Genomic DNA, 139,862 nt, shown 5'->3' on the forward strand with positions numbered 1-139,862 from the left:
CTCTCTGTCTGGCTGCTTCCCTGTGACATTCGGTCCTGAAGGAACTCAAGGCTGAAAACCTCTCTCACCAGTTCATGGGAAGGTAATGTTGACTTCTGGAAACAGAGTTAAATAAGGAATGTCAGAGGTCCACACTGGGTCCTGTGAGCACAGAGCCTCTTCCCCAGGCATTCCCACCTACACGGAAACCTGCAGTGATTTTCAGGACTTTACATTCCCAGACACTGGCAGCAGTCTCATACACTAGCTAAAGCAAGAAAGCCCTTAGCAATGCCATTCTAGGAGTAGTCCTGATTGGAATGGAGGCCCAAAAGCTCCTCAGCCAAGCTGACGAGACCATTTTCTTCCAGGGCTGGGATCAGCCGCGCTATTGTGGCCTTCTTCCCCTCTGACTGGATAAATCTGAGAAGCATCTGATAGGCCTGTTCGTATAGTCCCTCTCGGTCATATTCGAGGGCCAGGTTATCAATGACAGGATCACGCAAGGCCCGGCAGGTCTTCTGCAAAGAGCGACCCACTTGCTTCCATTTCTTGGACACAAGCTTGGCAAATTTCTGGTGGTCGTCTGGTGTGAGCATTCTGTTGTCTGAAAGGGACAGAAGGCAGGTAAACACAGGGGTTTCATGGCTGATGTGATGCAGTTTGGGCCAGTCCAAGGTTTGTTCAATATTCCATGGAGCAGGGAGTCTGTTCAGTGTCCACAGCATGTTATTAAACTGCTGTGGAGCTGCTCTGCTTGTCCTCTGGTGTGTTAACACCAGGGCAGCACTGTGAGTTCGGAGCAGAAGTGCAAGAGCAGTGACGCTAAAGGGACTGCCCCGCCATGGGCAGGGGGTCATGCACATGGGTCTCTGCTCCAACAGCATTCCTCCAACACGGGAAAGGGATAATTAGCTGCAGTAAGCCTCCCCGCTTAACATCTCCCTACTCTCTGTGTATGAGCTGGACATGTCTGCTCTCCACATGGTCTGCCATCCCCCACAGCAGTGCTGGTGCCTCGGGTGGCAAACTGTAGCATGTGGCGACAACACTTACCTGCTCACAGCCATCTGCCCTGGCACATCTGAGCTCCCTGCCTTGTTCAGGCCATTCCCTTACTGAAATCCTCCCACAACATCAGAGCATCTCGGCTTGTCCCCACCAGCAAGTTTGGCAATGCCTATTTTTTTTTTTTTCCCCTCCCCCAGGATGGGACTGTCCTATGGTTTGCCAGAGCTCTGACGGACATCCTTTTTATTTGTTTCCAGCCTTTCAAAACCAATTTGGCAAGGCTTTTCTGGCCAAGTCCCCTGTTCCCTACCTAAGCAGCCTCAAATACTGAAATGCAGACAAGAGCTCTCTCCTTGGCTGTTTAGCACTGGAGACTATATACAGCTTAAGCATGCTCAGAAATTATATAGCTGATCTCAAGCTAAAATTTCTGTGAGACTCTCTGAAAGCCCTCGGTAGGGGGCAGACCCCAAAGGCAGCTGGTGTACTGCAGGGAGCTTGGACACATCAGTCCTGGCTGAAAGCAGGCTGATAGTGTCCAGAGTAACCTTCCCAGTCTGATCCAACCTATGCTATTAACTCATCTCAACCAAAGGAGACGTGGAGGAAGAGCAAAACTACTCTGTATTATTCCTTTCAGTAGTAAGGAGTTTTAAAATGTGAGGAACCTGGAAAGGATACAGACTCTGAAGCATCTGGTTCTGTGCCACCCCAGAAAAGGAAACAGGTTGAGGCCTGATCTGAAGCAGTATGGCAATATCTTAGGACTAGTGTAATTCCTCCCTTATGGGATGCTGGGAAATCCTCGCTTTATCCGAGGTAAACCCCAGTATGTAGTCACGTTAACCCTCCCTTTTGGGCTTTGAGGTGAGGAAGACCAAGGGCTCTCTTGGTCAGTTCTAACTACTCACCAAACTGTTGTCCCTGAAAGATGAAGGTGACTTGTGGGGAAAGGGAGCTGCCTTGAGAAGGATAAGGTAGAGATGGGGAGTTCAGAGATGCACAGCCTTTTACAGCCATATTGTTGTTGATGCTCTGGTGGACAATCAGGCTCTTGAGGCATTCCTCCAGCTCTGTGATTTCCTCATCCCGCAGGCGGTCAGGCTGTAATGTAAACAGCATCGGTGATTTGTGCCAGGTTCACCATCTCGGAAAGCTGTAGATGCTTAGCTGCAAGATGCAGCTTAAGATGATGGTGTTAAGAGACAGGCAATGATAGCTATAGCCTGAGTTGAAAATTGACCAAATGAGATAGTCCAATGGAGTTCTGGCTGTAAATCTGTGAATTTAAATCTGTAATGTGATATGAAACAGGTGATCTCCCCCTCCTGGGTTTCTCACATGCAACAGGTTGCACAAAACTGGTACTAGTCCACGCTTATTTTCAGCAGCCCTCTGCAAGAATTAAGGTGCACCATGGACAGCGTGGCTTCTCTGACTTACTCCACATAGGGTCAAACCCACAGAATAGGGTGACCTGATCCAACAGCTCATGGCCACCAAAGCAGGCAGCTCCTGCTACCCCCCTGTCTCTGCCCCTCTGTTACCTAAGTTTTGTTGTTCCTGGATCCTTTCCAAGCTAGTTTTTCTCACTAACCAAGAAAAAACTAATTTGACCTGCAAAAAGAAGGTAATAAGAAAAGGAGTAAAGCAGGCAAAGCACATGGGAAGAGTCAAACATGGCAAGTGCTCTGACTCAGTCTAGTGTTTGGCTCACATACAGCAGGTCCCCAGCACTGTCCTCAGCCACTGACGGCTGGGCCCTAGTGTCACCTTTCTGACTGTTGCAGAGGTCAGACTGAGTCAGTTTTGGGGAACTGAGAATAGGCCCATCTCTTTTGTCCAGTCAGCTAGTTCAGCAGAGGGGAGGGAGCAGCAAGCAGAAGTTGAGGGGAGAGGGGTTAATACAGAGCGTCTGTCATTCATTAGTGGCCAGCCCAGCCTCAACCCTTGATATGGGTAAGGGATATCACGTGTTGTTTGGTCCAGGGCTGAAACGTTTGCATTTCATTCTCTGTGCTTGCAGAAAAGCAGCCTGGGAAAACACGCTCTTGTGCCTAATCTTCCTGAGTAGATGATGACTACCTATTTCTCAGGATCATCTAGAGGGAACCAGAGCTATAAGGTATTGCTAGTTCCAGGTGGAAAAAAAGAGGAGAGGAGAAAGGCAGTGAGTTTAATCATGTCAAGTGCCTTGGTTTTGTGGTGAGATGACAAGATCTCACCGTTCTTGCTACCAGAATCAGGGTGCCAGTGCTGAAGCGTGCGATGAGCTAGACATTGGATATCACCCCTGAGAGACTTTGCCTTCAGAAGGGCAGCCTATTCCTGCTGACAGCAGATGCTGTGTGTCCCCACTCTGTCACAAGTTGTCGGTATAATATGCAGAGTGTTTGCACTCACGCTCATTTCTAGGTGCAGTTACCACTGCTACTCTCGGAGGAGGTGGCATGCAAGGCAGGGGAGGAAGGTGCTAAGCAGTGATCATTTCGCACAAGACTGCTGTCCTCTCTGCTTGCCTCACAGGTGTATTGAGGCACACTTCCTTGTGTTCTCAACTGCACCTTCTATAATTCCTCGTCTTAGTGGTGATAACAGCCATGCTAATTGTTATGCACAGAAACCACAGTGATTTAGCTAAATCTCTGCAGGCTGCTTTAGGTAACTCTATTGCCCTTCTAGAAAAGTGCATGGCTCTTTTCTGGGGAAGGGCAGGGCTGTTTCTCCATATTACAGTTGAGAACTGAAGGATGGAGAAGTCAACAACCCAGCATGCACCCACCTTCCCAAGTCCTGTGCTACTGCTCCTCACTGCTGCCTAGCCTCCCTCCCTCTCCCATTCACCTTTTCTCTGTAGATGCACTCCAGGCAGCGATCCTCATCCTTCAGCATGTTGTCAAGGTGCTCATTGCCAGCCTTCAGCTCCATTTGAAGAGGCACTGTGGTCATGGCCAAGGAGAGCTGGAGGTGATTCTGGAGGGACTCCTGGAGCGCTCCTTCCCGGTAACTCTGCAGGAACCGGCGGCAGTTCTCCTGCTTGCAGAACTTGAGCTGGACTATGAGGTGTGGGTGGCTGCAGTGCACTTTGAGCATGTCCACACCATTCACGCTGCCGGTGGAGTCTGGTGGGAGAAGTCAGCAGAGTCACTATCCAGGCTTGAGACAGACAACCCAGACCCACTCCCATCCACCACCAAGCCTGCAATGGAGTAGCTTTTGAATTCTCATCTCTCTGTGATAAAATCCTCTGGGACAAAAAACCTGTATGTAAAACCAAGAGGAAAGAATTAAGTTTTTGCTGCCCTGCCACCACCAGTCCCCATGAAGTATGGTGTCCAACTGAAGCTGTACGGTACTACACCCCAGGTAATTATCTCAACACTGTTTATTATGGGAAGTTTTAAGTTTGAGGTTCCATTTACAGGACAGAAATGGTTACGCTAAACTGGTAGCACAGGGAAGTCTTATAAATGAAAGCACATAGTTCAGCTCAGTGCTCAGCCAGTCTTCAGTCCTTGTGACCAGAGTTTTATACAGTGATGAAGGTCCTGGAAAGAGACCCAGGATTTGCTTTCCACCCCATGCCTAGAGGTAACTTTTGCCTGGCTCTAAGCCTTCAACGCATCTCACAAAGGGCAAACGACAGATCCAGCCACAGGAATTGGGCTGCTTGAGATTGGGCCTTCACTTGTTAAGCTCTTTTGCATAGAGAATTAATTGATGGTAAAATCTAAGCAAGGAGAAGCCAGGGAGGTATCCTCTAACATTGGTCCGAGGGAAGCATGAGTGACACGGACAACAGAAATTGTCCAGGCCTTCATTCTTCCTTCTCCTAGCAAAATTTAATTTTGATTAGCTGTGCACATTTACCTTGTATCCATGGGATTTTATATGCTGATGATGACAGTTTAAAGTATGTGTTTTTCCCCTTTTTCACAGCAGAGATCTGTGGGAAGCTGGCTGTACTGCTTCCAGACCCGAATTAACCTCTTGGCCTGTCGTTGTGCAGAGCTGTACAGAGGTGTGAGCTCAGACTGGCACTACATCAGGTATTTCTGAACCACGTGTCATGGCATTATTTAGGCATGCTTGGAGAAGAATCCCAAGGCAAAGCAGACTTGTGTGCTCCACATTAGCCAGGACAAGTGACCTGGCATTTAAAAATAGGTGATCTAACAGTGGCTTTACAGGGTTTACTCAGTCTTGGTTGCATCAGAAAGTCTAGTTTGGAGCAGATGTGTAACTGGGACATGGGGCTAGGCACCTAGGAACAGCATTTTAATTCACTGTGGCTGACCAGAAATGTCTTTTTATCGCTTCCTTCATGCTTTGTTTTTCGTGAGTGCTGGTTAAACAAAAGCTTCCATAACAGGGTAAGAGGGCTGGGGAGGGAAAAGCTGCACAGACATGGAAACCTTTGAGTGGTGTACAAGATAGCTGTAAAGCTACCTCAAAAGAGAGGACTTTGCATGCGTTTCTTCATGAAACTTCAGACAGCTTCAGATTTCATGTCCTTTTTAGGTCTGAATAAGCATGATAAGGTTTAGCAGTTTTGTGGTCTTTCCTTTAAACGTGGAAGCAGATTCACATTCCAGTGACACAAAGCAGACATAAATCGAGCCTAACTGGACAACAGTGTCAGGCTTCCTGCTGCTTCCCAGCTTCGGGTTGAGCTGCAAGATGAGCAGGCCTGTATTGGATAAACTGGCTGACTTGGCTAGACTGACTGCCGGAAGAAATTACAGAATAGTTACACAAGCCCAGTTAAACAACATAGGCTCAGTTGTATGACAGGTAAAGAACACCATGAGAGTCGTTCTAGGTAAGTATGATAAAGTCTCCAAATTACTATTATTCTGCAGTCAGCTTGGTGCAAGGGTGGACACAGAAACATAGTTTTATGGCCCTTTGCATCTCAAGTCCTTTTTGATGTAAACAGAGTTACATACAGTTGAAGCTAACATAATTGTGCCTGTTTATATCAGAAAAGAACTTATACTGGCTATCACTAATTTTAAAAATAAGCTTCTCAAAGCAGAAATTTTCTGTGGTGGTATAAAGACAGAAATTAAATCTTCTTTCATAGCAATTGCAATCTTTTCTCCTCTTACATAAATAGGTTTAAACAAACATTCATAAAGTAGGAGAACTCATAGGATAGTTCAAGTTGGAAGGAAGCCCAGGAAACCTCTAGCCCAGCTCCCCTGCAAAGCAGGGTCAGCTCTGAGGTCAGATCGAGTTGCTCAGGGCTTTACCCAGTCCCATTTTGAAAACCCCCAAGGATGGAGAATACACAGTCTGTACAACTGCTTGGGAAAAACATTTGTCCTTATGTCTGGTGCCTACCTCTTGTTTCAATTTATGCCTGTTGTCTCTCATTCCTCATGCACCAATGTGAAGAGTGTAGCTCCATCTCCCCCTCCCCATAGGTACTGGCAGGCTGTTGGTAGGTCCCCCAAAGCCTTCTCTTTGCCAGGCTGAAGAGGTCCCACTCCCTCAGCCTCTCCTCACAGGACAAGTGCTCCAGCCCCCAACCACCTTGGTGGACCTCTGCTGAGCTTGCTCCACTTTATTGTCTTTCCTAAATACAGTGAGCACCAGCTTCCTCACCTGTGAATGTGATTAAAGAAAGGCATGGTGTTGCGTGAAGAGATGAGACAGCATGTCAAGATATCGGAGAGGATAGGTACCTGCTAATGCCAGCTTCAGCGCCTTGAACACACTAGGCTTCTTCTGCGAGCTTTCGTAGAGAGATGGCAGAATGATGGTCTTGCACGTGGACTGGAGGAAGAGATAAGCACTGCCGATCCAAGGAGCGGAGCTGCCAGCCATCTTCAGCACCCTACAAAATCACACAGCTGAGCTGAGAGACCATGGGGAAAATGGCCTGATGCCAGGTGAGTGCTTACAGCAAACACTAAGCACAAGCACGACAGGATTATGGGGTTTTTCCTTTATTTCTTAGAGGAGGTGGTGACATTGTTAAAGCAAGTGTAACCTTTGAGGAGTTTATTATCATTCTGTAAAGCACAGCACAGTGGGACATGGTGTCCCAAAGACTCAGCAGCTCTGCTTTCATTTTCCACAGGAGTCTGTCCATTTTATAATCCAAAGAGAATCTGAAGCAAAGAGTTTCAGATCTCATGCCTCTGACTGCCCAGCTAAGCTGGCAAAGCTTAAAGATGCATTGTTGGGGCGCTCCAGGGAGCACCCAGTAGTCCTGATTCTGACACATTCACACGGACTGATGCCCTATTGCAGGCAGAGGCGTTTTGCCCGAGGTCCTGATCCCCTGGTTGTCCTCACTAAAGGATACATTGCAGAGCCCAGGGCTCATGTAGCAGGACACTCAAGGCTATCCCTCTGCTTTACGTACTAGCTCATTTATTATCCCTCTCCCACCATTTGACTCTTGTAGCAATGCAACTGGAAGACAGCACATCCACCTCTGTGCTCATCACGCCTGTTCCTCGCTGGCCAGCTAATGCAATGCTTCATCTACTGCGGCTGCACCCAACTCTGCTCCACAGGCAAAGATGAACCAAAACACCTCCCAGGCTACAGATCCTCAGAATGGAAAAGCTGTGCTGGATGGGGCGATGCCAGACCAATGCTGTGGCGGCTGGAGAGCACCTGAGAGCCCACCTCGCCTTCCTGGTGTACACAAACTATCTGAGCATGTCTTCGAGCTGGTCCCTGCAAGCCCCCTGAAACTGCTCCCACAGAGAGCGGTGCTCAGAGCCAGCCCTTCCATCACATCATAGAGACAGGTAATTTGGGGTTTTTGGTTCAGCCCCAGTCCCAAGTCCTGCCCCCTCTCTGACTACTTGTTTGCACCTCTGTCATACCATCAGCTGCTTCCCCATGGGTGTGCCTGCCTTCCTGCTTTCTGCCCTGTTGTGCAATCCTAACAGCCTTCCCTCGGCTGCCAAGCACTGGCCTGAGAGTATGACTGCTGGCCACAACAGTATCCCTCTCTTCAGATGTCCTTCAGATTGTGGCCGTAAAGGTCTTTTGTCACCAGGGGCTGCCAGACTGAGAAGGATGACCTCCCATGGACAGGCAGTCCTTCAGGTGGTAGCTGGGGCTGGGAACCATTTCCATTCCTAGCAGCATGTCCAACAGAGCACTGGAACATACGGCCCACCCTGTTTCCTTACTATAACCTTGAACTGTGCCCATCACAGGAGCCTTTTACTTGTTCAGAAAATACAGGAAATAACCAGTGAATCATAAAATTCACACTGAACTTGAGGAGTTCAAGGAGTGCATGCGAGATGCAGAAGTGAGTGTTTCCAGGCCATGAGCTCCCATGTCATGCAGGCCTTTTACAAAAAAAAGAAAGAGGAAGATGGGCTGCTGCTGCAGTCCAGGTCTGGTCTGAGCCTCCAAACACCAGGAAGTTTGGGATCTGGGCACCCACCTCCTAGCTTCTTGCAGAAGGAGGGTAACAGAAATCTGAGTAACATCTTAGGAAAATACAGATGTGGAATATTTAAAAGATTTAACCCACAGAACAGCTTCTTTTTTACAGTGCAAATGCCCAAGAGCCTCCCTACCAGCCCAGAGGCGCATGAAGTATAAGAACCCTGTTTCATCCTGCAATCATCACGGCCTCACTGCTCCTGCACCCCTTCTCCACACACACCAGGCTCTTGCTCCTCAGCAACAGCCTGGTTCGACTCAGCAACACGGAGGTGCCCTGCATGTTGCACCAGGCCTGCAGAAACTCTGGTAAGGAGCCCTTTGCTGTTGTGCCCTCTGCAGCGTTATCCCAGCGGGTGAGTTTTCCGGCCCAATGGGCGCTGCCCCATCCCAGCGGGGACCCCTCGCTGTGGGTTTGAGCGGCAGCAGCCGTCCAACCGTTGTGGGGTGCTTTAGAAAAACCAACCCCAGGCAATAAGTAACGTCTGTCATAGTTGTTACTGCCTTTTTCGGCGACCCGTGGCATGCGTCAGACGGCGGCTCCTGCTGTCGAATTCCCGTAAAGGACTAATTGGGAAGGGACTGTCTGTATTTTAAGGAAAAAGGGCGGTGAGACCGGGGCAGCCGCCGGCCCGGCGCACCGCCGAGCCGTGCCGCCCGTGGAGCCGCCACGTTTTGCGCCGGTTCCTGCAGGTCCCTACCGGCCCAAACGCCGGGGCCCGCTGACCCGCCCCGGCACCGCCGTCCTGCGAGCGGAGCAGCACCGGGGGAGGGGGCGGAGAGCGCCCCGCCAGCCCGACTCTGCCCGGCCCCGGCGAGACGCGCCCGGCACGTCCCGCGGCACCCGCCGCCCGCAGGGCCCGACGCCCGGCGGCGGCCCCTGCCCCGCGCCCCCGCCCCGAGCCGGCCGGCGGGGAGGCGGCCCCGCGCCCCTGGCACCCTCCCCGGCCGCCCGCCCGCGGCAGCCCCGGACCCCTCCGGCGGCTCCGGGCGGCTTTACCTCCTGCCACCGCCGCCGCCGGCCTCGGCGCCGCCACTTCCGCCTCTGCGCGGCGCCGCCCGCTGCTGCGGGCCGGGCGGCTTGGCCACGCTCGTAGCCGGGCGGCGGGCGGGCGGGCTAACGGAAAAGCGAGGAAAAAAACCCCAAAAGCCCAACACTGAAACACCGGCGGTATTCCACTTCCCGTGAATATCCTCCGCTTTTCTCGTACTGCCCCCCGAACCAGCCCCGAGGCTGGCTTTCAGCCCGCGCCGCTTCCCTCCGAAGCCGGTGGCAAGGCCGGCCGCCCCGGACGGCTGCCGTTTGCTGAGGAGGTCTGGACGGTTCTCGCCAGGTCTCCGTGCCACGAGGCGGCCGGTGGCTCCGGCGGCAGCTGAATGCCCCCCGTAGGTGAGGGTGTGTTGGACGGCCAGAAGTCACTCGATTCGGATTGCTGAAGAGCTGCCCGACAGCTGGGACTGGGTGCGCGTCCCTGGTCCGTCAGGGATGGAGGAAAGCGGGGCTGCTTGGACCTCCGGCGTAGCTTGTGGCTGGTGGCACCGCACAGCTGGTGGGTCCTGGCTGGCACTCATCAGCTTTCTCTCGTGATGCTGCTAATGAGAGTGAATGGTGAAAACGAAGATTGGTTGGGTTAGTAGTTGCTGAGCAGTGGAGGAAGTTCAGCTCTTACACCGTTCCTTCCCTAGAGCTCATTTTGAAAAGGTGTTCTAGGATAATTTGAAGAACACAGTAACAGCATCCAGGGGCATCCATTTGCTCAGGAGGGGAGAGGGATTAACGATGCAGAGGTTCCTTTTCCAGGCAAACCCAGCAGGCTCAATGGGACACCGCTGTCCAAGAGTGCAATGGGTGAAGGAGGAGGAAAGCTCCCAAAAGAAATGAGCAGGGAGTCCGGACCGTTTGTGAGAGCAGCGCTGATGGAGGGGACTTCTGGGACTCTGCTTAGCAAAAGCAGAGCAGCGTGATACTGAGCTCTGCAAGCAGGTAGGGACACCTGGGCTGGTCCTTGCTTCTCCTACAGGAGGGGTAAGGTGATGGTGTCAATATAGCTGCTGAATGCTGCTGGGTGTTCTGGTTTAGTCCTTCCTGCGGTGAATACTTGAATGACCTCCCACCTCTCTCTGGGCCAGGTGAGGCTGTTAACTCCACCGTGCTCCTCTGAGGAACTGAATGGACAGGTAGAGAGAGTAAAGCAGCTTCTCCTGAGTCCACGAGAGGTTCTGTGGCAAGCAGAGCAGGGAGCTGGATTTGGGTCTCCATTGCTCAATCTCTGGTAGCAGTCTCCTGCCCAGGCTGCATTTGTCTTGCATAGATGTCCTCCTGTCAGCAGAGGGGTAACAGCAGCTCCCTTGTTTGTCCCCAGCTAGTGAGAAGCTGGTGTGGGCCTGGGGCCAGATTTTGTGCCCACCTGCTAGCTGCTGTCGCTCTGGCTTGGCAGTCAGTTTGTGCAAACTCTCTGGGGAACTGGACTTCAAACAAAAGCGGAAAGCGTTCTAAAAGATTTTTAATGTAGATATATAATAGATATATATAAATATTGCATAGATATTTAATGCTATTTTAGAAAAACAGTATTTTAACAGTATTAACTAATTTGGTCGCCAAATGGAAAACATACTTGAAATCAATCCCTGCAAGGGTTAATCCGGGATGGCTCTCCTGGGGGCTGTGGGACAGGCAGCACCCAGCCCCCTTCGGGCTCAGCAAGCCTGGTGCTGCCAGCGCTTCTGGAAACCAGGCGTTTACTTGCTGACAGTTTAAGAAGCAACTCGTGAGGTCGTGCTTTTAAGGGCTGATGGGGTTAAATGAGCCCAGACATCCCAACCTTCCCCTGCAGAAAACAAGGTTGAAGCAGTGCGAGCTCCTAGAGCCAGGCAGGAACCACGGGGAGAGTTGCAGTGGAGACCGTCCCCCACGCCTGTCCCGTCGACATCTTCTCCTTGAAGCTAAGCTTTTCGCTGTCTATTGAGGGGGTGAAAAAGGAAAGGGTAGCTGAGACCCGAGTTTCTCTTCCGCTAGTCCTCGCTAAGTGCGCCGTTCCCCCGTGGCGAAATCGCGGTGCGTGGTTAAGACCTGGGAGCTTCACCCTGCTGTTTCCCGCTTGGGAAGGAAAGATGCCGCTGAGGGTCTCGGCCTCGGCTGGGGGTCGCACAGGTTCCCCCGAGCCCGGCAGCTGCTGGGGCCCTGCGGAAGCGCGGTGTTGGCTCCCTGCGGGGGGCGGGTGCTGGAGGAGGGGGAAGAGGAGGACAGGGCTGCTAATGTGCGTTCCCATCGAGGGCAGCGCAGCATCCCGGCTCCCACGCCCGGGGCAGTGAAGGCGCCTCTCTCCCGGCTGTTATTTTTGGCATTTCCGCCTCCGCTCCTCCCTCCGGGGTGCAGCCGGCGCTGGGAGCGGCAGGCGGGGAGCGCAGAGGCGGGCGGGCTCCGCTCCGAGAGGTACGCTGCGCCCCTTCCCGGGGCTGGCGGCGGGGGGCGGCCGGGCCCGAGCGTGGTGGGCGCCTCCCCCCAGCACGGCACCGCCTGTTCCCGCCGGGCCGCCCGCTCCCCGCCGACCCCGGGGCCTGCGGTGGCGGGAGGAGGCGGAGCCGGTCGGGGCAGCAAAGCGCGGGGGCCCGCGGTGGTGCCGGGAGCCGGGCCGGGTCCGGCTCCCGCGGGGCCGAGGCAGCCCGCAGCCCTCCCGGGCCGTGAGCCGCGCTCCTGGCTGGCTCAGAGCCCCTCGGTTGCTTAAAGTGACACGGGTGGTTTCGCCTTTCTGCCTGCCTTCCTGCTCGCAGGCCGGGCTTTTAAGCGAGAGATCCCGCTCTTGCTTTCGAAGGGGTTCGAGGCCCGTCCTGCGTGACTGCGCGGGCCCGGGCTGCGAGGGAAATGTCACAGTGAAAATGAAAGGAGCTGAAGACGTGAGGGTTTTGGCAAACGCGGATTAGAGACGGCATTAAAAGCAGCTAAAAGTAGAAGAGCAGGGTCCGGGCTGGCCGGGTGCTTGTCGGGGGAAATGACAAAAGCTGGCGAGTGCCCAGGAAGAAGCAGGACTCATCACTGGGCTGCTCTAGCCTGGCGGAGGGTGGGAAGGGGCTGGCCGCTGATCCGATGGTAGGTAAGATAGCGTAGCTGCTGTGCTGCTGCCGCCTCGCACTCCAGATAATGAGTCACACTTAAAAGCAGCGCATTCTAGAAAAACGTGCAGTTGTGTTTCTCTGCATCGCTGCTCTGTACTTCATGTTTTCCAACTCTTTGCCTACTTCGAGGATATGTAGAAGCGCAGGTTTTCATTTAAATCAAGCCCGCAATGCTGAGATAATGCAGTGACTCCAGGACCTGGGACTTGAAAAGCATGAGGGCATGCTGTGAAATTCAGAGTGAGGTGCTCTGGTGCTAGCCTAGGAAGGGGAGCGTTCACATTTAGAAATCCCTCACGCGTTTATGAGAGGGTTGGAAAAGCATTTCGTGTTGGTAGCTTTATTTGTGCAGAAATTTGGAAGATGGAGAAAACACGTTTTGGAAGATGATGAATGAAAAAGTTAGGTAATGATCTAATGCTGTGAACCTTGGCCTTCTTCCCAGCTGGTTTATTCTTTTGCGTTATAGTTCACATGAAAGGTTGATCAATGTGTGCTTTTCCATTTCTAAGTCAGACATGTGTAAATGCAGTTTCTGAGAATTGGAGTCACGGTAATAAAAACTTTTTTTTTGTTTTTCAGACTCTCATGTCTCATCACAGTAATTAAGGACCACTGTAATTAAGCCAGTAGTTTCTACTATAGACCTTCTGTTTCGCCGTCAGTAAAAAATGGATATGTGGGGCTGTTTTCTGTGCAGAGCTTCTGCTTGCAGAGAGTTTTGTTTCCCCCCCAGTTTGAGAAATCTGTCTCAACTTTTTGAATACCAGTGCAGCAGTACTAGAAAATTCCCTTGCATTTTTATTACTTAGAGTAGCAAAACCTCACTGCAGGTAAAAAAGCTTTTTTTTTTTTTCTGGCAAAACTTTGATTTGACATCTCTAACTCTTGAAAGTATCACCCAGCTTCTTAGGATTGATTGAAAAAAATGTGGAAAGCAATTGGCCGACAGATTTTCCTCATTTTTGTGTTCAGTTTCAAAATTCGGTGAAATTTCAAGTTTGAAAAAGTTTTGACCTTCTCTGTGATCCAGTTGCATTAGTTTGATTACTTCCTAATGTGTGTGTTGGTCTTGTTTGTTTGTTTGGTTTGGTTTGTTTTTCTGAACAGGAAGCTTTGAGAATTAATCGCCGTTTTGGAAGTTTTTCCCATTTTTAAACCTGACTGAATTGGCAAAAATGCCTGCTCCGATTCCAGAACTGTGGAACTACATCCCAGAAGAAATCCTCGTCCAAATTTTCTATTATCTTTCTCTTCGAGATAGATACACGGTCTTCCAGGTGTGCAGACAGTGGGCTACAGCTGTTTCTTCTAGCTCTGTTTGGCATTTCACAGAGATCAGGTGAGGGGAGCACATTTCTAATGTCCGATCATCTCTGCAGGTGTAACAAGATCTTTATGTTTTCAGTGCCTATCAAACACACTGCCATACCGTGACATTATTGACATTAACTGTGATTTCTATGTGTGATGTTACTGTCTTGCGTGACTAGCGTCTTTTTATATAATAGAGAAAACTGTGTTATGTGATGGGGTTTTTCAGGTGCTGCTGGTGATTTGGTTTTACGGTAAGCATTACACTGTTAGTACGTTGCTCTAAGTTGCCTTTTGAAAATGGCAAGAGACAGTTACTAACTAGTCCACTTCATCATGGCATTTACTTCTCTGGTGGATCTTTCTGGGGTCTGACTCCTGACTCTTCAGGGTCTGACCTTTCAGTGACTCTCCAGGTATCAAGTGAGAAGAAATGTCTGGGGCATCAGACAACGTTTGCAGAAGCACTAGTCAGGGAGAGTATCTGCTCTGTGCTTGCACAGCTCAGCATTCACTAAGTGACTAAATAGTTTGTTTTACCCTTCCAGCTGTGATTCAGAGGATGAGGAAGGCATGCTGCAGAGCCTGATTCAGTTCCTCAGCCAAATCAAACACCTGAAGCTTGTGTTTGACCAGTCCAAGGAGGTCAACCGGAAGAACGTGACATGCATCTTGGATATGTTGGCAAAACAGAACCACAAACTGCAGCAGCTGTGCATTGTGTGCCATGGGGAGAACCCCTATTTCTACTCTGGCCAGGACATCCTACAGAGCATACGGAATATATGTGACACTAAAAACCAGATAGATCTTCAGCATATTGACTTTCGAAAAATGCCCTTCACTCTTGATGGTGAGCTTGTTGAACTCTTAGCTACTGCCAACCCAAACTTACACAGTCTGTTCATCAACAACCGCACCCTGGTATGCAACGTGGCACCAGACACCATTAGGAACGTTCTCAGAGCATGTCCCAAACTCTCAGCCTTGGGGGTTTACTATGCCAGTTTGTCTGACGATGTGTTCCAGGAACTGCTCAAGCCCGAAAGAGCAGCTTTCACCCATTTAGACATTTTCTGTGAGCGCCTGGACAAATACATACCAGTCATCTCAGAAGAGCTCTGGGCTGCTGTAAGTCAAAAGCATCCTCAACTCTGTGTAGACCTAGAGTTTGATCATACGGTCCCTGCCTGCAAAATACCACGGATCCTAAAGCTGAATATACCTGTGAGCACACTGCAGCTTAATACCTATAATTACATGGTAAATCAGATTAGGTTTGTCACCCAGAGCTACAGCAGTACTTTAAAGAAGCTGATGCTGCAAACCACATCCTCGGAGGACTTAAATTCCTCGCTAGTAGATCTGGCCCGGCAGTGCAGAAATCTAGTGGAGATCCACTGCTACTGCGTGGTCAGCCAGGAGGTGGTAGAAGCGTTCCTCACACACTGCCCCAGTCTTAAACTGTATACTCTGAAGGTCACCAAGGAACGGCACCCCTGGAAACCAGTAACAGTTCAGTGACAGGCTCCTGCTGCCTTCCTGGGGAAATAGTGGGGATCTGCAGGAGGACAGGGAAAGAAGATTAGGGCTAAAAGGAAAACACTTAAGCACCTTCTGCACTCACTGAGAACATGCTATCTCGCCAGCACTGGCTGTTCTGTAAGATGCATACCTGTTCTGCAGACCAAGCATTTATACTCAAATGTGATAGAGAAAGGGTTATACAGAAAAATAAATTGCCCCTTTTTATTCCTTTTTCTTTTCTTTTTTTTTTTTTTTCCCTTCATGAGGGTATGTAGGGCAGGTCTTTTTTTCTTCTCTGCTTCTTTATTTAGCCGGAATGCTGAGTTCACCCTTTATGGACCACAGCGAAATTTAATTTTGATTTTACCTTTAAAAGAATCTCAAAGTCAAGCACATTGTGTCAGGCACCCAGTGACTACGTAGACAGTTAAGGAGGTGGCATCATCAATGCAGCTGTTTTCTGCCCAGTGGGTTACTTGGCCATGCAGATGCAGTGAGCTATAGCAACTGTGGTCATCTGATGGAAAATCCACTCTAACCTTGGTAGTTCCTCTTTTGGCATTTCGGTGATGCTGAGTTCACCCATTAGCCCGTTGTCAGGTAACTGCCGCATTGGAGGGATATAACAGGAGCTGAATTATGTTAGAAAACACAAGCAGGAGAAAAAGCACCTAAGGAAGAACATTCACAAGGTAGTAATAAAAGGTACATGGCCTTCAAATTCCTTTGTACATCTTGTCTGTCTTTTGCTCTGGAACGCAGATTTCCAGGTTATAATTTGAATGCCTTTTGCAAAGAAGACCTTTGTATTTATTACACTGTTAGCATTTCTTAGGAGAATGAAGAGTATTTTCAGGTTTTGCATCTAGTATCTGCATTCATATGCAAGTTATCTTGCATCTGAATTGGGATATGTGTGTGCTGCTCTGTTGTAGCGAAGATTTTTGGTGAATGCTATTTGAAGAGCAGTTTCTGAATTGAAATGATCCTGGCATAAATGCACTGCGAGCACCTATTTAGAGCTATCTAAAGTAATAATAATAATAATAATAAAAGCATATTGCCATCTAGATTCTATGTGTAGCTGTTTTTATCACCCTCTCTTCGCACCCGAGAGCCAAATCATTTCTCTTGAAAATAGCATAGGATCTGTAGCCAAAACAGCTTACAATTTTGACTTTTCAAAACCTTGCCAAAGATGTGCAGCTCTGAGGTCTGACCAGCACTTGTTCATCTGTGGTGGCTAAAGTTTAGGACAAGGGAATTCCAAAGTAACAATTTAGGTGCCTTCACAAACCTGGCATTGCTGTGCTGGGGTGTCCCCCAGACTCTTGGCAGGTGGGTTCACTCCGATGACGTGCTAACCTCCCAGCATAAGGTGCGCAGCACGTGTTCCCTTTGCATGACGCTGCGCATTTATTCACAGCTCTGTGAGATCGGCTGCAGTGCATTTTCATTCTGTGTATTGTTCTCTGGGGCTGGTGATGCCATCGCATTGTGCTGAGTTTTTAAGAGTGCGAGCAGCACTGCTGATGTGACTCCCTGGGAGCCTACTTTCCACTGGCCCGGGATAAAATTCGGTGGTTCATTCTCTGTTGGACGCACACGCGTGCAGGGAGGCAGGCACGCTGAGAGCAATGGGGTTAGTGTAGCTGGGACCCTGAAAAACTATGCAGGATTCACCCAGCTCTCTGGTGATGGATGGCTACTCCAGCAATGTGCCAGCCTTCCTAACCAAACTCTGGACACTGGTGGAAGATCCTGAAACGAACCATCTCATCTGCTGGAGTAGTGTAAGTACAGTGAGTATCGGGTGAGCTGAGTGCCTGCAACACCAGGAAAACCCAGGTGCGAGGCTTGAGTACTGCACGGCACAGCAGCTTCTCTCTGCTTCACAAGTGCTGGCCAGCTAACTGGGAGAGTGAAAGGACTGATAGTTCATTAAGGCAGCCTTTTGGCTATACCCAATATTATTTATCTGCGATATTGTGGCTTTTCTGTTTGAATGGGACAACTGGTTTGGGAGTGTTTCAGTAGCAATATTTGCACATTTCGCTTGAAGCATCTTAAAGGGTGTCTAATACTGAATCTTCTAAAAATCCAGACTCTTTAAGAGACAGAGGTTTTTCACATTGCATCAGTCTGTGGTTCCCTAAAATTTGCTAGAAAAGGTGCAAAGCCCTTAAATTCTGCTGCTGTTTGTATTATCTTGCATGTGTTTCTTAGCAGCCTTTCACAAATGCCTTGGGAGAAGGCAGCAGATAAAGAGCATTCAGACCTCAGGCTAAAACCCATAGTTTAAACCGATCTCAGACTGGAACCCTAAGTTGCTCAGATTTTGGAAGAGCTCCACTTGATTTTTCAACAAGTCTGTGTGATGGTTATGGTGATGTGTGTCAGTATTGTCTGTGCAGCTTCATAGGGATAGATTGCTTTGCTTTGGCTTCTTATTTGTCACTGAGGCATTAATACAGTAAGTGCAATCAGAGAATTAGAATTATTTTTTTGGTCCCCTTTGATACCACATTGTGCATTTTGACACCACATTGATTTTGATAGCATTTTGATACCACATTGTGCTTTTGACCTGACTAAAACTTGCTGCAAATAATGTGATTGGTCTTCAGCAGGGAGTTACCAGATAACTTGTGTGCATAAACTTGTTCTCTGAAATCAAGAATCTATAACAGAAGCAGTTTTAAAGGGGGGCGGGGGGGGGGGGGGATATTTCTAAAGCAGCCTTTCTGTCATGTGTTTGTGTCCAGTGGAGTTTTCATTCAAAACTTGAGATAGGATTTGAGCTGCATTGTTATCCAAGGCAATGGTTGCTTTCTGATGTTGGATTTAGATGGCCATACCTCTTGAGAACCACCAAGTTTTGGTATCGTGGGTTTTAAATAAGGACTTTCAAACTAGGAAGGATTTTCTAACCTGTACAAATAGTCCTCTCTCTGTTGCACTTATAACATTGTGATTTTTAACTGCCCACCACCACCATGCTCTGCTTTTCTTCAACCTAACATAGGCTACAGCTACTTTCTTGGGAGATTTTTGTAAGGCTTTTAGATATCTAAGTTCCCCATGTTTCTCATGTTCTTCCTCTTCTATCTGTCAGTGTTGCTGGAGCTAAGAAATTGTGTTCATGCCTAAGATTTCTGGACATAATCAGAACTCTTAGAAAATAGGACCTATAAGGACCTATGAACTGTTTCTTAGCATGAAGGAGAAGAGATGGAGGGGAAGCATGGTAATGGTTTATGTATACACTAAAGGCTGTTGTAAGGTGGAAAGCAAAAGTCTGCTGTCTGTGTCTATGGTGGATTGGACAAGAAGTAATTAAATGAAATTTTGAAATGAAAGGTGCAGTTAGGAAGAACTCCAAGCAGACATTAGAAGATTAGAACTCCTGCTGGAGCAGCTTGCCTGGGCAGGGCATAGGGTGTCTGTCCTCACGGGTCTGTCAAAACCAGTTAAGATAAGCATCTGCCAAGACTGACATGCTGCAGAGTGAATTTTACCTTGGGTAGACAAGTGTCTCCCGGCTTGTGCTCCCACGATGTGAGACAAGCAAGACACAGCTGCTATGTGGGAACAAGCTGGAACATGCATGATTGGTGAACACACAGTAACTCCAAAGTCTCTCGTGTCTGTAGGAGGCCTTTTGGGTGCACCAGCTTCTGAGAATGCTGCAGCCCTGAATTCAAAGGAATGACCTCTTGAGAGAGGCCACAAGGAGATGTTCAGGTACACAAAACCCTCATGCTTCTCATTTTACATCACCCTGCCCAGCCTGGGACACGCAGATGTATCCTAGAGAGTGAGTGGGCAGAAGCACAAGTGAGGCAGGATAAACCAGCTCTGCCCCCAGAACAGCCTCTGCAGTGTTGGGAAACCCTGGTCGCTGCTGTCTTGTCTGCAAGCTTAGTCTGCAATGATAATTTCAGCATATGGGTTATTAGTGAATCTCTTAAGCACTTGACCAGCCTTGCCGTCTGCTGCATGGGGTAAAGAATGATAGGACAGATGCTGGTGATGGTCAAAGGGCACTGTCAAGGCAAGCAGTCATGTTCAGTGTTTGCAGCAATGAGTAAGGAGCAAGACATACAGCTGATCCAGAGTCATATGGTTGTGGGTGTGCAGGGTTAATTGTTAGAGCTGACAAACGAGCCAGAGCATAGAGGGAATTGGCACCATTTGGTGATGGAAATGTACTGGCACTGAGTAGGGCAGCAGGGTTTGCCAGCCGGCTGTTTTCTGGTGGCCGTGGGCAGGCTACAGGCACATACCGGCACCTCTTTAGTCACTGAACTTTCTCGTGGTCCTGATTCCACTCCCTGTTTTAGAAACTTCCAGGCAGCCCTGACAGCACCCATGCAGCTATGGACCCTGTGATGGGTGCGTGGTGGGACCTGCACACAGCTAGTACGCTCCTACTGCACGCAGAGCCTGAGTGCTCACTCTTACGAAACGCTGTCCTCCTCTGTCAAAACCCACTCTGCTGTGAAATAACCCCCCACCGCTTGACTGCTAATGATAACGCTGAACACAGCAGGAAGATGGCTGTGGCTGTGCTGGTCTCAGATTCCTCCCTACCAACATCACGCAGATGCTGGTGTCTTTAGCTAGCTGTCCCTCGAAACCAGCTGAGTTGGTAAGTCCCTAACATCTGCTGATGTCTTTGCCCTGGCACAGGTCTCTGCATCTTGCCTGTTCCTCCATAAAGCTGTGGAAAGGTTAGGCTGCACAGTGGGGTGGTTCCCCAGGTAGCTCTTTGCAGCTCTTTCCCTCTCCACAAGCAAAGCCAATGTGAGCCCCAGACTTCTCTGCAAGTTTACAAAAATGCCATGTGTGCCCCCAATTCCGTATCTGAAGTCATGCTTCCTCATTCCTCCAAATTGCCTGTGCTGTCCCTCGTCCAGAGCAGAGATAGGATTTAAAGTGGTACCTCTGTCACCGTATCCTGGAGACACTGATCTGCTGAGGTCTGAGATTTAGAAAACATTGTTTCAAAGTGTGGGTTACAGAAGAAAATTAATTGCTAACATTTCTGACCCTTAAAAAGGTCATCTGGATTGCTGTTTGAAAAAAGTTTCAAGGCAGCTTCATTGTGTTGTGTCTCACAGGCCCTCTCTGTAGCAGCTTAACTGTCAGGAGGTAGAAGGCCAGGCAGGGGAAGCACATGGCCTACAGTGTGTCTGCCTCTGCTAGCGATCCCAGGCAGTTTGCCTTGTTTTGCAGTCATGGGTCCTGGCAATGCAACCTCAGAAACGGATATTTTATCTGTTTGACATGCATGTTGCTAGCCTGGACTGTAAAAGCATGACTGTTAACATTTTGTGGTTGCCCTTGTGGCTGTGAACTTTCAAAAACAGTCAAGAGAAGGTATGTAGAGCTTCTGGATCAGCACAGTGTCTCCAGGGATGATTTGCTTTCTTGCCTAGCTGTGGTTCTTGTGCCATGTCTCCAGGCAGCCTCCCTCCAGGACTGCTGTGCTCTGGAGCAAATGGGTCAGTTAGACCTATACAAGCAGACTGAGGGGTTATAATGGCAATCTCCACTTTACAGGACGTTCTTCAGACACCAGAGTCTTTCTGTGAGGTCCATGCAAGGGTGGATGATCACAAGCTACCGCTCTTTGTGTGTAAAAGTCTGTAGTTCCTTTCTCACGTCCAAGGCTCTGAACTAAGCAGTGGCAAAGCTTAGCAGGAAAAGATCAAAACTGCAGTCATAGGGGACTGACTGTACCAGAACTGAAAGGAGCACATCTGTCATTGAAGGCTGCTGCCACTCTTCTCAGCTTCAAGGTGATAGTTCAGAGGGCACAACTTCCCCTGCTGAGTCCCTCAAGGGAATCACCTCCTACTGGGCACCTCTCATGGTCGGGGACGGTCTTCTGACTCTCCTTTGTCCTTGTCTCCTTTGCAGAATGGCACCAGCTTCCATGTATTCGACCAAGGACGCTTTGCCAAAGAGGTTCTGCCCAAGTATTTCAAACACAACAACATGGCCAGTTTCGTCCGTCAGCTGAACATGTGTAAGTTCAACCTCCAGATCCTGGGTCCTACAGACACAGTGACAGAAAGTGGGGGTGGGACAGGAGGCATGAAAGAGGACTGTGGGTAGAAAAGTTGAGCTCTCACATATAGGCATTATTGTGACATTATTGATTTTGCCAAAGAGGACCTGTCTCTGAGATGCCAGGGGAGTGAGTTCCTTGTATTGACCTTAGATTCCAGCATGAAATTTCTGTTAGATTAAATTGTAAGATGTAAGCTAAGAAATTTCAGCTACCGGGTTTTCTGCTTCTCTTGCATCATTTTGATGACCTATTATTATTTCTTTTCCATTTCATTCTATATGGGGCTTTTTCCAGCAACCTGATACTGTGACACCTCCTGCAGAAACTGCTTCTTTTGAGGGTAGCATGCCCAGAGCTTATCCATTTTCCCAGCCGTATCACTGAACTAATTACAGACAGTACTTCTCCCTGCAAACCTTGCCTTGCTGATTGGACATTTCCACCCTTTGATAGAAGCTTAGGCGTAGTTTTCAGCCACATCTAGACCATGACTGTATTAAATATGTTCTTTTCTCTGATAGTTTTTTGAAGTTTTTCAATGACTAATTCACAAAGTTCCTCAGTGAAGTTTTAACTTCACTATTTAACTGGATGGTAGCCCTACTGTAATTTTTAGACCAGTCTTTACATACAATTAGTAACCTTTCTAGGACTTCAGAGAAGTACCCAAAGTAGATTTCCAAAGGTGCATGTGACCCTTTTTTCCAAAAGTGACACCTGGTGCTGGTCTGTGCCTTTGAAAAACCTTCCCCTGAATCCCTTAGGCTTGCAAATCAAATCAGAGTTTCATAAAGACAGGCATTTCAGCTCCCAGCAGACAGACTGACATGCCCAAGGGATTGCCAGCGAGGTTTTCACAGTGTGAAAGTGTGTCCCCAGAGCCACAGGGTGTCTAGCAGGATGCATGGGGCTCTCCCTTGTGCTGGATTTCTTGTAGATATGGCCCAAAAGCGTGCCTAGCCATGGGAGGGAGCAAAGCTGTGCCTTGAGCACCGGAGCAGCTCAAAAAGTGGGACGAGTGAACAGAAATGTCCTCAAAAGTGATGGGGGTGGGGGCAAGGAGGAAGGCCTGGGTCTGTCGGCCCTTCACCCGTACCCTCTCCGTGCAGACGGCTTCAGGAAGGTGGTGAACATCGAGCAGGGGGGTCTCGTCAAGCCTGAGCGGGATGACACCGAGTTCCAGCACCTCTGCTTCCTGCAGGGCCACGAGCATCTCCTAGAGCACATCAAGAGGAAGGTATATGTACAGTTGCGGCGGGAGTCCTCGGTGTGCAGGGCTTGGCTTTCATCAGAGTTTTGCCAGGTTTTTTTTTCTCTGTCACTCAGTAGTGCAAGACCTTTGTGTAGTGCTGCACAGCCAGGCTTACTTTGCACAGCTCTGCTTTTTAATCATGACCCGCTTTTCTGGATAAGTAGAGCGTAACTCCTGAGGGGTCTCCCAACAGTCATCTCCTGCTGTTATAGAAGAGAGAACCTACTCCTGCCCTCTGTTTGCTGTCTTTTAACCTGTTATTGATGCCCAAAAAGGGCTGTTCTCCTACAGAATTAGTGTAGCAGCTTCAGAAAAAGGACTTTGGCAAAAGTCTTCTGGAAATCCAAGTGTAATATGTCAATTTGAAGCATTACCTCAGGCTTAGCCCTGTAAAACACGAGGCTGGATTTGGTCTCTCTGTAGTTAACGTAGACAGATTTAATCAAACAACCTAGTTCAATTCCTCCCTGGTCCTCAGAATACCTCCTGCGTGTGTCCATTGCCCCCCCCCCCGCTTGCCCCCAAGCTGTTTTGAAATAAGTCCCCACTCTGGTGGGGAATGTTCTCTGCCAACAGCCTCTCTGTGCAAAACGATTTGTCCTGCTCTTTGCCCTATTTTATCCCACACAACAATACTCTAAGGGTAGTTCAGACTCTTGTGTACATCGCCTGTGCTAGTATTTCAGCACATCAGAGCCTGGCTGGTGGAAGTCCTGCACCTGAGCCACACCAAAGACTGTCTGTCTGTGGCCCTTCTTGTGTTCATAAAATCCAACTTTGACTTTTCCTCCTCAGGTGTCAGTAGTGAAAAGTGAGGAGACTAAGATGCGCCAGGAGGATCTCAGCAGGTTGCTATATGAGGTACAGATACTGAGAAGTCAGCAGGAGAACATGGAGTGTCAAGTGCAGGACATGAAGCAGTGAGTTGAATCCTACTCAGGCTGCTTCTTATGGGCGTTTGCTTCTCTAGGGTTGTTGATGTTGGGGAACATTTTAAAGGAGGAGCCTTACACACCTCCCTCCCAGGGAGCACATGCTGAGCCAGGGACTAATCACAGGGACTAGATCTGTTGAGGCAATAACATGCAGGGTTTCTATGCAGACCCAATGATCTACAAAATATGAATTAATGCTCAGCCTCTGTCTTCTGTGAAAGGTAGACATATTCTCTTCATCTGTGTTTTCCCTTTACAGATGAGGAAAGCAGAGAGGATGCCATGTAGGAAATATATGTGTAACCTGGGGACTTGACTCAGATAACTGTATTTTCTTCAGATAGAAATGATGGTAAAGATGTAATTCTTTCTCACACATAGAAGGGACCTTGGCAGAAGTGTGATGGTGTCCCTGCCAGCTATTAAAAAAATAAAAAAATAAACCTCTCTCATCCTCCACTTCCAAAATATATGACTGGCCTAAAATATATAAGAACATAAGAACTGCTGTGGTGTTTAGTCCATGGACCCATCTCTCTGAAGACTGTCTTCTGACATGGTCAAAATGGTTGTATAACAGCAAAACAAGCAAATGCAATGCTTCTTACATGTGGCTGCCTGACCTCCAGCTGTCTGAGACTGGGGTTTTCTGACTCGGACATAGTCACTAGGAATTTAGTAAATAGATATGGTTTTATAAATCACGTACTTGAAGAGGTTTTTATTTGCCAGCAGAATCTTAATCCTTACAGAGACCTTAGTTTAAAAAGCACTTCATTAATCAAAAAGACCCAAAAACCTTCTTTTGTAATGAAAGCTGGTATTCGTACATCACCAGATGACACTGGTATACTGAGCTTTGAGAGAACACCATATACTGTGAAACTTCATTCCAGCCCAGCACCTTACATGCAATGGAGAAATCTTTTTACCTGTCTCAATTTTTAATGACTCCCACACTTAGCACATGCATGAAATCACACCGTGAAATCCAAGTACACTGGCAAAAAGTTTCCAGGCTTGTATCCTATTAATTTTTAAGGAATTTCAGTATTGATAATTTGGCCTTGCTTTTAGATTATTCTCTCTTTGATTTGCTTGCTCCTTGCCTCCACCTGGAAAAAAGCAAAATTGTATTCAACTGATGAAAATAATACAATTTTTATAAACTAAGACAGACCAGAAATTCCAGGCTGAAACCATGTTAAGAAATTTACACTGGTGAAGAACTATTAGGACATAACTCCAGTACAAGCTGTCAGACTAAGGAAAGCTGCTTTGCTGAAAATCCTGTCAGTACCAGTGCAGAAAGTTCACTGCAGAGATTCTTGCTGTACAAGCTGCTCTACTAGGGCGAGCCCTGGACCTGGACTGGGTAGATACTTCCCAGTTCTATCGTCAATCCACATTATAAAGAGTAAAAAGACAAAGGTTCTGTACATTTCACTTGTTTGGTAGGTTTTGCTGGCCTGTCAGTTTTGGTAGATCCAGGTACTCTTGAGATAAATTGACTGGCAGAACCTTGTGCAGCATGGACCTGGCTGGCATCCAGGTTTGGAGGCAGCACAGTAAATAAACTCTGCATCTCCCCATCCCACTTTCTGGGGCTGACTGTTCAAGGAAGCCTGTAAGCTCCCCTGTGTGCAGCATTTGCAGACAGAAAATAAATATGCTCTGTGCAATTGCAAGCTGGACACAGGTCTGTGTTGAATGAAATCAGTGACTCCCACTAATAAAATCATTACAGTCTAGTTTCAAGGCTCTTGGCTGCAGAAGCATCCCTTTAGCTGCTCCAGTCACTCCCAAACATGCCTTTGTACCACCACATGTATGAGGTTTCATCAGGCAGAATACATAGGATCTCTGTCCATAGGCTTTCTTGGTCTTTGGGGACACTGGGGGCAGTTGTGGAGAGGTTGGGCTTTCTTGGCTCCTGCAGGAAGGACAGTCGTTGTGATCAAAATCATTCAAAATCACAAATCAGGCCTTGCTAAAATTCTGAGTTTGGCCCAAATGTTCCACAAAAACTAAACGCGTGTGTCCTTTTGTTACCCTCACCTATGAATGTTGTCTGTTCTTTATTTGGTTTTCCTCTGTGCTTTGGTCTGTGGTTCTTTTGGGGTCAAAGAAAAACAAGGAAAGCAAATGTGTGAATCTGTTTGGGACACTTGAAAAGAGCCAAGCACTGGAAGAGCCCCAAAGTGAGACAGACTTGTGCAATTTGGTCTACTGTGCATCATGGCAGCACCATGGGCTTTTGGGATGTTTCTGTGCTCACGTAAAGTTTCTGTTTCACTTTCAGGCAAAATGAAGTTCTTTGGCGGGAAGTAGTCTCTCTCCGGCAGAATCACTCACAGCAACAGAAGGTGATCAACAAGGTAGTGGTCATATAAACTCCAAACCCTCTCGTACTGCATTGTTAATGTCCTCCTCTGATTGATTTTTTTTTTTTCTTGTCCCATAATCTTCTCCACACTCTGATATTTATTTTCCCTCTCTTTCAAGTTGTGTGATGCTCTTACATGTCCTATGGAAAGAGGTCATTAACAAAGCATAGATTAGGCCCTCGAGCAAAAGGTTTTAACTTCGCTGTCAGTCCTTGCTGTGATGTTAGAAACTACTTTCCTGTTGAAGTCCTGAGCGAGAGAGCACAACTGTCACTCATTGCCCTGTGCTGGCTGTGTTCTGGTTGTACCAATGCCTTTGGGCTTCCCAAATCTTTCCTCTTTCCTTTCTATGAGAAAGGAGCCTCCCCCTCCTGCCAGCACTGAAGCTGCAGGCAGCAGAATTGGCTAGCCATTCCCCCAAGGGGGACCTCCAGCAACTGTTACATTTTCTGGTGTTACTGGTACAGTTGAGGAATTACAGTGAGACCTTTTAGACTGAAGGAGCACTGTGGAGCCATCTCCCTTAAAATTTAGCATGACCAATACTAGAAAAGGCCTCTCCAGTGATTCCCAGGTGCTGACGTGACTGAGCACATCACATTTCCCAGTCCCCCTGCAAGCCACGTTCTGACCCTCACGTGGCATCACAGAGTCATAGGACTGGATAGAAATGCATGAGGCTATCAAACCTTCCTCCAGCTCTGAGGCTGGACCAGCCACACCACTCATCATAGCGGCATTTATGCAACTCTATTTTGTTATATTGAGCAATGAGTAAGAGGCAGCTGTGCTATATAATAATAATGCTCTCTTTGTTTGGAGGTCAAAGCAGAGCATTAGGCTCAAGCTGACCTGGGAATATGTTGCTAAGTAATTCCTCTCCAAAGCCATTCTGCATCCTTTTAGTGTCCTGTTATGTCAACACTGCATTTTACGGGGTTGAAAAACTCAACTGAAAGAGCCAAGACCTCCATCCAGGGTCTCCCTTTGTGGGTTGCTTCTTTCACTTGTCAGACTTTATAGAGCCCCTTACAAAGGTATCTAAAGACTTTTATGGAGGCCAAGTCTAACTCCAAGCCTAGGAATGTTTGCATGTGTACTTCACAGGCAGATTCCCAGTCTAATAGGGCTATCTGGAGTTCTACACGCGCAGAAGTGGAGAGAGAAAGTGCTGAGCCCATGCATCTAGCAGCCTTCACACAAAGCAGGCACCTGGCTGTGTTGCTGGAAAGCCAGGAAGGTCATTTGAGTTCTTGGAAAGCTTGGTCTTGTTTTGGGCTCCAATGTCTCATACAATGTGGTTCCCATTTTTCATGGCTGCTTCCAGCTTTAGGGTGGTGTCGGGAGGGAGGGATGTGTGAGATAAGAATGGCTGCGAGAGCAGGGAGTGCTGAATCACTCTGCTGATTAACACCGGATTTTGATCTCTCCTGACAGCTGATTCAGTTTCTGTTTGGCCAGCTCCAATCAAGCCCTAGCAGCACTGGGATAAAGAGGAAGCTGTAAGTACACTTGTGTGGTGCGCACACGCTCACGGGTGCATAATGCTGCCCCCTCACTAAAAGTACAAGCTCAGCTCGCCCAGGCAGGCGGTCACCGGACCGGGGCACCATGGTGATGGGAAATGAATGGGCTGAACTGCCGAGTCAGACCTGCTGACATGCCCCATTCAGTGGTCTTTAGAGAAGCACCGTGTCAGCTCGTGACCTTTATTTGGGGAACACAGAGCATGATGGGAGATGGGAACACTAACTAGTGGGAGGGTAAAGGGCAGGACCCCACTGCTGGTCCTACAGGTTCTAGTTTTGCCACTTGGCATCAGTGGGAGCAGGGTTGGGCCCAAACAGCCCACAGACACCTTTGGCTTGACCCACAGGTACTGAATGGGGTGTGTATCTGACACAGGTCTGGTGGCATGTAACCTGCAGGCCTTACAGAGAGGAAGGTGGAGAAAGATTTTAGCTAAGGTCATAAGTAAGCTCTTCAAGGTGAGTGAATAGAGGAGCTTGAATTAGGAAGCTTAGTGCCTTCTAGGAGAGCGGCCATGCATTTCTTGCTCTGTGGTGCTTGTGATCTAAAGAGAGAAGAGGGGCTCTTAAGAGGAGAATTTGCCTTTGTGGCTCAGGCTGAGGGCAGGGTCCTGCCTCCAGTTCCCTTATTACCTTGTGGCCTTTGGCAACTCAGAAACTTATCTGTGCCTCAGAGAAAGGAGCCAGACTTCCCAAGAATGGCTGCTCAAGGGAGTTATTTTCTTTAAGTCAGTGTCCTTGTTTTTGGCTGACTTTCCTTGTGAGGATAGTAAAGGAAACAGAATTGAATGAAGTAACTTATAATCTGTACATGCAAGCTGGGTATGCTTACCTCTGCCTGCCCCCTCTGCTGAGCCTCTTGCAAGGGATAAACACTGCAAGGAGAATGGTAGCAAAGAAGAGAGCTCAAGGGGAGGATATCAGCTGAGGTTCATGAGTGGGAAAATTTTCTTCCAGTGGAGTGGGGAAATTTTCTTCCAGTGGAGTGGGGAAGCAGAGAAATGGGATGCCAGATCTGATCTCTAATTTCCACGATCAGTGCCGTGCCCTCCCCAGAAAAGCTCTACAGCCCAAGAAATGTTTTCTTAGACCACTGCTTTCTGAAAAAAAGCAAGTCATTAGTGAGAAACTGTGCTGAAAGGGGCAGAAGAGCCAGAACTATCTGCAGAGCAGCTGTATTGACCTCCTTATGAAGAGGGATCACACTGATACAACCCAGGGGCAATTTGCACAATGTTGTGCATGTTAATTTGTGTTTCTGCTTGCTTGGAAACACAAAGGTCTATCTTCAAGGAACCTCACCTCTTGTGTCTATATCTGCACCTCTAATGTTTTACCTTTCACAGTTTTGTTTTCCTGCCTCTTTTAAATGACTGCAGGAAGGTGTAGTGTACAGCCTGGAGCAACTGTTGGCGCAGACCACAGTGCTGACTGGGGGCTCTGAGTAGGTTTGGACAGGGTGGGCATGTCTGTAGGTCCCACAAGCACATCTGACCTGGGGGGCTGTTAGATTAGTTAGATGCCAAAGTTACTTTGACAAGGTATGTTGAATGGGGAGGTTCATTTGTGGCTTCTGGAGCAGAGAGCTGGACACTTAGATTCGTAGTTGTCGCAGGGCTGGCTATGGTATCTTGGTGTGTACTGAAGCGTAGGTTATGCCATAACAAGGTCCCTGTCAGGGTGATTCAAATATTCTTTTTTATTCTGTTTTTTTAGTTAATGTCACAGAACAGAAAAAGGCTGTTAAACGAGCTGTTAGACAACAGTGAGATCTCAAGCACTGTGGTCATTGTGTCCTGCTGGATCATGCCCTTCACTGCAGGATCTAACTGGAGTCTAAGCAAACCTGTAATTTCTCCCAATGTATCCAGCTGCAGTGTCTGTAGGATGAAGGGAGCTAGGAATTATCTTTTGTCAAGCCTGTTAGACTTTACTGTGGAAAAACTGTTGGCTTTCCCTTGTGACTTCTGCCAAATCACTGTCTTCTAAAAGAACACTGAAGATGCTGTTCTTGACTGCAGGACAGTAGGAGGAAAAGAGGAATTTGCTAGGCAGTTTTATAGGATCATTACAGTGGTAACAATAGTGGGTGTGCAGTAAAATATACTAGTTCTCAGCTTCTCTGGGACTGTATCACAAAACCACAGACTGCCACTGAAGTTTCGTGATGGAAAGGCAGTGCCATTTTGAGGCCCCTTCTCATTTTCAGTCATGTACTAAACATAAAGCACTCCTGCTGCAGGACCCAGCGCGCAGATGCGCTTCTTGCTGTTAGTGGCTGTCTGTAAAGCCTGTCAGTCATTTTTTAAAGGCCTGTATGCAATGAGTTTAGGCTCTGCTCTGCTTTGTGTCTCCCTGTTTTATTACGTAGATAGCAGGTGGCACGGGTTCCTTTTATGCAGTGCTATGTTTGGAGATGTAATTTTGCCAAAGAGGCCCACGAGGGAGCTGGTGACAAGGCCAGACTCCCAGTATTGCACTAGTAATTTCAGCATAGCTACCTCCAGTTAGACAAGCTGAGGATCCAGCCTAGAGCTTGAAACCACTAGCAATTAGAAGAAAGTATGAACTGAATTTGCTATTTTACTTGCATTTCTCAAATAAGATCTAGAAAACCTAGATCATCCCTTCTCTATACAGCTAATATCTTTTTTGATGGTAAACTCCTCCAAAACTGTTGTTTCCCTTCCTTGTCCATAACATTTGACAAGACAGTACCTTACAGCTGAGGAAAAACAGAGTACCCAGGAGAAAACAATCCTTGGCTGAGAGGCATTTCTTGTATGGGCAACCAGGAACCAGACACTATGTGCTGGGGAAACAAACCTGTCTCTCTTCACAGACCTCTGATGCTTGACAATGGGATCTCAGCTCCGCAAGTGTCCAAGTACAGCCGCCATTTGTCTACGGACCCCCTCCATGACCCCTATTTCATACAGTCGGTAGGTTCATGCCAGCCTCTGAGCTTTGTGGGATTTCTTTGGCCAGGGTAGAAAAATGTTTGAAGCAATAATACAGATTACAGAGTTAGTAGTTTGGCAAGAGTTTGGCAGTGAAGAAAAGTGGATTGCAAAGCTGAGTGACATTGACTATTTCTTCAGCTCCACTGTTTCAGGGAGGGGGGCATGCTTGCGTGTGCTTGTGCTGCCATGTTCTTGTAGGAGGCCATGGGTTGTGGGAGGGAAAGGCAGACACCGCACATCAAACTCTCTGTGGTGTTACCTCAGCCTGGCTCATCTCAAGGGCAGAGAGGAAAGAAGTATGTTCTAGAGGTGGGTACTATGATCTTTCTAACCAGAGTCAGACTTTTGCAGTCACTGAGAAATCCCTGCCACCCTAACCCAGCAAAGCAGACACCAGACACATGATCCTAGGTCATGCTGTTAAAACTTGAGGTGGCATGAGAGACTTATACTCCCCTGATGGGCTGTGTTGGATCTTTCCTTCCAGAGGAAGCTAAGCAGTCTAAGCAAAATGTCAGCTGTGGTAAAACCCCTTGGTAGCTGACACTTTAGTCACAGTGCTTATTTTACACCTGCACCTCTCTGTGGTTGGAGGAAAGACCAGAGGAAATTACAGTGTTGCATAGTAGGTAAAAGCTTTCTTGATTTCTATAGAAGGAGGACACAAGGGCAGAATGAGTAAACCCTAACTATCTCAGATGGGGCCTTGGACATGCTCTGGGCCTCAGAAGGAGAAATCTCTTTACTGTGAAAGAGTGGTCAAACATTGGAACAGGCTGCCCAGGGAAGTGGTGGAGTCACCATCCCTGGAGGTGTTCAAAAACATGTAGAAGTGGCACTTTGGGACGTGATTCAGTGGGCATGGTGGTGTTGGGTTGATGGTTGGACTTGATGATCTTAGAGGTCTTTCCCAACCTTATGGTTCTATGATACGATTTTTGCTTTCCTTGTAGCCATCGACAGAACCTGCCTCTTGCTTAAACAGCCCTGCAATTGCTGGAGGACCCATCATATCTGATGTTACTGAAACATCTCCATCCAACATAATAAATATGCAATCCCCTTCTGAAAATGACAGGTAAACATGTTTGTGATTAAAACCAGAGAGAGTCAGTTATGGTCATGCATAAGTTCAAAAGAGTTTTTCCTGGCTGCAATTCTACCAAAGTTTCTGCCTGATTCACAAATCTCTATAGAGATGGTGGGCTGGAATATTTTTTTCCAGTTTGTGATGAGGATCGGATTTTCAGAAATAGAGAGGGATAATAACAGCATATCTTTTGAAACAGAGTCCTGAGTTTCATGCTGAGAACTTCCACTCACCTCTCTGAGAGCTACTCCATATGCCTTCATATTTTCTTCTCGAGACAGGGACTGTCTCAGACTTTATCAGCTAATGAGATACCAACACTTGGTTTTGTTGAGAGAGAAAGGAAGTTTCCTTTTGGCTTTGACAAAGAAGAAGCAGAATCAAACTGTACATCTTTCTGCTAATGAGAACTGAAAGGCTGCATCACAACAACTTCCGATGCTTGACAACTTTTCTGTGAAAAGGTCCCAGTAACTTAAGAACTGAATGCAGAGGTATTTTAGTGCTTATCTCTTCCTGCCACAGACATGCAGTGTATTAAGGGCTAGGAGCAGAATAGCAACAACTATGTCAGTGGAAAGTAAGTAGACAGATGAATCATGGAAACAGTTTCTCAGGCTTAGAGGCAAGGCAGTTATACTCTAGAAATTGCCTGTAAATCTGCCTCATAATGGAAACCGTAGCCATAAAATTAGCTCAAAGCATGTAAAGAGTTCCAGATTAAAAAAAAAAAACCCACACAACAAGCTGAAAGCCATTTCTAAAGCAGAAAAAAATTAATATAACCTTCAAGTTGCTTATTTCTACTAATTACTGAGTGCCATCTGGTGGCCTCTGATGGGTGCTGTGTCTGCATGACTTCAGAATCTGAGCCAGCCATGGCCCTAATTAGTTCAGGAGTGTGGTACTTCCTAAATGCACATGAGCTTCCCATGGGAGTTTAGGATTCACAAGATGAGAAAATGATCTGAAAGAAATGCCGAGGAAGGCTTTGTAGTGTCACATCCCACCCTGTATATGTGACACACTCATGTGTAGTCTTGCAGCAGAGCTAGTCTGTAAGTGTTGTAAGATAATATTTTTTCAGTATGGCTTTCCGTGCCCTGTGCCTGTTGATCTACATGCCTTTGTCACTTTGGCTCCAGTTGTGCAGGTTCACAGGGAGCTGTAAAATCTCCCGTTAGTAGTACAGAGTAGATTTTTACATATGAAATGCTATTATTCAAAACTGCAATGTCACATGTCCATCTAAGAATAACGTGGAGTGCCTCTCCCATGGAAAAAGGCAAACCTCTGCTTCCAAACAAGTAAAACATCTCACTGGGACTGTCAGATCTTGATAGCTTCTGTTTCAAATGCTGCAGGGCCACAAGATCTTGACCTGTGTTATTGGATCTCTAGAGTGCTTGCTAGTCCAATCCTAACTCCTGCATGGGAAGGTCTTACTGATCCCATTCCTGTCTTTTAGGGTGGAGACTTGTCTTTTTTAGGAGAACCTCTCTAGCCTAGTGACCCTTTAACCTGTCTCAAGCCTAATGCTCATCTCAGGAATGATCAACACATGGAAGTGTATGTTCCATATTTGCAGAACAATTGAATGGGGCAAATTCATTATAGCTATGACTGGTGAAGCGACTGAAGATATTCCAGCTGAGCATGTTTCTGGAGCTTGCTGAAAAGAAAACAAGATTGCTGGTTTCCTTTGCCCACCTAGGGGAACAGAAAGATCCTGTGGGGCAGTTTGATGGGAAGTGGAAGCAAGCCCTTGTGCTATTGTCCTTCCCAGTAGCGCAAGGCCTTTGTGGAGCAGATGTGTGTGCGGTGCTAAGTCTTGTCTCTGATACAGAGAGAAGTGCCTCATGCTGATCAAGGAAGAGCCAGTCAGCCCTGGAGTGAAAGCCACCGCTGAGCCTGATGTCCCCCTGCCAGGCTGCAGGGCTTGCTCTGAGCCCCCTGTGCTCCCAGTCGCCATGGTTCAGTCTGTTTTGGAAGGCAAAGGGAGCTGTGGTGCAGCCCCACCAGGGACCTCACAACCATCTGAGAGAAGAGGCAGAAGGGCATTGCTGGACAGGTGAGGGGAGCGAAGGAGAGCTGTGGCCCTGTGTATTTCATGTCCCTCTCTTCCCATTAGCAAGGGGGAAAGGGAGACTGACTTGAAACTGCCTTACGAAGCCTGGTGAGCCCCATCCTGTACCTGCAGGATCCTGCTTAGAGGACCGTTGAAGCCCAGGGGACAGTTCACAGGGGTAGGGGCTCTGCGGATGACTTGCTTGAAAGGACCCAATGGAGGGAGAGCTGTCAGAGCATGTGCACCAGAGCCATGGGAGCAGGAAGAGGCTTTTTGCAGTGAGAGGGATTTGCCCGAGGTCCAAGTGAAAGCTGAAGCCCAGACCAACATCCGCGTCTGCAGACTTGCAGGGCACTGCATCGCATTATGCCTCCAGTAGCTCACGTGCCCTCTGTAATTTGTTTTGTTGAGTCTTCAGTTACGTAAAGTCATACAGAGATATTTGTCACTGGTGTCTCTGTGCAGTAAATAAGGTGTCACTTGTGTGCCAGTACGCAGACAGCGATGGGAGATGGCAGCCAGCCATCGTCATAACCTCTGCACTAAGTAGGGCATGTATTTGATAAGGCATCAAAGCATTTATCAGGCCCAGGCTTGGGTTTGGGAAGGAAATCATTTGCCCCCATTCTTTTCCTCTCCTGTGCTGTGAAGTCAAATAGACTTTTCTCTTTAGTCTGTTTTCCCTTTGCATCTCCTCCTATCACCTTTCCAAGGTGACTTTCCTGAGTCAGTGCTAGATCTGTCTTCAGCGGACAGCCAGTCACTTTGGCACCATCACGTGGGCCACACCCTTCTGGGGAAGTACCGAGGAGCTGACACTGCAAGAGATCTCAGCTTCTCTGTCTCTGACTAAGAGTGAAAACCTACAAAACTTAGCTGCATTGCTGTGCTTCTCTCCTTGAACTGGAGGGGCTCAGTAAAATACTGGGCAGTCCAAAGCAGGGTTTTATAAAACGGTAAAAGATCATGCCTTAAAATCGTGAAATAGCGAGTGAGGTCACTGACAGGGATGGAGAGTTGGGAGTTCGTGTTCACTGCATGCCGAAGTCTGATACAAAGAGATGGGGGTTTCATTACTTTGAAGCCAGGGCACACAGGCGTCCTGCACATGACAGTCACCCAGACAATGATGTCCTCTTGCAAGGGGGATTAACGCAGTGTCGTTCAGCTCAGCCACAGGGCGATCTGGGGAAGCCACTTTTGGAGCTGTGGTCTGCTGTGGTCTGAGACTGAAATCCCAACAGCACTGATGTCATGGGTGAGTGTACAGGAGACTTCACCAGTGGGAGGAAAGCATGGTTGCTGCTTGGTGGATGACATGGAAGTTAACTGCAGAATTCTTGATGGCGACTGCAGCAATGTAAGGAGGACTGGGGGGAATAAAACCCCCCCAAACACTCAATAGGGTTGTCAGAAAGGCTTCTGTTTTCCTTTAGATCCTAAGAGAGAACCAGATTCCTCCTTCTGAACCCACTGGCTACTTAAAAACATATTATTAGAAGAAAAGTCATCCTTTTTAAAAGACTGGATTTTAAGAGAAATTTTTATAGCTTTTGGGGGGATGAAACACAGCAGGGCCTCACAGTTGCTCCTTTAGCTGAATGTCTCTGGTAAATGCAGCCTGCCGACTGAATGCCTGCACGTAAAAGTCACTCCTTTAAAAGCCATTAGCTAGTAGTAATTCAGCCATCTTGGGCCCAGGAGGATGGAAATGTAGCCTGTTCTGGATCCCAAGTGCCTCTCTAAAAGTATTTCTCCTAAGGAAAGACTATCCATCCCCAAACAACATGCATGACCCAGGAGAGGAGTAGTCTCCCTTGTTTTACCATCAGCCCCGTCCCTTGTGTGCTTTTCTGCATTGTATTTCTGGGATTAATCAAAGTTATATGGCATAAACCCAGGCTGACGGTGGACTCTTGGTTTTCAAAATGAGATTTAAGCATAAAAGTTATGTTGGAAGGCTGTTCAGTCCTGCTTTCCGTCTGTGTGTATGCAAGTTTCATTTGTGGCAATATTTCCCTTTGTCTTTTCTCAGAACAGATATTTCAGACCCGTTGGAGGGCACTGACTGGAGCTTGGAAGGGCTGCAGCTGCTGCTGAGGAGCCAGCAGTACGGCCTGGAGCCCACCAGCCTCTTGGATGTGAGTGGCAGGCCCTTACCTGGGCAGTGGGGGAAAGCAGTTGTGAAGATCACAGTGGTACCTTTGGGCTGCACATCAAACAGACCATGCTGCTTGTTCTTGTGTGGTACTTTGGCTGTCACATGCTGCCAGTAGAGTCATAGCTCTGTTTTGACCTGTTTATAAGAGCTGGCAGGATTTCAGACTTTCAATAATGCTTTTTTTTATGTCTCTTCTGAAAATATGCATGTTTGAACTTCTAGGAGCACAAAACACGGTGCATTTGGTAAACATGTCATCATGAGACCTAACATATTTATGTAAAATAGGTTCGGTAGGACTCTAGTGAGTTCGATAATTACTGTGGTGGGATTAGTTTATTTTCTGCATATTCTGCATCTTAGATACTCTTAAAATGTGTTTAGCTCTACTACATTCCCCTTTTCCTCATGTTCTGGGAAGTGTAGCCTCTCTGTCTGCTGAGATATTTATCTGTCTGCAGTTTTTATGTCACTGTTCTTTAGAAATGGGCAGTGGCTTTTTTCTTAAGTATATATGCAGAAATATGAAGATTTGTTGATTTCTCTCTTTCACTCTCTCTCTCCTTGTACATATAGTATGTGAAAGGTTTTTGCCAATAATACAATAAGTCTGTACATGAGAAAAGAATCTGTATGTCAAAGATATGCTCCCTTGAGGAGATGCTTCAGATACAGGCACGTGGTAAGCTGGCATGGATAAACAGGAATGAAAAATCATTTGAAAAATCAATCTTATTTTCTTAAACCTCATTCCCAAGTGTCTGTGATTGATTCTGATTTCACAGAAAGCTTTTCTAATGGCCTGCTTTATCACTGACTCCATTGGTTTCTGTTTCTTATTTCTCATTAGGAGGTGTTTTCCTGTTACTGACACACTTTTCTCTCTCTGTTCAACTGAACGTCACGAGAGTCATAATGAGTCATAAAACTGTACCCTAGATCAACAGCTCCTTTTCCCGAATTGCTCAGACTTCTTAAGAAATTGCCATTGAGGCACAGATGCAGCAGTACTCTGCCCTCTGCCACTGTGTTTTGGAATGCTTTTTGAAAACCGTATGAATCTGGAAGTGTCCTAGGACCCAAGAGCAGCAAAAAAGGGCTTTGACTTGCATGTGGAGTGACACAAACAGCTGCCCTGGCTTATGACACGACTGTTGCACCGGGTATCTGCGCTGTCCTTCCACTGGCAAGGCTTGTAGGGATCAGCACAAGTGCCCACAACTCAGCCCTTGCTGTTCTGGCTGTCGTACAAATCAGCAGGCATGAGCCTTTGCCTGTAGCTTCAGCTGATATGTCCAAGCAGCGGAGGCAAAGGCAGAAGTTGCTTTCTGGCTTCTCTGCCAGCAGGGCCACAGCCTCTAGCAGACAGCCAAGGCAGGCAGCTGAGGATATGACTAGCCTGAGCCATTACACCTTTCAGAGCCCTAATTACATTTTTCTCCCAGCAGGTCTTTAATCCAAATTTATCTTTAACTGAGTGGAATTTGACTGAAATGGAAGCCAGTCTGTCCCCGGTAAGAGCCGTGTATTTCTGAGATGTGATGATAATAATAATGTAATTATGAAGCAGAGCTTTTGGATAACTGTGTTATTTTATAGCCAAAGGGAGAGTGTGGTAAAGCACAGCAAGTACTTGTCTCCTCAGGGTAGGCTTGACCTGTCTTTTCTGCTCATGTTCAGAGACATGTTGGTGTCCTGGAGTCTTTAATTGAAACTGGCCTCTCTAAACTTTCTGTTAGTCATGTCATGCTAATACCACAGATTCATAAAGTGTCTTTGTGCCAAAGCTCTTTATTAAAAACACCTTTATAAAGTGCAGCCATCCCTGTACATTTCAGAAACAGTAAAACCACACACAACTAGAATAGAGGTTTGTGCATACTGGTACAGAAGAAACAAGAAGAAATTGTTTGGCAGTTTTTGTTTGGACACAGACAGTTCAGAAGTGCATGTGGCGATTTAGTAAACAGTGAAGGAGATGTGTGTGTTTTGTGGCTGGGTTCTTTTTCCTGCTTGATGGAGGGCGAATTTTCAGAGCCGTCACTGCCAGCCAGGTTGGATAAAGACTTGGATGGTTCTGCCATCTCTACAGACACGTGAGCAAAGTGTAATCTGTTCTAACAAGTGTGAAAGGTCTCTAAGCCTTCTTCATAATATCACTATCCCTTTTAGGTTTTGATTTAATAATTTTGAATTTACTAGGTAATTCCACTTCCTGTTAGGAAGGAGAGTCTCTGAAGAGATAGATAATATTAGCAAGTCTTGGAAGCAAGGGGTGGCCCCTTTTAAAAAGGATTGCATGAGAGAAAAGGCCAAGAGAGAGGCTGCGATGTTCCATAGCTCAGTCCTCAAGTCCGCTGAATTTTCCAGCATCTGGTGCAGCCTACCCTTAGGCTTGCTCGTCCTGCAGAGTCGTGAGCATAGAGATGCCTGGATGTAATACCTGCAGCAACTCTGTGCCTAGAAGCACTGTGCAAGCAAAAGCTAGTTTTATTTTAAATACAGTCATAGGCAAATTGAAACAAAATCCCTTTCATATTTGTTGCTGGCTGCGGAGGACTCTGGGTTTGCTTTGTATGGCAGAGGGGCCGGGACAGCCACAGTGACACTAGCCTGGCCTCCTCGTGTGACATGAGCTTCACACCATATTAGCCAGTGCTAATAGGGGATTACATCTCCCTTCAGGCATATCCACCCTTGAGCACACGCTTTTGGCTATTTTACCACAGCACAGGTGAGGCTGGGAGGAGAGGCAGGGCAGGGAGGATAGCTTGCATTGCTGGTGGATGTTGTGCAGCATTGATGAAGCACTGATTTTTCAGAAATGGCCTAGTTCTAACAAGCTCCCCTGTCTTTGTATAATTGTACATTGTAGTTTATATTTTTGCATCAAGATGCAGCGACTCGCAGTGGATCTGGAGAAGAATGCAACTGAGCTGTCCTCAAAAGTGTTCAACCCACCGTTTAACAACACCTGCCCAGGTAGGAGTACTAGCAGCTCTTGCAGACTCAGGAAGGGGGAGGTAATCAAGGTGTTAAACGGGTCAGCAGCTAGATGCAGCATCCAGCACTGACCATTTGCCACTTTGAGGGAATAAACCACATTTGTCATTTTACTTTCATGTCAGTCCGCAATGTTTCCATAACAACTGCTAAACTACTTACTGAGCAATGGGAAAAGTATGGGGGATAAACTAAGGTTTAAATGTAATTGAACTACGTCTGTTTCTGCTTGGGTCCACATCATATCTCTCAGTGTCTCCACAGTTTTTGCTGCCTGTTCATTGCCACCTAAGAGCCATGTGGTGATCTAAGTGGGTAGGGGTGGTAAGAGCTGAACGGGTCTTGTCTCTCCTCTGGTTCCTGCTGCAGAGGAGGTGACCTGGTAGCTGCTAGCAGCAAGAGGCAAAGGTTATGTCTCCGTCTCTCCAGACTTTCTACCAGACCTCAAGGGAACTGTCCAGCTGATCTCCTCCCACTCACTTACTCTGATAAAGTGTCACTGACCTTAGATATTAATCTAGAAGTGTTTTCTGGTCTTGGAATAGTGATGTATTATCATTTTCATGTGTATTCAGCTGGGATAGACCTGATAGAGAAGCTTTTGTGAGCCTTAGTTTGGTGCTGTAGCCACCTGACACCACTCCAGAGTTCTGATGCATTGTGTGTCTCAAGGACTTCCAGTCTCCACCTTAAGCTTAGCATCTTGTATGAACATCAAAGGCATTAAAAGCCCAGCTATGCTGGAGAGAATTCTTGAGCAGGCTGGAGCTGAACTGCACAAGAGGAGCATCCCCTGTTCACAAAGCCTTTCTGGTCCATGTAGTGGCGTGATGCTGGAATAATGGGGCAACTGACAGATGCCTCCTTCTGCAAAGATGAGGAAAACCAGACAGCTCTTGAGCAAGGGAGAAGAGAAGCTGCTCTTATCCACTACTCGGTGTCTCCAACCATTTGGTCATCCCCCTTTCACTTCTTGTGAGGCATTTCAGCATTCAAGCAGAACCCAGCTTGGCAACACGCAGAGATTCACAGCAATTTTAATGGGCTTTTGAGTGACTCCAAGTTTGACCCAATGTTTCCAAGCATTTTTTTGCCTGGAGTGAGGCCCCTCACCTCCTGTTGCAGTGGGGATTTGCCACTTTTCAGTTCTACATACGTAAAGTCTGGTAACTTGCCTTCCAGAAACTGAGTTTTCTGTTATCCGTTTGCATTCCTAGGGAAAGATGTCATTCTTGAAAGCACCCAGCAGTTCCTCATTGATCGTCAGTCAATCTTTGGAAATGACCTCATCAGCTTGCCTGAAAGTTCATCACTTTATGTTCCACCTGAAAATATGGCTTCCTACCTGTCCTCTGTGGGTGTCCAAGGGGATATCCCGTTAAACCTGAGCTCTTCAACCGACAACAACCAGTGATTTTAGCTTCCAAGAAACAGCGTCTCCCTCCCACCCACCCAAGCATCCACAGGTTTGAATGTAAAGAAACAAAAGTGCCTCAGAAACCAACAAGAAAGTTTCTTTTTGTGCCCTTTCTTTTTGAGTAGATGGGAATGGTCAGTAGCTGTTGCATTACCCTCCCTGCACCTGGATTTCGGTGTTCACCCAGGATATCAATTTTAGAACAAAATCCTGCTTCTGGTGCTTGCTGCTATGGGGAGTGAGAACTTGGCAGGACTTCTTTATTTCTTGAAAATGCTTTTAGAAATTTCAAATAATCTAATAAAATTTAAGTGAAGAGTAGCTTAAAAGTATATCAGGGACTCCATAAAATAAAGTGATCCTGACTAGTGTCTGCAATGGCAAACTGTTGGATTTTGTTGGGGCAGCACAGATTAGCTAAGATGCCTGACCCTTCTGAATGCTGTTTTTTAAATAGGAAAATAGTTCTATATGCCAGTCCAATGCTCTAAAAACTTTCTTTTATCCATTTTCTGGTTTTGATGGGATGTACTTGTGCCTCTCCCTTATCCTCCTAGGGTGAGCAGGAAAATGAAGATCTCTCGGGGTGTGCAGAAGATAATTTTCTGAGTGACCACTCCAAGAATGTGTCTCTGGCTCCTAGGCGGGCTAACAGACCATCACAGACCCCAAACCATCCCATGCTGAGTTGAGAGGGCTTGTTGTTTGAGATTTTTTTTTTTTTCCCCTAGATTTCTTTTCTCTAACATAAAGGCAGGGAACCCCATACTTTAAAAAAAAAAAAAAAATTAAAAAGGGATAGACTCTTCTGCACACACAATTTTCCGTGTGCAAAGACGACTGAGGGAGCACACTCTGGGTTTTGGTGCTGGCTAAGTATTCTGTGTCCAGTCCAATGATTTTTTTTTTTCCTTGGCCTTGACCTGTTCTATTTCCCCGGAAGAGGTGCCTGTTGGTTTATTGGAGTATAAAATCTGATGAACCAGTTTAATTGATTCGATCCCCTTTTTAGAAGGACTCTCAGCTGCTCCGTGTAGGAGAGGCAGAAGGGTTAGTCCACCATGTCCCACTAACTTTTCTTCTGTCCTTTGTGCATCTGAGACCAGCCTCCAAAGGTTGAATTAATCTTCCTCTTCCATGTGGTTTCTGACAACTGAGTTTCTCAACAAAGCAGAGCTTTGTTTTTTATGCTGTAGTTCTAATGAGAACATATTTTTTATCTCAGTATCCTCTAACTGAGTTGCTTTTCCTTAGGAAAGCTACCCAAATGCAGTAAGATAGACCCAGGAAATTCAACTAACTCAGGCCTCCTAAGGGCTTAGACAGGGAGGTATTAGCTGTGCCAGTATCATGTGAAGAAATGCTCTGCCCACTTTGATTGCCATGACAATTCTTGGTTCTAAACCATATTTCCGAGTATCTTGATTGGTCAAGCAGCATCCACCCCAAAATGTAGTCAATCAGATGAATGCAGGCTCAAATTCTTCTTAATAAGACGAGCATGTTTTAAACGGACCTTCCTGTCGCAGCCCTTCCCTCCATCCATTTATCAGTATGTGAGCAGATGTGTTAGTTCAGAAACATTCACTTTTGAGCCCATTTTTCCCCAGCTAATTACAGTGCGCTGGGAGATCTGTCACCACCTTGGTGGTGGAGTCTTTGCAGAAGCGAGGTTGTGAGAGCTTCTGAACTAATTCCAGCCACTGTTTTCATGTTCAGGACTAAGGGAAAATTCTGGCAGCCCCCATTGGCCTGGTATTTAGATGATGTGCTTGAGTGTATCATGGACAAGGTTTTCCTTTTTGACAGGTTTGTGCTTAGAAGGTTTCCCTAGATCAGCCCATTTGCCACTGTATTTTGTCATATCCAGCAATGGGAAGTTGTTGAGTTGCACTCTGTTTACTTCTTTTCTCATAGGTGATTGAAAACGGTCTGGTGTTTTATATCACCCAACAGAGTATGTTATCTCTGTTCAAGATTTACATCCTTCTCTGAACCTTCACACACTAGATTGCCTTAATGTTAACACTGAATGTATTGATCCAATAAGGTATTTAAGCATTTAACTTCAAGCTCCTGAGTAGTTCTCCTGTATTTTCATGAAGCCTATCATGTGCTTGAAGTTAGACATATGCTTCAGTGTCTTACTGGATTGTCTAGTTGGGGTTGAGATTGTCTAGTTGGGGTAGGAGAGCTGCTTGCAAGTAGACAAAGGTGCAGCTCAACCAACAAGGGTGCCTGACACCATCTCAGGCTGCAGCGTTTGTCACAGTGCCGAGCGGCAGTCTGCATTCGCTGTGAGCAGCCACTCGGGATGGTTCTTGGGTTTTTCTTTAGGCTTTTTGCTCTACAATAAACATGAGATTGGAGCTTGAGGGTGAGAGAGGAACCTCGAGGAACAGTATTCGAGAGCCACTCCTGTGAAGAAGCAACCTTGTGTTCCTTGGCTTTTTACATTGTTAATTTTACTTGAAGGTGATGTGCCGAGACTGCGTTTTTGCACTATGCTGTACATTTGTAAAGTTTTACAGAAAACACTAATTAAACATGTTTCCTTTTTCTCATTTAGTCCTGCTCTGGCATTTCTCTCACTACTTTTGCCTACCCCTTACACCTTTCTTCCTTCCCAAGCCCTCACCGATAAGTGAAAACAGCTTCCAGGAATTCAGGAGATCCACCTGTGAGATAATGCAGGGCCCACTGATGGGCTGTGATCATCTGTGTGAAAAAACAGGAGCTGGAGAGGTCTAGGATGTAAAATGTGGCCAAGTAAACACAGCTGAGAAAGCAGCTGAATTCTTCAAGCTAAAATGCCGATCAGGGTGGGTATATCTTGTAAAATCAGGATCAGAGCAAAAGAATCTATAGTTCTTGAAATTACTTGCATTTTTTTATCCTTTTATCCTTCTTTTTTTTTCTTCCTTTCAGTGATAATAGAGTTCAAGCTTCACTCTTGGAATTAACTTTTTCAAATCTTTTGTTTATAAAAATCCTTCTAAGTGTGATGTGATAATATGGTCCATCCTGCTCATTTGTTCTTAGTGTAGTAAGGGGGGTACCAGGACAGGCACTGAAACACAGCACTGAAAACACACAACCCAAAGCCCTCAGGGTAGTCCTTCTCCAGCTTTCTGTCTGAAAAAGGAAGCAGATATGTTTTAGGACCAAGCGCACAAATGCTGTTGCAGTGTTTGCAGCTCTCTAGAGAGGAGATTCCTGTGAAGATGCTTTCAGACAAGCCTGCTCTCCACAGGCCCTTCCTCATCCTCCTGCCCTGTCCTGGAGGCCGAGGATTTCACCAGCTTGTTCTTACTCTTGGAAGTAGAAAATGGCTGAAGCGTAAAGCAGTGTGTTATCTTCCCTGAGGGCTTTCACCATTATTTTGTGTTATGGTTAGGACCAGCTCTCTTACACCAGATGGCACCTAAGCCCAGCTAATTGGAAATCTATCTTTTCAACAAGCCTACAGTAATAATTTTTTTTCTTTAAATGTGCACATCTACAAGACCTGTTCAATTCTGTTTATTACAAACTGCTAGAGATTTATAGGAAGATGAAAAAAGACATCCACTTAAACTTGGGTATGACTTAATGAAGTGCGGTCACTTAAAGCCTGGCTTATTCCTGATGTTGTGATTGTTCATTATAGCGTAAAAACAATGTCAGTCCTTGAAGATGAGGCCAACTCTTTTATGCTGCCTTTGAACGGTGTGCAGTTATTTTTTTAACTGACTAGCACAGCCACTTCTGTGTTAGGAAAATGAGAGCCGTTAATGCCTCAGCAGAATTGGCCAAGAGTTGTCCATTTTCCCCAACTCTTTTTTTGCGGTGTTGCAGAGGAAGCACTGCTTTCCAGCAATCTGCATTTCCTTGAATTTTATTCTCTAGCTCAGAGGGGGAAGAAGTTAAAAAAAAAAAAATAATGGAAGGGAGGAAGAAAGAACCTGGATGAGGCATCACTGCTGTTATCTTCCCTTTCCCTTTGGCACAAGACGACCTCTGTGATGGAAGAGAGAAGCTAATGAAAGAAGGATTCCTTTAAGTGGCTTTTTACACCAAAGCTGTCTTTCTGCCACTACTGACTGGCTAGTTATTTTTCTGTTATATTCAAAATCCAGACCCTCAGACACATCTTACAATGAAAAGCAATTAAAATGGCACATATAAGTATATGCTTCATCACAGATTGCCCTAAAAGGTAAAACCAGATTTCCCATGCATGCTGGTTTTGTATACACAATCATAATGTCTATGAATATTAGATCTGTAAAATACCATGTTAAGAAGCAATCTCCATTTGTCATTGAAGTCCATCTAGTATGACACATACCAGTAAGGAGATGATACAAGTTAAAATATATGTGGTTACAAGTAGAATCTTTATTTAGTTCAAATGACAGAAACATGTTACATTATGCATTGAAACTACGTATGTAATGAACCCCTAAGACATAAACATTTAACTAAGTAATTTGTAGAAGGATGCAAGGGAAAAAATGATGTAAGAGCATGGAATTTACCCTTAAAGGAGTAGTGCCCTCACTTTCAAAGTAGTGAACACTGCTGGCTGCCCTGAAGATCTTGGAGCCAAGGGATCTCCAGCAGCGCTGGCAGAGGGAACACGAGGCATGTGCTGCCCATGGGTTACAGAGAATTGTGGGCTTTTTTCATGCTGACACAGCCAAACGTTCTGCCCTGAAGGTCAGGTGCTGGAGGCCACAGCAGCCCCTAGCTGACAGAAACAAACACTCAGCCCTCCTGTTGAAGGCGGTGGGGGTTCTATCACAGTAAGTGTTACGTCAGTGGGAACTAACGGTCCCATTGCTGAGCTCTGCATTTTGAGAATAACCACGTGCAGCCAGCCAGGCACTGGGCTCCACTTTTGGTCTGTTTTTTTCAAAGTGATTAATCTAATCCACTCCCACTGTCCTGGTCATCTTGTCCTTCATGAGGACACCCTCCACTGTCAGCCAGGCACTGTACTTCTCCATCCCTGCTGTTACCTGTTAAAAGCATTAAGGCAAAAGGCAAATGAAACTCACTGATGGTCTTTAATACTAGAAAAAGAAACATAAGAGCCTATTTAAATAAAACCATTTAAATAAAACTCAACAAGAAATCCTGTGTAGAAAACCAAAAAATAACATTTTAATTCCTAGTTTATTAAGATTCTCACACAAATAAAAGGAAGAGGTGATTGTTCACTAACACTGGATTGAAAATCTTTTCAACAGGAGCTGAACATATCTTTTTTCTCTATGACTAATTGTGCCACTGTAATCTCACCAGGGCAAGTAACTGCAATCTTACCGTGCTCTTCCCATGGGCTTGGGTCATCTGGTCGATTGCAGACTGGTGACAATAGCAGATGATCCTGGGGCTCAGTGATAACCTCCTGTATCAAGGGTTTCGAGGGGGTTGCTTGTTTGGTTTTGATCTCCAGGTATCTTTCTGAATTAGCAGGCTCTGCAAAGAAGCTTTCAACAAGGGGTCTTAAGTGCTTCTTTTCATCCTGTTTATGTATCTTAAACACATTTGAAAAAATTGCTGTTGGAACTTCTCCTACTGAATTCTCAAACATGCTTTTATTGTTTTCCTCTAATGCAGAGTCACTGTCGTTTGTCATTTCTGAAATTATTTCAATCTTTGGGTGATATTCCCCCTGTAAAGGCAAAACATGTAATTGAAAATATATTATTCTAGATGTAAAAGCTAACAGATGGGTAAATAACTTTTGGATCCACATAACAGTTGTCAGCTTTGATGTGCTGTTCTCCCAAAGCATATGGAAGATGTACTTCACCCATAGCTCTGCTTCTCTGTGGATGAATCTTGGGTTATCTCTTTCTCAGACATCAATGATGAACTGACCATAAACTATTAACAGTTCATAAAAAGAAGACCTATTTCAGCAATTCAGCAATGTGTGGGCTCAGTTCTATTACTTTACCTCCAAACAGAGGGACCTGACTAACATCTTCATCTGACTTCAGTTAAGAACTGAACACCCTTTGGAGCATGAGAGCTGCCAACAGGTACTCCTTCAATAATCCTCTTTCTTCCCTCCTTTTATCTTCTTTTCATTGGAAGTTTAGTTGTCCGAGACATTTTGCAACACTGCTATGAGACTGTGACCAAAAGAGCAAATAAATTGCATGCCTGACACTGACTGTAGGAAAAGTTTGCATTATCTTTGAGGGACTTGTAAAAACACGTACTGTATCCGCTTCTGTCTGATGAGTCAGCATCAGCACTAGAATCAAAGCTGTGCTTTTAAGCTTTGTTGTTTTCTTTTTCCTTTTTTTCCCTTCTGGTTCTGTTTATAGGCTTTTGCCTAGCAAATTAGTTTGAGCACAGCACAATAATGTGGGCATGAACTGCCTTGTATCCGACTAGCCTGCAGTGGAGCACAGGTGTTTCAATCTCTCTGTGTTTTCAGTTGAAAAGTCTGGTTTTATTCAGTAGCAGGCAATTTGTTCTATTTATTCAGTCCTTTGCAGCATATTAGTACTGGTAAAGTATATTTTAAGATGTAATCTTCATTGAAACACTGCATGCTACTAAGAAATTAATTTGTTGCATTACTTGACCTTAGGTTTTCATTCCCCTATTTTTGCAATGCAATAATAAAAAAAATCAAATTAAAAAAAGATTTACAAGTGGATAGATATCTGCTGAAACATCCATTTCAGTTTATAAATGCATAACTGATTGCACCTCCCGAAACAGCATTTCATGACTTTGATGATCCTAATTTTGCAAAACATTTGTAAATGTGTTTAGGGAAGCTTCATCACTGGAATTAACACGAATCCTACCTTTTGAACAAAGATTTCCTCTTCTGGGGGAAGTTCATTTACATCTATATCTTCTAAATCAGGCAGTTCCTGAAGACAATCACAAGATCGTTAATCATTGGGAAAAGTGACCATAACCAATAAAATACATCTCTGTCTCACTGGGAATCTTCTTCAAGGCACTGCTTTTCAGGGAAAGAGGCCACAGCCAGCAACACCACACTGTCACCCTCTCCAAGATGACAGTTTTCTCTGTTAAGCACATATGGGGAAATGAAAATTCATCTGTGTCCAGAAATAGCAGACCGGAAGGCAATAAGCTTAATGTCAGACTGAATGGTATTTTCTACTATGCTTAATCTCAAGTTTAGGTACACAGAATGCAGCTCAAATGCTGCTAAGGCACATACAGCAACATGAGCTTGTTTCTGCTTGACAGAGGGATGTCATAACCACCGCATTACAACTCCTCCTCCACTCTCCTCCCTTACATCACTACTGAGACCATCTACTGATTCCAGGATATGAACAAAGACGACGGTGCTGCTCCAGAGCATCTCACCATTGGCATCTTCACAGCCATTCCCTGTTAAGTCGGTGCCCAGTCTCTTTGGAAAAGCTGCAATAGTGTAAGTATTGGAGCTTGTTGCAAGAAACCCTTTCCATTACTAAACATTGGTTGGAGAACAAAGTAGCATAGAACACTGGAATGTGTACTAGTGTGTGATTTGGGTTTCTTTCTTCTTCTGTAGGATTAGAATGGTCACCTTTTTTATGTGTCAAACCCCCTGCACGTATGCTGAAGAGTTCCTTTTACACTATGTTAAAGTTTGTGCAAAGGAGCTTGCTATGGTGCCATATACCACCAAGGGAAAAACAAACCCTGAATCTATGAGATCTCCACATTGTGGGCACTATTTAATTAAAGATTTATTTCAGACCCTGCAAGATCTTCTTATAAAAATAATATTGTATATACTTGGAATTGCTGCCAGTTCTCTCCACAAGCAATCCTTGTTAAACCTATTATTAAAAACAGTCAAACAGGAGTTGCAGCAGTAAGCCCTTTACTGAAGCAATGAGTTGAGCCCTTTGATAACAGAATGAGGGTTTTTTTTTCCCTGGGAAATTAAGAGCATGGAAAAGATAGGAAACTTCTAAAACATTCCAGTAAGAATTTAGTTACTAGTGGCAGTGTAAGGGATCAAAGAGTATATAAAGTCCTCTGGGAAATCATAAGCTCAGAAGTTTGTTATTGCTAGTTGTGTCATAATTTGCCACTGTCAGTTTAGCAGCAGTGTCATAATTAGGACATATTGAATAGTTCTGCTTTGAAGTGAGATTGTATTTTTCAGTGGTGTCCATGTCCTCCTCATGGTTAAATGTGGTTAAATGTGTTTAAATGCTTGCATCATCAGATAGAAATCTTAGATAATAGAAGACCATATTACAAATGCCGAGTGCCTATTATATACCTGAATAATGCACATGCTGCTTTTCTTGTAAAATACCTGAAAGTTATATTTTGAGAATTAATTTATAATATCTAATACTGCTAGCTAACTTTTATAATGAGTGGGTGGCTATTTCTTCCTTAGGCTTTTTCTGCAGTAGTTCACATTTTCAACTGCACATTTCATTTGAGTTTTGCCTAAAAGGACACATGTATCCACTAGATTCTTTTTGTCGTGATTTCTGTTTTTTAAATGAGAGCCCTCATTAATTTCAGGTGATTCATGGCCAAAGGACAAAATAAACTTTGGAAGTGGTGGTAAATTCTTTACACATGCTACACTGGAGAGAATGAATACCCCTACAATTTTACTTTTTTTTTCTTTCTTTTTTTCCTTTTACTTTTCCTAAGAGTAGGCCTTTCTTAGAAACCTGGCCATTTAGCTTTATTAGCCAGGATGTTACAAGAATTAATTTGGAAGCAGACAATACCCAAATATGAACTTCTCAAAATCTGAATCCAATACATACATCAAGATAAAGTTTGTCCGGTGTTTCCAGTTTGATCTGTTCAATTTCAGCATATTCATCCAGTTTGGGAAGCATGGCCTTTTCAGTAGCAGCCTTCTCTCTTGGTAGATCTAAAGAATATACAAAAGTCAGTTGGAGAGAACTAACTGAATAAAAGACTTTCCATATTGCAATAGCAAACACTGCAAAACCAAACTGCTGGGGACCTGACTGACACTGCAGAATTCACAGCTGAATTCACAGCTGAATCCAGCGCTTTGTATTTCCATCATATTCTTGGTCTCCCTTATATTGTATAAATTAATATTTGCATTTTGCAATTATGTATTCCACAAATATACAAAAGCATTCTTCCATGTGTGAAGGCACAAAACCACCTCTAGAGTGATGTCCAGCTTCTTCCAACTGGCAGACAGACTTCACAGTTTATGTGGGAGCAAGGGAAGCCTTAAGCTCTCCTGTCCTGTGGGTAAACCTGGCACAAATGAGAAGTGGAATTCTACCTTTATGTAGCAGAAGTTGCAGGTTGAGCCCTCAGAATTTTTTTGTTTGTTGTATGTAAAGAATATTTTATCCAGTATTACTTGATTTTCAACTAATCACTGTGGAAACCTAATGGGATGTTCTTATCTATGAATCAGTTGGTTTTAATCACAGCAGAAAGTGGTGCTACACTAAGATGGAGTTTGGGTCATTATCTCTGCGTTGTCAGCTTGGCTTGATTCTTCACTGTGTACATTACCATCTGTCTCCTTGTTGAAGTTTGAGTGTTTGTAAGAGTTTGACTCTTGTGTATCCTCTTGAATTTTAGCAGGATTAGTTCCAGATGTGAAATCTGTGTTACCTCCCCTCTTTGGTAGAGGAGTTAATGCTTCATCACTAGCAGCAACCCTTTCATTTCTAAATTTCTCAGTCTTCGCTTGAGTTTTTTCCTCTTCTGATACATTTGAAGTCACTGATGTATTAGAATTCCCATCACTGTCATCTGAATTTGCAGATGCTCCTACAGAGGAAACAAGTTCATTAAAAAGGCTGAGTTAATCTACCATTACTCATTCTAAATACCTAAACTTTACTACATAGTCTTAATAGTTTGGCCTAAAATACACACCAAAGGCTCCTACTTTGTTTGAGCAGTTATTTGTGGATCAGTAGTTCTCCCAAGATTGCAGCAATGTTGTGGTTTTTTCCCATCTCAACTCCCCAGCAAATACAGTTCCCTAGCAAAAAAAATAATCTAGAGAAAACACTATAGTAAATAATTGTATAGTATCTATAGCTAACTTTGAAGACTCACAAGTGATGACATATTTAAATATATGCTTGAGCATTTTGATGGATTAGTGACAAATGCTGAAGTTATCCTCTCCTTTATGCAATCTACCTGCTTGCAGAAAAAAGTTTTAGGCAACCACGTTTGATTTCAGAGCCTGTGAAGCCCCAAAACATATCAGACAGATAAACGCTCCTCTGCACTGTAGTACTGCCTTCTTATTAACTTCAGTCCTGTTTATCCTAAAACATGCATACTTCTCTAGAAAGGTTAGGTTGGGACCTATTACCGGTAATAAACATATACCTCCCTGAATAATGTGACAGGAGAATTTCTGGCATAAAAAAGGGCAGTAAGTGAAGAAAATTATTAAAGACCTTCCTCTTACTGCCTGTATTACTGCTGCTGTAGACTCTCGGCTGAAGCTGGTTCTGTTAGCGAACACAGCAGTGGAGAGGTGCCTGGATGGGGACTGGTGAGGCAGTCATCAGTGGGTGTTCCTGCAGCCCACACGCCTATTCAAGCTAGCCCTGTCTTGCATCTTGGGGTGTAACTGCCTGCCTCCACTCATGAATGCCTGCTGGAACCACTATTGCCTTGACTAGCACCTGGTTGCTCTGGTGAAGAGCACAAGAGCTCAAAATGCTGGGACAGAGAGTGGTTTGTTGTTTCTTGTTGCATCAGCAGTGAGAAAGTTGATGATTGCTTAAAATCATTGTGGTTAATCTAAGATGCACTAAGACTAATGAAGTATTTCGTATGGGAAAAGAAGATTCATAATTTTATTCCAAAAATTGCATCAGCCTGCTTCTCAACATTTAAGAACTATTAATTTATTTTAAACTTTCAAATTGAAGCAGACACAAACATTTCCAAAATAGTAACAACAAACCTTCCAGCATGTCTGTTGCATCTCCATTTCCACATTTTGCATCTGCATCTCTTGTTTCCATATACTTTTGTCTTTTCTTTTCCTCTGCTTTTTGCCTGATTGCTGCTAGAGCATCGATGCTATCTTGGATTTTTTTTCTCTCCCTGGATTCCCATTTTTCCCTTTCTGTTTTCTCAGCTTCAAGCCCTCCAACAGCCCAGGCTTCTGCACAGGCTCTAATGAAAACACAAAAGCTCGCTGTAATATAGCTATAAAAGCCCATCTTTATAATGAGAGAAATTAAAAATTGCTTGTAACAGCATAAAATACCTGCAAGAGAAAAAAAGCATATAGCAGTGACAATTCCTTATGCAACAAGGATGCACGTGTATCTTATCCTGTATGTGGAACTGCAACAAAAGAAACAAAGCTATTCAAATGCTGGTGATTACACCACCAGAGATGTGCCAGGAGTGCTGATCTCGGCTCTGCTTTTCCAGACACCTCTTCAGTTTTTCTTGACATTGGGATTTGCTTCCGGTCTACAGACTTGGCATAAAACAAGTCTGTTGAATTATTAATTCTCTTATGAAAAAAATACATGTTTTTTTCTAGGTATGTTAGATGTAGAACTCCATTGTATAATGCTCTTGTACTTGAAGTCCCCCACCCTCAATAAATTATACTGGTTAGTCTTCCTTCCATGACAATATTGACAAAAAATGGATGAGTGATCATTAGCTTTTGAGCTTTATTGCTGTGTAAAGAAGGTGGCTCTGTTTCTTACCTATCCTTTGGGAAAACTGGTCTGTCATCCAGATACGTTAACAGTTTTAGTCGAACAATAAGTGTTTTTCTATAATTAGCAGTTTTCTTTATCACTTGGTTTCCCATCAAATTCAGCACATGCTAGAGAAACAAGGGAAACAATTTTTAAAGTTGAGTAGCAAAAAATTCCCAATTTGGATGTGTACTTTCTCTGTCATTTCAAAAATAAGAAGTGAGTAAAACATCCTGGGTTACAGGTAATCTACAAAAAAAAACAAATTATGTTTAATAACATTTCTTTTAGACTACAACCTGTTGTGCACTGGACTACCCGACCAAACCATTTAATGGGATTCACCCATATCCATGATACAATCCCTCAGCTATATTCGGCTTACCAGATTAGGCATGGTCTCCAGAATAGTTATAATACTTGGATCACTTAGATTGTTGTGGGAAAGATCGAGAACAGAAATACTTGGGCATTCTTGCAAGTGCTGTATGTCTTCCACTGTCTGTAACTTATTGTGAGCAATCTGCAGAGTCTGCAGGACTTTCAGACAAGCTGTCAGACAAGAACAGTACAATGAAAGGCACAGTAAGAGTAATTTCAAACAGGGGGTTTTCTGGAGGAAGCAGAACACTGCATTGTCAAAATAATTGTTTATATTGAATTGGGAGCTTTTTTTCTGAATTTGTCGTTCTGTTATAAGCACTTTTTGGCTAGGCCTCCAAAGCTGCTTTCTTCACCTGGGAAAAAATAGTTGTTTGGTTTTAGGATGGTGGTTGTTTTTAATTCACATTTTAAACTAGTCAGTTACACAAAAGCAAGAGCTTGTGTTTCAAACGACTCTCAATGTACACATATGATAATGTAGAGGAATTCTTTTTTATTTTCTGATGAAGATGGAATAAATCCTTTAACAGACATAAAAGATTTGGTAATCATGTCTGCAACTGCCAAAGCACATCTCAGCTGTAAAATGAATGGTGAAAACCGGATTGTCAGCCTGTCTGCAACACAAAGAAGTACTGAGATGGTATTAAGAAGTGAGGAAAAACTACTTAATTGTTCTAGGTATCGATGTGAAAGTAATTACTATGTCTTTTCTGTTTTCTCACCTATTTAAATTGCAAAATACATAGGTTTGACTCTTCAGTAGAAGCCTTGTGGACTTTGGTATGGAATAATGCAAAATTTTAACATTAATAAAACCCCCCTTGAAACTAGTGCCACTAATAATAGCTTAGTCAAAGTTTAGGAATATGGGCTTGTTACAGGTTAAAACGTGTTGCACAAACAGGTCTTACAGAGGTTCTCAATGGTCTTAATGTAGTTGTTACTGATATTGAGGGAATCCAGCTTTTGTAAGCATTCGAGATTTTCAATTTTGTTAATTAAATTGAGTTGCAAGTAGAGGCAACGCAACTCTGTCAGAGCCTCCAAATTCTCGATTTTTGTTAAGCCATTGCATTCCAGCCACAAACACTTCAGACCAGTATACTCTTCAAGATTCTCCAAGCGGTCAAATCCTGTAGAAAAAGATGTTTTAAAATGAAATTCCTCTGAATGCAACCCAGACCAGTATTTTAAGACATTTCTGAGAGGCTACTGTTTTGGGGAAAAAAAAAAAAGTGTCTTTTGATCCCTATCAATCCTTCGAATGGCTACACAAAGTGAGTTAGGTCTATAATCAGTTCACTTTTCTACCTTCATATTGACTAATTTTGTTTCACAATTTCATTACTGTATAAAATTAAATTGTTTCTAATTTAAAAGAAATATTACTTTACTTCAGTGAGCCATAAACTAATTATCTGCTAAAATGCTACTTAGAATGATAAATCCAAGTAGTCGTGTCCACATCTTACCTTTATAATGCAAGTAAAGTGTATCATTTAAGTATGGGGTCAAGTATAATTTCTGCTGTTTACAGATGTCTTGCAGAATCTTTTTGGTCATTCTAAAATAATAATGGGAAGCAGAAGCAAAACAAAAAATGTATTTCAGTGCATATTCTGAAATCTTTGGGGTTTTAACAGATTTCAGTTCAACACAATTAATAGTTTTATTAGTTGCTTGCAATGTGCTTAATCATAGGTAACACGAGAATAATCCCATTTCACGACTATTAATGAACAGCCAGTGCAACACATGCTGGTTTAGGCTGGACCAAAATTAAAGCCAAAGCTTACACAGCAGATGTGTCTTATTGTCAACCATCTGAGGTACCTCTGGATTTCCTCCTGTTACAATGCATCGTCTGAACTGATGCTGAGAAATGGTCAAATCTACGGACAAATTACTCCCAAAAGAGTTCATGCAATTTTCTCCAGATCCATTAAATGGACTACATCATTTAGTTAGATTGTTGTTTGCTACTGTGGCCACAAAAAAAAAAAAGCTGTATAGATGCTGGAAATGTCACTATTTCCTGATTTATGCATTATTCTCAAATTAATCTCCCATATTGTTCTCCTCAATTAAGATTAATATGTAGAATTCCAAGACTCCCATTGACTTAAGTGATGCCAAGATTTAAATAAAAAACATCCACAAATAAGGTATTACCTCACACAGCCCCTCTTTTCTTCTGTCCTTGGACTGAATGAGCTGGTTACAGATTTGTGATCACCATTTGATTTTTGTTCATTCTGTTGAACTGCTCTGGACATACAGTTGATGGCTTTCTTCTGAGTTTTAACATCTTAGTAAGTAAGAAAACAAGTGCAGTTTAACAGCACGGGTAGGGGAAAAAGTGTCATGTTGCCAATTACTTCAGAGAAATATTGAAGAACACTTGAATATGAATTTCAAGAAAAGAAGTGTTCTAACCAAGCTTTCTGCTGACATTTTTAATGAAAGGAAACAACTTTTTTAGAAGGCAAACTAGTAAAATAAGCAGTAGCAAAATAAACTGTTGAAATCTGCATATGTTTTTTTAGATCTGGAAGTCAGGTAGTACCCACTAGCCTTAAGACTATTATAACGAACAGTAAGAATAAAGTACCAGCACCAATGTTTTTATGGTCTTAGACATCTACTAGATACTACCTTTAATTAATAATAATTTGGGTTTAACAAGACTGCTAACTTTGCATGTAAAGAGACTACAGTAATGCCGTATCTGAATTATCTCAAGCACTGTTTGTTACTTTAGCTCTTCTATAAATTTACCTTTTTGCACTCTTTGGAAAGCATCTCCAGTGCTGTACTCATTTAAGCTGTCTTTAGACTGCCTTTGATTAATTGCATTTTCATTACTTTCTTCTTCAGATTCTTGCTCTGCACCTTCTAGGGGCACTTGTAGTCCATACACTTAAAAAGAGCAGTGCAAACAAGATGATTGTACCAGCTCATTTCACTATGATTGTAATTGAGCATTCAGAGGTCAAGCTAGCTGCGTGATTGCAACATAGGAAAAGGTATCTCTCCAGCAAGAAGAAACAGAGGGAAAAAAAGCACAATAAGATAGCAATTGAGTAAGCCTCAGTTATGGCAAGATTTTCAGTGACTTTGCTGGGAGAAAGAATAAACTCATACTGCATCATAAGTAACAACAAACTTGATGTCTAGGCTTTATGTTCACTAAAGTTCCCTAAATTAGTCCTAGCAGGCCAGCTGGATGGGCTTACCTGTGCTGACAGAATTGCCTTCATTTTCTGTTTGGGTAGCTTCATTTCTGATGCCCTTCAGAGATTCCCCTGACACCTCTTTCACAGTAACCTCCCCTCCAAGGCCTTTGTTCGAGTCTCCATTTTGTGATTGCATTTTAAGATATGTGATTTAGACAAACATCAGCCAAGTCATGGATTTACCATCCAACTTTTCCTGACAAAACATCTAAAGGTTTTAGCAGGAGAACCTGTTACAGATAAGAAGACCAATATGAGTAAATTATGAAGCACGCATGGAGCTGGCAACCTGGGTCTAGTCACTGTGAAGATACCAAAAGGCATGGAGAGTTTATCTCAATTCTTGCCCACCCTGGATCTCCGTCGGAGCAGGGAGGACCATGACCAAGAAGCCTCCCAAAGTAGGGCGAGTTCCTTTTTTACTTTCAAAGCTGTCAAGCTGTGGATGCAGCAATGGCGCTCATAGGAGGCTCGGCCTGCTCTGGTGTAAAGCCCGCAGCCTGGGCAGGCTCCTCAGCCGAGCCTGAGCCTCCTCACAAGGGCTGCGGGTGCCGCCACGTTTCTCGCTGTGCTTTTCGCTGCTCTAGACAACACTCGTGTCCTAAAGTGCACCGATGTAACTCCCGTTACACCTCCCTTTACCTGAGCCGGGTTCAGACCCCCGCCCCGGTGCACGGGGTCGGCGGCCGCTCCTGGGCCCGCCGCGGTCTCTCCCACGCAGCAGGAGACGTAAACCGCGAGGGACAGGACGGCGGGACTGAGACCCCGCTCCCGCCTCACCGCCCCAACCGCCGCCGTCGCCATGGCGACGCCGCGCGCAGGCCCACAAGGCCCCGCGGCCGCTCCCGGCGGTCCCGCGCAGCGGCGCGGGCGGCGGCGGGCGGGGGAGCTCGGCCTGGGTGCTGCGGTGTGAGGCGCTGCCGGCGGGTCACAGCCCCTCGGGGCGGCGGGGGGGGGGGTGTTGGTTTCCCTCCGTTACGGCCCGGCCGGGTGCAGGGAGGGCTCCGGGCTAGGTCTGAGCGAGGGGCCGAAGCTCGTCAGGAAGGGCGCGCCCGGAGCCCGCTCTCCCTGCCGGGACGGGTGAGGCCTGGGGCCTGGAGGGCGCTTGGTCTCGGTGGGCGAGGGGAGGGCGGTGCGTGATGGCTTTAAAGCAAGTGGCGGTAAGCTGCCGGCTCCGGTGGTCGATCAGGAGCTGCCGAGGAGGCGTCGGTGGGGCTTTATGCTTGTTTAAAAAAAAATTATTTACTGCTGAAAGCCATATAAGGCACAGCAAGCTTTGTACTGAAAGCCGGTGTGCGATGTGACGTCAATGCACGGCACTGTCCCGTGGTCCAAGGATTTTCAGACCTGGAGGACACAGTAGATGCGGTGCATTTATTGGGAAAGGGTTAGTGCATTGTGATAGTGCTGAGGACTACGGTTAACACGTCTGTTCTGAGCTTGCTTTGTCTCTCATGTAACTTTCTGTTCTGGGAAGAGCATGTTGTTTCTTGTGTGCTCAGCTTTCTCCTGCTTGTTATCCTTGCCTCTTTTGTAGGTGGATCTTAACCTTCCGAAATTAGTTTTTGCATGTTGCGTTTCTATTATGTGCTTGGACTTGATGATAGGTGTTGTTGCTATGTAACTGATCAGTAGCAAAACCCTTGAGGAAGGGCTAAACAGTAGTTAAACCAATGAGGATGATGGTAGGTGGTGCCTGAATTTTAGCAGGCTAACTTGTGGCTTTTCTGTATCAAAATGGTGCTCAGACTGTAATGTGCTGAATCACAAAGGTTATCCATTCAAGTCTGAAAAGTTTGCATGGCCCAAGAGGCGATTGTAATTATGTGTCTCTTATTTTTTTCCAGGCTTATGATCACCATGGCTGCAGTGGATCAGTTCTACCTCTTGTATAGAGAGATCAGTCGTTCCTGCATTTTTTTTGTAGAGGCCCTCGCTGTAGTTGGAGCTTGGTACACACTCAGAAAATGTGTCTCCCTTGTGTTTGGCACTTGCAACATGCTTAGGTTGCATTTAATTCCAAAGCTGGGTGGCGAGATTGATCTTGTCAAGCGGTACGGAAAATGGGCCGTGATCACTGGTAAGAGACGGAAGCAGTATATTTGCTTATGTATCTGTAACATACTGTGCCAGTACTGTAAAACTTGCTAGCTTACATTATTAGGCGAGCTTTATGTCACAAGCTGGGGTCTGCATTGTCTCAGGCTGCAAGTTAATTGGCTTCAGCAGTGATGATTGTTCAGTGCCTTACTGAATTCAATTCCTTAGGAGACAGGCAAGCTCAGTGTGTTGACTGACTGCTGGGAAAGAATCACAGAGCAATTTTTCCCCAAAATTGCAAGGTACACACCAAACACGTACAGGTGTAGACAGAGATATAAAGTCCTTTTTTTGCTACAGGCATTTCACATGCGCTCAAGTTCTTCAGCAAGGTTTAAGTCACGTACCTCTGATGTCCTCACCCTTCATTGAGGTTCTGCTCTAAGCTCTGTTGTTGTCGTAGAAAATACAAAACTTCTATGAGGTGGGATTGCAGAAGGTTGCTACTGACAATCACAGAAACATGGTGGGATGTCTCACACAACTGGAGTGCTGCAGTGGATGGGGTAGGCAAGGATAGAGAGGCAGTGGGGTAGCCCTCTATATTAGGGAGTGTTTTGATTGTCTAGAGCTTAGTGATGGTGATGATAGGGATGAGTGTTTATGGATAAGAATTGGGGGAAGACCAGCAAGGCAGATATCATGGTGAGAGTCTGTTATAGACCACCCAGCCAGGATGAAGAGGCAGATTAAATACTCTGTAAGCAGCTGGGAGAAGTCTGACAATCGCTAGCCCTTGTTCTCATGGGGGACTTCAACTTACCAGATGTCTGCTGGAAATACAATACAGTGCAGAGTAAACAGTCCGGGAGGTTCCTGGAGTGTATGGAAGAGAACTTCCTGACACAGCTGGTGAGTGAGCAGGTAGGGAAGGCACCCCGCTGGACCTATTGCTTGCAAACAGAGAAGGACTTGTGGGTGATGTGATGGTTGGAGGCCATCTTGGGAACAGCGATCACAAAATGATAAAGAGTTTTTGATTCTTGGAGAAGGAGGGGGAGTCAGCAGAACTGCCACCTTGGACTTTGGAGGGCAGACTTCTGCCTGTTTAGGAGACTAGTTGACAGAGTCCCTTGGGAGGCAGTCCTGAAGGGCAAAGGAGTTCAGGAAAACTGGACATTCTTCCAAGAAGGAAATCTTTAAGGCATGGGAGCAGGCCGTCTCCATGTACCAGAACCGAGCCAGCAGTGAAGAAGACCGGCCTGGCTGAACAGATAGCTTTGGCTGGAACTCAGGAAAAAAAGGAGAGTTTCTGACCTTCCAAGAAGAAGGAGCAGGCAACTCAGGAGGACAAGGATATTGTGAGGTTATGCAGGGAGAAAATTCGAAGGGCCAAAGCCCAACTAGAATTTAATGTGGCTACTGCCGTAAAAGACAATAAAAAAATGTTCCTATAAATATATTAGCAACAAAAGGAAGTCTAAGGAATATTTCCACCCTTTATTGGATGTGGGGGGAAACATAGTGACAAAGGATGAGGAAAAGGCTGAGGTACTTCATGCCTTCTTTGCGTCAGTCTTTAATAGAACCAGCTGTTCTCTAGGTACCCAACGCCCTGAGCTGGAAGACAGGGATAGGGAGCAGAATGAAGCCCCCATAATCCAAGGGGAAATGGTTAGTGACCTGCTACACTACTTAGATGCACACAAGTCTATGAGGCCAGATGGGATCCACCCAAGGGTACTGAGGCAGCTGCTAGAAGTGCTCACCAAGCCACTTTAAATGGTTTACCAGCAGTCCTGGCTAACCGGGGAGGCCCCAGTTGACTTGGAAATGTAAATGTGACTCCCATCTACAAGAAGGGCCTGTCAGTCCACCTTGGTGTGAGGAAAGGTTATGGAGCAGATCATCTTGAGTGCCATCATGCAGTGCTTACAGGACAACCAGATGATCAGGCCCAGTCAGCACAGATTTATGAAAGGCAGTTCCTGCTTGACTAACCTGATCTCCTTCTATGACAAAGTGACCTGCTTGGTGGATGAGGGAAAGGCTGTGGATGCTGCCTACCTTGACTTTAGTAAAGCCTTTGACACCATTTCCCACAGCATTCTCCTGGAGAAACTGGCTGCTCATGGCTTGGACAGGCACACCCTTTGCTGGGCAAAAAAACTGGCGCTGGAGCCTGTCCAGAGAAGGGCAATGAAGCTGGTGAAGGGTCTGAGAACAAGTACTGTGAGGAGTAGCTGAGGGCACTGGGGTTGTTTAGTCTGGAGAAGAGGAGGCTGAGGGGAGACCTCGCTGTCTGCAACTGCCTGAAAGGAGGTTGTAGCAAGGTGGGTGTTGGTCTCTTCTCGCAAGTGACTAGTGATAGGACAAGAGGAGACAGCTTGAAGTTGTGCCAGGGGAGGTTTAGATTGCACATCAGGAAAAATTTATTCACTGAAAGGGTTGTTGAGCATTGGAACAGGCTGTGCAGGGAAATGGTGGAGTCACCATCCCTGGAGGTATTTACAAGACATGTAGATGTGGTGCTTAGGGACATGGTTTAGTGGAACTTGGCAGTGTTAGGTTAATGGTTGGACTCAATGATCTTTAAGGTCTTTTCCAACCTAAATGATTCTATGACTATGTTGTCTTTATTGTTGTGGTTTTGAGATCACTATATTCAGTGCCACGTGATCTTCAGAGAAGGGAGTAAAGGTATAATTGGAAGAACTGGCAAAAGCGAAGGCAGGGGCTGCTCTGATTTTCACCTTGTTTTTTTATTTTCTGTTACAGGTAGCACAGATGGTATCGGGAAGGCGTATGCTGAAGAACTGGCAAAGCGTGGTGTCAATGTCATCTTAATCAGCCGAAACAAAGAGAAGCTGGAGGCTGTATCCAGAAGCATATCTGAAACCTATAAAGTAGAAACAGATTTCATAGTAGCAGACTTCAGCAAGGGGCGTGAGGCTTACCCAGCCATTAAGGAGGCTCTGAAAGACAGAGAAATTGGCATTTTGGTGAATAATGTAGGAATACTTCATCTCTACCCGGACTATTTTACCAACCTGCCTGAGGATGTGCTGTGGGACGTTATCAACATAAATATTGCGTCTGCTAACATGATGGTGCATATTGTGCTGCCAGGCATGGTAAAGAAGAAGAAAGGGGCGATTGTGAATATTTCTTCTGCATGCTGTTGTCAGCCAGCACCAATGTTGACAACCTATGCAGCCTCTAAAGTAAGTTGGGATGTAATGTTTAATGGTATGCACTGAAAAGTAGATGCATTGGAGGTTGGTTGGTTGTAAACACATTCAGCAAGGATATAAAAATATACTTGAAAGTTTTCTAGGGATTTGTTCAAGTATCAGAGGTGAATGTTATATGTAAAGTGCAGTAAACTTTTCATCCTCACCAGTACTGGGCTTTGAAACAAAGTCAGTGCTATTTGGCTTATGTATGAACTGTGGCATAACAGTAGTTCTAGGAAAAATGTTACCTTCCTCAGAGGAATGATGTGTAAAGCGAAGTGGCAGTTCTGTGACCCACTGAAACGGTCAAGAATTTCATCTCTCTCTTCTTCAGCTGAACTGTGCAGACATACCTCAAGCTACTTACACACTAGTATTTGGTAGCAAGAGGGTCTATACTCATGCTCAGGCCACCACTGTGACAAGGGCTGTGGCCAAATCAAGCCACTGTTTCACCTAACACCAAGGGGCAGAAGGCTTCTTACAGCATTGTCTGTACCATATTTGGGGAGAAGTGAAAAGCACTCCCCCCTCCTACCCCCCCAAATGATTCTTCCTGAGGAGATCCAGTCACTAATGAACAGGATGGGGCAGCTGGGTGATGCTGGATGTATGAATGCACGTGGGGATGTGGATTTACACTGGATGACTTGCTGCTGAATCCACAAAAGTAATTGAGATTGTGTAAGGATCTCGCCTAGATTTAAACACAAGTGGTTATTGCTCCCAGCTGTCAGTGCCTGCCCTCTGCTGTAGCCTGTCCCCTGTGCAGCCTTGCTCTGGGATAGCACTTGTGAGTGCTTCCTTTTGCCTGGAGCAAAACCAGCTCTTGTTACCCCAAGGTATAAAACTCTTTGCAGATTTTCTTGGAAAACTGGCTTAAGATTCCCATTTCTGTTGCAGAGTATCTCCCCCCTTGTTTATGCTAGAGTATATGTAGAACTGCACTCTTGAACTAAAACAATTAAAAGGCCTGAATGAAAAAGAACAGAACAAAACCAAGTGTACTAAAGTTTCTTCCTTTAGTTGCCCTCATTAATCCAAATCCCAGATCAGCAATCCAGTTTGAAGCCTGGTGCCTCTGTACAGTTACATTAGCACAGAAGTGGGAACAAGCTGCTCTAGTGTCCTAAGCCTCTTTGTGCATTAACAGTGGGTGGTAGTTGAAGTGGTTGGTTTGATTTGTTTGATTTCCTAAAGCAGGTGTAAGAGCATTTGTAGAAGATGCTCTCCCAACAGTTGGCTGGGAATGTGAGGCCGTTTGGGAGCAGAAACCCATTCACTCACAAGCTGAGTCTAAAATGTTCTTTCTTGAGGGTAACTGGCTGTGTGGCAGAGCAGTAGCTTCAGCATGGCATCAGTGTTGCTGCCTTTCTAGGACTGAGCCACACTCATTTTCCCATCTGTTTGATTCCAGCAATCCCACTTGCCAGGCTTGTGGGTTTTTTATGTTATTCTGTAAAAGTAAAACGAACTAAAGGAGATAGTATAGATACACGTAAACAAATGCATGTTTAATTTTGCACCAGGGAGTTGCAGGAAATAATCAACTTAGCTTCTGGGGAAGATCAGTTCAGTATGAAATTCACCTGTAAATGTATTAAAAAATGGGGCTTCATTTTGTCCTTTTGACAGTAGTATGTATAGTTAGCTTTGGAGTGTCCTCTGCAATGCCCTCAAAACTAAAGAAGGTGTTTTAGATTAAATAATGTTTCTATATTGTTTTTAAGCAGAAATTGACAGATTGTTTGTTAAATTCATGTCACACAGTGAAGCAGTTGCTTTATCCTGCAAGTTACTGTACTGTTGCAGGGTTTTAGCAAACAAATAGAAATGTAAGTAATGCTTTAGAAATGCATATTTTTGTTCAATGTTCAGGGTTTTTTTTTAGCTGATATATAAAATAGGCTACAACTTTTCTGTAATTTTAATAAAAGTGCCCTAAGACTCGATTGTTTAAAAAAAAAAAAAAGAAAGAAAAAGAGATGTCTCTTTCTGCTTTTCTCTTTCTAGGCCTACTTGGACTATTTCAGTAGAGCACTACATTATGAGTATGCCTCAAAAGGAATTTTTATTCAGAGTTTAATCCCATTCATAATTACTACAAAATTGGTACCATGCAGCAAGACTATATCAAAGGGTTCTATCTTTTTTCCTTCTGCTGGAGAATATGCAAGTCATGCTGTTTCTACTCTCGGGTTATCCACAAGGACTACTGGTTACTGGAAGCATGCAATACAGGTAATGGAATTCATGAAACTGTTTCATGTTTGTCAGTAGCAGTAAATAAGCTGTTTACTTTCTTAGGAGTCTGAATGAAAACTATGCTCACATTGTCAGAAGTGCAATATAGATTGTAGGACTTAAAGGCATCATGCTGTATTTTCTTACTAATTCTGCTTTACAAAGTTATGCTTGGGCATGCTTATTTTTAGAATGAGAGAGTGAATCCAACTCCAACTTGAAATGCCCAGCAAAAATAGGAAGGAGACAACTTTTTCTTGAAAAGTGCAGAGTATCTCTTCACTTGGGGGGTTGCTGACTGGGCAAGCATTTCTACTGTCTTCTGTGAACAGAAGTAGCTTTTTTCAGTCTTAATTTCTTGAGCATATTTCTGCTTTGGGGAAGAGTGGGCAGGAAGGATGGAATAATAACAGAATAAAAAGCCCACATTTTTATTCTAAGCTACCTGGAAGTAGGTCCTCCATATGTTGGATTTTTGGTTTTGGGGGGCAGACTGTGGGCTTCAAAGTAATTTTATGAACTTTGCTCACATCTTGTGTGTCCTGCCTAGTAGCTTCCTATAGCATTAGGTCGAGTAGAAGGACTTGAAGAAGAAGGGATTAGTCCAAAGGAATAAAAGAGATGGGAAGGATTCCTGACAAGATGTGGCAATTAAAGGAAGTGGATGGTATTGCTGTTCTGAACTTGAACAAACCACTTCAGGATTTATTTGCAGAACTTAACTGTTCAGCTGTGGGCTTCCAAAATGGATAAATATATTTACTTCCAGGGGTTTAAATTTAAAGCTTAATTGCAGATGTTCAAGCAGGTTTTGCCTTGCTTTAGTAGTAATTTTAGAAACTGTATGATGGAATATATCTTAATCTGTCCCTTCTTTCTTCTTTTTCTCTTCTCTTGTCTCTGTGTGCCTCTCCACAGGTAATGTTGGGTAAGTGCCTACCTGAATGGATCTGTGTATGGTTTGCAATGTATTTGTGCAGAACTATACGCAAGGAAGCTTTAACATGCAAAGTGAAATAGGAGCATCCAGGTGTCCTGCGTAACTATTCTGATCAGAGTGATGCAGAAATGTTTCATGAACCTTGGTGGACTTGGTGCAACTTATCCATACCTTGCGAAGCAAGCTACGTGTCACCTAGACATCAGAAGTCTGGATCATCTCTGTATCCTTGTATTAAATGGCTCCTCTGCTGCTTTCCTCCACAACAGAGTTCATCTTGAAGTTAGTCTCTGTTCACTTTCTCTTCAAGGTAATTGGGCAGGAGCAGTATAGTTTCAATTCTGACAGTAAATGACTGTCTCTTGCATAGTGCTACATGATGTCAACTTGTAAAGTTGACAAAATTTGAGAATTCTCTAAAGCTGCTAGAAATGGGGCCCCCAAAAATGATGCTGTTCAAAAAGACAATCTCAGTCAACTGTGTTAAGTTTCCTTTAATATGTAGTTTTGTGTAACTTTTCTATCTTCTAACAGCAAATGTTTATGTAAGTGCAAATGTTGTTGCTTTTGAATGATGTTATTTAAGGAACTTCTCAAAATTAAGGTGTATGGCAAGGTACTACTGACTTGGAGGTTTTTTAAATGACGGAGAAGGTCTTACAGAGCTGTAAAGGAACTTGGAGATAAGCTTGTATGCTTTCTTATTCCAAGTGTGAATGATCTTGATAATACTTCAGCAATCTGAAATACAGCTGGAGAATTGAATAAAGAATGTAAAAACACATTAGCTGAAGAAAAATAATGAAGAAATAATGTTCTGATGTAAAAAATACTGATTGCTTTCCTAAGATAATAAAAAACCCCGCTTATTGAAGTTTTGATGCTGTATGATTTTGATGCTTTTGTGTATATAAATATGTTTAAATATGTACTTACTAGAAGTCATATGGTAACATACACTGCTCATATGTGTTGCAGGCTCTACATCTCAGAGTCAGGAAATCTGTCCTTTCTGTATACATATAATTGCTACCTGAAAGAGGGACATGACTAAGGAAGAATGTGCTCAATCTTTTTGTATTTTATGTTACCGTGGGCTCATTAGTACTGCTTCTGTAATGTTATACTGAAATATCAAACCCCTGAAATACCTATGCAGTACCTTATACACACACAGCTGCATGACTCAAGGAGCATCCTCCCCTTATTTGTGCTAGTATTTATTGCTTGAATGTTATGGTGCTGTATTTCCTGATGGTGACAATGGGAGGGCAGTATGCTGCACTTGCTTGCTTCCTGAAGTTGCTACTGGAGGACGCACAACAGTTGCGTGGTGGTGGTGAATAAAGCAGTTGTGATTACGAAGTAGATGGCTGTTACTCTTCTGCAGTAGCTCTGGACTGGTGATGTTAGAACTTGGACTTCTAATAGCAATGTCCCCCACAAAGATTTTATGAGTAGGTTTTGTAGAGAATAATTTAGTACTCGTCCAGTAAACGACTGGACACAAATCTGTTTGAAAGTAACTTAATTCTAAGTCATTCTAAGTTTTATCATGTGAAATGCTGATTAGAGCTCTTAAAAAACTAAACCAAAACCAAACAAAATTCCAAGTGTTTAATACAGTGCAACTGCCCCAGCCTTCATGCCTGAAGGCTTTGTTGAGGTACCCAGTGTATTTGTTGGGCCATGTAGGAGGATACTGATGTTTGAATTCATTGTCCGGAGGGGATTTCAGGCTTTGATGTTTATAATGAAGGAGGTCCCTCCCTTGACGCTTTGTTACAGCTCTGTTGCCGCAGCCCCGTATTCTCAGTCGTTTGGCGGGGACGGAGGTGGGACAAGCCGGGGAGCAGGCGGGCGAGCGGTATTGGGGGCAGGCAGCGCTGGCCTCCCGTTAGCTGACCCCAAAAGCCGTTTGCTTCAATAGTGCAGTATAAAAGCATCTATTAGGTGTTGCTAGTGATGACTTATGCTTGTTTGAAATGGGATTCAAAAAAATACAATTGGTTTTAGCAAGGGTTTAAATGAAGCTCCGACAGATACGAAGCTGTAGAACATTTCTACCCCCGCTTCTCCCTCACGCTCGTCAGGCGCTGCCTGCCCCTCTCTGCCGCCAACATCCACGTCTCAAGTTAGACCCCACGCGGCGACATGCGAATGATCGGCTTCTCCAACAGCTCCTCAGGCGGCGGCCGCAGCTCGGCCTGCTCGCCCGCTCCAGCGGGAACTGCCGCCGGCACCCCGGCCCGCTACGGCCGCCCACCCGCCCGCTCGCGCATGCGGACTGCCGCACACACGCTCCCCCCTCCCCCCCGTGCCGTGCGCATGCGTCCGCCCCCCAGGCCGCTATGGGGCTCTCGCGAGAGCCGTGTGGTAAACAGTGCACAAAATGGCGTCGGCAGGCCGCGGGGAGGCGGCGGCGGCACGGTGAGCGCGGCGGGCGGGGGAGGAGACTGGGACGATGGCGCTGCTGCTTCCGTCGTGCTGCTTCCGTGCGCGGGCTGGGGGGGAGCTCTGTGCTGTCAAGCTCTGGGGGGTGCGGGGCGGGCAGCGCCCGGGCCTGTAGCACCCGGTCGCCGTTCACGGTACTCGCTCGCTCCCCCTCGTCTCTGGGGCTGCCTCGTCCGCCGCCGGGCCCCGGGCGGCTGCTGCGCGGGGCCCTCCGCGCTCTGCGGCCGGCTGTCGCTCCTCCTTAGGCTCTCCTGGTCGGGTGGCGGGTTGGGAGTGGCGGCGCTGCGCCGCACAGCGCCCGGCTGCTCTCGCCCGCGGTAACGGGCACAGAATCGGTGAGTTTACTTGGTTGCTGGCTGTGGCGTGCTGGGCGGGAGCAGCGGCCAGCGTCCCTTTACTTGGCACGGGCAGAGCTCGCTGGACGGGATGGCTCTTCCGCTGCCCCGCAGCCTCCACGCCGATGCGCTCTGAGCCTCTCAGCCGGCGATCCCGACGGAGTTCCCATCGGTCGGGCTGGGGTACCCTCGTTTCTGAAAAACCAGGGAACAACTCCAAGCGTAGCTGTTCTAGGGGTGGACAAGTTGGCAGGCTTGGGTTCCTGTCCAGCTCTGCACCGTAAGGGTGTTAAACAGAATAAAGTTGTGAGCGTGCTGTTCCTTTGCTCCTAGTTTCCGTCATGTTTTAGCGTCGTGCTTGCATACAATCTGTTATCAGCCACAAGGATGTTTGTTTTGCTCATTTGCGTAGTTGATTTTTTTATTTTATTGTTAAAGGATTTATGAGCCAACAAGGTGATAAAGCAGGCAGTCCTCAGCCAAGATCAGCAGTCCCTGTACTGTAACTGTGTCTAGATTAGGGGTGAAGAGGAGGCTTCGTAAACACAAGTAATTCACAGTCTGTCTTGGTGTTGTTAGTCAGCTAGAGGGGATTCTCCCCCTGTTACAAGGAAATACTTGAGAATGCTAAATAAAGTTAAATAAAAATTAAGTAACAGCTGTTACATGCAGACTCTCTTCATTCTGTTGTTGTGCTTATGAGGTCAGCTTATCATTCTAAATAGTGTGAATCCCCTAATAAGGCTCCTACTTTTCGGTCCTGGTCACTGCAGCAATGTATAGTTCTGCTCTACTTCTCCAGGTGGTGTGACAGACCAGACAGTTTGCCTTCAGTACCTCTTGATGGCCTTTTGTCTATCAGTTGCTGGTTAAACATTTGGAATTTTAAAATACTAGTATTGCAGTTTTTCTTGAATGCTTTCTGCACCTTGGAACGTAAAGAGAAGAAGCTTCTCCTCCACGTGAAAAACACTTTTGGCATTTTCCTTTATCTTCACATTATTACATCTGTAATCGCAGCCCTTGTGTTCTCAGATGCTTGCATTGTAGTAACTCACATTGTACCTCAAGAAGATTTGAAAGACACTTTTCATGCTGATTTTTCTCTTGCAAGCACAGGGACTGAAAGTTTGCTTCCTGTAGTATCTCTTGTCCGTACCAGCCTTTGGCATAGAGTATGAATTTGGTTCTCCTTATGTAAAATGATAGAACACTATATATGCTTTAGTCTCTCTATCATAATGTAGATGACTATAGCAGAATTTCTATTTGCCACATTTCTGACTGGAAAAAAGCCACAATGCTTTCTTAAGTGTCTATGGACACTTTTTATTGTGTTAATATTTTATTTTGCACTTTACTTTTTCCTTGACGTGGGCCTGGCATTCCCATGTTGTTTTGTTTTGTTCTCTTCACCTCTGTTACACAAAGGGTGGTAGAGTTTGGTTCTGTTGTCAGGTTGAAGCCTGAGTGTTCCACATGTGCTCTGGGTGAGCAAGAAGAGACTTGAGCTTTTGTAAAAAAAAAAAAAAAAAAAAAAAAAAATCATTAAATGAAACATACGGACAACTTTTCTGTATTATTTCTAATACTAACTGCCAAAGGTGTGTCTATCTTTCGTGATTTTCAGGCTATACAGTTGCACAAACGTGAATTAATTATTTTTATATTGCCTTACCTTACAGGTTGGCTTGCAGTCAGCTTTGCTAATTCTTCTAGGGAGTTAACTCTGCCATCGGAGATGGAGTACAGGACTCAGCTACCACATCCTGAGTGACCAAATCCTTTAATACAAAATGGAGAAGAAGCGTAGAAAGAAATGAGCCTGTTTGTTAGGCTTTACCTCAAAAGACCATGAAATCTCTACTTATTTTGGACACAGCTTTAAGAATATCCAGTTGATCAGCACAGTGAAAGCAACGTTTACTGAAACAAAAATGAACTAGTATATAAAGAAGAAAATTGTGATTTGAATATATGGAATTTTTGGAATGAAACCATTTTCTTCTATGACCATGAAGTTTGCAAACATCTGGTTTGTTCTGGTTGTTATTTTACTCTGTGGCAAAAAACACTTCGGTACCAGACTAGGGAATTCCTCTCATGAGGCTCACATATGTTCTGGATGTTCTCGCCTTACTTTGAAAGTGGAATTTACTTCAACAGTCGTGGAGCATGGTAATAAAGAGTTAAGCAGTGAAAAAACAATACCCATGTGAAATTCAAGTGTTTGTTACTGATTTGTGGTGTTTGTACAGTTGTAACATTCAGAGTTTCTGTAGAAGCATATTGTCTGCTAAATTCTGTATTGAAAAAGAAGCAGATTTTTTCAAAGGCTCTTTGTTTAACTGGAGATAAGATCCGAAGGACAGGAGAAGGAAGAGAGGGGGAAATAAACAGGATGTTAAAACTGAAAATGGAGTGTGGAGGCTCAGGTGGGCAAGTCTGCTCACTTTGGTGTGTTTAGTAGCTGTTTGTTTTGACCTGGCCATTGGTATGGTTGAGGCACTCCTAGGAAGTGTCACCATGTGGGCCTTGAAGGGTTGACGAAGGCAAGAAATCTCTGTGGATTTGTTCAATAAAAAGTTTGGAAGCGATAATACATGCATGGAAAAATTGCAAAGGTAATTGTGAAGGGAGCAGATGAAAGGCAAAGTGAGGCCTTGACACCCTGTGTCCACTTACTGCCTCAGGTACACGTAATGTTTCCACAGTGAAGCTGTGTGTGTGCCTGGGTGCTTACAGGCACAATGTGTGTAGTGACATTTCTGCGCGTAGTTAGCCAAAGACTTCCTTTGGTGAATGTGGTGGTGTGCACTGGGGCTGAGGTCTGCTCACATCACTAAGCAAGACCAAGGACTGGACTGCTGGGACCAGCTTCATTCTCTGTGCGTGTTGTACTTGATGTCAGTAATTTGCAGTAAAACTCAATGCCGTATAGAGGCTAGACATCTTTAAATCATACATGTCAAGAAGCATATTGGCATATCAAGCAGTTGTTTGTGCTGCTGGATGTAACAGTAAGTCTGTTACCTCTCCCCTGCTCCCCCCCATTGTTTCACCTTTCCATGATATTTACAAAACTACCTTCCTTTCAAAGTCTTTTTTTCATATTTTGTAAGTTTCCTGATTGGGAAAAAAAAAAAAAAAGGCATTACATAGTGCAGAAATAAATTGCAGATTTCTAAAAGCAATGAAAAAGTGCCTCAAATAGTGATTATTTGTTCTGGATAAAGAAAAAAATAACTATTTGGACCTTTGTGATGTGAATGCATGAGTAAGCTGCTTAAATATCAGTTCTGATAAGTTGCACTCTTGTTTCAGAGTATATTGTGGCTTTTAATGGATACTTCACAGCTAAAGCTAGAAGTAAATTTATTTCAAGTGCACTAAAAAGTAGTGATATTGAGAACTGGAGGATTGTACCTCGCAACAACCCAGCCAGTGACTATCCTAGCGATTTTGAAGTCATTCAGATCAATGAGAAACAGAAAGATGGAGTACTGACACTGGAAGGTCATCCAAACATCAAGCGTGTTACACCTCAGCGGAAGGTCTTCCGATCGCTCAAATATTCAGAGTGTAAGTGATTTTCTGTGTTGTTACATGAGATCTGATTTGGAGAAGTCTTCTCAGCCTTATTTCAGGCCATCACCTTAGCATTAGACAGTTGAGAAGTGCCTTACAGTTTTTCTTTAATTTACAGAAATCTGTTCTTTTGCCTATAAAATTATCAGGGTCTTGCCATACCTTTGCTAAAGCGTGGCAACAATTCCATCTACAATGTAGAAACATTTCTTTTGCAGCAATCAGTTACCAGAAACTGTGGACCACTGTATCTCTAGTGGATTAAAAGGAAGCTTTTACTGATTTGGCTCAGAGAAAATGGATGCTCACTCATCTAAAATTTTTGTTGTAATAATATGATGTGTATATTTGCATAAAAAGCTAATCTTTTGTGGTTTTCCTTGTACTGTATTTTCTTCATCCTTATTCTGCATAGCTGATCCAGTGTTGCACTGCAATGAAACCAGATGGACTCAAAAATGGCAGTCGTCTCGTCCCTTGAGAAGAGCAAGTCTTTCTTTAGGTTCTGGCTTCTGGCATGCAACAGGTCGGCACTCGAGTAGGCGTTTGCTGAGAGCTATCCCACGCCAGGTTGCTCAGACCTTGCAAGCAGATGTCCTCTGGCAAATGGGTTACACAGGTATGCTTTTGTCTGGTGGGTTAGAATAATTACCTTCTTTGAAAAACAAAGTGAATTGTGAGGAGAGGCTGATTGGCTTCTATGTGTTAATCTGTCATTGGGTGCCAGTTCTGGAAAGATGTGAGAAATACTTTATTTTGAGATGCATTGTGTACTTACAGAGTGCTCTTGTGTGTGTGTGTACTTTACTTAAGATAAATTGGTCATATGTGGTTGCATTTCTGAATCGGAGTATCTTTTCTTTAAGATCTATAGCTTACTGAGCTTATAAATTGCATGCTACATTAAGCGTAAAAGTTTTCTTTGACTTGATAGAATAGATTTGCTATGAAGCTGATTCAGGAAAAGCAATGCTTTTCCATTATAGGTGCTGGTGTAAGAGTAGCCGTGTTTGACACTGGTCTGAGTGAGAAACATCCACATTTCAAAAATGTAAAGGAGAGAACAAACTGGACTAACGAGAGAACCTTGGATGACGGTGAGTTAGTGTGCACAATTGTCCAACTATTCCTGACGCGTTCTTCCATTGTAAAACTGCCGTGGCTGCTGTGGTGCTGACATCTGTTGAAACCGTGTATCTTGAGATTTTAAGCTTAATTTTGCAGTGTCCTGGGCACTTTGTACTCGTACAAAATTCAAAATTCAACAAAGAGTATTAAGGTTTGCGGAGGGTGTTGCGTAAGTCTCCTTTGAATGATATGTGGTGTTTCATCATAGCATTTGAAAAACATTAGGGCAAGAAGATATTATGCAGGCATAAATACATTGTCAGAGTAGGTGGAGGTGAAAGCAAACCCCACAAAGCTGTTCTTTTTGCATTCTTTTTTATGTATTCTGCTGCTTCACAGTGCATACGTACTTCCATAGTTATGAGGGAGAGCATTTTCCTTCTTTTACTGTGCAGTCCTAAACTAATCAGAGTTCTGGCACCTTCCTGTAAAGTTTTTCTAATCTATATAGTTTTCATCAACCAACGCTATGCTGGCTCATGCCCATCAACATTCAAAAGAACTTTTTAATTTTGGTGGTATGTTTGTGTTCCTTTTTCGTATGTTGACCCTAACTTGCCCTGACCGTATGCTTTCACAGTTTATTAACTTCGTACAGTCTGGATCAGTGAGTCAGCTGGCAGTTTAATCCTTTTAGAATTCAAGGTATATGCATATCTTGCTCAGTCTTGTGTGTACCTCCGTAGTTTTATCATGTGTACTATTTCTTTGCATTGCAGCACCTGCTTTTTGTAGCACTTGCTATTAGTTCTGTGCCTGGATGGTTGCTGGACAGGCAGATTTAGAGTACAGAACTACAAAGCAGGCAGTCCAGTAAAGCAAAAGCTAAATTTTTTTTTGACGAATGGAAAAAAAGGGTTTTCTTGTCTCATTGTTCATCCTTAACATATGGTTATTGCAGAGTCAGGATAAAAAGCTTTCAAGAAATTTACATAAAAATACATTGGCTTTGTGACTTGCATTTTCCAAAATCACATTTTTCTGTCGTGATTGCTTCGTGTGGCTCTTGATTTCATTGGTAGCAATCAGGAGTGGATAGACTGGAGAGTGTATCAGTCAGTTTCATCAGCTGGTTGTCTGGCTACACAGTGCTGGAAATTCTGGCCCCACTGAACCCGGTAGCAAAATGTGATTCAAAAAGACTAGGACTGAACCCAGTGTTTGTGGTTTGTTGTAAAGTCTGATAGATTGATGTGATTTTTGGTATAGGCAGCGTTTAACAGTACAAATCCTTCACAATGAAGTGGTTGGTCTTCTAACATCTTACTTTGTTTCCTTCTCCCTGCAATAGGTTTAGGCCATGGGACTTTTGTAGCAGGTGTCATAGCCAGCATGAGAGAATGCCAGGGATTTGCTCCAAATGCAGAACTGCACATTTTTAGAGTGTTCACCAATAACCAGGTAACTATTTTACTTGTGTTTCAATTTCTGCCTTTCCAGATTGATGCTGTATTAATCCTTTCCTTTGGGAATATTGCAAGTACTTGTAAATGTTGACATATTTTCTTTGCTAAGTGAGAAGGTTTCTATTTATAAGTGACTTACTGCAAGATGTCTTACAGTTTTCAGAAATATTTCAGAAATAATGTGTGGAAGTCTGATCTGTGTAATATTATAGCAATCACTGAAATGTACTGAGCACTAGAAATACTAGGAGACCATTGTCACTTCCGTGCTTTATTTTGGTATTGTTTCTTCTCTTTGTCTTGAAGTCTGTGTTGTCATGGAATCACTGGATTTTCCGATGATAGCTGTTTTCCCCCTTTGTCTTACACAGGTCTCATATACATCTTGGTTTCTGGATGCCTTTAATTATGCAATTTTAAAGAAGATAGATGTATTGAATCTAAGTATTGGTGGGCCAGACTTCATGGACCATCCATTTGTTGACAAGGTTGGTACGAGGAAATAAAGTTGTCATGGTGTTTATATCCCTCACATGAATGCTGGACTTGCAGAGCTATGTGTTTGCCACAGCTGCAGACGGTTTCTGTGGAGTTTCAGTTGCATGACAGAAATTTTGTACAGTGTACAGGCTTTTACTAATATATTTAAGGAATGGATTAAAAAAACCCGAACACATCCCAAATATTCATAGAGCTATGGAAGCATGCCCTTTTACAAAATGATGTATGTAGTGCTAGGAAGTGTGACTCCCCAGCAGGCAGCTAAGTGGGCCCTTAATAGAAGAAGCTTAACTGAAATCCACCCTTGTTTTTGTTTTTGTCATGGGTTGAGACTGGGCCGGCCACTAACAAATGACAGATGCTCTCTATTAACCCCTCTCCCCTCCCAAAAGGGAAAAGGAGAGAGAGCAAGGCAGACAGACTTTACAGTTTGGAAAAGAAAACTAAAACAGCTTTAATGAAACAATAACAATAAAAAAAGAGATAATAATAATAATGAAATATATACAATATGAACAAATAGATACAAATAGATACAAACCCAATACCGAACCCAACTCCCCCCCACCCTGATGACGATACATCACCACCACACTGCAGGGCTGGCACTGGGGCAGTCCCAGGCTGGACTCGGCAGCAGACAGGGACGGGATGCAGGAGCTGGACTCAGGCACTGGATTCAGGGATGCACGGATCGGGATCGACGACAGAAGAACAGACAGAGTCCTCCTCAGATGTTGGCCATCGAAGGAGGGACACACGCTCGTGATCTCTCGGCTTTATACTGAATATGATGTCTATGGGATGGAATACTCTGTTGGTCAGGTTTGGGTCACCTGTCTGCTTTACTCCCTGCAGGTGTGACCTTTTTCATGCTTGTGACCCTTTTCACTCCTGGCACCCCAACACGGAGTACGAGATCTAGCAGTGACCTTGGTCACTATAAGAACAAGTACAAGCAAGGGCCTCTCTGCATCCCATTCCTTGGTACTAACTATAAACACCAGGCCTTATCACTGCTGGGAGCAGTCACTGTCTGGGAAAACAGGCTGCTGTTTCAGAAATTGCTGTTAGTTAGAAGAGACTTAACTGAAAAGTTAAAAGCACTAAACCAGAAATAGTTCTGGTTTAGCCCAAACCAGGACATTGGGTTTTTTTTCAAATCTTTGCATAGTTAATTTATTTAATGGTAAAAATATATATAACATGAATTTAGCAGCAAATTATTTAAGAAAAAAATAGGAAAAAAATACAGGTAGTTGATTCAGCTATGTGATAAGACGTTTGTTTCAGGATAAGATGGAATTAGGTTTTTGTCTTTGTAAATGTCATGGTTCCCTGAATTGTTGATCTGTCCTTCAAAAGCACTAAGTGAGTTAATTTACATTTTTTAAAAGGATAAAATCTTTCTTTGTAACGGGTAGTTAAGGGATTTGAGGCATAGAAATTCTTCCTTTTTTTTATGGTAACCAGCATTGCAATTTAATTTGACAGGGACTTCGCTACTCTCCCCAGAGCATTACTGGAGGGGATTCAGAATACCTTGACTTTGGCATCTGGAGTGCTTTGTTATGGACAGGAGTTTTTCTTTTGGTGTAACTCAAATATGTACTGTCAGCAGTGTTGCTGTTGAGGCTGGGTTATTGGTCACATAATCTTAGGAAAGTTTGGAGCTTGATACTGAATATACCAGTGAGATGTATTTTATAAGCCTCAGTAAGAAAGAGGGGTTGGACTAATTGTTTATGTCAGGCCCCATGGAGCGTATGTTTGTTAGAAAAGTCTCTTTTTTGGTGGCAGAGCCTTATTGTAAACATTATTTTTTTTGTAGGTATGGGAACTGACTGCTAACAATGTCATCATGGTCTCTGCTATTGGCAATGATGGCCCTTTATATGGGTAAGTTTCAATGACCACTTTAAGGAAAAGCAAGTATGTTGTTGTTACACGTTTTTGTAAGTAGTTGTGCTTGGTCAGGAAGTTTGCCCTCCTCCTTTTTTCTTTAATCTGTTTATAGAAAGTGGCTCAAGTTAAACTCTTTCTGCTGTCTTTATCACTTGCTGTAGTAGTACAGCAATTTGTAAAGTACCTAGCTAAATATTTTTCATTTGAACAGTGGAAAGTCAGTAAAAGAAGAATGACAGTATTTCCAGCTGACATTTCACTGTCAGTGTGAGCAGACATCTTTGGGTACTGATCTTGGGCTTAAGGAATAAAGAAGGGATCAAGCCAGAATGATTTGCGGTATATTTCTTAAATAAATGCCTAAAAATAGATTTTATTTAGTCTTCAAGATATATGGTTTGGTAGTTACTGAATTAGTTACTGGGTTACTAACTGCCTGAAAAGTTGCTCTTGCTTGTAAAGTGTAACTGTCAGGTAGGACCCAAATTTTTTTCTGATGGCAGCGTGTCTGTTGTCAGGATAAACTTACGACTGCGTCTGTTTTTTTGGTCTTCCTCTCTCTCAACTTGTTCTAGGACTCTCAATAACCCTGCTGACCAGATGGATGTGATTGGAGTAGGTGGCATTGACTTTGAAGATAATATAGCTCGCTTTTCGTCTAGGGGAATGACCACTTGGGTAAGATCCTTTGACAATGGACAGCCACATCTGCAGCCAAAATAAGGGCCTTGGAAAGGGAGCCTGTTTTGAAGGGCTAATCTGTGCAGATGATGTGTGTGGAGTAACCGGTGATAAAAGATTTCATCAAAGATCAGAATAGTTAGAGATTTTAAGTCTTTAAGCAGGAAGCTTAGTGTTCTTTGCAGGGGTTCTCATCGTTACTTTTGACCACTCCACTATTGACATTCTTGATGTATTTGTAAAATGCCCAGTACCTTTTGGTTTACAGTGAGGACTTGCCTGTGTAGTTAAATCTGCAAAAATGAAGGTCTGCTCTCGTCCTTCCTTTAGTTTAAAAATCCTGGGATTTCCAGATGCCACATGTCAGATTGCACTTACTTGCCTGTTGAACTGAGTGACGGGTACTGTGCATGTGATTTCAGTTGGGAGTGCATTGTGATCTTGATTAAGGGGACTATTAAATGTTTCTGCTTGTGCTGCATCTCATTAGACAGGTAGGAGTGTGGTTATCATTTGGTCACTGGTTTCATGCTTAGCATGGATACTACAGTAATCAGCAGGGATGCTGACGTTAAAACACGGAGAACTTGTCATAAACAGCCTGAGTCCTTCTTTCGGTGTTACTTGCTATTCCGTGATGCTGAACCTCAGCTATTTAGTTGGTAATTTTACTTCTGAATGACCTGCAGTTTGTTTAAATGCCCAAATGAAGGAACAAGCGTTCATTATGTATTAGGGCAATAATCCTTATGTTTTCTTTCACAGGAGCTGCCTGGAGGTTATGGTAGAGTGAAGCCTGACATTGTTACTTATGGCTCTGGAGTGAGAGGTTCTGGTATGAAAGGTGGATGCCGCTCTCTCTCCGGGACAAGTGTAGCATCTCCTGTGGTGGCAGGTGCTGTTACTTTGTTAGTAAGGTAAATCTTAAATAAGAATCTCTAAAAAGATACTGATGCAGGGCGGTCATAAAAGGCCCTTAGAGGAACCCACCACATAAAACTAAATTGTGTTTAAGTATAGGAAGACAAACATGGTGGATAAAATCAGGGTTCGTCTGCCCGTGACATTACTTTGTCTGCCTAGCTGTAAATTTCCTGGGAAAAACTTGAGAACTGTTTTGATTGATAGTTACATCTTTGAAAATATAACTAGAGAGAACAGTACTACTAAGTAACTTTGTCACATTTTTCAGTCATTTTGAATTGCTGACCTTCAGTCAATTGTGTTGTAGAAGAGCAGCTGCTCGCAGTAGGCACCTGTAGCAGATAATTATCTAAGTATTTGTAAAATTTTGTAGGATTTAGGGTTTTGTGGCTACCCAGTTGTGTAAGTCATCTGTTGCACACTGAAGAACTTGAAAGTGGGAGTTGCAAGTCTGTACTTTGTGTTTGTCATTGCTGCTACATGAGGAAGAGACAATCCTTTATTTGAGAAACATGCCAAAAATTCAAAGTCATCATCGTATTTCCTCCATAGAACGGTGTGTTTTTCTTTGAACAACAAAGCTATTCCCCACCCGCCTGCTCCCTCACCCTGGAAGAGTCATGTTGTGAAAGATACCATCAAGTTTCCAGTTACAGAGGCTTTGATTTTCAGAATATTTTATTTAGCATATAAAGATACTGCCCTGATTGTAATCACTGCTGGTCACGGAGCACATTGTAAGGAGAAAAATCAATGTAATACTAGTTTTAAGCGAAATGTGTCAGGAAGTTGTCACTGTTCTTCAGCTATTCCACTGAGAAATCAAGTAATAATAGGCGAATGTGAACAGAAGATGTTACTCACAGCAAACTAACTTTCAATTGCATTTTCTTTAAATCAAATGACTGTTAAGGCAGAATGGTAAACAAGACTAGCTAGAAACTAGAATAAAGGCCACCTGATGTAATCTATTGTTTCCTATTTCAGCACAGTTCAAAAGCGTGAAATGGTGAATCCAGCAAGTATGAAGCAGGCACTTATTGCGTCAGCACGTAGACTTCCTGGAGTCAACATGTTTGAACAAGGACATGGCAAGTTGGATCTTCTGAGAGCTTATCAGATTCTCAACAGCTATAAACCACAGGCCAGGTTAATTTTAATCCTTAATCAATCAATGATACACTATAACCTGCTGTAATTTTCTTAAGAGAGCAGGTGATGCATGTGTAACTCAGTTGAGCAATCTGTGCTTATGCAACAAAGAGAACTTGCACAAATCTTATGTAATCCTGAAGCATGAATTTTGACAAGAGAATGGATGAAAAGTCAAAGTATTTCCTGCCCAGGTTATATTAGTGTAGGGAATGAAGTGTCCATGAGAACTTAATTTACTTTCTCTTCTAGCCTCAGATGTTATGAATAGTGTAACTTGGAACACAATAGAAAAGTACTTAATTTCTAACTTTAGAGATTAAGACCAGTCTCACTGTGTTGAAAAGTGTTTTTTTGTGTGCGAAAATCTTTAAATTTTAAGTGAAAACTTAAAATTAAAAAAAAAAAAACTGGAGGGGAAGGGAAGAAGATTTTGGGGGAGATTTGGGAAGTAAGAGCTTGATAGAGTAACCATGACTGGCACGTTTTATCTGTAATTTTGTTGAGTTGTGTATAGTGGCATGTTCTTCTGTTTATTGATTTATTTATTTTTTTTCAATTTTACCTCCTCCATCCTGCTGTAGTTTGAGTCCAAGCTATATTGACTTGACAGAATGTCCCTACATGTGGCCCTATTGTTCTCAGCCCATATATTATGGAGGGATGCCAACCATTGTTAATGTTACTATCCTTAATGGCATGGGAGTCACTGGGAGAATTGTAGACAAGGTAAGACTTAACATTGTTCCAAGTCCTGACTATTAATGTTTAAAAGCTTCCCAGAAAAGAGTATTTTAGCTATGAATTTCATAGAACAAGTCAGATTTCCTACTGCTGAAAGCAAGAAATGAAAAACATTTGATTTTAAAGGACACACCCAGTCTTACTAAGGTTTGTCAACATGAGCTTTCTACAAGTTTTCAAGCAGTGCATTGGTTTCAGGGGCATGTAGCATTTTATCTTTGTAAAACCAGTTTGGATTGGCAGGTACTTAGAGATTTCTTTGCATTCTCTGTTAGCATTTAATATCTTCTGGATAGACTTTCCTTATCTTTTATTTATTTTTTGGTCTGGAGCATAAGCAATCTCAATAAGGATCCCAACATTATAAATCATGCCTCCTCCATAGGTCAAAACAACCTGGATGTATTGACTTACTGAGGTCTGCTGCAAACCTGTTCTTTTACACCAGTGATGTTGAGCATGTTGGTTGACTAGGGAGTTTTTAAACTTTTTTTTTTTAATTAAGCATTAAGTAAGTTTAAATGAAGAACAGATTTGTGAATTCATACATAGATAAGGCACCTATCCCAAAACTCTAGGCAATGTAAATAAGCTTAATTTCAACATTTTAGTGTGAATCCTGAGGTCTCTTTTAGATTTAAGCTTACATTAAAGGGCATTGAAGCTCTTACCCAACATCATTAGTTTAAGCTAATACTTGGACACAGCTGACGCAGTTTTTCCTGTGTCTGTTATAGTGATAGCTCTCTTTGTTACCGAAAGGAAATTTGGTGTTCTTACCAATAAACTTTTACACAGGACCCCAAAACATTAAAACAGGTGCACTTAGGCAGCATGCTATTCAGATAGCTTCTTAGAGAGTCCTGCCTCTGAAAAGCCTATAGTCCATATTATTAAGGCTGTCATGATCAGGTTGATCCACTGGCACAGCACCAACCTTTTGGGCTTTGTGAACATTTTTGAATTTGACATAACCTTCAGAAAAGCTAAGATTTGTTATTTCTTTGTGCAGAGGAAGAGGGGCTATGTGTGCAAACAATAGTGACTGCAGATACTGTTTTACCAATGTTCTGTATTCTTCGTTTCACAGCCAGACTGGCAACCCTATCTCCCCCAAAATGGGGATAATATCGAAGTGGCTTTCTCTTATTCCCCTGTGTTGTGGCCTTGGTCTGGATACTTAGCAATTTCCATCTCTGTAGCAAAGAAAGCAGCATCTTGGGAAGGAGTAGCTCAGGGTCATGTTATGATCACAATATCATCCCCTGCAGAAAATGAAGTAAGTTCTGTGCATTGTGGTTTTTCTGTGTTAATAATTATTAAAACTGCTTCCCCATATACAAATACATTCTTTTTTGGGGATTACTCTGGTCCTGTGATTTGAAGCGGGAATTAGACTGGGGTCAGGAAATACAAATAATGATCTTTATAGTTGAGAGGATTAACCTGCGAATTGGATATGCTTTAGAATCAGGCAACCTCTCTTTGAGACCAACTTAATAATTTAATTTGTTTACTGTGAATTCTAAGTAATGTGTTTTTAAAAAAGAGATTAAGATTACTTAAATATATTTCTTCCAGAACCATGATTAATTTTTCCTGAGAAGTTTTTAAGGTTTTGAACTATATTCTGAGCATAAATATAAAGTGTTGAATGCAGAAAAAAATACTATGGTGATTTAAGGCAAAAATAATCTCTTTGTCTCCAGAGCTGGTACTGGTGACTAAAAGTAGATTTGCTACCTCCGTTTTTTGATCTTTTACAATCCACAGTTAACTGGTGAATGTTCTGTGGGGAAAAAGGATTTCACTGTAGTTTATTCTGTCCTTCAGTCTAAGAATGGTGCAGAGCAGACTTCAACGGTGAAGCTTCCAATAAAAGTGAAGATTATTCCTACTCCACCTCGTAGTAAGCGAGTCCTTTGGGATCAATATCATAATCTCCGTTATCCACCAGGATACTTCCCCAGGGATAATTTGAGGATGAAGAATGATCCGTTAGATTGGTATTTATCTCAGGTTCTATTAAATCACTATTTCTTGATTGTGTGTTAATGATACGGGATCACTTTACTGAAAGCCAGAGAGCTCTGGCCTTTTTCAGTGTGGCATGGGATTATCTTTTCTAAGAAAGCCATGAAAAGCGCTTGGACTCTGTGTGCTTTTGGTGCAGGATTTTTTTTGTGCTCTGGGATTTTATTCACATGAAATGAAGAGCTTTTAAAATGCATGTTTAAGACTCTGAGATTTTTGTTTGGCTTTCAAAGTGCAGCATTTTTCTTTTCTGCTCTAATTGCTCCCCGGAAGTTAAGGACGGCACTTTTATCAGCTGCTTCAGCATTCACTTACTAAAAAAAACCGTAAGAAATTTGAAAGATTGAATCCTAAAGAAGAAAGCCCTTGTCTGTTGAGGGAGACTGTATTTGAAGCAGGGCAAAGCTCAGCTGACCTGTTGTCTTTCCTAGTTGGAGGGGGAACCATCCATAGGAAGAATCGTGCAACGATGTACAAGTGAGGATAAATTGGGTCAGTGACCAAGACATAGGCTTTTGGAAAGCTACTCTGAGCATGCAGATGTAGCAAACGGACAGGAAATCTCTGCTGAGTTTCAGCAGTTATTTACAAGGGATCCTGTGTGCTTCTTCCAGTTGGTAGTTAAAACTGCTCTTACTGGCTCTTCTGCGAGGAGGTTTTAATGCAGCAGTATTGCTCTGTGGTGTGATACGAACATGTAGAATTGTGCTTTGTAAGGAACATGTTCAATCTCTAGCTTTGACCATATAACTAACTCTTCTTTGTAGCACTCAGAACCAGTGCCATTTGTGAAGAATTTTGCAAAGAGGAGATGGTGTTTGGAAAACTACAGGTTATCTTTTGAAAAAAAAATGACCTTTTATAAAGGAAGCTAGGAAGTAATCTGTAATTAGAGGATTTAAATCAGATTTCTGCATGCTAGATTTAAATGTCTTCAACACTTCTCTCTTTTCCTAAGGAATGGTGACCATATCCACACAAACTTCAGGGACATGTACCAGCACCTAAGGAGCATGGGGTACTTTGTTGAGGTTCTTGGTTCCCCATTTACATGTTTTGATGCAAGTCAGTATGGTAAGCATAAGCACTCTGTTCCAATGTCAGTGTCGTTAATGTGATTTCTACAGGATGTTTAGCAGAAGGCTTTCCAAACACAGACTGCCTGGACTGGTAAAATTGGCCTGGTTGCCAGGGACTGTGAGACGCTGGGCGAGCATCAGCGCTTGATCAGATTGCTCAGGGTATCATCCTCATGAGATTTGTGTTGTCTCTGAGGATGGAAATTCCACCACCTCTCTGGGCGGTTGGAATGTGAAGAAGCAAAATAACTTGATATTTAGAAGCAATCTAAAAGCATAAACGTATTTTCAGGGAATAAAAGCATATTTTTTAGTTGTGTTTTTCAGTGACACAGAGAACGTTGTGCTTGCTTTTTCACAGAAGTGGGAGCAGGTTATATGAAGTGGCAAGTGGCAATGGCACTTCAGTCAGGTCTGCTAAAACGCAGCTTTAGTTTTCAAGGTTGAATCAAACCAAGTTTCAGAATAATTGTTGTGTACATGACTGCAAATCTGCATAGTGATTAGGATTGGAACAGTGAAAAGCCTTCTGACTAGGGCGCATCTACAGTATCACTTCAGTTTGGGTCAGCAGTGAATCTCCTGATTGTCCTCTTCTGCCGGAGTTTGGCTCGGTTTATAGAGGACTTGGGTGAGACCAAACCACAAAATATACCCTGACATATGCAGGCATTCAGTTCATGAGACCACACAAGAACGAGTCGTAAATAACACCCTTAAAAAGCATACTATGCTGCCAGAGTAATCTTTGGATACTTTGTAAACTGAATTGTCTTGATATTTCACATCTTTAAATGTGACTTATTTAGGTGAGCTGCCAGAGCAGGGCATGTGGGCCAGATATTGTGCAAAATGTGCGGTTGTGTTGGCTTTTGCATTGGTTAGGTGAATAGTGATAACATTACGATGAACAACCTGGTCAACTCTTGTGTTTGCTTTTACACACAGGGACTTTACTGATGGTGGACAGTGAGGAAGAGTATTTTCCTGAAGAGATCACCAAGCTGAGGAGGGATGTGGATAATGGACTTTCACTTATAGTGTTTAGTGACTGGTACAACACGTCTGTGATGAGAAAAGTCAAGTTTTATGATGAAAACACAAGGTACTGATTTGTTTCAGTTCTTTGGGAAATAAAATTACATAGAATTGACATTTTATTCACGTATTACCCTTAAAATCCCAAATGTGATATGCTGTACTTTAGTGCTTGCATGCTACCTCTAAGAAGGGACTACCTGAAGAGCAAAATTGACATTAAGATCAGCTTAAGGAGAACAACTACTTATTTAATCATGGTTGCAAAGGCCCCCTTGGTAATGTAAGCTTCTTTTAAAGCCCAGAAGAACAATGAAAAGTAGTAAGAAATTGGAGACTGACAAACAAAGAAAAATGAGTAAGTTTTCACTTTTGCGGAGCAGAATAGAAAGAAAATGTGGGTTGCAAACAGAATTGCCAGGTTGTGCACCTGTTATTGAAATCATTCCAGCGTATTTTATGAAGAGAAAATACACTAATATCGCTAATGGTGATACAGACTCTCATAGTTACCTTTGTTGTCAGCTGGTTTTGTGCTACAGTTAAGCTCGAAAGATCTATTTTGCAGTTTGTGAGCAAGTAACATTTTGCTTCATTAGAAAAATGAGAAGCAAATGACATGACCATAATTTTTGCCTCATCTTAGCCAAAGAGCGTAAGACTGAATTTCTTTCTAGCAAATTGAAGTTTTCTGTAGAACAGAAATGCATGGAGAACTTTACATTAATATTACTTAAGTTTTGCTCAGAAGCATTGGTGTCAGAGTGACAGCTGCTCACATGCCCCTGGAGATAAATAAGGCTTTGAGATATAGTTCATTAAAGTGACTGAAAAAGTCTGCATGCAGGAAGACACCTGACTTTTCATTATAAAAACTCTAGCAGTATATTCTGTATACTAATAAACTGTGTTATGCTGTAATTTTTACAGACAGTGGTGGATGCCTGATACTGGAGGTGCTAATATACCAGCTCTTAATGATCTGCTTTCTGTCTGGAATATGGCCTTTAGTGATGGGCTGTATGAAGGCGATTTTACCATGGCAAATCATGAAAGTGAGTACTGGAGTCTATTGCCTACACAGGCTGCAGTGTGTTGTTTGGAAAACAGTTTTCTGTGAGAATGAGATTGAACAGGAGTCAAGGGAACCACTCAAATTCAGTGAAAAGAGTCTCATAAACATGCTTGAACGATTACTTCCTTCATAGACTGTATGTGAAAAATTTTCAGACCAGATAATGCATGTCCTCAGTTTAGGCTTGCATTCCAGGTGCTGATACCTTGAACGGTATTGCTGGGGTGTGTCTGTATTTATCTGGACTGTAAATATTAGTTGCTAAGATGAAGTCTTTCGTTTTAATTTTGCAATTACGTGGAGATTTGAAATTTTGGAGGAAGAAAATTGCTAGGGACTTCTTCTTTGCAATATGCTGATTAGACATGCATCACAACATCCTGAGGTGTTTTGTAAATTCGTGGGTTTTGTAATCATTTGAAGTATTCCCCCTGAAATTAATATGTTTCGTTTCAAGTTCAAACTTTGTGGTTAGGCAACAGGTCTGTGAGCTTACTGTTTTCTGACTTTCTATGTCTAGGCAGTCTTTCTTTTTATTTGACCAAGTCGCTTGATGTCTTCATGCTTTCTTTACAAATCTCTGTCTTCTGACTGGTTCATTTGGAAAGTGTACATGAAAAGAGAAGGCATGAGTGTTGAGGGCTCCATATGCTCACCAGCGTTGGTCGAAGGAGATGGGTTCTCTGTAGTATAAATAATGATGTTAGTTTGAATACTGTGTTTCTCATGGCATTTGATTAAGCTTTTCAGTTCAAAAAAGATAATGTCAGTCTCCTAAATAGAAAGATTTGAAAGCAGTATGTAAAGGTGGACCTGCGAAAGCTGTGCTTAGAAATGCCTTCTCTGTGAGTACACATATTGGTCAAAATATGCACATTCAGAGCAATGTTCCTGGGAATGGTTTTGTCTCTGCTTGTTTTAACACCTATGAAATACGGTGGGGAAGGAGGGAGTGTCACTTTTACTCTAAACTGCAATTTTGTGATGTCTTTCAGTGAATTATGCATCAGGATGCAGTATTGCAAAGTTTCCAGAAGATGGCATTGTCATTGCACAGACTTTTAAGGATCAAGGTATGCACTTCTTAGTCTTTTTTTTTCCGTGTGGTTTTAAGTAGAACTTTGGAGTTGATGCACAGGCAAAGTTATAAGGTCTACAGGTATAAAACAATGAATTTAAAAACACATTGACAGGGTAGGTGTTTTTTCATTTTGCCTAGAACATGTAGTAGGATGCCTAATGGGTGGCTGCAATATGACTGTGTACAATTTTTGTATAGCATAGCAGTATCCAAGTGTATATACAGAGTCTTTTGTTGTGTTTGCTGTATATAAACACATCTGCATATATGTGTGTCGTGCATGGGGAGGGGAGGGGGAAGTGTGTGATACTTGTGATACTTGTCCATGTTTCTCACAAATTTCAAATGCTACTGAAATGTGTCCCCTAATCATTGCCAAATTTGGTGTGAATGTTGTGGTAGCTATGGTGATCTAAGGATACGGATAAGGAAAATTTTGGTAGACAAGGTGTTGCCTGCTAGACTCTCGTAAGGGAAAATTTTAGGCATGCAGGAAGCCTATGCTCAGACTTGAGTGTCTATTCTCTGTGCATATGCATTCTCATTAGTTTTATCATAATATCTTTTCATTCGTGAGGTAGTAATTCAGACTGTAACGGCAGCAGGCCATTTAAGAAAAAACAAACAGTTTTTATTAGCCTTTAGGAAGTGCTGTGTAGGACTACATAACCGGAACTGTTACCATGTTGCAGGTCAGGTTTGTGTATATGGGTGTAGAAGATTTGAGTGTGTGAGCAAAAGCACATGCATAGCTTCTGATACAACTCTGCAGCTGCCGGAGGGGATCAGCACATTCGTTGTATTTTTGACTTACAATGTGCAGTAGGCATGATTATCTAGTGGAGAAATTTTCAGGAACAGTAAGGAGCTCATCTGTGTGAGTCTTTTGGAGGAAGGAGATATCCCTGGAATGCTGTATGCTGATGACTTAGGTATTTCCTTATGTGAGAGAGAGACAGAATGTCAATTTGACAAGCAGCCTGCTAGACCTGCTTTTCATTGCAGTTCGTGAAGCAAGAGAGCTCTGTGTTTTGCTTCAACTGCCTAAAGGCAGTGTCTCGAGTAAAGGAGACTAAATACCTAGTATTTGAAATTTGTCTTACTTTGTTTTTTGAAATGAGTGTTAGAGGCTGGAAACCTTTAACCTAAAAACGGCTGTCTACCCTTCATTTTAGTTCCTTCATGAATTAGGGTGTTTTTCCTCTTGCTGTTTATTAGAGCTTTCAGTTCACAGGAGGTGAAATGGTTGGATGGATTTGTAAGATACAAATGGCAGGTTTATAGCCAGGTGTCCTCTGGGTTTTGCTGCACATACCCGTTCATACTGGAAAGGGTCGTGTGCTTTTTTCGTCTTTTCTGTTCATCAGTTATCTCAGTTACAATTGTAAATATCTCGCAAACATCGTTGCCAGTTTTATTATTCAGATACTTGCAGGGCTTTTGGAGGCAGGCCTTTAAATGATACTCCTTCAAAAATTACTCTTTACAGTATTGGAACAAGTGTTTCAGAAAGGGCTGAGAAGCAGATTTCTGAACCGTGGCAGGGCTGGACATACTGAAAACTGGCTCTGCCTGCCAGTTCAAAGAGCAGCTGGGGTGAGGAGGGAGTAAAACTTGCCAAAGGTTAAAGCCAGGGGGAGAAGGTGGGAAAACTCATGTGAGTTTCTTTTTTTCTTTTTCTTTTTTTTTTTTCCTTTTTTTTGGCTTAGGTATTTGTACTAAACAATACTTTTCGTTGTTCCTGAATCAAAAGCTGAACAGACAAAGTGCAAGGGTAACTTGAAACTGCAGAGTTGCAGAGAGATGCAAGCCCAGCAGTCGTTAAAATGGTCTTCCCCTGAATGGCTGCTTTAAACAGTTAAATCAAAGCCCTTGTCTTGCAGCTGTTGCTTGCAGAGAGACAGATGTTGTATTTCATGGAGTGTCTCTATTCTCTTTTGTTAGTTCCATAGTAAATTTTCTTGTAGGAATAGGTAGGCATGGCAGCGAAGTAGGTTATTGAGGAGCGGTGTGCACTACGATGGCTGATTTGTAAGTTACCGTGTCCTATAGAATTCTGCAGAAGGACTGAAACAACATAAAGCGATTTGTAAGGAAGATTGTTTTGATTTTAAACCTGTTGTTGAAAATATTAAGATTTTTCATTTGAGAATGTGGAAGATAATTCAGGTTATGAGGTGTTTTTCTGTTTCTTCACCAAAGAAAGAAAAACATTGGTATCAGCAGGAAACTTCACAATCAGGGTCTTGGAGCAGTTTCATTTTTATCATAACATCATGGTGGTGAAGAGTGGCATAGCTGCATTTGCCGGTTTGCAATGTAGGTTGGGTTGACTTAAAGGTAAATTGATGTTGCAAGCTATGAAATTTATTTGTGCTTTGCTTTAGGTCTTGAAGTTTTAAAGCAGGAGACTGCTGTAATTGAAAATGTCCCTATTTTGGGACTTTACCAAGTTCCTTCCGAAGGTGGTGGCAGAATTGTTTTGTACGGTGACTCTAATTGCTTGGATGACAGCCATCGACAGAAAGGTGTGTAAGCTTTTACATTCAGAAGAGGTTTCTATCTTGAGCTGACAACTGTCCTATGGGGTTTTTACAGCTCCCATCAGAAGTAGCTGTTTCTAGGGAACTCTCTAAATATTCCTAACTGGGCATTAATCTCAGTTCTGCAGAGCTCTACTGAAAATGCTCTCAGGTGCAGTTACAACAAAAAAGCAGCCCATGTTAAATAGCCCTGTGATAGATGGGAGCATTTCCACCACCACCACCCCACCCCCATAGGCCTCTTGCCTATTTTTCTGTTCCACAAGCTTTGGGGGCTGGTTTTGGGGTGGGTTTTTGCAGGGATGGGTGTTGGTTGGTTATTGGGGTTTTTTTGTTTCTTTGGTGTGTTTTTGTTTCCAGAAAGCACTAACAGTTACACATGCTTGGTTTCGAGTTGTGAAGAGGCAATTAGGAGAGGCCTTCACTTTTTACCCAGCTGCGTTTTCAGAATGTTTTTGTAGTACAGTGGATTTTATCTTTTGAGTTTGCTCATCATTGTGCCTTGTTCCCTTTGCAATATTTGCAGGGAGGATTTATGGGAATATTCAACTTCTCAGTTGTGCATTACTGTTTTCAGGTTATTCTACTTTGACGCAAACCAGCTGGTGTAAATACACCAGAAAGTAAGACTTTCTGTTGGGGTTTTTAAAGCGTTTGTTTTAACTCTAGGTAGCAATTGCGTGAGTTGTGGGTATGTGCAGTTTCTGTGACTGTAGAGGAGCTGTTTTCTCTGCCTTGTGAATTATTGAAAGCATGTAGCATAAGAGAAGATACGTAGCTTTAGATTAAACAACAGAAAACGACGCTTTGTGACCTCCCTAATGCTGTTAAATTCAGCGTGACCTGTGAAGCAAGAAAAGGTGGAAAGCTCTAAAGAAATCCTTTAAAATTAGCTTATAAATTGTGAACTAGGAGCTAGGTCTCCTGCAGAGACATTGGTGGCTTTAACTGAGGTAAATTCCTAACATTTGTGAATATAAATCCTTAAAATCTGATTGACCTCTTTAAAAATCAAAGGTGAGGGTTTAAGGGACACCAGGATTATGAAGATTAATTCCCATTCCCAGCCAACTATTCCTGGGGGGAGAAGTTCTGAGAAAAACAGGTTGCTGTGTGGTGCGAGTAGCTGATAAGGCATTGTCCTACTGCAAATGGATGTTTTAGAGAATTGTGATGTTAGCTAGCTGGACTACTTGTTTGTTAGGGGCAGCTCTGGATTACAGTAGTCTAATTCAGGAGAGAATGAAAACGAGGGTTCGTGTGCTGTTGCAGTGCAAAGGAAAACCACGATCAAGTATATTGTGGCATTGATTCCCAGCCTGGTCTGTATCACAGCTGCTGTAGGTACTGCTTTTGCTTTAGCTGGGATGTAGCCAGAACCTTTCACCCTTCATTTGTTTATTTTTTTAAGCTTGGAAAAGCAAATGAGTCATAACTTTCCACTGAAAACACTACCTTGTTCTTACTTTTCTTTGTCAGGTATTTATTTTGAGCTTTTAAAAAAATAGTTCTCTGTTTCCCTCTTAAAAATGGTATCAGAAGCTCTGAGCTTCCTATGTTTCCACGCTGAAAAAACTCGTAATTTTGCAGGGACTTGAATGGCCTTGCACAACCTGGAAATACCTTGTTTGAGACCTGTTGTTTTGTGTCTTTCTCCCCAGAAGACCCTGATTTGGTACACAAGAGAAGATTTTTTTTTAAGAACGAATGGATTATTTTTGTATTTGTGTATTGGAGGGGGGATGTGGGGCATGTGTTTAAAGTTGCACCTTTCTGAAATTTGGCCTAGAACTTCAGAAGGAAAAAAACAAGAACCAGAAAAACTGATTGTACTTGTAAATGTTGTTCTGGCCTTTTTAACAGAAAGATAAGGCATTTTAAATGTGGCATAATGCATAACTTGTTTTGGGGCTTGGTGCTGTGAAATCTGCAGATTGCTTTTGGCTCCTGGATTCCCTCCTGCAGTACACTTCTTACGGGGTGACGCCGCCAAGCCTCAGCCATTCCGAAAACAGGCAGCGACCACCGTCAGGAGTAGGCTACTCTCTCCCGGAGCGGATGGAAGGTGAGAGCCTTAATTACCAAGCAGAGCCCGCAATTGAGGGAGAGTCAGAGTGGAATTTAGGAAGACTCAGGCAGACCCCTTGAGTTACATGCCGGTTCGGTTAGTTTGCTGTGAGCTCTAAAATATTCTGGTTTTTTACTGGAAGAAAGCACTTACTGTAGGGATGTGTCGTGATATAGTTGTGATTCAACTGAAGAAAATGTTCTGTTTGTAGGGTAGGAATTTTCAATTCTGCTAGGGAGCATCGTAGTTACTAGCTACGGCGTGTGTATAAAGCAGTCAGCCTTGTCTCGCGTCCTGCCGGCAAAACTTGGATTACCTACCATTGTAGGTGTGCGGTCTTGCTGTATTGTAAGGTCCCCTTTGGGTATTTCTAACTGAGATTTAGCTACGAGTTGTCATTACTGTAAAGAGCTCCTTGTTTTACAGCAGCCCTCTTTAGTCAGAGGCCAATGTGAGTAACTCTTATCCTAGCCTGACCAAAAGACCAATCTTTTGGTAACCCGGTCTGTCTCTGCTGTGAGTTGCAGGTAACCATTTGCATAGATATTCAAAGGTGCTCGAGGCTCACCTGGGAGACCCTAAACCCCGGTCCCTTCCTGCTTGTCCTCACCTGTCCTGGGCCAAACCACAGCCTTTGAATGAGACTGCCCCCAGGTTAGTATATGTCTGTCTTATACAAGAAGTCTTGCTTTTGAGTTCAGCTGAAAAATTACTTGTTCCATCTGTTTTTGAAAGGGACAGCTGGAATGCCTTTCCTAGAGAAATACCAGATTGCAAAGAGGAAATAATGGTTAATGCCTCTTCAGTGAATAATTCTGACTCGCCTTATAGTTACACTGTGAAACTGGGAGATTTTAGAAGTAACTTCAGAAGTCAATTCACGGTTGTGATTGAATGATCCCAACTTAGAGTGAATGGTCTTGCTTAAATCCTTCATCACTGCATGCCTTTGAAATAGTTTTCTGAAGCAGCTGCTTGGACAGCTCGCCTAACTCTGCCTTCTGTTGTATCATCTGTCAGTCACTCGAAGGAAAATGCATCAGCACATAGGCTATACTTGTCTGCTGTGCTAGTAATGTTTACTTTTAGTAGTCTGTGCAAGAGAGTTGTCAGTAAATAGTTGCCAATCTAAGTGTTTCTCTGTGCTGTCTGAATTTAACTTTTGCGGCCTGCAAACTGCAGAACCTAAAGAATGGGTTGGATTATCATTTGAGTCCAAACTAGTGAGTTACTTGCAGGTTCCAACTGTCACTTTCTCTACATGTTTCTACAAAATTCCTTGCATTACTGAAGTGGACACCTCTGTCTTTACATTTCTTCTAGCAACCTTTGGAAACATCAGAAGTTACTGTCAATTGACCTTGATAAAGTGGCTCTGCCCAGTTTTCGACAGAACCGACCCCAAGTGAGACCGTTGTCCCCTGGAGAAAGTGGAGCATGGGACATTCCTGGAGGTAAATACTGAAAAGTTTGAAAGTTGGTGTTTTACTTTGCTTTTTGTATAAGCTTTGAAAAGAAACCCAAACAAAGTGCAGCCAGAAGAGACGCCAGGTGTTTATTTTCAGTTGTGAAAAACATGCAAATAATAGTAAGGCTGACTGATGAAGACCACAAGAAATGTTTTTGCGTGTGAATGGTTTATTTAGAAGAATGCATGCATGACATACTGGGAGGAGGGTGTCGATGGGTACTTTTTGGGTAGTTGAGGTTTGTTTTGGTGCTGTTCAGACCAACATGTGTTAGCAGCAGTCCCTGTCTTTGGGAGCTGTGGCTAGATACCTCCTGCTAATTAAAATTCCTTGCCTGACTGCACAAACCGCAGTCCAGAAGAGTTTGTCTGAATGGTGCCTTGGGCAAGGCGTTACACCAACAAACGATGTAGAGCACTTGAAACAGCTTTCAGTCTAATGGTGGGCTGCTCTCCTGTACAAGCTTGGCACTGCAGGCCCAGCTGGAGGTAGTTTGAAAGCCTCATGTGTGCTCTTTTCCCAGTCTGAGCTGCTAGACCAAAAGATGCCTGTAAAAACAAAGGATTTGTTCTATAGCTCTGCCTCACCATATGCTTGCAGAGTCTCCAGAGCAAGCACAAAATCACTTTCCTCATGGCGTCAGGATTTGGTGTGGTTTATAGAAATTACTTAGTGGTAAAATTACAGTCAAGCATTTGCATCTCTGTTCTAATGCAGAACAGAAGACTGTTGTTGCAGGGCAAATCTGGGTTATGCTTTCGTGTGCCCAAATAAGTCAAGGTGGAAATGCTGGTGCTTTTCTGTAACATTAGCATCCTGTCTTAAAATTTTTGCTAATCAGTCTGTGGTTGTTAATCTTCCTGTCTCAAATGTAATCTGATTAATACCTGCTTTGTCTTTGAAGAAGAGTTACTGTTAGATTGTTTTTGTAGATAGCGTTAACACTGCAAAGACATCGTAGGTCATGTGGTCACTAGTCACTCCAAACCCCTTTGCCTTTCTAGGTATAATGCCGGGCCGGTACAACCAGGACGTAGGGCAGACTATTCCGGTCTTTGCTTTTCTTGGTGCCATGGTGGTTCTGGCGTTCTTTGTGGTGCAGATCAACAAAGCGAAGAGCAGGCCAAAGAGACGGAAACCACGAGTGAAACGACCGCAGCTTATGCAACAGATTCATCCACCAAAGACGCCTTCTGTGTGAAAGCTTTCGCTTGCCAAAGATGACCTCCTTTTACCGGTCACTTCCCTGGGCGATCGATCACTCCCAGTGAAGGTGCAGCGAATGCAGCACTGATCGTACTAGTAGTTCGCACCTGACATCATCTCATAGTCTTTGGTTTCTGGAGATAAAAAAAAAAAAGGACCTCAGTTGATCACCTGTACGTAAAACTGCAGCTTTAAGCAGCCGAAGCCACCAAAGACTTGAATACTGTTCAAATGGCTGCTTAATCACTATGTATCCCAAGAGGGGGAAAATGGACCTTTTTTTTTTTAAGCTGACCAAACTAAAATTTATTTGTTTAGAGGCTATTTTCTATATTTATTGTTGGGGAGGGCGGGGGGGGAAAAGTCACTTTAAAGGCCTCTACTAAGGAAAAACAAGTGCATTTTTTTGGACAGAATGCAATTTTCTAGAATGGTATTAGGCTGAAGAGTATAACCTACACCGTTAAAGGAGAGAGAGGGTGAGAGAGACCAGTACAAATTGGTGAGACATACCCCTGCAGTTTATTTTTATAAAGCCAACTGCCATGATGTTTTGTAATTTTTGGTCATGATTTCACCGTTGTTGGTGAAGCAGATTTTCAATAAATGTGTTATCTATATGAAGATAAGACAGCATGCTAGACGGCTTTTCTTTCCACTGCGAGTCATAGAGAGCAAGTTGTTGAGTAGGGAAAATTTTCATGCCTCCCCTCTTCCCCCCTATCTTTGTCCTCAACAGCAGCATCCCAAGCTGCAGACTTTCCTTTGGCGCAGTAACTGGGCGGTTGTACAATGGTGTTTGCCCTGAGTGAGCGCAGAGTTTTGGACACCTTCAAAACTGCAGAAACAGCTAATGAGGAGAATGCTCCCAAAGGCCAGCTCGGTGATGAGCTAAGACACTGTCATGTGGATGCCACCTAACAGCATAATGTGATGTGTCGCAGAGCCAAAAACCCTGTCTCCTTTGGTTTGTCCTGCTTGAAGGCCTGTGACTTGTAACGGGCTTAGATAAGGATGTAGGCACAAGTTGCCCCTGACCATGTGGTGTTGGTTAACGTTGCTGTCATTGAAATAGCTTCCCTTGCAGCACAGCTGCAAGGTTTTCCCTGTCAGCTGCTTTAATCCCCATTCCAAATAAAGTACGTTTTCCCAGGAGGAGCAGGGAAGTGGTCTGTACTGATGAACAGTCCTGAGTGAGTTCTTCGGCAGCTCACTGCCTCCCACGCAGCCCTGGGCATGACTGGAGAGGGAGAAGGTGCCAGGGACAGCCCGCCCCACTGGTCGGTCTGACTGCACCCACCCTGTTCAGGGTTTAGGATCATGGATGGTGGTGGTGGGCCTTGGGAAGGGCAGGAGAGAATGTCGGGGGGGGGGGAAATCTGAGAAAGGGAGCCCAGAGCCTCTGAGCAGAGAAACTGCCGGGGGCTGCTGTGCTGGCCTGGGAGGTGGGCTTGTCCCCCTCTCATTTGGGGCCTTCCTGTCAGAGGGGGCCTGGAAAGCTTTGGCACTCCAGTCGGTACTAATGAGGAGGCTCGCTCCTCATCACAGCGCTAATGAGAGATTACAGCCTCATCGCAGCCTTGAAACCAGAGTCAAGCTGTATCAAAGTGCCAGTCCGAATTAAGACCCTTTCCCAGTGGCTGGTATTTTACAGCCCAGTGGCCAATTTCTAAATCATAGAGGCCAATTATTTCTGAAGCCTTTGGTGTGCAGCTAATGAAAGCCTGGAAGGGCCCTTCTAAATGGTTCTAAGCCCCATAGGCGGCAGAGATGTAACGGAGGTGGCAGGCACAATTAGCCATCCATAATTCCTCCTAGCAGCTGATTAAAGTCTCTTTATCCGTCTTACCAAGATCAGAAGGCCACATATTTGGGAAATCAAAAATGCATTAGGGGCTGTCAGCCGGTGTCGGGGGCCTGTGTGCTGAGCCCTGGGGCACCGGCATGTGCTGGGAGCGGCGCAGAGCTGCTGCGTGTCCCCTCATGTACAGGATGGGCCGCTTGCCCTTATGGGGTGCAGTGTCCTCTGTGCTGGTCCCCTGCAGCACCAGTCACCCCATCCTATTATCCCGGCACCCTTTTCCCTGTGTGAAGCAGGGGGTAGGATGGGGTGGCTCCTTGCTAAGGTCTCTCGAGTGCAGGAGCGCCCTAGTGGGCTTTTAGCTGCTGCAGGGACACCAAGGGGTGCTGGCCTCATCCTGTACCCGACTAGTGGTGAAGCATCCACCAGCCAAGTGGTCTGAAGGGTGTTCGCTGCAGCTGCCTTCCCTCACCCTCCCTGCCCCGGGATGCTCCAAAATGCCCCACGGTGGGAATTTCACAGATGGGGTGAAGGCAGCTGGAACTGGGAGCCTCCAGCCTGCCCAGCCTGAGCCCAGCACTGGGGCTGCTGGTTTTCCTAGGGTCTAGTTCTTTGGGGCTTGGGGATGCCCACAGGCAGTGGGACAGGGCCTCACTGTTCGAGCCAGGGGCATGCACGAACCGGGGTGTCCCCCGCTGTCCATGGGGGCTTCGGGGCGATGCCCGCTCCCCTGCACCCGAGCCAGGGTGGGATGGGGATGGGGCGTTCCTTGGGTGAGCTCGGGGGGGGGTGGTGGGTGGTGTGGGGTGGGTGTGGAGGGGATTCCTACGGCCAGCTCCTGCCCTATCCCCCGTGGCCCCCTCCCCACTCCCTGCGGGGGCGGGGGGGTCCGCGGAGCCTCCGCATTCATCCGCGCCCGCCCCCACGGGGCCCGGCGGAGGGGTTGGGGGGTGGTGGCGGGAGGGGGTGGGATGGGTGCGCTCCCCCTGCCCGCCGCGGCCCAGAGCCCTGCCGGGGAGGCGCCGGGATGGAGCGGGCGGCGGGCGAGGGCCGGCCCCTGCTGCCGGCGGCGGCGGCGGGCAGCGCCGGGCTCTCCTCCGCCGGCGCCGTCTTCATCATGCTGAAGTCGGCGCTGGGCGCGGGGCTGCTGAGCTTCCCCTGGGCCTTCGGCAGGGCCGGTGGGGCCGCCCCTGCCCTCCTGGTGGAGCTGGTAAGGGGGGGGGGGGGGAGGGGGGAGGGCCTGATCTGGGGGGGGGGGGACGAGGGAGAGGGGCAGCGGCATCCCCAAAGGGAGCCGAGGCAGCTGGGGAAACGGGCGAAAGGAGGGTGGGGTTCACCTGCCCCGGTGTTTGGGGGGCGGGCGGGGACCCTCCCCCTCCGTCCCGACTCAGGCCGAGAGGGAGAAAGCCAGGGCACGGGTGCAAAAGCCGCTGCCACCTTAGCGATGCTCTTTGCATCTGAAGGCACACTTCTAGCTGGCTTTTATCTCAAACTAAAATAAAATTCGTGGTTGGTCCCCAAAAACCCCAAATCTAAACCCAAAGTATCCTGTAGGGCTGTTTCTCCCTCCTTTTGCTGACCTGCGTTACCTGGGGCCACAAGGCAGCCTGGCCAGCGACCTGGTGGTCCTTGGGCATGGCCCTGCTGTGTCCCCCTGGGTCCGAGGGGTGACGGAGGGTCGGCATGGTGCTTCTTGCTGGATCCTGTTCCCGCAGGGCTCGCTGGTCTTCCTGGTGAGCGGGCTGGCGGTGCTGGGCTATGCAGCGGCCCTCAGTGCCCAGCCTACCTACCAGGGGGTCGTCCGGGTGGTGTGCGGGGTGGCGGTGGGGAAGCTTTGTGAGGTCTGCTTCCTCCTCAACCTCTTCATGATCTCCGTGGCCCTCCTCAGGGTGATGGGTGACCAGCTGGAGAAATGTGAGTTGTTTCCCCCCCCACTATGTTCAGCGCTCCCTGGCCCTCCTGCGGTGTGGTGCTCCCAACCCCCTTGGGCCACCTTTTGGGGCTCAGCTGACCCCCCACTTCCCCCCACAGTGTGCGACTCCCTATATCTCAACGGGACACTGAGTGGGGCTCCCCTGCCACCCCCCTGGTATGTGGACCAGCGCTTCACACTCCCGGCTCTTTGTGTCCTCGTCATTTTCCCACTCTCCGTCCCCAGGGAGATCGGCTTCCAGAAGTACTCCAGGTACCACCTGGGCTACCCCCATGGTGGCACACCCCCGGAGACCCTGTACCCCAAGCCCTGCGGGGCCACAGCACAGCCCTCCCTCCCGGCTACCGGGGGGGGGGTCCTGTGTGCCGATGCTCTCCCATGCCCCAGCAGCATCCTGGGAACGCTGGCTGCCTGCTACCTCACCCTGGCCATCGTCCTGAAATACTACCTGCAGGCAGAGAGCCTGGGCTCGCCCGAGCCCCTCGAGCCCTCCAGGTAGGGCGAGGGTCAGCCTCTCGTTCTTCCCACTCTGTCCTCAATGGCATCAGCAGTGGTATGGGGCAGGGCTGGAGGCAGTGCAGGGGGTGGCCCTGGGTGGGAGGTGAGGTGGGGACAGCACTGGCAGGGTAGTGGGTGGGAGGGTGGCAGCCCCCAGTCCCAGCTGTCACTTCAACAATCCCCCCTTCTCCCAAAATCACTGGGCGGGAAGTTCCCACGGTGGCATCCAGGCTTCACAGCTTACGCCACCAGGGTCCCCCCTGCCTCTGGGGACCCAATTCCCTTTGCTCTGTGCTTCCTCCTCCCCATGCCACAGGGCTTCCTCCTGGGCCTCCGTTTTCAGTGTCATCCCCACCATCTGCTTTGGCTTCCAGGTAGGTCACCCTGGCGCCACTGTCCCTGGCTTCCAGGGCAGTGCTGGCAGCCTTCCACAGCATCTTGGACCATGGGGACACCATCCCTTCCTGGAAAGGGGACCCATAGCTGTCACCAGATGTGGTTGCGGGGCAAGACCTGGGGATGGGGGAGAGTGGGACAGGGCACCCATGGATGGGAGGGAAGGTGCTGGGGTTGGGGGCTGCCCCTGCATGGGGCCCCAGCACCATCCCCCTGTGCCTTGCAGTGCCACGAGGCCTGTGTGGCCATCTACAGCAGCATGCGCAACCAGAGCTTTTCCCACTGGGTCGCTGTCTCCGTGCTCTCCATGCTCATCTGCCTGCTCATCTACTCCCTCACTGGTAACCCCAGCACTGGAGCCCTTCACCCCCTCCTTGCCCCAGGGGTGCCCTGTCCCCAGAGCTTATCCATCCTCCTTGGGGCTCCTCTGTCCTCATCAACACAGCTGCCCACCCCCTGCCTCCCTGTTGGCAGGGCTTTATGGCTACCTGACCTTTGGTGAGGCCGTGGCGTCCGACGTCCTGATGTCCTATCCAGGAAATGACCCAGTTGTCATCGTCGCACGCCTGCTCTTTGGCATCTCCATCGTCACCATCTACCCCATTGTGGTGCTGTTGGGCAGGTGAGGAGGTCGTGGCAAGCCAGATGTTCCCCCCTGGCCAGTGCAGCTCTGATGGGTGCCATCAGTCCCCCCTGACCAACCCCTAGGTCGGTGGTGCGGGACATGTGGGCGACCCCCAAGCGTGGGGCCACGGCGGTGCCTGAGGCACATGAGCAACGGAGCCGGGTAGTGCTGACGGTCGCCTGGATGGCTGCCACACTCGCCATCGCCCTGTTTGTCCCGGACATTGGCAAGGTCATCGAGCTCATTGGGGGCATCAGTGCCTTCTTCATCTTCATCTTCCCAGGCAAGAGTGAGCAATGGGAGGGAGAGGATGCTGGTGCCAAGAGCATTGCTTCTAGGAGGGGGTGGGGCTGCAGTGGTGGGTGGCCCATCCTGGCCCCATTTTGGGGGGTGCAGGGGTGTGCTTGTGGGGGACAGCATGGTGGGGTCTGGGTGAGGGGTGCCATGTCAGTGGGGCTAAGCCTCTGTGTTTGTGGCAGGGCTGTGCCTGGTGTGCATGACTGGGACCTGCACCCTTGGGCCACGCAAAAAGTGAGTGTTTGCGGGCTCGGTGGCAGCGGACAAGGGCAGGGGCAGGGTGTGGCATCCCACGACTCATGGCCTGAGCAGGATCCCTGGTGGTCACCCTAACCAAGGTGGAATCCCCATGAGGAGGGAGATTTGTGGCACCTGTAGGCACTGAAAGCAGGACCACTTGCTGCAGGACATGGGGTCTGTGGTGGGGCTGAAGGGTGGGTATGGAGGGATGTGCTCTGACATCAGGGATGTGCCTGGGTATCAGGGATGTGCCCAGGCAGTGGGGATGTCCCTGGGTATGAGGGGTGTGCACAGGCACCAAGAAGGTGCCCAGGTACCAGACCCCTTGCAGGAGAGAGCGGCCGTAGGGGAAGGAGAGCTGTGGGATTTGAAGGCACTGGGGCACCCAGTGGGGGCTGGAGTGGGGGTCAGAGGGGCACAGTGCCCCAAGGTGGGCAACTGTCAGGTGTTCAGTGTCTGTTATGCTGGGGCAATGCATCCCCACCACTGCTCCTGGCTGGAGAGGCTGAGGCACAGCAGCAGCCCATGTTGGGGCGACCTGACATGGTGCTGGCAAGTTTTGGGGTAAGCATGTGCCAAAACATGTCTTCAGTGCCCTGGGGGAGCAGCAGAGTCTGAGTGAGGATGGAGGTGATGTGAGGGGGGGTGTCCTGTCCCCCATGGTGGCTGGAGAAGCACCCCAGGACCTTGGGAGTCTCTACCCTGAGGGGTGGCCCATGGCTGTCTGGGCAGGTGCAAGGGTGCCCCCGGGGTGCTGAAGTGCTGGAGGGCCAAGGCAGTAGGGGAGCAGGGGCACTCAGGTGGCTGACAAGGACTTGGAGAGGTCCTTCGGGGAGACCTGCCAGGGCATGAGCCCGGGGGTGCCATCACAAGGAGAGGGGACAACACGAGCCAGGGCAATGGGGACAGCAAGGGGACAGTCCCAGCCTGCCTGGGGCAGTTCAGGAAGGTGCACAGTGCCAACAACCCTGCAATGGAGCAGCAGTGGGGTTTGGGGCTGAGTGTTGCATCCTGGGGGCTCGATGTCAGGCTGAGGCTGGGGGGACTGTGTGCCTGGGGAAAGTGGGACAGGGAGGTGCAGACCTACAGGTCACGGGGCTGGAGATGGAGCCAGGGAGGGACAGGTGTGAGGGGGGCATGTGGCAGCAGGGTGGGGGCTAGAGGTGTGTGAGGGTGGCCATGCCCAAGCACAGGAGGCCAACGTGGGTCTGTGCCCCCTCGGTGAGGCCACCAGGCACAAGCAGAACTGGGCATGGTCTTGTGGTGGCAGCTGCCAGGCTTTTGACCATGTTTTGTGTGTTGTTGCAGTGGGCACAGGGGATGAGCTGGAGGGGCTGCTGGGGTCTTCAGCCATCCGCTGGGAGCGATGCAGAGCAGCATGGCAGAGGAGGCTGAGGCATCACAGAGGGCTCCGTGCCCAGGGGGCTGGGGGCCATGGGGTGCCATGTTACTGGGGGTCTGCTCTGTCCCACCAGTCCTCTGCTCGTGTCCCCGCAGGGCTGCTCTCATCACCTGGGGTGTCCTGTCCGTGCTCGGCGGTGCCTTTGTCTGCGGGCAGAGTGCTGCCCTGGCCGTGCTGGGGTTGCTGCGCTGAGGGGCTGTGGACCCCCTCATTGTGCCGCCCACCATGCCTCCCCAGACCCATCGCCCCGGACACAGCTACACCGCTGGATCCCATTGTGGTTTTATTTGACATCACTGTCCCCGTTGTACAGCGGCTAATAAAGACGGGACAGGGTATCGGCGAGGGCCCTGTACCATGCACCCTGAGGGAACCCTGGGCACAGCAGGGTGGGGGCAGGACGGACAGCGAACACTGCACACGCACAGACAGACAGACAGACACAGACAGATGTACAGACCCCAGGAAGGGGGAGTGTGGTGGGTGGGGGGGGGGGGGGGGTGGGGCAGCCACCTCCACACCTACAAGGCACCCTCTGCCACCACACAGGACCAGCGAAGGAAACCGCTCGGGATCACCCGCACCCCACAGGACTTAGGGATACCCCCCTTTGCCACCACCCTGACACACCCACCACCCCAGGGCCACTGGTCCCTGTCCCTGCAGGCACACACACTGCACGAGGCACAGCCTCACCCCCAACAGCCCCTTCCCCAGGTGGCCCTCGGGACTAGCAGGGACCCCCAGCTTATCTCCCCCCCCCCCAGCCAGGGGGGCTTCAGCCTCCTACTCCCACCCCTGCTTGTCATCACTGGCTCCCTACCCTTGCCTTGCCCCCTCCCCAGTGCCTGGCTGCCTGCACCCTGCTTGCCCCACTCCCTGCCTGCCCATGTCTGGTGGATGCCCTCCCAAAACCCTGTCAGCAACTCCCCCTGGCAGGCCCCAGGGGGACACCCCCCCACAGAGACCACCCCACTCCGGAGGGAAGTGACCCAGGTGATGGGGTCGCTGGGGGGGAGGCGACCCAGTGGGGTGCTGGGGACACACACGGAGGTTTCCTTCACTGAAGACAGGTCACACTGACAGCCCCCAGCCACACAGGGGGTCACGGCCACCCCACAGCAGGGACAGGTGCTGGTGGGCCCCCCGGCACCGGTGGTCACTCTCGGCTCAGGGTGCACCAGGCGGCTGCAGGGGAACGGCACTGAAGGGTCACCCCTGCTTGGCCCCACATCACCCTGACCTACCCCGTCCCACTCAGCCCAGCCCACGCTGCCCCCCCACCCCATGCCCCCTGCCCACCCCTGCTCGGGGGTCCCTGTCCCCCACCCCACGGGGTGGCTGTCCTCCTACCTGGCACAGCTACGCTGGAGATGGCCTCGGGCTGGCTCAGTGTGTCCACCTTGACGTGTTGGAAGCCCTTGCAGGTGGCACTCTGCAGGTGCCTGTGCCCGGGTGGGAGAGAGTGGGTGACAGCCTCCTCTGGCCTCCCCCCCTCAATCACCATCCCAGCCCCCCTGCAACCCTGTCAGGGGCTGGGTGCCAGCAAGTCCACTCACCCTCCCCTTGGGCAAAGCACCCTGCCATGGTTCAGGACAGCGAGACCTCCCATCCGCCATGTCCAAAGGCATCTCCAGGTGGGAGATGCACAGAGACCTCCCAAGCCCCCTACTCCCAGGACAGACAGACAGATTCTTGCCCCTGCCTTCAGACAGAGGACAGAGCTTTGGGCTCAGCAGCTCCAACACAGCTCTGCACCCCATCGCCCCACCCAAAAAAATGAGCTTTTTGTGCCCACTCCCCTACCTCTTCCAGTCCTCCTCAGTCTCCCAGAACTCGTAGACAATGAAGGTGACCCCATCGGGCAGCTTCACCGCAGTGACACTGGCAGGAGCAGGGAAAGGGATGAGCCCTGAATCATGAGGCATCCTTCCCACTTCCACCTCTAAAGCCACAGGCACACTATTGGGTGGGCCACTGAGGGGTGACCCCAGTCCTGGCAGCCCAGGTTGGGGGACACCAACACCCCCCCCCACCCCCCCCCCCCCAGCACTCCTCAGCCCGTGCAAAAGGGTTTTCGTGGCTGAGCATCACTACACCCCAAATGCTGGCTGTTTTGCCTCAGCCGTTTACTTGGTGGGGTGCCCCTTGCTGTGAGGGCAGCAGGAGATCCCCTGTCCGCCCTATCCCCCCCGAGCCCCCCGATGCACAGTTGCCGGTGGTACCCACTGGAAGCAGTCCCGCTCTCCTGCCACACTCTTCAGGTACTGCTTCAGGGAGCTGCAAAACTCGCCTAGGTGCTTGTGTGACACCGTCATCTCGTCCCGCACCAGGAGGAGGTACTGCCAGGCCCCCCCGAAACACAGCAGCATGTGAGACCCAAAATACATGGTGCCTGCCCCCTCCCACCAAGTCTGATGTCATGCTTCAGGGACACTCCAGCATCCCATGGGTGGTGGCCGGGCACTCTCACCGTGCAAGCTGTGCTCTCGGTGTCCGACAGCCGCTGGTGCAGGTCAAACCAGAGAGTCTGGGAAAAGGGGGCAAAGCAGTAGGGAAGGTGGGCTGAGGCTGCGTATTCAGTCCAGGCTGGCGAGTTTCTGTCCCCAGCATTTGGCAAGACGGGCTGTGTCCCCTTCTTTGCAGGGGATGGCTCTGAGAGCCGTTTGTACTTTCGTGCCCTCCCATCAGAACCCTCTGCAAAAGCTCCCCATGCAGCCAGCATCCCTGACACCGTGTCCTTACATCAGCCCCAAAACAGCCACCACCTTTTTGCAGTCCCTGAATTGCCCCTGGGGCGGCAGGAGCAGAGGTACCCATCCCTCAATAGCACCCACTCACGCCTTCCAAGCACCGGGTACACTCTTTATTTTCTCTGGCAACCACGATGGACATTTTTCTGCCCTCAACCTTCACAGCACCCCCCCTGCCCCCATGTACAGCACCACCTTTTCCCTGTCCCTTTCTGCCCTGAAAGTTCAAACCAGAAGGATTTCAGAAACATCTCCTGCACCACAACATTTTCTCATTCAGTCCCTAGATGGAGTAAGACTGCCTCTGCAAGACACGTTGCCTTCTTCCTTATGTCATTTTCTTGTTCAAATAAACTCACAGTTAACCATTCCACGTTCAATAGCTGCTGTCAGCTCATCAGACATAATACACTCCACCACCACCAGCACCAGCAACCCAACTCCCACTCACAGCCCCTGCACATCAGGGCACAGGGATGGGAATAGTCAACTCTTGGTCACCTCCAGCCCAACCAGGTCAGGGGAGGTGGTGGGGACACCCAAGGGACAGCCCCATGTGTGGAAGTGCTGGCCCTTACCTTGTCCTCCAGCCTGCCTATCAGCTCAGCCAGCCTGTTGATCTGCCCCTCCAGCCCCTCTGCCTTGGTGTTGGGGGAACCTGCGCAGAGCCAGGAGGCAGTGATGGAGTGAGAGGCAACCACAGGCACCGCTTGAGAGCCCCGCTGCCCTCTGGGGAAGCCCAGCACCTCCTCCATGCTGCTGTCGGGATCACAGCTCCCTTCCCCAAGCAACCCAAGCCACCCCAGGCTGCCAGTGTGGCCAGGAAGCAGCCATCGCTTACCAGTCTGGAAGGTCTTCCCGTGTTCCCTGGGGACCATCCAGCTGGTGGGAGAGTAGCTGGGCATGGGGCTGTCGTACCAGGTGTCCATAAGACCATGGCCAGCCTTGCTGGGGTAGTGCCTGCAAGCAGAGAGCACACAGGCCATTAGGGAGGGCATATCTGGGTATGTGCAGTGCAGCATGAGCACCATGGTCCTGGGGAGTCGATGTTGGAGCATCCTTTTTGGCAGCTCTGCCACTGATGCCAGATCCCTTGGAGAGCAGCAGTGCCTGCACCATGCCCAGACAGTGCAGGCTTCCCTCCCATAACATCCTTCACCTTCATCTAGTGTGGGGAGTGAGTCAGAATTAGAGCAACATCAGTGGGCTGCTCCCGGCAGCCGTCACTTTTCTTTCCTGCTTATGAAACACCACAGCAGCCCAGCCCTCCTGGCATCTCCTGCAGCCCTTGGGGATTTCTTCTCCCCTAGGCAGACACCCACAGCATTGGGCATTTGGGCACCGGTAGCTGTGCCCAGCTGGCCGGCTGCACCTTAGCAGGGCTGGGTTAGTAGTCAGATGGCTTTGGCGACTAACACACGGTCCAAGTTGCTGTCACACGGGCAGCACACAGGCTGCCCGTGCCCAAACTGCTGCCTGTGAGCAGGGAAAGCCTGGCAGGCTGGCCAGGCATCCCTCCAACAGGCTGCAGCTGTGGTTCGCCTGCAGAGTGGCGACACATCCACCGTAGCATTTCCTCTGCGGCTACAAAGCTCATTTGGCCTGGCTCAGCCTGCAACACCTCTTGGAGAATAGCAGCATGTGTGTGTGCGTGTGTGCGTGCATACACACATGCTCATGCATGCACATACCCCTGAGACATCAATGACCATTCAGTCCCAGCGCCTAGCTGGTCCTCCCAGGCCCTCACTCATTTGCAAGCCAGAGAGGATGCTAAGACCTGCTGTCCCCACAAGGGTTTGCAGCTGTGTGTGTGGCCAGATGGGAATGGGTTTTGGGAAGGATGACCCTCTTTTTCCTTCCTCCTCCATTGATGGGAAGGCTGAACTGCAGAGGGGGAGGCTGAGGTGCTCAATGGTTTCGAGTGTTTCCTACCAGCAAGGGCAGCTCTGTTCTGGCTGCCTGCTGATGGAAGTGCCTGCGAGCCCCGGCTCCTCTTGACATCTCTTGCCAGCCATGTGGCTCCCAGCTGGAGACAACGTGCTGAGCAGTGGGGAGCCAATAGGCACAACACTGGCCAACATCATCCCCACCCTCCTGCCTTTCCCCAGCCCCCCAGCACTCTCCAAAATGCAATGGCCAGCTGCCCTTTCTAGCCTCCCTGGCTATCCAAGGCAATTTCAGCTGGCTCCTTTGGTGCGGAGGGAGCAACATCTGGGCTCCTGTTGTCCTCCAAAATCGGTCAGTGTGGACTTGACCATGCACACAGGAATGTGATGAGCAGATCTGGTCCCAAAGAACATCCTCAAGATAAGGAAGCAAGAACAGCGATAAAGGTGGCAGGAAAATCCCCGTCGCTACAGGCTGTGCAATAATCCCACTGCCGGCACTGAATAATTCCCCGTCAATAGGCAGGAAATCAGGCAAGAACAGACAGAGGTTTCTTTTTAATCACAATTTAATGAGGTGTCTCAGGCTTGGATGCTCTGCTCTTGTACTTCGTTTTACAGTCCTTTATTTTGGTGCTTTTCAGGCCACCTCTTTGTCTTCATGTGGATGCATGAGATAATTTTTTGTGTTTTTTTTTTTTTTCTTTTTTTTTTGGCTATTATCACCATGAGAAAAAACTACAATACTCCTCATTATGAACTGGGCCCACACGTCAGCAAATAAAAGCCAGCAAAGTCTTTCATGGGCTCTAATTGCTCCATCTGATGTTGGGCTTGTTTCCTCCTCATTGTTTCCCAGGAGCTCTTACTTTTTCCATGTGTTTTGTACAAGGTTTGCCACAGGCCAGTGGTTTCCTTCCAAAATGGAGAGAAGAAAGCAATGTGAGGTGATGAAACGCAGAGCATTCCTCCTAGGAAAGTTGGTGAGATGTCACCAGCGCTGCCCAGGGTCTCACTGTGTCCCAGGCAGCAACAGCTCCTGTGAGACCAGCCCACTGCTGCCTGTCCAGGGTGCAATTGCTGCTGATGTTAAAACCCAAAATGCCAAGACCTGTCTGCAGTGAAGCATTGGGGCACGTCGGCCCCTGTGGTGTCCCAGCAGGAGCTGGGATTTTCACTGTCTGTAATCCACCTGCCTTGGCCCCCTCTGCCTGCCCAGAGCTTGGGGAAGCCAAGACATCCATCCCCCTGAGCATCCTATGGCCTCCTGGTTTGCAGGTGGGGCAGGAGAGGGATTCACTTCATGAGCATCTGATGAACGGTTTCCATGGTAACTTGTCCTGGTTACATCTGGTGACGTGGTACTCGGGGAGGTGAATGACACTGTGACACCAAGGGGGGCTGTGCTGAGGTTCGAGCTATGCTGCTGGGTACCCCTTGTATTTTAGCCCTGGCAGCACTTGAGAAATCTTGAAACTGTCTCCTCTGTCTTCTCCAAGCTCAGCAGCACAGTCTGGGCTGCTGGAGTGAGGATGGTCCCCTCACATGGGACCTGAGGATGGTGGTACCTGTCCCCAGTGCACAAGCACCTTTCTCCTCTGTGGATAATTTTCACCTGCTGGGTGCCCCGGCAGGAGGGACAGCATCCCTGGCATGGGAAGCTGCCCACCGTGGGCTGACCCCAGCACACCCCAGACACAGCCACCCTGCTGCTGGTGCCCATGTTTTGCCCTGAATGGGACTGGTGGCTTTGCTTGGAGAAGTAGACCTGTGCACCCAGGCTGCCCAGCCCAGCCCCAGGGTGCTGCCCCCTTGTTTGCATCCCCCCTTGCACCGCTCATGGGTGAACAGGTCAAGAAGGGACCTTTAGGGCTGCAGGACAGTAAGGGACAGGGCAGGACAGAGCGGTGGAGGAAAGTCCTGAGAGCCCTCAGGAAACTGGGAAGGGAGGCAAAGAGAGAGGCAGTCACTCGCCTGGCTCCCCTTCGCTCCTGCATACCATCTGCTGCATTTTCCCTCGCCCTGCAAAAGCATCCTCTGCGTCTCTCTACACCCCCCTGCACTAAAATCAACCAGGAAGTGGAGAGGAGGGCAAGGGGTGCCACAGACCTGGTAGGGTTGGTTTGCTCATCGATGGCATCCACAGCACTCTCCACAGAGCTCAGCAGCGACTGGGTCTGGTTGGCTGTCTCCTTCAGCAGGAAGCGGGTGACAAACTGGTCCACGTTGCTGCCGCTCTCGTACACCTGCCAAGGCAGACAGTGAGCACGGTGAGACCCAGCACCAACCGCCCAGTGCCAGTGGGCACCCCAAACAGTGCAGCATCTGTCCAACAGCCCGGGAGCAAGCTGGTCCCCTCAGTGTCCCCAACTGTAAGGGCCACAGGAGGAATGAGAATGTGCTGTCCCACCCCACAGGAAGCATGTAGCCCTCCGGCATCCATGGGTCACCCAGCATATAGCCCCTCCAGCATCCATCACACCCGGGACAGACTTAGAGAGGCTGTGTGGGCAGTGAGGCACATCAGCATTGCTTCTATAAACAAAGCAACGTGAAGAGGCAATTACCCAAAGCCCATAGTTGCTCTGTTTACCATGGTCTTAAATTACTTTACTATTGCCTCGAAGGGCGAGAGCCAGCAGGCACAGGTATGAAAAGTGTCCTCTCCTGTGCTTTGGACATCCCTACTCCAAGAGCTTCGGCATGTTATTTAGTGCCTTAGTCCATAACAGCCAACCTAGAGCTAAAGTAAAAGGGGTTTGGGATGATTAGCATGGCTCTCACCGGGGAGCCACCAGGTGAAGATGCCTTCAAACCAGTGGCAGAAAGATCTGGCATTCCCCACCCAGCTCCCTCCCATCCCGTACTGTGAGACAGAAGCCTCAGCATATTTCAGCATTAGGGTTTTTTTGTCTGAAGAGGGAGCAAAGGAAAACTCTGGCCATTGGAGGCCAAAGGCAGGTTGGAGACAGCTTGTGGAGCAGGAATACCTTCAGCAGGAGGCAGGCTGCTCCCAGGGAGCTTCTTTGGTGGAGGAGGATGAGCTGTTCAAGTGACAAAAGCTCCCAGGTTAATCCAAACCCTCCCAAGACAGAAAGCACTTCATAAAATGTTTTAACAGCACAACTGATCTGCTTAAAGCCCCTACCCCAGCACAGCCTTGCTGCACCCTGCCCATGGCATAGTCCTGCTCCTCCACCTCCTGTCAGCCACTGGCAGAGGCAGGACACTGGCACAACCAGACCGACACCGGCACAACCAGTGCAATGCTGGCCCAACCAGTCCAACACTGGCCCATCACCACTCCAACCAGTCTAACACCAGCCCAACAGATCTGACCCCAGCCCAAGACCAGCCCAGCCAAGCCACTGGCCACACCAGGTCTGGATGAAGTTAACCACTCAGCTTCAGAGCTAAAAAAAATCATGGTGAAAAAAAAAGCTCCTCTAAACTCAAACACACTAGCATCACTCTTCCTCCAGATTCTTTCCAACCCATCAGTGCCTCTGCTGGGACAGCACATAGCCCAGGCAAACCTCTGCCGGGCAGCCTACCCATGCATGCCAGCACCTCCTGGCACAGGAGTCCTCCAGGACCCAAGACTTTTTGGTGCCATGAGACAGGGACTAATGCTTGCCAGCAATAACCAAACTGAGGTGTGAGTCCAGAGTTGTCCCAGCACCACCAGTTATCTGAGCATGCAGTGGCACAACGTAAGTACCGCAGGCTCCCCAAAGAAAATTATCCTTGTTTTATAGTGAAGCGATTCATGAGAGTTATTTCCATGGCAACCAGAGTGGCTCTGGAAGAATCCAGAGGGCCTTTATCTCCTATTTTAAATCATAAAAGAAGAATGAGCTGAAGAAAAACACTTCTGGGGAAACTGGTTGCAGAGCTGATTGGTAAGGGAGCACGAGTTTCTTGACAGCTTCTTGAGCATCTAACTAGCACAGTGGTTAATGACTTCTCTCTCACACAAAATACTTGTTCCCCTCCCTGTCACAGCCATGGTGTTTCTGGGGGACCTGCACAATGTGGTGATCATCGTCAGACAGTGATGCTGAAGCAAACTGCCATGCAGTGTCCCTTATTCACGATCTCCTGTAGCACCTCGCTGTAGCACTGTTGGGTGGCAGAGAAGGAGACGTAAAGAGGGCAGCGATTGATGCACTGCATTGCTCTTTCACCAGCATAGCCCACCCCAGGACACTGGTTAAACGGAGGTGAGACTGGCTCAGGGCAGTCCATGGGCTGCAGCAGACCTACATGAGGACCAAGCACTGGGATGCACCTCAGGTTTGGGGGATGTGCTAGGCAGCACGCATGGGACCCTGCCACCTTCGGAGCCTTTCTCCAAGCAGGACTGTGCTCCCCTCTGCAGCCCCAGTGCTCCCCAGCACAGCCCAGTGAGGTCCACCAGCACCACCATTATCCAACAGCCGGGTCAGAGGGAGGAAAGCCGGCATCAGTGCAGGATATGGGGCAATGTGTCAGAAGACGGGACAGGAGGGGGGGGGATCTCCCTGGCTGGGGATCATCAGAGCCTCAGAAACACAACCCTTAACACTGAGTGATTGCCCCTGAGTCCACCTCCTTCCTCCATGGCCTGGCAATGTTTGAAAACAAGGTTGGCCAGTAGAAAATCCCACTCATCTGCTGGTTATTAACAGTGAGACTCACAACATCCTGAAACCAAGTGCAGCCAGTGTGGCACCATTCGCCCATATGAATGAGCATGGGACAACAAGAGTGATGGAGCTGCCTCAAGGCCTTCTCTGCCTCGCCGAGGGGAACTGAAGATTGATGTCTCCCTCACTCTCCCCTTTGGGATTTTGCCTTATGTTATTGCAGAGTGGAGCAGTGGGTGCTGTGTCACAAGACCATGCAGCCTCCCGGGGCTGGCTGTGCTTCCTTGCCTGCTATGGAGCAGGTTTCTGCTGGGCTTTTTGGACCAGGACACCAGTTCCACCAAGCTGAGCTTGGGCATCTCCTGCCAATTCCTGTCCAGTTTTACCTCGCCCTGTGCAGGCAGGGAGACTAACGAACAGGCAGCCTGGGACCATGAACATGGCAGCTAGTGGAGCACTGCGCCGGGCTCCCTCCGTGGGAGGCACAGGACGACTGCGAGACAAATAAACAGCAATAGAGCCAAGGGAGTGATGTGAAAATATTTGTTGAGCATTTGGATTGGGAAAAAAAATTGAATGATGTCACAAATATTCCTGGGTACATGGACTATCTCTGTTCTCTGTAGAAAAATACTCACAACTTGCTCAGAACATGCAATATACGCTATGTTTACATGTGTATTCATTCCAAGCACCATATTATACATATACACAGATACATATCACATCTGAACAGGTCTGTATAAACAGTGTATTAAATTCACTGTCAAGGTACTTTACCCTTCATCTTCCTCTGCCATCAGGCTTTGGAAAGGGCCCCACATGGGGCCAAATCTGCCCCTTCTCCCAGGCAGTTATTTTGTCATTTCAGACATCTTCCACTATCCATGCTCTGGCTAAGGAGGGTGTATTAAATCTATAAATCTCCTTGGCAAAGACATATAATTGCATTTGGGATCTGAAACATTTTCTTTTGCCATTCCCGCCTCCACGGTTGCTCCCCATGCGCACGCCCCTGCCTGCAACCAGCAGCCTGCCCATAATGAAGGTGTAAATATAAATATATTAATCAGGTGCTCAAACAGGCTCTTCTATAATTACAGATAGGTTTTGCTTAACTCTCGTACCCAGCCCTGTTCTGATCCCTGGCACCGGGGATCTGATTCCTGCCTTGGCAGAGGGCAGCTGATCCTATGGGCTGAGGGCTATGTGCCTCCTTGTGGATTTAATATAGACCTGCAGGCCTCAGGGAGACGACGCTGCTAAACAGCAAACTGTGTGTGCTTCTTTGAGTGGCTGATTGGATTATTCTTTTAGTTAAGAGTGCAGGTTTTCTGGGATATCATTTTCCCTGCTGAGCATGGGAGCTGGATGCAAGTGTGGGGCTGGCCAGAGCTGGGGACTGCATCCAGGTCCCCATGCCCCGAGACCTCCACTGCTGCTCCAAGCACTATTACACTGCAAAGACACAGTAATTCCCCATTAATATCCCTTTCCAGCGAGACCTGTAGCACCAGTGTCTTGCTCTCTTCTCCTCTGATACTCATCCAAACCACGTACCACATCCCCCACGGATGTTTTTACACCTGCTCCGTCCTGCTTATCCCATTCAGTTTCCCTTCCAGAGCTGCAAAGAGTGCACCACTGCTTTTCCATTTCAGTCCACACATCAAATAAATGGGGTAACGTGCTGCTATTTACCTCCACTTTGCTGCTGCTTTCTATAGCCTGTCTCCAGTAAATGCCACCAAACATTTTCCTGATCAACCCTTCCCATGCCTTGTGTGAGCAGATCGCTCTCTCTAGCATGGGAGCCTGCTCTTTTTGGAAAATCGTATTTATAAAGGTGCAGGCTATGCTGAGTTCTGTCTTATGATGTGGACTGGATGATAGAATATAAGTCTATGAGAGTATGCGTAGCGCAATGTTGGGATTTTATTACTTAACTACAGCCTATAATCTTGGTTCAGCTTTAGGAAAAATCATACAGGTGATTCTCATGTTCATTTAAAACAGCCCAACTCCCTACATTGAGATTCGTTGGATGGATGGACATTGGGTACAAAGATACTCCAGCTGGTGCAGAGGAATACTGGAGTGTCAGTAAAGATCTGATGATTTTTGGCAGGCCAGTAAATCTAATATCTCTGAAATTAAAATGACAGTGTTTTTTTTTTTCCCCCCACTCACTAACTCCCAGCTGTGACATTTGGTCTGAGGAGCCGGGTCTGAAACGTGTGTGCTCAGAGGCTTTTCAGCAATCCCTCAGGCCTTCCTTCTAGCAAATGTCTTATTTGCCGTTGCAAAAACAAGTAATTAAGAATACCAGCTCCAAAGTAATCCTTCCCTTCATCTTATTAAAAATTTGTCAGTCTGTCCTAGGGAGATTTAATGAGGTTTGGTCTTATTAATTCCACCCTGAAGAGTTATTTCCTCCTTTCTTTGCTTGAGAAGTTAAAATATTTATGGAGATAATATAATAATTGCTGCTCAATGAAGCTGCTTTTGCCAGAAGCTCTTGGAGGGGCACACCTCCAAGCCTGCTCTGTTCCATCCAGCTGGTCCATTAGTTCAAGGCTAGAAAGACTTTGGCATCACAGATACCACCCTGCTGCAGTGTTTTGCTGGCAAGCCTTGGTTGAGGAAAGAGCATGGCAGCCACCAAAGAGGCAGAGGAGGGTGAAAAAAAGGAATCTCCCTTTGTTACATCCCCAGCTGCCTGGCCTTGACATCTGCTGCTGCAAATGGGCAGCTGCATACACCTGCAATGAGCAGCGAAAGTAAAGGCCTTGTTGAAAGGATGGCCTCAAGATTTCTGCAGGGGACAGGTCTCAGGACAGCCTTGGAAAGTGTCACCATTTGGCAAAACAGGGCTTGAGCCAGACACAGTGAAAAATGAGAGAAAGTAGGAGGGGGAAAAGGAAAACTTGCTTTAGCCACAGGCAATCGGGGAAATACTGCCCAGTGCTGTGTCCTCTGATCAGTCGGCTGAGGTCCAAGCCCCAAATCCCACCCCCCTCTTCTCATCACAGGCTTTTTATGTGTCTGCAATGCACCTTCCCACACATGGTGGGTGCACACTTGCAGGCACAGACTACTCAAAGCCCTGCAACAGCTCTTCTAGCTTTCAATTTCTATATGCACCTGCCCCAAATCTGCCCAATTCTGGAACAGGCTAATGAAAACACCCTTGGGATACCTGTGCAAATCACTGCTGGAGTTTTGGTGCCATTGAGTGCTTGGACTTGCCAATACCAGCATTGAGCATCCCTCACTGGGCATTGCAAAGTGATGCCTAACTCTCATGGCCGTGTTCTTGTGTGTATCAAATGACTGGAAAAAGAGCTTTTCGATGTTGTTGAGCATCTCAAAGCTTCTTTGCTGGCATTTTTAAAGGTCACTATTTAGCTCGTTAAGACTACAGGATGTAAAATATAAATGATGCTGTGCCATAGACTTGGACACCCACCCGTGACAACCCCGCACCTTCCCCTTGCCTTGCAGCGTTACAGCCTGACCAACGAGGCTTTGCAGCGCCGATTTTCAGTGAGACTGACCAAATTGGCTGACATTTGGCAAGCCTGGGGACATTGACATCTTCTCTGATTTTCATTAACTCCAACCACAGCTGAAGCACGCCCACAGACAAATGGCACCGAACCGAGGAGGATTTTCAAATGGAAACCAAAGCCAATTCTGTTTCACCCACACTTCTCCTCCAGTTTAAAAAAACCCCAACAAAACAACAATGCAACAACAAACCCATTGCCATGCCATGAAACACCCCTGTCAAACCTCATCCCAGGATGATGGAGAGGTTATCTTCCACCCACTCACTTCTTTAAAAACCAGTCATGTGTTGCACTGTAACCTCTGAGTGGCTGATTTAAATTTCTTGCTCATAATTGCCTGTTTTCTTTCAGGAGATGTTTCCTTATAATTAGAATAACACTTAGACCTGCCTCTCACTCCTTTCCCTCCCCCCGACTCTTAAATCCCTTCAAAAGCGGAGACCCAAAACTGATTGCCTGGCACATAATCAGTAGAAGAAACCTGAAGAGAACAGACACTTAAATAGTTGATAAATGAAAGCATTAACATATGAAAGACCCTCAGCCTTCCTAAAATGGCTCTAAAAAACCAAATGACACACCTGTTCAGATAAAAAAAAAAAAAAAGGCAACATGATCACATGGATTTTAAAAGCATTTTGCTATAAAATCCTCCATTTATAAATCTTGGTGTTGGACCCTTCTCAGCTCATGTTTGCCTTGTCTGGTCCTGAACGTCTGCTGCCATGGACCGTTTCCAAGGAACTGATCACAGGACTTCACTCTTCTCATTGTTAGAAAATCTGCTTGCTGCAATATAATCCCACCATTTCTTGTTGCAGCCACATGGATGTGAAGGGCAGGTAACTGGTAGACCATGCATGCGCTATACAGCACACCCCCTGAGGTCACATATGGATCAAGAGGTATATGCCAATTTTGCACCCTGTCCACTTAGCAGGCAAAGAACAGACTGGGAAACAAAGCATGGCCTCCTACTTCCAAACACCCCGGCTATAATTAGCCTTTCCCTTCACACAAGTTCCTAATTAGCTGTATTTAATATCCACAAGATGGTAAATTAATATATATTTTATTTCAGTTTTTCAAGGCAAGTGCAGATTTTGTTTTCCAAACAGGACCTACTCAAAAGACCCTGCAGACGTAATGATGTGGGATGGTGAAGCTGCTGAAGGCTCAGCCTGGTTGTGCCAGCTGGTTACGTGTTGACTTGATCCCTGCCTTTCCTTTTGGTAGCTCCTTTAAAGCTGCTCTCAGGCTATTTGGCAAGACTGCAGCACTGAAGTCTGGTGCATTTATTCCCTTCACCATATAATTTATCTAATGCCAGGAGCAATAGCCTTAAAACAGGAGGGAGGAGGAGGAAAACAACGTCCTTACAGGATGTCTGTGAGAGCTGGAGGCAGGACACCATGAGCAGGACCTCCAGAGATGATGCTCTTCCTTCTCAGAGTGAGCAGAGGAACATGAATTTTGCAGCGACAGACAAGAAGAAGAGCAGTGAATAAATACCTTAGTTTAAAAATAAGCTCCAAAAGAGACCTCCTTAAGATTCATCTCCCTGCCAGTCCTGCTATGCTCCCTGCCAGTCTGGCAGCCTGGCTGGATCTCACGCACAGCCCTGTGGGGCTGGCAAGGAAATCGCTCCGGATGGCATCCCATGGAGAATCGGCTTTCTGGTCTGGAGTCTGAATAGAAAAGTTGGGGAAAACTTGGTTCTTGCAGAACTGGACTAGCACTTTTTGCTTTCATTTGCTGTGCAATATTTTCTTAAATTAATTCCAGATTAGACTTGCAGAAATACTTTCTGAGAAGATAAACAGATATGCCTTGTTTCCTTTTAGATTATTCTTGAACTGTGAAGTTCCATAACTTTTCCAGAAATCCACATATTTTTTTTGCTATATAAATTGATACTGAAATTGTTCAGAATGTATCATTCAAAATATATGGAAAGATGACTCAGCCTTTACCAATTCACCGCCCCATCACCATTCCTTTCTTTTTTTCAGCCAAAACCATTCAGCATCAATACATCTTTAACTGCATTATAGGAGTGTTTCAAAGCTGGCGTTTCGTCATAAAATCACCCATCCAAGAAAGGGGCAAAAGAGCAGCTAATAATCCCTAAAACAGCTCCCTCCCTGTCAAGGCAGATCTCCATGCTGCAAAGGCAAGGATGGACGATGCTCTGAGGCCCCCAGAAAAGGCAAACTGACCATTTGAGCAAACATCCTGACCCCTAAAGAAGAGCCAAATGCTTCCAAGGTGGAAGATAATGACAAGGTGCACAGGATCTCATGGGCTTCAGCCAGGCACAGAGTGCCAGGAGATAAGCTGTTCCTGTGTTCGGCAGCAAGGAAGCCATAGAAGCGCTTCTCCAAAGCAGTGGGGCACCAAGTTGCCCAGGAGGAAAGATGAAGCAATAGATGTGCTATGTTGCACTGGTACCCCATGGGCTTCAAGTCCAGACCAGGAAACCTCAGCTGATGCTGATGTAACCACCATGGCACAGTGCGAGCCGAGTTGGGGCCAGATCACAATGTCGATGAGAAGCCCTGAGCTCATGCTGTTTGGGCTGGGCACTACCTAGAGCTGCTACCACCTTGTTGCTGTTACACCCTGCCACGGGCCAGCCTCCTGCTGCAGCAAAGCACTGCTCCAGGAGCCTCAGATAACCTTGATATGAACACCATTTGTTCAGCAGAGCAGAAGAAAACCTGCCCAGGTAAAATGAAAGGACGAGATAGAGGATTAAGTGGAAGGTGGGAGGAAAATAGCATTTTTAAGCATTATTGCTACTGACTATTTTATCTTGAAGTGTCATCATTCACAAAAGAGCAATATCACATTTGGCAAGCTTAATTTTGGCAGGTAAGAATGCAAATGAGAGCACTCTATATTGCTGTGCTATAAAACAACAAAAATCCATCCACCATTTTTAGCATCCAAGACTGGTGGCAGATGGTGCTTGCTCTGGGCTTGTAACTGAGCTGCTCAAGCAAGCGCTCTTTTGCAGTGTGCTGCTGGTGGCTGAAAGCTGGGGGAGACCCACAGCCACACCAGCACCAGCAGCGGGGAGAGGAGGTCTGCTGCAGCAGCTCCCACCAAGCCCCAGTAGCCCAGCATCTCCTGTTCGCTGAGATGACATGTCACAAGGGAGAGACAAGAAGGGTGAGTTGTGTCAGGAACAATTTCACTCACGAATAATGTATGCAAACTTATTCACCCGTATGCATATACCTGTGAGCTCCCCAGCCCTGCTGGATTGCCAGCAGCTGGTATTGAAGGTCAGTACACTCAGTTTTCCCTTTATGATTTACAAATTCTCACATCTAAATAATGATTCTCGGGGGAAAATGTGTTTGCAGTTGGTTTGGGTACGGTGCCTGTCCATAAGATGTGGTATTTGGCACCCTGGCATGAGAAGACTCTCAGGGGGTGCATGATGTGTCACCACTTAGTCGTATTTCCACCCAGGTCCATTAAATGAGATAAAAAAGGATTTTGGCAAATGACAGACTGGCAGTGGAGCAGACAGCAAGCAAGCAAGGAGTGAAACACCATCTTTCACATCTCCTTTTGCTCCAATCCAGGACCAAAAGCGATAGCGAATATCAAACACAGGGTGGTCCAGGGCCACCGACAAGTCCTCAGGCCTCCTCCATAAATCCCTCCAGCTGCTGCCCCTCATTCTTGCCTGAAGTCAGTCTCCGAATCCCCCCTAGTTTATCAGCACCCCCCTCCCCTACTCTGCTTACTTCATTCCTGGCCCTCACTGAAGCAGAGCATCTCAGCCTTTCCCCACACTGTGTTCATGAGCACCAGAGAGATCAGCTCCATTTCATTCGCATATGGGCATGGGGGACTGTTGCAATTTCAGCTCTGATTTTGGGTAATTTTTCTTTCCAAGCACTCTCTTTCCAGCTGGGACAGAGCACACATCAAGGATGGTCACCAGTGCTTCTTGAACACACCTGCTGCCCAGCAGGAGCACCTCCAGAAAAGAATGATTTGCCATTAAATCTGAGCTGCTTTGCCCTTGAGGGCGTTCCTCACTCAGCATTTTTGGGACTTCTTTGCAGCTTGCTTTTAAAGTTTGCCTTACCGCTAAAGGTCAGCCTTGCTAATACTTCCATACACAGTGCCGCAAAGTGCTTATTTGGCAAAAGCAGGGAGTGGGAGCAACCCCACTGTGGCAGGCGGTGGAAGCTGTACCCAGCAGGAACCTCTAATTGAGCCTCTGGGGTTCAAAAAAACCCACAAAATGTGCTTTTCTTTACCAAGCTAAAGCACATTTCCCAGGGCGTCTGGGTGAGGGTGTTGTTCAGTGGTAACCACCACTCCAGTGCTGTCCCTCGGGCTCCCCAGGCATTGTACCCTGCTCCCTCATCCCCAGCACGCCTCGAGGCTGGCAAGAATGGTGGACGCATTGGCTGGGCACCATCCCACAGCAGGCAGCCCGAGGCAGAGGGGGGGCAGTAACCAAACGGGAGAGCATTCACCTGGTTCCAGTCCCCCAGCTCCCACACACCCCACACACCCTTCAACACCAGACACACAAACCACGTCCCTCCTGGTCATGTTAGTTTTGGTGTTCGCCAACTGTGGTATAAAACAGTAAATGAAAATTATATAAGGATATCTCCTGCCATCAGCTTTTTCTAGATCCTGAAAGTCCATTTCCTTTCTCTCCAACTTAACTTTGCATTTCCCATTGTCATTGGCAGTCATTTCAATGCAGCATGGACATCACTGTATTGGAAAATAATTACAATGACAGATTCTGTTTTGCTGTGTGAGACCTTCCAGTATTGAATCTAATTACTGCTGATACTTTATGAGCTCCTCCAGCATGAGATAATTGCTGCTTTCTCTTTTTATGAGCAAGAAATAATCAGTTGTCTTTTAAGGTGAGAAATATAAACAGCAATTAAATACCACGGCTATCCAGCCCCTCTTGTCAGCAGGCACTTCTCATCAGAAAGCCAACACAGAAGAAGGTTAGGCTTCATTTATCATTTGCACCGAGTACTTTTTTTAATGGAGGGGAAAGGGAGGGAACAAGGAACACTCTCAAATGATCGATAGTCTTCTCCAGCTGATGAAATGCTTATTTTAATATAGAGGAGGAGGAGCATCTCACAAGCAAAGCAGTTTGCTCACAGGTCACAGTGCTCAGCATCAGCACCAAGCCCTTTTCTGGCCTCGAGGAAAAGCTGCAGAGACAGCAACAGGCTCGAGCACCAGGGGCACAAAACCACACTTGGATCCTACCAAAACCTGCTGCTTCAGCAGTCTTTTCCCTGATCCAGTGCTTCCAAAAATATATTTATATGTACATCTCTCCCAAACATCCTGACATCAGCATGCATCCCTGGGTTACAGCATCACACGTGGAGGAGACGGAGAAGAAGGAGACCTTTATGGGGAGACCCATCAGACAAGTGGGAGCTCACACTGGCTTTTGCAATCCTGGGATGGATCTTTTCCTGAAAATAATGGCTGAAGCCTTATCCTGCAGGTGTGGTCCCAGCCCTGGAAGAAATAAAACACCCCTGTGATGTCCCCTAGGCTGGGGTACGGGGACACACATCAGCTGGAAACTGGTGAGAAGAACTCAGCCAGATTATTTTATCAGATTGGGTCACAAGAAGCCTTTTTTTCCGACACTGTTTTGGCAATCCTGACACTAAAACCAGAAAGTCTAGGAAACAAGTACTTTTTTTTTTAGTGAAAAAAATCTCACATCTTGAAAATAAGCACTAATGGTTCAGACTCAGGAAAAGCTTCTGATGCTGCCTGGAAGTCTGTCCTGTCTGCACACTGGAGATGAGTTTCTCTACCACCTACAACAGTTTATTTTCTGGTTTTCGGTTTGGTTTTTTTTTTCTTCTTCAGTTCTTTACTTGAACAAAGCATCTGCGTTTGAATAATTCATTGATGAGGTTTGTACCACTTTGTTCACAAAATCATGGCAGGGAACAATGTTTTTCACGACATACTACTTTGCCAGCGCCTCTCTGTGAAAGAGTCTTGCTCCACTTGCTTGCTTGCCAAAAGTCTGTCAGGCAGCGAAGAGCAACATACCCGATGGGCTGATAAAATGGGAGTGATGAGGGGATGCTGGGGCAGCACTCGCTCATCTGGCTTTACCCGTCTAGAAGGGGAATGTCTGCATTTGAGATGAAAAATGTAATCCTTTAGCATCACAGGAGGAAGATACCTCCAGTGCTCTGGATCTCCCTGGTTCCCACCACAAGATCATGGTGGAGGTCACCAGCTCAGGTCTATGTAAATAACATTTACCCTTTGTAATTAAGGCAGGTGAATCCTGCCTCAAGTTGCTGAATCAAGGAGAAAGAAAGGCATTGTTATGAAAGCAGTGGATTTGGATTATGAATAACCATCCTGCTTCTGCTGCAGATTTCTTATGCAAGATAATACCCACATGCTCAGATGCCTAATTTATAAACAGAGAATAAGCCACCTTCCTCTTGGAAAACACTGGGAGGAATTAGTCATGTATATTTAACCTCACATTCGAAAAGCAATGGTGGAAAGTATCACAACTAGCAAGTTGGAGTGAATTACTGTGATCTCTATTAGCATGTTAACCTGTATTTAAAATACATAGTTGGCGAATCTGACTGCCAGAAAATTTGCTAATAATGAATATAAACGAAGTATGAACAGACTCAGCAACTTAATTAGAAAAAAATGAACTATTACTGTTGTCCTCTTTTTTTACCTTCTCATAATGGTCATAAAAATTCATAAACACTTCCAGACACATCACTGCTTGGCCAAAGACTTCTGCCTTTAGTTTATTGTGGCAAGACATCAAAATGGGAAACATGTGGCTTCACTTTCCATGCAGCCCTCCTCACAAACATTAAAAAGGATGGATTTTGATCAAGCGAGGAAATCAGAGTCTTTACTCAGCAACCAGGGGGAAGAGAAATTTGCTGTTTCCCATTTAATTCCTAGAACTACTTATCATGACCACATCTTTAATGTAGAGTAATTTGAGTTTCTCCTTTAGCTTCAAAGATAAATGGAAGGGAGATTTCAATTTGGATTACTCAGAGGAGGGCTGGAGTTGAACTGGGAAGCCCTTACATGTGCTTGGAAAAAGCAAAACCTCCCTCCTTGGCTTGGTCCTCAGTGCACCACACTACTGCTCACCAGTGAAGACTACGCTCTCATTGCGGTACAAAAGAATGATGCAAATACAGTTGAAGGCAGAGTGGGAGAAGGATTGATTATCCTGAGGTCATAAATATTACCAATACAGCCCTGTTATTTTATTAAGTGGTATGGAAAGGACAGGAAAATGGTTTCAAAGAAACAAGAGCTCTTCTCTCCTGGTAAGACACCAAAGGAATGGTGCACCACTCAGCAGTGATGTTTATCCGGTACATCAGCTCAGATTTTCTAGGTATTCGTAAATAAACTTCAATACACTTCTTGATCAGTGCCACTGTCTTAGTAGTCCATTATTAACAGTATCATTAAGGTACATGGTGGATTTTTTAAGAAGCTAGGGGTACTCTGCAGATATAAAATAGGACATTAAGTTGGTTTTAGTGATTGTATGATTCCCCTGTAGTCCTTCAAACACACGGCCCTCTAGTTTCTAACACAGCGGCTGCACACCTGAGCAATCACATTGTTGGAACTCAGGCTGCCTTCCAACATGGAAGCTGTATTTAATGGCAGCTCTGTAGTACAAAGTTTCCAGAAGGACTCCCAATAACGCTAACAAGAACTCATGCATTTAAAATCCCACCCAAGAGATTCACAGACAATGTTGTCTGAAGACAACTGGAGCACCTTCACGCTTCAGGCAATGCAGAGCATAAGCCGTGTCACAGCCAAGACTGCCTGCCAGATCTAGGAAGGCTGTTGAGAAAGTAAGGTGCTCTGCCACAAATACTCCACACCACCATCACCTACTGCACATGGCAATGATACCTTGGTCAAAATCTGGTCAAGATTTTCAAGATTCATCTCCTGTTAACACAAAAAAAATCCATTGTATTCATGTCGCTGCAATGATCCACTTGCCGCACAAATGCAAGAGCACGAGGAGCCATCACTGCTGAGTAGGACGAACTTCAGATTTAGATGCTTTGTTAACCCAACATTTGCACCGTTCACTCCAAGACTGTGGGGCACAAGGCACAGTAAGGAGGACTTACCCGTTTTGTGTAGTCCATTGCCTTCAGGATGGAGAGGTTCAGTGTCTCCAGTGAGGCCAAGACATCTTCATAGTCTCCCATATGGTCAGCAAAATAGTCTGGGAAAACCAAGAGGGACATGATGGGAAATGTTGATGTAACTTAACACTTCAAGGCTAAGTGCCACAGCAAGGTCTATTTATTGGTGGAAAGAAAAACCTGAGAGGGTGGTTTCAGGTATATTTTTGTATTCTATGTCCTGAGCCAAAGTCACAACTTGTCCTGCAGTGATGGGAAGCAGTGCAATTCCCATGAAGTTTGGGACCACTGTAAAAAAGAGATGTAAGGCACAGTAGCTCCCATTGAAAATAACTTAGAAGGTGCTTCATTTCCATGCCCACTTCTGCATTTGACCGTATCTTGTCTCTCTCCCTCCTATTGCCAACATGGAGGAAGAAGTCTCAAAAGAAATCTCCTTTCCATTCCCTTGACAGCCTTTACCACTCAAAGCATCCAAGTATCTGCCAGGTTCATCTCAATTTATACAAGCTGAGACTGGCCTTACATCTTCCTCTACATTCCCATTGTATTTGCACCTCAGCCCACTATCATAGGTTACAGAGACTTCTGAGAGTGAAATATGCCTCAAAAGGAAAAGAATGAAGCTGCAAGCTTGACCCAAAAGCATGTATTCTCCACGGAGTCCACACTTTCTCCACGCCGTCCTCATCCCTCCTGTGGGAGGGTGATCTGTGTCAGGCTGCACCACAGCTCTGGAAGTGTCCAGATGCAATCCTAGCTGCTCTTCACTGATGCAAAATACAGCCAAAATTGGAGCGTTCCCACATGGCCAATGGCTCCATGACACATATGAGCCCCGGTGCAGTTTCATGCATGAGCTACGGAGTCCTGAAATTCACTGTTCACAATGGAAACAGTGAGAAGTCCAGCGATTGAGACGTGCAGTGAGTCTGCAGCATAGACGTGAAGTTACCCTGGTTTTGGGTGATTGACACAGACTACAGCTAAAAGCTGTTCCTTAAAAGCCACTAGCACTAAGACACAAAGCTTCACACCAAGGTGACATCTCCGCAGAATGCAACAAGACATAAACTTCAGGAAACAATCCCACTAATTAGGTTTTCTTGGCTTAATTAGAAGTGCCTATAGCTATTTACAGCCGGAGAACATATCCAAGGGGAAGAAGATTTTGGCAGAAACCAGAATGTCGCAGTATGATTGACAGCAGCTGTTTGTGGTTCCATGATAAGCCAAACAGCTTATTCTCACTCCAGTGAGTTTATCTGTGTTATTCTTATTACTTTACTTGGGAAAGAAAAGCCGAGCAGATTTTAATCATAAAGACTTCTTGTAAGTCCTGAAATAAAAAGCTGGACCCATACATTTCAGGAGAAATGAGCTGCTGGGGGCAGAGCACAGCCCTCGAGACCAAGCAAGGAGGACCTGGGAGGAGAACAGTATTGACTTAACTGAAGTATTCAGTCCTACAGTTTTAGCCTTGTTTATTCACATGAACATCTGTGATCAGGTCTTCCTATCCTGCATAGTTCTTGCTCATAGCTCCTACATGTCTATGGAGAGCAATGGGATCAATGCTCAGTAGATGAGCACCACAGAAACCCAGGGCTGGTGTGGGAAGAGGTGAGTGTCCCCCACTTGCCTCTCCCCAGCAAAGCCATCGCCCACTATCCTGGTTGCAGTGGGTTGATGTGCATCTCCCATTTGTAGATTACACCTCATTTCACTGGACAGCTTGTACTGTTGCACACAATGTCAGTGTGTTTCATTTAAACTGAAGGGTGGTGGGTACAATTCGGTAGCTGTATGTGTATTTTCTGGGCATATTAAGAGCTGCAAGCTGTCCTATGACTGGGAGCTCCTCTGGGGATGAGGAACTACACAACCATGTTTAAGTCAGTCTATATGCTGGTGACTGTTGCATTAGTTGGCAGGAAAAAAAAAAAAACAGAATTTTTTAGGATGCTATCTGATATGGATTAAGCCATATCAAATTAGTCATACAAGTTGCAGGGCTCAATAAATCCCTTTTAAGATGCTTTCAATGACTTACAACACGCAACCCATTTCAAGAGAGAGATTACAGCTTCCATTTAGCCAAAAAAGAGGTTTTATGTTTAAATTAATACTTAGAAGAGTAGCAAGCAAATAAGAAATTGCAGGCAAGGGCAGGTATTCAGCAGAAAATGGATCTAGGCAGGATCTCACGTTGATCGATCCTTCCTCCGGCTTCCTGCAGGAGGTGGTGGGTTTATCTCCCTCCTCTCCTGGCAGCTTCACCACTCAGAAAGGCAGCGAGGTGAGGTGGGATCATGCTGGGTGACAGCTATGTGATTTTCTGATTTTATCAGACTGGTGGAGAAAGCAGGGTGGGGTCAAGCAACGTTACTAACCCTGTATTTCCTGGCAAAGTCGATGGTACAAGCTGTGGTGTTTTGATTTCTTGGGTCAGCTGACAAAAGAATCTAACGCAACGAGAAAGGAGTGATGGGAACCAGTCCATTGTATTGTCAGCAAAACAAAAGGGTTTTATGGAAGCCTTAGTTTCTTGTGTACCAAGACAACACGAAGCAGGGATAACCAGCTGAAAGTTTGCTGCAGGCTTGAATGCTCAAAATCCTGCAGAGTGCTGCAGTGAGAAAGGCAGGATGTGGGCAGCGACAAAGTACACCAGGAGGAGAGAAACCTTAGCCGGTGTTCTGGTGCAGACAGACCCACAGGCTGTGATGGACAGAGAGGTCTTTAAAGTATCGGGTATAATGAGTAACCGCCTGGTGCTGGCACTGGCGCCCCGGCAAGCACCTTTCTGGCTGGGCAATCCACTCTCAGCCAGATCTCTGCAGGCTGTAATTAGTGGCAAAGAGATGAAGGTAAAAATGGTGAAGACCTGCTGAGGTGGCTTTATATGTTTTTCTGCATCCTGGCACAGGAGAAGAGACGGATGAGCCCTCTTCAAGGCCACACACTTCCATCTCCCCATTTCCTCCCAAAAAGTTGGGGCACAGGATAGATTTCCCAGTACCAAGTGTCCATGGAAAAACATACCCAAGTGAGCAGCAGGAGCCCCGCACATGCGTCACCTCCCATGGAGACAAAGCCCTTGAGAAATCCTGGTAGGAAAAATTCCCTTTCTGGTTAAGATGTGGGACAAAACATTATCAGAGACTTTCTTTTCAGCCTTTAATTTCTGCAAGCCGTGGGAGGTGCAGCAGAGGTGCTGTACTCCTTAGGCAGCCTGCTGGGAAACATGAAGGTTTGCCTAAGGAGAAACACGTTATGGGTATTGCAGAGGGATAGTGGATTACTGAACTTCAGAGTGGAGCTGGAAGCCATGACATTGCCAGAAATTAAACTCCAGCTTGTTATTGAACAGGAGCCAGGTGCTCCACTCAGCTCTGACCCCGTTTGTGTGGCAAGAAAATGAAGAAAAGTTTTGCCAGTTTTCCTGTGGAATAAGGGGCAAAGCAGCAGAAGTGCCGAGACCCCCCAGCTCTGCAGCCACCATGGCATCACCAGCTTTGTAGTGGGTTTCATGCATCTTTCAAAAGCACACATACACATAACGGTTGCTTTTGCCCTGAGGGAGGGACTGCACTCACCGCACAGCTCCTTGGTATCCACGTTGCTGGAAGAGGGGGAGGACAAGGCAGGGGAGGAAGCAGGAAAAAAAAGAGAGAGAAAGTCAATTTTAATGTAAGGGACACATGAAGGCTACAGTTAGGATTTCTGCAGGCTTAACCCCAGATAACCACCTGCAACATCATCCACCCCCTCAGCATCCCCCAGCCACCAGTAGGGACAGCCTAAGAAGAAGACAATGGTTGGTGCCACTCAGGGTATCCACACACCTCTGCATGTTCAGCATCCATGCAGCTGGGATGGGTCCACACGTTATTTTGGATATTCTATTACCTGACGGGGGAAATGAGGACTTGTGCACCCCCCCGCCAGAGGGCAGACCTGTGCCTATGGGGGACCTGGCCCACGCAGCACAGCAACACCTCTGCCTTCCTGCCAAATATCTACCCTGGCAACGTCCCGGTGAGGCACCCGATGCAGTACATGAATGTGTTCGTCTCCATTTGCTCAGAATAAACATTTGCAAAATTTACTTTTCTCATGATTCTGCCCCTGTGAAGCATCCGCAGGGCTGTGCACAGTTCCTGCCCAGAACTCCCTTCAGACAAAATTGCACAATTACTTCTTAATACACGAACATTTCATTTATGTAATGACATCTCAAGAGACAACCTGCTTGGGAAATAAAGATTGCTGCTGATCTTTTTGTGCCTCAGATTCCCACACAATTATTAGTGCCGTTCAAGCATGGAATGATCTATTAATAGAACTGTATTTTATCAATCCATTTACTTCCTGGAAAGTTATTTCTTTAACTGAACTCATCCCTCCTCTGTCTAACCTGTCAACATAAGCAGATTAGGGAAAGCGATGCTTTCAATACCACTTTCACTAGCAGCATCCTCCCGCAGCCCTGCCCTGGATCCTGAAATCCTCCCGACCTCTTGCCTGATCAACAGGTCTGCTCCTAGCCCCCAGGGCCTGGGCTCTTCCCTGCCTCCATGATCTGAAGCTTTCACTTGCTGTTGGCCCTTTCTTGGGATGAGATATCCTTCTGAAGGGTTGATGCACAGTGGAAAAGCATTAATTTGGGATTGCTCTTCACTACCAAGGTCATATTTGAACCCTGTCATTGAGGATTCCTGACACGAAGTGTGGTGCCTTTGCAGCAAGCTGAAGTACCCAGGAAAAGCTCATCTCTGCTGACATCTGTTGCCATCTTCTGCAGCAGGCTCAGACCCCATGCGAGCAGAGCAGCCTTGCTAGGCTGTGCGTGGCAGCAGGACGGGGCCCAGGCTGGACTTCCCACTCAAATGGCATGAAGAGAGCTTCTGCTTTAGCAGAGACACTAATATAGGAGATTTTTTTCTTTGTATTTAGACTCTGCTTGAGAAGATGCAAGTTCCCGCAGCTCTGCTGGCCTCTCATTAGATGCATTTCATCCCCTAGGCACATTAGCCAGGTGCACGAGAGCTAAGCAGAAACACACGAGTGTGCTGGGGATACCTGGGGAGCAAATTCCCCAAATTCACAGTGCCACCCCTGCCCAGGTTCTCTCCAAAAGCAGACCCCCCAGGTGAAAGTAATGGGGACCCCTTCACTGCCACTTCTGAGCTATGGGACCTACCAGATGCTGGAGGGGAACGCGAACATCTCTATCCCATAAGATGCTGGCTGCCAGAAAGGTGCCATCTGACCTGTCTCACACTGTAAAATCATGTGTCACTGAATTACTCACTCTTTTGGGTAACTGATGTTTGTCAGAGTATAAGAAAGTAATCTCTTGTCTCAGACACATTTGCGGTGCAGGATATGTGGTTGTGGCAGCTGCTGGCAGCAGATGCACTGGCACAAGCTTCGACAGGAGGTACAGGCAGCCCATGCATCTCCCTGCAAAATGAGCTTTTACACTCCTTTATCTTAAGTCACTTGGAGATTTATTGTCTTTCTCAAACCCTGGAATTACTTCACTGAATCCTACAAAACTCCCTGGGAATGCTGCAAGCTTGATTTCCCTGACTTGACATTCTCATGACCAAGCCCGCTGAATATGCAGATCTGAAATGCTACCCAAAAGAGATGACTCCCGATCAAACAGTCCACAGTGCTTTGGCAGCATGTGATTGCTAACATGAAGCCTCAGCAATTCACAGGCAGAGAGAATTCAGGTGGTGGAAGAATTCCAGATAATGCATTTCCAACTCCAGCACAGCCCCATGCCTGCCTGAGGACCATGGCTGGTCTTCCGTCAAAGCTCTTGCCAGCACAGAGCCTGGGAAGTCAACTGATACCCTCAGGCTCATACATAGGAGTAGTTTTTACATCAGCATCACCCACAAAGCGCTTCAATAGCATTTTTCAGGAGCCAGTTAGTGTTTATAAACACCTACTGAAGTGGTTACAGGTTTGCAGCTAGGGCACATTACTGAGAAAAAAAATCTATTATTGTATTCCATGTAGTTTTGCATTGTAATAATTGATCTGCCACTGCCAAAAAAGGGCTTTTATTTCCTCACGTCCTGCCATCATATTATTGAACTTAATTGTGCTTGAATGTTAACTTGGCTGAGAAGCTGCTTTTAATTTTAAGCCATCTTGCATTAAGAATAAGCCCAATTAAAGAAATTACTGAAGTCATAAGCTGACTTAATAAAAAATATGATAAAGTTCAGATGAAAATTTCTAAGGAGAAATCAATGGGTACTTGAGCACGATCCACAGCATTTCCTGGCATGCCTCCATCCCACAGGAGCGTGTCCATTGGGAACATCACTGACACACAGCCACGTCCTCATCGGTGTTACGGGAGTTTTATTGCCCAATGTAGGCACTGCACAGATGAACAAGCAATGCAAGGGATGAGCAATACCCAGATTCAAAACAATTTACAAGCTGCTCTGGCGTTTTAATCACTAACCACCCCATTTGTTATGCCAGTAGGATTTTTTATGATGCAAATATTCAGGATTTGGGTTTCAAGCCTCATGAAACAGGAGGTGGTGGCTCCCCACGAATACCCTCACCATCCCTAACCCTTCATCCCAGCACTGCCCTTCAGTGGAGGTTTTTGGAGTGGTCACATACCATGAAGCCTTGTGTCATGAAAATATTTAGGTGAGCATTAGTTAATCTTTTTTTCAGCTGCCAAATATTCAATATTCCCATAAGCCACAATAAACTAAAAAGAAAAACTGCAACAACTTGTTCTCATTTTTTCAGGAAAGAAAAGAAATCTTTCAGCTATGAGAACACTTGTCTGTGAATTAGTTTTTAATTTTAAGCATTCTTACATTAATACTTCGACTAATTAAAGAACTTATCGAAGCCATAACCCAGGTAGCTAAGCAGAATATAATGTTCAAATGAAACTTCTGTGTTACATAGTTTTTTTCTGCATAGTAGATGCCACATCTGTCTGATCTCTTTCCAAAATAAAAGTCTTTCTTTCAAAGTAGAAAAAACCAAGAAAATCCAAATCTTTTTACTTTCGGGCCTTTTTCCTCTGTTTTCCAACCAATAAAGCTGTAAAATGGAGCAGCACAACCTTGCATCCTCAACCTTGCTGGGCATGTGCACCCTTTGAGGTTACTTTCCAAGGCAAAAATATACTTTTGAGATCCTCCATTTGCCACTTGGGACCTAATTTCTATGACAGAAATACAAGCCAAGAACAAGAGCTCAGCTTTCAACATACATCACCTTCTGAAAAATCAGAGTCCAAGCCAATTTGTCCACAAAAAGGACTGTTTATTGCTCACCACCCACCACCATTTAAATACACTGGAATAATTTGACCAGATAAACATATTAGCAATAGGGAAATCATTTTCTCTGCTGGTTCACATCCAACTATCTCAAAGAAAAACAAAAGTCCTTGAAGCACGATACTCCTCCCTTGTACATGGGAGTTTAAATAGCAACAACCACGCTGTGAGAGCATCTCCTTCGTGGGTTTAATTAAGTGAACTTGCCCAGAGTAATTACTACTGCACAACCAGCAAGAGGAGGGGGTTGCCCAGAGTAATCGCTGTGCCTCCTGTGTATCCAGAGAGAAATACACTTCTCCCTCAAAAACCCCACCCAATGTTGAAGTGTGGTTCGATGAGCACCTGAGCTAATGAAGATCCCTGGGAAGTCACATCTTTGCCTCACAGCATCCCTGATTGCAGATTATCCAGCAGATAGGCTTTTATCTGAGTTATCCCTGTGCTGACTTTCTGTTGCTTTTCCATTGATTTAAAGCACTTAAAAGCCTTTTTTACTTCTCTGCCTGCCTTTCTTGAAACATGTTGCCATCTTTGAGATCCAGGGAAGGGTGGGATGGCAACACCAGACAGGGCACATGTTGCAGCAGGGTGTCCAACAGCCCAGGGATTATGAGCTCAAGTTGAGCATTCCAGCAGCCAGATCTTTGGGTGAGTGCTGGTCCCCCACGTAACCTCCAGGTCTCAGGTCAGAAGCTCCATCTACGTTGACCAGTTCAGCCCAACACTTTGTTTAAGCAAATCAGCATTTTCCAGCAGGAAAAAAAGGTATTTCTGGAAATTTCCCACCATGACTATTTGCTTTAGCTCTTAATAACAAGCCCAGTGCAGCGCAGCACTGGAAGGGGTTATCCAGAGAGCATCCCATGAGGTCTTCAGGACTCAGCATGGCAAAGCCAGGGCTGACCTGATCCAGTGCTGGTGGTGATCCCACTACTAGGGACTAGAGCCCTGCAGAGATCCCTTCCAACCAAAACAGCCATGAGTCTACCATCCAGCATCTCTCCCTCTCTTTCCCCGGCATATCTCTGTCTCCCTAAGGCAAGGCTGATGGCCTCTGACTTGCTGTCGTTAACGCATTTCTCCAGGCTTCTCTTAGATTATAGAGAGGAGCAGAAAAGTTATCTCAGAATGGAAAAGATAACGTGGAGGAGCAGAGCGTGAAATTCTCTTCTTGGGTCCCAGCTCAGCAAAGGGAAAGTCGTCCCAGGCTCTCCCAACAGGCGGCACAATCAAAAACATAATGGGAATTCAGAAGTTGCGAATACATCAAAGTCTCATCTTCATAGCGTATTTCTCATGCAAATAGCTGCCTGGATGTGCTGCTCAAATGCCACTCAACACCTGATCAGCTTCAGCTGAAGATAATAACACTTTTACTTGGGCAGATGAAAGGTTTGCATCAGCAGCCACATGGCTTAGTTGCTTCACCAGCATAGAAAATAGAGGTTTTTCTGAAATCATGTTCTACTTTTATTTCCATCTTCTATTCACAGTTTTGGGTTTTCTACAAGACTTCAAACAAGCAGAGAAACAAATCATCCTCTAGCATTAGCCACCTGCAAAACTAATTTTCATTTAGGAAAGACTAAAAAACAACATGTGCAGCTGGAAAGCATTATTATATCTGATGATACACCTTCTAGTCCCAGCAGCAACAACCACTGTTATCTCAACGTCTCAGAAGTGGAAATTGTACGTACAGATGCCTACCTACTAAGGGGTCACCGATGGTCACTCTTGATTGTTAGTTTCTGAATTCGAAGAAACATTTTTACACAAATCCCAGAGTGAGAGAAATTATTCCAGGCAGAGCAAGAGAAATAGCAAACACTGAATGCCAGCCAGGAGCTGAATAACTTTAATCCTAAAGAACCAAGCAACTCTCCAAGCTTTCTCTTCTGGAGAACACTGCTAAATTCTTCCCAAGACCCACCCAAGTACCTCCTTCACCTGCCTACTTGCCTGAAAAAAAACAACCCCAAGCCACTCATGGTATGATGTAAAAAAGGGCTTCCAAAATCTGAGGTGTCACATGCAAAGAAACAGCATAACCATATGCTGAGGCTGTCCACAACTGTAAGTGCATCCAGCCAGCTGCAGCTTCAAATGACATAGGCAGACAAGTATCCAAAACATATGTCACTTTTGCCTTTAATTTCTTTAGCCGTGGCAAGCTAGCAGTCAGGGCTCTGGTGACCACCTGGCTCTTACCTTAAAGGATGGACTTTATCTCCTGCCAAATATCCCTGTTTCCTGCATGAAATAAATTTAAAATGTATTTTGCAGTGTGCTTCAGCAGGAATAATTCAAAGGTGCATGTACTGATACAGGCACACTTGACCTGCACACAATTCAGTACAACCAATAAATAGAGTGAGCAGCAAGTCTTAAATAACCCAGCAGTTATTTTTCATTCAGCTCTGCCTTTTCCAGCAGGTCAGGGAGTACCACCTATTTAAATTCCCAAAGTGGATGGAGGAGAGCCCATTTGCAAGAGCTGATACAGGGGCTCAACATTCACCCCAGACAGAGGTTTCTGCCAAAATCCATACTACATTAAAAAGGCGCAGTTTTGCAAAGTCCATATGGATTGCCACCTAACTGGGACATTTTCAGCACTGGAGCACAATGACTTACATTAAACACCTACGGAGAACAGCTCCCACAGCGGTTCCTGAAAGGCAGAGAAATGCTGCCTTCTCCAAAGCAAAACTAATAACTTTATTCTTCGCTTGGCATGTGCTCCATCATCGAGCACTTAGGGAGCACAGTAAGGGGGTCTGAAAGCCCAGTAGTGAATCATGTTTTTCTCTGAAGCACTGGTGCCACAGAGAATAAAAATTGGGACAAAGAATTGCCCAGAAACAGAGACAAGCAAAAGGAGGATTTTGTATGAAGTTTTCACATATAGATTTTTTATTACGAAGAGCCTCATCACATACGGTGCATGATTTGGGGTTATAACAGATTCTAAGTACTCTGGGAGACAATTTCTCTCCACCTACTTGCCCTTGCTATCAGCAGGATTTTCATTCATCGGATGGTTTGAAGGCTAAAGGCTAGTGTTGCCAAGGATGTTTTGCCCATCTAAACGCAGGACACGGCTCCTTCCTGCTCCTTGCACAGCTTTCCTCTGGATTTAGGCAGATGGTTACTGAGACAGGGGTGGTTTCACTTCTTTTCCAATACTGCGTGGCCACTGTGGCTAATGCTGCTCTACAAGACAGAAGGTGAGCAGCAGCAGGGCTGCACAGCAAATCTGTATTCAGACACACTGAATATTAATATTTTAATATTAATATTTTCATATGGCTTTCTCTGTGGCTCCTCACCTTGATAAGCCATCTGCATTCTCACTAATATAGACACTGCCCAGATCCAGTTTTCAAGCCATAAGCCTGCATTCACTGGAAATGCTAGCGCCCAAAACTGTGTGCTCTGCACTGTGTGCTTTGCTGCAGAGCACTGGGGCAGCAAACTCCTCATTACAAGCCAGGAATCTGAAAAACACTGGTTTTTCAAGGTAAACTGAACTGACCTTCAATACAAACAATAAAGTAAACACACAGTAAATCTGGCAGGCTCAGGACAAAACACACTCATCCTGCTTCAAGACTGTTCCCTTCCTACACAAGAAGTCTCTGTGAAGTGGCTGCAGTGGGAGCCAGGATGGACCTGCTCTGCCTGCAGAAACACAGAGAGAAACCATGAGGTCCTGGTTCCCTGCTGAGCACTGTCAGGTAGGGCTCTCACTGCCCAAACCAGACAAAAAGCATGTCAGATATCCAGTTCTGTGGTTTCAGCATCACCAAAGATGTTCCTTTAGGTGACCTTCTACCATGATGGGGAACACCAGCAAAAGACTTTCATTCCCTTCTCCTTCGCCTTGACGTGGAAGCCCCTGGGCAGACTCACGAGTGTGGCTGGTGGTTCTCCCACAGACAGTCACACCCTCAGTAAAGTGCCACATGGCCTTACAGCCACCGTGCAGCCCAGGGTGTAGGGCTGACAAGCAGACCTGCTCACTGGCATCCTTCCCACCATGCCAGAAGATGATGAGTTCAGCCTGGAGCAGCTTTCATACCTCCACAATAATGTGTCTGCGTTTTGAAGGCTATTCGAGCTCTGATTGCAAGGGAAAAGGAAAAAAAAAAATAGGATGGTTAGCACTGAATACTAACTCCTAATTGATTCATCATGGCACTGAATCCCACAGGTGGGCAGCGAGCTTTGAGCAGCAATATGTCCAAAAAAGCCTGGACCTACTCCAAAAAGCCTGCAATACCCGAGTGCAGATGTCCTGCCTGGCAGCGTGGTGCAGAAAGGTGGTTGTCATAGCACTCAACATGAGCAGTAATTAGGGATGTGATAGGAAGATGTCTCTTCTCTAGCCAATGACCTGCAATACAATTGTCCTTGTAGCAGCAATAAACCTCACAAAAATAATGTAACGAGGCTTTTAAACCTGCAAAAGAGAATCTCTGAAGACCAAACCCACCAAAGGTATGGATGCAGCAGATGAAGGGATCTCTGCCCCCTGTGACCTCATCTCAGCTGCTGGTCTGCTCCCACAGGATCCATCCCCACCTCTCTCAGCAAAGCACCTTACCTCCACCATGGTTTCACTCTCGTCGCTGTCCTAAAGGAAAGGCTTTTTGTGTGGACTTTCCTGGGTTTGAAAAAGGGAAAACTCTTCTGCAATGATAGCTCATGCTTTCTTGGAAGCTCCTGTGAGTGACCCTGATGGCACCCATGGACCATGTCCCCCATTCCCCTCTCCACAGCCGTGGGCGAGGGCTGTGCACAGGGTGTAAGGTACGATGAGCACAAGGCTCATATACACACGCTGGGGCTTGGTTTGGTGATGATGCCTGCTAACAGCAATATTCCTGGTTTTGCTTGTGCAGCTGATAAAACCAGCATGGGCACTTTGTCAGGGTGGCAAAGATTAAGCACCTCGCCTCTGTATTATGTTCTTTCTGCAGCACAGCTCTCAGAGTTTCCATTTCCTTTCAGGGAATCGATATCTACCATAAAGACAGAGACCATTACAACATAACGCGTTATTTGCTTAGTTTCTCATTTTTAAAGACTCCCACCTGCTGCTATATTTCAAGGCTGGTTCAGCTCCTCACTCCCTTGGCATATTGATTTATTCTGCAGCCACAGTTTATGAAGTGCCAGGTCCCACCTAATGCCAGCCTGCCCTGTGCAAGCCTCCATGCGACTCGATTCCCTACCTACAGCTGCAGGTCCGGGTCAGAAATAACCCGGAGAAGACCCCAGTTGCCTCTCTCATGTCCTAAGGAAGTCTCAAGCTGCAAACCATCCGTGATGCAGATCAGATGCTTTATTTCATCAGTAGTTTCAAGACAAGCAAAATAACATTTTCTATGCAGTGAAGTATTTGACAGAACAAATTACACAGGTCTAATCATCAAGGGCACCAAGAAAAGTGTCTGAATATGGATAAAAATGAAACAAGTGGTCTGGATGCTGTTGGAAAACATACTCTAAGCTCTCGCTAGTTAAAAGAGAAATAAATGTCACTTTGAAAAATGGCAGGGGCAATAAACTGGCACCTGCGGGGTACCAGACACTTGTTTGTTCATTCATCAGCAACTGCAATATGGCATTTCAGGCTGTCAGCAGGTACTAGACCATCTTGCTTTGTCACATAGCTCCGGAGCTGGGGTCTGTGTACTGCCAATGAGCTGGGCTCAGCATCAGCAAGGCTCTGCCCTACCGCTTCTATAAATTAACATAAAAAATTCAGCATAAAGATGTCATTTTCCAGAAAGTGCTGATCATGAATCCAAACTCCGTGGAGTGCAGGAAAGTCCAAGGCAGAGACGTCTCACTGCCACTTTCCCTGCCTGCCCTCTGCAAGTCACAGCACCTTGCTGCCTGCAGCCACTCCACAGAAGCACTGTGGGTTTGGGAACACCACAGCCTTCTGTAACTCAGTTGCGGGCAAGGGGATGTTTTTTCCACCTCTGTATCCAATCAGGTCACCCAGGATCTGCATGTTAAGAGCAAAAATTGATGGGGTTGTTTCTGCCCATGGAAGAAAATTCGGGGTGATTAAGGTGTCCTTCTCTTGCATCTCTCTTTGTACCTTGTAAGGCCGTTTCACAGTCTATTAAAAATAATCAACATCATCTCTCTCTGCTTTGTCAGAGGTGCACAGAACCTCTAACCACGCACTTGCAAAAGAAAATCTCTTGAAAAGCTCATAAAATCTCTAAACAAGAAGACAACACAATAAAATGCCTGTTTACAGTGCAATGGATATGCTGAAAAAAATTTATCAGTGCAGCAATGATTTACTAAGCTTAATCCAACAGTTAGTTTCTAACCACAGCCATCACCTTAAATAAAACAGACGTTTAGTACAGTACTAAACATTTTCAAATCTCTGTGTGCACCAAATCCTTAATAAATTGCATCTAAACTCTTGACTTGTTTTTTTTATGTTTTTTTGGCGGGTGGAGGAATGGATGACTTGATCTTGAAAATACCACTCTGCCAACAAGTACATCAAGGAAAAGAGAAGGCAGGTTTAACTACAGCCTACAAGTAACTCAGCTGCTAGGAGGGCTGGCACTTCTGAGTTTATTAAATTGCTGATTATTATATACACACTTGGACCCAGTGTGTATATATACTGGGTTATATCAGCTCTCGTTTAATTTATCCCCAGACAGTGTCAGGCAAAACTGGGACTACAACCGTTGGAAGGATGGGCTGTACATGTCACAGCCAGCACAGAGGCAGCACAGCTGACCCCTTTGCTCTCAGGATATTTCCACCAGCTCTGCTTTGGAAACACAGCATGGGTTTTTTTGTGATATTTTCGTTATGTTGCATTGAGATAATTGATTATTTAATTTTGCCATCCTGGTCCCATGCAGAGCTGGCATCTTCAGCCTGTGTCCTGCATCACAGCCTGCTTTAAACTTCAGGCTTCATCTCACATATGCCTTTCACCAACAGTAAGTACAGCGGTTGTGTCTGAGTTAACAACACATCAAAATTTTGCTGTTCAAATTGATCAGCCTTAAAATAGACTTTTAAATACCAGCTCTTTGTGATGCATTTGGACTGCTCTGTAATATCAACTTCATTACTGGGATAGTTACTATAACTATTTTGGTTTTGCATAATAGGGATCTCCTGTTTGCAGAAAAATATATTTAAAAAAAAAAAAACAAACCAAACCAGGAAGGAAAACGATGGTTTCAATCTATGATGCTTATTTATGAAATCACAACATAGCCCTCCTGCCGTGGGATGCTCAATAAAGTGCTTTAAAAAACAAAGAAAGAGAAAGTTGTCCAGATGGGCTCCTGTTCACCACTCAGCCTTCAACCCACGAGTGTTTTCCCAGTCTGGCCAGTTTAATAATATTTTCCCAGCTGCTTTGTTAAAGCCTGATCAACATTCAGCCAGGACAGCTTCACACATGCCCTGCATACAGGGAGCAATCCTATGGTGCCGCACGCCGAAAGCAAGAGCAGTGGCAATCTGAGCAACTATCAGGTACCACTCGCTCACATTTATGCTGCATCTCTTCTCAGAGTCGTGATGCTGAGCAGTGACTGGAGGGGCTCAGGTCACTACCCCACCAAATACTGCTGTAGAGAACTTGAGGGCCCTTGCAAAGCCAATGCTGCTCTGCAAGGGCCCACTATGACAAGGACAAGAACAAGATAGGCATGCGGACACAGTGACAAACCAGTTATAAAGGTGGAAAAGATTTACGTATGCATAGCAGGGACTGGGAATCACTGTCCGGAATTTGGAGCGGTACTGTACTGGCCGCTGCAGGGCTGAGTTACCCAGAGGAGAGCTACTTGTACCTGGTTGACAGATAAACCCTTGTCCTTGCCCTGCTGTGTTGGTGTCCCAGTCCTCCCTCGGCAAGAAAGCCAAGGGATGCTGTGATTTTTTTACCTTCATAGGGGCAGGCTAATGACACTGATAACTCTCAGTGTCTTGCAGCAAAGCTATACTTCAGCTGTTTTTTCAGAGACAAACTTCCCTCCACATCTTGGCCCTCTCGTTTCCACCAAAAAAAAAAGTAATTTATGCATGTTTTTAACCTCTCATTATATCTTAGCTTGATTTTCAGAGCAAACCATTAAAACAAATAAATGCTATTTCTTTTTTTGGGGGGAGGCAAGGATGTCTCAGGGGTTTTTTTGCACAAACTGCTAACAGTATGAATTGGTCAGAAATAGTCTTTTTTGATAAATGAACATTTAACTTTCTGCCTATTTCTACTTGATATGGAAGCCTGGACTAATCTGATTTCTATTTGTAAACTCTACAATACTGAACTGCAAAAGAGACAGGGAAAAACTAATTGTTCGGAGCTCAGCTGAATGATTTGCTAATTGCCAGAAGCAAATGGTAAGGTGTTGATAGCATGAATTAAAATAAAATCAGCTTCCTCCTCCTTTTCGATTTTTGAGGTATCTTGGTTATCACCGAAGTTGTATGTAGGAGAGGAAGAAATTAGAGCAACAAACATGCAGGTTTTGGTATGTGACGCACAACTGGCAGGGAACTAGTAAAAGAATCGTAAAGCGAGAAATCCTTGTACTCTGTGACCTGTATTTTCCCAGTATCTTTGTTTCTCATGTATTCTCTTCTCCTGCTACTGAAAAATCATCTAAATCTCCCCAAATTCAGTCCCAAGGCAGACAGCTTCCTCTCCCTACCAAACAGCAGCTGGACGCTGCTGCTTGATCGTGGTGCCCCATGCACACTCACTCAGAAAAAAACACACGGATAAACTTGTAAAACTGCAGCTTAAACCAAAATTATCTCTTTGAATACCTACATGACTCGAACACAAGCAGCTGCTTAGAATTAAATCTTAGTCACTTTTATGGTTTTAACGCAAGATCTTGGTATCTTTCCATTCCCTAGAAAAGAAAATCTCTGATGCAGGACAGCCCTGCACAGTCTGAAAAATAAGAAGCCGAGCCCCAGTCCCAGCTAGAAAACCCTCTGGTGTGATACTTCTCTGATCTATTTGCACAGATAAACCCTCTCCAATCCTCACCCTCTGCAGCAAACACCAGCACACTGCTCCCAGCTCCAATCTGCCTTGCTACCAGCATTAAACAGGCTCCCTCCAGGGACCCTGCCAAGAGGCTGCCTGGTAAAACAGCTGAGAAATATGATTAGAAATAGAAAAAGGTTCTCAAATGTTTTTTCAAACAGGTCTCTGTGCAGTTTTTACAGCTTCATTTTTCTCCCAATGACTTTCCCGGTGAGTGATTTTTTTTTAAAAAAAAACCCTTTTCTTTGGAAACTGAGATGTTTTGTAGCTCTATCAGCACACAGCTGCTGAGCACCAGTTTGGCACCAAGTATTTCTCCACTTAAACGAAAAGTAGAGCAGAGTATATAGCATAAGTGACATGTTGGCACAGAGGAGAATAAGATAGGACTCAAAAAAACATCTTCCACATAAACAGAAAGAAGAAAATCCACCAAATGCCCACACTCTCAAGCACCAGAAATTAGAGCCAGACATATAATTTTTGTGCAATCATTTTGTTCCTTTCAGAAGAGAGCTATCTCTTGAATCAGTTAATCAAAATCTCAGCTGATTATACCATCCATGTTTGTTTCCCAGAGAGCTAATTGAGAACATTCAATATTCAAAAATTAAGTTGGTATCAATGAGCACATCCATCTCTGTAGTGTGGGCTTTGGCTCCCAGACAAATCCGGCACTCCACTGAGTCAGGTTTGCAATGCAAACAGCCAAGACTAGGGAAGGGGAGAAAAACAGGAAAAAATTACTCAATCATACTCATCATTGTTCCTTGCCCAAGAAGTGGAAGTATTTTCAGTTCAACTTTGAGAGGACGGGACCACAGAAGCCTGGAGAAAAGCATGGTCAGCACAAGCTAAAGCCCATAATGGACCCTATCAGATGGAGTCTCCTCACACCGAAGGACACTAGACCCAACGCAGGTTGTGGGAAGGTAAAGCATCGCAGAGGGTATGCCTGGGGGGACTGTGGTATCCAAACAAAGTGGTAACAACAGACCTCTTCCACCAGAGGAAAAAAATTACTGAAGCAGAACGACAGCAGGCTGCTGCATGATCGAAGGTCCTGAAGGAGTCCGGGTCTGGAGCAGCATTGTGTGATGGAAGGAGGGTGTTGAGAACCTCATGCTCACTGGTGATGATGTGACGCTCCATTTCTGCCCAGGCTACCAGCTGGAGCACAAGGTATAGCTTGAGCTTGCAGCTTCCTTGCAAGTTGTTCACTGCCTGCTGTTCACTTGGGAACAGATTTTGCATTCCTTTTCCTTTGCCTCTGACCCCTCCAGAATGCTACATTGCTCTTATACAACACCAGGAGTTTTCAGAGTCAGCATACTACCAAGCCAGAGAGCTGCAGGGCTGCTACTGAGACATCTTGCTTAGCTCCTTCCACGGGAAACAGCATCAGTCTGGACCCCCAACTACACCAGCAGCACCTTGCCAGCATCTTCTCCCACTTTTTGGGATGCTGATCACCATCATGGAGCATTAAACTTCACAGGCACCAAGTTTTATGTGTTTGCACAGGGTCTAATGGAAAAAAACATTACTCTCAAAGTAATGGGGAAACAAAATTCATTAATGCAAGCTATCAGTCCAATTTTGAGAGCTTCTGGCCCCACAAATGCCCTGATGATCTCTGCATAGGGTCAAAATCAGACACGAGCTGGGGGATTTTTCCCAGCTGAGTTACAGAAGGAAGGGGCCTGGGAAGGCCAGGCAGGAGGCACGCATGCTGCTGTCCTCCCTCCCTCTCCTTAGAGCCCTCGGCACTGGCACCAATGCTCTGCGTGGCTGCCTCCAGCTTGAAACACACACTGTAAGCAGCAAGTCACAACTGTAGGAGACAGCTCGCTCCAGCTCGTATCCCTCATTAGCACTAACATGATCTTAACAGCTTCTCCGGCACAGTTAACCGCCAGTGAAATATAGGCTTGTCCCTCCTTGTTTGCTCTGCTTCCATCAGCCTTAAGTAACCGGCGCTTGCTGAGAAGCTGTCCCACCGTGCCAGCCCAGGCTGGACCCACGTCAGCCAGCTTCACTTCGCCAGGCAGCAGGTTGCCCCCACCAGCAGCTCTGCTTGCGACTGCAGCTGTTGGAACACCCTGCGCAGGGCCAGGTACGCCCAATCTCCCTGCAAAAGCAGGGGCAGCCCAAAGCTCCCACCCTGTCCACATTGGCACTGCAGGTCTCTTGAAATGCTGGAGCTGAATCCACCACTGGAAGCAGCATGGCTGTGCCGACACAGCGCTCTCCAGGCTGACACGCTCCGCTTCGCAGTGGGACTAATTAGTGCAGGCAGAGAAGTTCATCAGCACCGTTACCTGCTTCCAGGGTGGCCCTGTGCAGCTGTGCCTCCCGTAGCTCTGGGGTTGAATAGAGCACTCGGGTTGGTAGCTGCCCTGACCGTACCCCACTACACCCCTGCACCCCAAAGTGATCCCAAATTACTCTGGTTTATAATACAGCTCCCTGTGGTACCTGAGCAGCTGAGGGGCTGGGGGAGGAAGGTGGCTCCATGCTTCCAAGAGAGGTGCTGTTCAGCATCCGAGTGTATGCGATTAATTTTTCCCATCCATCCCCCCACCATCGCCCCTCTGGACTACCATCCTAGGTAACTGCCACAAAGGGCAGGAGGCAGCATGCTGCTGAACACCGCACAGGCTGGAGAACCCCATCATCTTCAGTCCTCCATTTGTCACAAACCTCCAGCAAAAGTGACAGTCTGGGGAAGC

The 139,862-nt window shown here is 46.0% G+C and overlaps 8 protein-coding genes across 11 annotated transcripts in view; 5 read left to right on the forward strand and 3 right to left on the reverse strand.

Moving 5' to 3' along the window:
• Nucleotides 1-278: 278 nt before the first annotated feature.
• TRADD (TNFRSF1A associated via death domain) lies at nt 279-6,832 on the reverse strand. The gene is made up of 4 exons (XM_009955703.2): nt 6,681-6,832; nt 3,835-4,112; nt 1,902-2,094; nt 279-586 (listed from the first exon to the last, which is right to left on the reverse strand). Exons 1-4 carry the CDS (start codon nt 6,820-6,822, stop codon nt 279-281), a joined length of 921 nt encoding a protein of 306 aa, XP_009954005.1. The 5' UTR covers nt 6,823-6,832.
• Nucleotides 6,833-13,671: 6,839 nt separating this feature from the next.
• On the forward strand, nt 13,672-15,369 carry FBXL8 (F-box and leucine rich repeat protein 8). Its single transcript, XM_009959263.2, has 2 exons — nt 13,672-13,873; nt 14,394-15,369. The coding sequence occupies exons 1-2, from the start codon at nt 13,710-13,712 to the stop codon at nt 15,367-15,369; spliced, it is 1,140 nt and encodes a 379-aa protein (XP_009957565.2). The 5' UTR covers nt 13,672-13,709.
• Nucleotides 15,370-17,042: 1,673 nt separating this feature from the next.
• On the forward strand, nt 17,043-40,253 carry HSF4 (heat shock transcription factor 4). The gene is made up of 13 exons (XM_009959265.2): nt 17,043-17,165; nt 21,298-21,406; nt 22,561-22,688; nt 23,499-23,623; nt 25,941-26,016; nt 27,463-27,527; nt 30,397-30,496; nt 31,471-31,595; nt 33,454-33,678; nt 35,711-35,816; nt 37,285-37,350; nt 38,731-38,818; nt 40,057-40,253. Exons 1-13 carry the CDS (start codon nt 17,043-17,045, stop codon nt 40,251-40,253), a joined length of 1,533 nt encoding a protein of 510 aa, XP_009957567.2.
• A 4,908-nt stretch (nt 40,254-45,161) lies between these two features.
• Nucleotides 45,162-55,720, reverse strand: DNAAF1 (dynein axonemal assembly factor 1). Its single transcript, XM_086469513.1, has 12 exons — nt 55,585-55,720; nt 54,521-54,656; nt 53,821-53,912; nt 53,260-53,481; nt 52,347-52,513; nt 51,968-52,089; nt 51,202-51,416; nt 49,779-50,039; nt 49,037-49,146; nt 47,075-47,143; nt 45,567-45,918; nt 45,162-45,259 (listed from the first exon to the last, which is right to left on the reverse strand). The coding sequence occupies exons 1-12, from the start codon at nt 55,718-55,720 to the stop codon at nt 45,162-45,164; spliced, it is 1,980 nt and encodes a 659-aa protein (XP_086325639.1).
• Nucleotides 55,721-56,369: 649 nt separating this feature from the next.
• On the forward strand, nt 56,370-65,409 carry HSDL1 (hydroxysteroid dehydrogenase like 1). Of its 2 annotated transcripts, XM_086469221.1 has the most exons (5): nt 56,370-56,389; nt 57,432-57,664; nt 60,403-60,848; nt 62,874-63,101; nt 64,023-65,409. In XM_086469221.1, exons 2-5 carry the CDS (start codon nt 57,436-57,438, stop codon nt 64,122-64,124), a joined length of 1,005 nt encoding a protein of 334 aa, XP_086325347.1. In that variant the 5' UTR covers nt 56,370-56,389; nt 57,432-57,435; the 3' UTR covers nt 64,125-65,409. The 2 variants fall into 2 exon arrangements, with proteins under 2 accessions (XP_086325347.1, XP_009945995.2); XM_009947693.2 differs by lacking the exon at nt 56,370-56,389 and having other exon boundaries at nt 57,182-57,664.
• Nucleotides 65,410-66,412: 1,003 nt separating this feature from the next.
• Nucleotides 66,413-92,786, forward strand: MBTPS1 (membrane bound transcription factor peptidase, site 1). 3 transcript variants are annotated; one of them, XM_086469583.1, is made up of 23 exons: nt 66,413-66,474; nt 68,519-69,011; nt 70,158-70,415; nt 70,837-71,040; nt 71,408-71,518; nt 72,841-72,950; nt 73,327-73,443; nt 75,288-75,355; nt 75,937-76,039; nt 76,808-76,959; nt 77,954-78,115; nt 78,703-78,847; nt 79,953-80,141; nt 80,696-80,868; nt 81,855-81,970; nt 82,924-83,080; nt 83,944-84,068; nt 85,084-85,161; nt 87,557-87,697; nt 89,646-89,777; nt 90,302-90,434; nt 91,104-91,234; nt 92,254-92,786. In XM_086469583.1, exons 2-23 carry the CDS (start codon nt 68,825-68,827, stop codon nt 92,448-92,450), a joined length of 3,189 nt encoding a protein of 1,062 aa, XP_086325709.1. In that variant the 5' UTR covers nt 66,413-66,474; nt 68,519-68,824; the 3' UTR covers nt 92,451-92,786. The 3 variants fall into 3 exon arrangements, with proteins under 3 accessions (XP_086325709.1, XP_086325710.1, XP_086325712.1); XM_086469584.1 differs by having other exon boundaries at nt 90,308-90,434; XM_086469586.1 differs by lacking the exon at nt 87,557-87,697.
• Nucleotides 92,787-95,283: 2,497 nt separating this feature from the next.
• On the forward strand, nt 95,284-99,839 carry SLC38A8 (solute carrier family 38 member 8). Its single transcript, XM_086469512.1, is given in 11 exon segments — nt 95,284-95,466; nt 95,972-96,170; nt 96,288-96,441; nt 96,580-96,684; nt 97,004-97,061; nt 97,310-97,447; nt 97,450-97,528; nt 97,531-97,705; nt 97,792-97,991; nt 98,188-98,239; nt 99,743-99,839. Coding segments are annotated over 11 exon segments (1,440 nt in total).
• Nucleotides 99,840-100,806: 967 nt separating this feature from the next.
• The window catches only part of NECAB2 (N-terminal EF-hand calcium binding protein 2), an 85,545-nt gene continuing 46,489 nt past the window's right edge, over nt 100,807-139,862 (reverse strand). The window contains exons 4-13 of the mRNA XM_086469391.1: nt 124,311-124,336; nt 120,694-120,791; nt 106,399-106,535; nt 103,242-103,360; nt 102,979-103,058; nt 102,121-102,177; nt 101,877-101,989; nt 101,454-101,531; nt 101,001-101,092; nt 100,807-100,835 (exon numbers count right to left, since the gene is read on the reverse strand). Coding sequence (XP_086325517.1) covers nt 100,807-100,835; nt 101,001-101,092; nt 101,454-101,531; nt 101,877-101,989; nt 102,121-102,177; nt 102,979-103,058; nt 103,242-103,360; nt 106,399-106,535; nt 120,694-120,791; nt 124,311-124,336 — 829 coding nt within the window. The remainder of the gene's footprint in view (nt 100,836-101,000; nt 101,093-101,453; nt 101,532-101,876; nt 101,990-102,120; nt 102,178-102,978; nt 103,059-103,241; nt 103,361-106,398; nt 106,536-120,693; nt 120,792-124,310; nt 124,337-139,862) is intronic.

Source organism: Leptosomus discolor, chromosome 8, assembly GCF_034619465.1.
Source record: "Leptosomus discolor isolate bLepDis1 chromosome 8, bLepDis1.hap2, whole genome shotgun sequence".
NCBI lineage: Eukaryota > Metazoa > Chordata > Aves > Leptosomiformes > Leptosomidae > Leptosomus > Leptosomus discolor.

Coding starts and splice junctions, on each gene's coding strand:
- TRADD (XM_009955703.2), bottom strand. CDS start 6,822: ATGGCTGGCAGCTCCGCTCCTTGGATCGGCAGTGCTTATCTCTTCCTC. Junction 2,095..3,834: donor AGTGCATCTACAGAGAAAAG/GTGAATGGGAGA, acceptor TTTACATTACAG/CCTGACCGCCTGCGGGATGA. Junction 587..1,901: donor CTTTCAGGGACAACAGTTTG/GTGAGTAGTTAG, acceptor TGTCCCTTTCAG/ACAACAGAATGCTCACACCA.
- FBXL8 (XM_009959263.2), top strand. CDS start 13,710: ATGCCTGCTCCGATTCCAGAACTGTGGAACTACATCCCAGAAGAAATC. Junction 13,874..14,393: donor TGGCATTTCACAGAGATCAG/GTGAGGGGAGCA, acceptor TTACCCTTCCAG/CTGTGATTCAGAGGATGAGG.
- HSF4 (XM_009959265.2), top strand. CDS start 17,043: ATGCAGGATTCACCCAGCTCTCTGGTGATGGATGGCTACTCCAGCAAT. Junction 17,166..21,297: donor ATCTCATCTGCTGGAGTAGT/GTAAGTACAGTG, acceptor TCTCCTTTGCAG/AATGGCACCAGCTTCCATGT. Junction 23,624..25,940: donor CAAGTGCAGGACATGAAGCA/GTGAGTTGAATC, acceptor TTTCACTTTCAG/GCAAAATGAAGTTCTTTGGC.
- DNAAF1 (XM_086469513.1), bottom strand. CDS start 55,720: ATGCAATCACAAAATGGAGACTCGAACAAAGGCCTTGGAGGGGAGGTT. Junction 54,657..55,584: donor AGGCAATTCTGTCAGCACAG/GTAAGCCCATCC, acceptor TTACTTACTAAG/ATGTTAAAACTCAGAAGAAA. Junction 53,913..54,520: donor GAAAAGAGGGGCTGTGTGAG/GTAATACCTTAT, acceptor TTATTATTTTAG/AATGACCAAAAAGATTCTGC.
- HSDL1 (XM_009947693.2), top strand. CDS start 57,385: ATGGCCCAAGAGGCGATTGTAATTATGTGTCTCTTATTTTTTTCCAGG. Junction 60,849..62,873: donor CAACCTATGCAGCCTCTAAA/GTAAGTTGGGAT, acceptor TTCTCTTTCTAG/GCCTACTTGGACTATTTCAG. Junction 63,102..64,022: donor ACTGGAAGCATGCAATACAG/GTAATGGAATTC, acceptor GCCTCTCCACAG/GTAATGTTGGGTAAGTGCCT.
- MBTPS1 (XM_086469583.1), top strand. CDS start 68,825: ATGAAACCATTTTCTTCTATGACCATGAAGTTTGCAAACATCTGGTTT. Junction 73,444..75,287: donor ACCATCCATTTGTTGACAAG/GTTGGTACGAGG, acceptor TTTTTTTTGTAG/GTATGGGAACTGACTGCTAA. Junction 76,040..76,807: donor CTAGGGGAATGACCACTTGG/GTAAGATCCTTT, acceptor TTTCTTTCACAG/GAGCTGCCTGGAGGTTATGG.